The following is a 121,896-nucleotide window of genomic DNA, read 5'->3' as shown; positions in this document are numbered from 1 at the left end:
TGTACATTTTAAGCTGTCATATGTCATGTTACAATGTGCCCCTCACATGTTACAATGTACCCCACCTATGGGGCATGTTGTCACATTTCACTTCCATTCTTGCGGGGTATATCCAGAAAAAAAGTATATACTGTATTAATAAAACAAAACCACATAATTGTACTAGACATGTGGGAAATTAATGTGGGGAAAAAATAAATACTCTGAACCATAAGTAGATTTACACAAACTGAGAAAGTCAAAAAGTGTTACTTTGTGCCCCGCTCTGCCCTAGTCTTATTGTACTTCTATAGTATGTCCCAAATTACTATAGTATTCCTATAAGATTACTATAATATTTTGTCCCAAAATACTATAAGATTCCTATAGTACTTTTTCGTAAGGGTATGTCCCCCACCGAATCGGCTTCATTAGCCTACCACTTACGGTTTGCAAAGATACAATTATAAAATTACTGCAAACCTTTAATCTATCAATATTTATGTTCTATTATGCATTTTCCTTGTTATATGAATAACAGAAATTCATGAAATAATATATAGGCAGACACACAGTAATAAGATATTTATTCAAATGTTGATTTTGAAATGAGTGAACATCACCATATATATGATTTGGAAAAATAAATAAATAAATAAATAAAAAATAATTATAAATGAACATTTCTAAAGACAGTTAATCTTTTACATAGAATATCACAAAAATATTAACAACTTGTTTTTTCAACATCTTCAGTGAGAGTGCACACAGTGAACGTTTCAATGGCAAGAACAAAAACAATCTGTGAATGTCCTATTACAGGCGGAAAGGTACAAAAAAGATGTGCAATCTAGCAAGTGCACACATGAACTATAAACCATACTAAAATGTAAGTGGTGCCATAAGATCTCAGTAATTAATCAGACACCACCATCTATTGTGTGTGCATTTGTGTATGAGAAGTTTTTTTGTATTTTTTTCTTTTTGTGAAAGAAGAGGCATTGACATAGAATGGAAGCATTAGTCAAAAATTATTGCCGAACACTGCTTGCGTTTTGACCACTTGCTCATCTTCATAGTTTGGTTGTGTGGCGTGCAAACTGGCGCTAACGATTTCAGCAGCTTTCAGTCCATAATGGCGGACGCGCCTCCGCAGCGCCATCTACAGACTGTTACCCATAACACAACAGAGTTTCGCCTCTTGGGCTTCTATACTCTTTGGTTCAAGTAGGCGCGAAGACTGCAAGTGTGTGTAGAACGTTTGATTACCCTATGGGACAAGCAAAAATGCAAGTGTTTACAGAGCTTTATTTTGATTTTCAATACTTTGCATTTTAAAATAAACTTCTAACTGTCTGGCAGTAGTCCCATATAAAATTGTGGTGCTTCTAATTAGGTTATAAAAAGCAGTTGCAAATGTTGTACAAAATACACATAGCCGACTCATCTTTGCACCAATAAAATGACACTTTAACTATTTGTTTTACTACCAAATTACATGTAATATCTAATTAATTTAACTTACAGTGGAATGTTTTGCTCGCTTTCTCGCGATTTCGGCGCACACGATTTTCCCGAAACGAATGCATGATGGGATATGCTTAGCCTCGAATAAGCATGCGGTAGGCCTACCTCACTCCGATGGGGTATTTAAGATTTAGTGTGCATTCAGGGCACTGCGCTTTGCCTTTTTTTTTGGACAGTCTTGCGCAATTACTTCCTGTCGCGTGCACTCGCTCTCAAGTGGCCAAGAACGCAAGTGAGGAGATTGAATGGCCCATACTCTAAGGTGCTCTAAGCGATGACACGTGTTTTTTAGGTCAAACATTTTTTTGTCACATACAGCAAACATCTCCTCACTATCCGCTAGCTGCCTGTCCCCTGAACACACTGTAAAAAAACGCGGTCTCTGTAGACACCACAGGCTCCACAAACGGCAACAAAAACAAACTGGGCTCACCCGCACCACGAAACACAACAAACAGTGTTCCAGCCAATAACTGGCAAGAAGTATTTGAGGGTGGGGTTTGGGGGGTTAGTGCGCATACACATGAAGAGGAGAGAGAAGCATGAAGAGGGAAGTTTTAATTATGGCCGACACACGACCAAAGAAACGACATTCCGATGAACAAATTGCAGGGACAAGGATAAGGAACGCGTACATCGGAAAAACCTAGAACACCCTAGCAACCGCCTAGTAACCACCCAGAACACCCTAGCAACTCCCTAGCAATGTCCTAGCAACCACCTAGAATACCATAGCAACTGCCTAGCAACCGCCTAGCAACCACACAGAACACTTTGGCAACTGCCTAGCAACCGCCCAGAACAACATAGCAACCACCAAGCAACACCATTGAAAACAGCCAAAATACCTTAGCAACTGCCTAGCAACCGCCTAGCAACCACCCAGAACACCCTAGCAACTGCCTAGCAACGCCCTAGCAACCTGTCAAGGCGTCTTCATGTCAAGGTGTCCTATTTATTTCATTAGCTGCCTTGTTAGTGGTTGCTAGGCAGTTGCTAGGTGGTTGCTAGGCAGTTGTTATGGTGTTCTGTGTGGATACCCTAGCAACCGCCTAGCAACCACCCAGAATACCATAGCAGCTGCCTAGCAACCGCCTAGCAACCACCCAGAACACCTTGGCAACTGCCTAGCAACCACTAACAAGGCAGCTAATGAAATAAATAGGACACCTTGACATGAAGACGCCTTGACAGGTTGCTAGGGCGTTGCTAGGCAGTTGCTATGGTATTCTGGGTGGTTGCTAGGGCGTTGCTAGGCAGTTGCTATAGCAACTGCTTATGGTTAATAAACAGGTTGTTTAATTTATATATATATACACACACACACACATATTATATATACACACACATACACACATATAATTTTTTTTAAACTGCAATATTTTTTGTAGATTAATATGCTTTCTTTTCATATACATTTATACTTTAATTCTTAATACATATTTCCACAGGTTCCTTGCAACAGGGGATTCATACCACAGTATTGCCTTCAGCTACCAGGTTGGGCACAGCACTGTAGCTGGTATTGTGGCAGAAGTGGCAAATGCCATTTGGGACTCCCTGGTGGAGGACTACATGCCAGTTCCTACCACAGAAGATTGGCAGGACATTGCAGCAGAGTTCCACCATCGCTGGAAGCATGTAGTGATCCAAGCTCCCAACAACTCAGGATCACTATTCTACAACTACAAGGGGACATTCTCTATTGTCCTCTTGGCAGTTGTAGATGCCAAATACTGTTTCCGCATCATAGATGTTGGCAGTTATGGGAAGTCCAGTGATGGTGGGACTCTGGCTAATTGTCCCTTTGGAAACGCTCTTCGAAGTGGAACCCTTGGCCTACCGGAGGACACGCTGCTGCCAGGAGCAGAGCACCTGGGGCCCCAGCCTCACGTCTTTGTGGCAGATGAGGCCTTCCCTCTCCGCAGAAACTTAATGCGACCCTTCCCAGGTACCACCCTTCCCAGTAAACACAGGGTGTTCAACTACAGACTTTCACGGGCAAGGCTGACAGTTGAGAATGCGTTCGGTATACTCGCAGCACAGTGGCGAATGTATCGGCGTGTAATTGGTGTCAGCCCAGACCATGTAGAAGCCTGTGTGAAGGCAACCTGTGTTCTACACAACTTTCTGCGGAGGACAACAAGGACTGCGGAACCCACAAACCCTGGCTGTTGAAGGAGAAGCCTCTGCACTGCAGAACATCAGCAGAGCAGGGAGCAACAATGCTTCCCGCGAAGCCATGCGTGTGAGGGAGACCCTTGTTGAATACCTCTGTGCTGAGGGTGCAGTTCCCTGGCAGCCACAGGTGTGACAGGCATGAAAGGTTCTTTTCAGAACTAAAACAAAGGCTCTTTTAAGAGCCACCCACATTATAATAAAAGAGCAATGTTTCCATGTGTTTCCATCATCTCTTATTATTACTAAATTATATCCTGGCTATACTATAAGATATGCTCAATAAACACATCTCCCCAAATACATAACAGCATAACGTATGAATAATAAGTGACTGCACTATGGTAATCACACTATAAAAGGCTACAAACTTTAATATATATTTATATACTAAATAGTTTCATATATGAAATCAGAATTGGATCCAGCTGACTTTCACTGCATGGACAAAATTCTTCAAAATATTATTTGTGTTGTGCTGAAGAACTGTACCTTTAAAATTTTTTAAAAAAAGACACATTGAAAAATCTGGAACAAATGGTTTTTTTTTTTTTTTGTTTTTTTTTAAGAATTACCTTAAAGTCATTGTTATTTTTATTGTTTTCTTTTTAAACAACCCCTACATTGTGACCTATTTTGTATTTTTTATATTTTCCTGTGTGTATCAGTGCATTGCCAGTCACAAAAAGTTATATTTTGCCTGTGCTCTCTGCTGACGTTCATTTACTTATAAGCTGTTTTTGATTGTGGTATACAGCAAACATTTCTAGTCATAACTCTTTATTATTTAGTTGTGTATTACGGCTTTGTATGTTACTAATTAGTCAGAATATCCACAAGCATTATTTTTATATGAGAGCTGCTGCATAATTCTATATTTTTTAAAGCTACACTGTGTAACTTTTTAAGTTGATTCTTAGCAAAAAACACTTTGTTCTATCAAAAGTGTATGTGCTCATTCATGTGTAATTACTTCCACCAACTAATAAAGTATTCTCAGAGCGTAAAATCTGCCATTTATAATACATACGAGCGAGTCGCTCGAATGGCGGCAGCCATGTTGCGCCTCCATCTTGAAAATACATTCGCCAAAGAGGGACATACCTGGAAATTCAAGCTTCGCCTTTCGCGTTTTACACTCAGTGGCACCGTGACGAATGCGAGGGGGAGATTACTCGCGACTGCCGGCAGATTTGAAAGATTGCTGAAGATGGAGGATCACGCCTATTTTCGAGGACATGTAGCAGAATCGCCAAGGAAGCGAAAGAGAGAATTAAAACGTCAACGCGACAGGCAAATCAGCAAGACCAAAGTCAATATTGGAGTAACTTTTCCCAGATGGAAAGAGCTCATGAGGAGCAAAGATTTTAAAACGGACGCCGAAGTTGCCTGCTTTCTTCTCGACAGGTAATTCAGCCTATTTGTGTAAATTCTAAGTTTTATAGTTGCTTGTCTAACCATAGCATGGTTGTGCATAACGCCAGAACAATCTCTAGTATAACTTGCGTTACTTTTCGTCGCATCAATGGTGAAAAAGTATTGTTTACCTTGTAACATACACTCACCTAAAGGATTATTCGGAACACCATACTAATACTATGTTTGACCCCCTTTCGCCTTCAGAACTGCCTTAATTCTACGTGGCATTGATTCAACAAGGTGCTGAAAGCATTCTTTAGAAATGTTGGCCCATATTGATAGGATAGCATCTTGCAGTTGATGGAGATTTGTGGGATGCACATCCAGGGCACGAAGCTCCCGTTCCACCACATCCCAAAGATGCTCTATTGGGTTGAGATCTTGTGACTGTGGGGGCCATTTTAGTACAGTGAACTCATTGTCATGTTCAAGAAACCAATTTGAAATGATTCGAGCTTTGTGACATGGTGCATTATCCTGCTGGAAGTAGCCATCAGAGGATGGGTACATGGTGGTCATAAAGGGATGGACATGGTCAGAAACAATGCTCAGGTAGGCCGTGGCATTTAAACGATGCCCAATTGGCACTAAGGGGCCTAAAGTGTGCCAAGAAAACATCCCCCACACCATTACACCACCACCACCAGCCTGCACAGTGGTAACAAGGCATGATGGATCCATGTTCTCATTCTGTTTACGCCAAATTCTGACTCTACCATCTGAATGTCTCAACAGAAATCGAGACTCATCAGACCAGGCAACATTTTTCCACTCTTCAACTGTCCAATTTTGGTGAGCTTGTGCAAATTGTAGCCTCTTTTTCCTATTTGTAGTGGAGATGAGTGGTACCGGGTGGGGTCTTCTACAGCCCATCCGCCTCAAGGTTGTGCGTGTTGTGGCTTCACAAATGCTTTGCTGCATACCTCGGTTGTAACGAGTGGTTATTTCAGTCAAAGTTGCTCTTCTATCAGCTTGAATCAGTCGGCCCATTCTCCTCTGACCTCTAGCATCAACAAGGCATTTTCGCCCACAGGACTGCCGCATACTGGATGTTTTTCCCTTTTCACACCATTCTTTGTAAACCCTAGAAATGGTTGTGCGTGAAAATCCCAGTAACTGAGCAGATTGCGAAATACTCAGACCGGCCCGTCTGGCACCAACAACCATGCCACGCTCAAAATTGCTTAAATCACCTTTCTTTCCCATTCTGACATTCAGTTTGGAGTTCAGGAGATTGTCAAGTCAAGTATATTTGTATAGTGCTTTTCACAATACAGATTGTATCAAAGCAGCTTCACAGTATTAAATTAAAATAATACAACAGATTATTGTCTTGACCAGGACCACACCCCTAAATGCATTGAAGCAACTGCCATGTGATTGGATGATTAGATAATTGCATTAATGAGACTGATCACAGGTGATGAATAGTTTTAAAGGTGCGATTTTTTTTTAAGCTAAATAAAAAAAGTACACTGTAAATTTTAATAATAATAATAATAATAATACATTTTATTTGAAAGTGCTTTTCTGAGTACTCAGACACTTTACATAGAAAAATCACAAAAGCAGTAGGAACAACACCAAATAGAAATGAAATAAAATAAATGCACTAAAAAACACACTGTACTAAGCTAAACATTAAAAGCAATTTTAAAAAGGTGAGTTTTTGTCAGTGATTTGAATGTTGGAAGGTCAGTGCAGTCATGGATTTGTTTGGGGAGAGAGTTCCAGAGGGAGGGGGCAGCAACAGAGAAGGCTCTGTCACCCCAGGTTCGGTGCTTGGTCCTGGTAGGTAGAGTCAGGAGGTTGGCATCAGATGAGCGGAGGCTACGAGATGGGTTGTGGCGGTGGAGCAGGTCACTGAGGTAGGAAGGGGCCTGGTTATGGAGGGCTTTGTGTGTGAGAAGGATTTTTAATTGAATTCATTGTGGGACCGGGAGCCAGTGGAGGTTCCTGAGGACAGGGGTGATGTGGTCACGGGTGCAGGTGTGAGTGAGCAGACGAGCAGCAGAGTTCTGGATGTATTGGAGTTTATTTAAGGTTTTGGATGTTATGCCGTACAGGATGCTATTGCAGTAGTCAATTCTGGAGGTGATGAAGGCGTGGATGAGGGTTTCTGCAGCGGAGAAAGAGAGTGATGGACGGAGTCAGGCAATGTTTTTGAGGTGAAAGAAGGCAGTTCTGGTGATTTGTTTTATGTGGTGTTCAAAGGAGAGGTTATTGTCAAAGATGACTCCGAGGTTGTGACTGTGAAGGGATGGAGACAGGGTGAAGGTGTCGACAGTGAGGGAGAAACTGTGAATGGTTTTAGTGATGGATTTGGGACCGATGATGATCATGTCTGTTTTTTCGCAGTTGAGTTGAAGGAAATTGGTGTGCATCCAGGATTTAATGTCAGTGAGGCAGTTGGTGATAGTGGAGTGGGTGGCAGAGGTGATGGATTTAGTGGAGATGTAGAGCTGAACATCATCGGCATAGCAGTGAAAGTTGAGACCATGGTGGCGAATGATATTGCCAAGGGGAAGCAGGTATAGTATGTAGAGGAGAGGACCAAGCACCGAACCCTGGGGGACGCCTTGGGGCAGCGGAGCAGTGGAGGAGGTGCAGTTATTTATGTGGATGAATTGTTGTCTGTCAGTGAGATAAGATTGGAGCCAGGAGAGGGCAGTGCCGGTGATACTGAGGGAAGATTCAAGGCGGGAGAGAAGATCGGTGTGATTGATAGTGTCAAAAGCTGCAGTTAGATCAAGGAGGATGAGGATGGTGAGGTGACCAGCGTTTGCAGAGAGGAGGATGTCGTTGGTGACTTTGAGGAGGGATGTTTCAGTGCTATGTTGTGATCGGAAACCAGATTGAAATGGTTCAAAAAGGTCATCTGAGCAGAGGTGAGTTTTAAGTTGTTTGGCGACAGTGCGTTCCAGTATCTTAGACAGAAAGGGGAGAATGGAGATGGGCCGAAAGTTTGACATGATGTCAGGGTTGAGTCCGGGTTTTTTAAGGATGGGGGTGACAGCAGCCAGTTTGAGTGAAGGGGGGATTGAGCCAGAGCTGAGAGAGGAGTTAATGATTTCTGTGATGATTGTGGAGATGGCAGGTAGACAGTCCTTGATGAGGTTGGATGGAATGGGGTCCAGGACACATGCAGATGTTTTCATTCCTGTTACAAGTTTGGACAGTTCCCCTGCCGACACAGGGGAGAACTGAGACAGGGAATGAGAGGTGAAGGGGGGAGGAACAAATGATGGAGTGGGAGGGCAGATAGTGGTGACAGAAGAAGAGGACAGGTTGTTGTAAATGGTGTCAATTTTGGTCTGAAAGCATGAAAGAGTTGCATTTATCAGTTGTGAATGAGTTGGTGGTATTGTCACTGGGTTTGAGAAGTTTATTTACTGTGGAGAAGAGAGCCTTGGGGTTGGTGGAACCAGAGTGTATGAGGTGCGAGTAGTAAGTGGACCGGGTAGTGTTAAGAACTTCCTTATACTGCTGAAGGTGATCTGTGTAGGCTTGTAGATGAACAGTTAAACCAGTTTTCCTAAGGAGTCTTTCAAGCTGACGCTTACGGGATTTCATTTTGTGCAGATCAGGAGTGTACCAGGGAGCAGAGTGAGTGAATGAGACAGTTTTGGTTTTGGTGGGAGCCAGATGATCGAGACAGGAGGAGAGTGTTTCATTGTAGTAGTTAATGAGGTCGGAGGGGTTGTCAGTCAGCGGTGGGGGGGAAGAGGATAATTTGCTGACAAGACAGGATTTTAGATTTCTGAAAGAGATTGTGCGTTTGTTCTTGGTCGAAATAGGGAGATCAATGTTCATGGTGATGTTCATTTAGTTATTTTTAATTGCTTTTACTTAAGCCATGTTAATCTTGGAATAATACGGCCACCGTAGGAGTTAAAACGCCCTCGGAATTGAAAGGAACAGAAACTAATATTCACTGGGTAGTCATATACAATTTCACTGCTAGATGGAGGAACATATCACACAGTGCAGCTTTAATGAAAGCTAGCTGTTTGTGATTTTGCTACAGCAAAATGTGTATTTGTTTTGTTTTTTTTTGTCTGAAGGATTGTATTGCTCATTGCACATAACAGGAGGATGTTGGATAGAAGTCTAGCCTATTATTAAATGTTAGAGATTCAGGATATGCTGAAGTTTTTATTCATTTACTACAAGTATGCTGCTAGTACAGGCACACATTTATTTTCCTTTTGGTTCTTTGCAATGTTAGGACATATGCTGGCAAATGTAACCTTACAGTTGACTTGCCAAATCACTTCCATTTGTTTTATTTATAAAATTAATATAGGAAGTATTGTAAGTACATTCTTTATGGGTCATTATAAATACTTTGCTTTAAAAGTACCAAAAAAAAGATGCATTGATAATCGTTTTAGCATCGCAGCGCTCTGAATCGCAATCGAATCGAATCGTGTTGTGCTTCACAAAATAGAAAGTGGCTGTAAGAAAATAGCTAAAGCATTGAAAATTCTCATTTCCACCATCAGGGTAATAATTAAGAAGTTCCAATCAACTAAAGATGTTACAAGTCTGCCTGGAAGAGGACATGTGTCTATATTGTCTTAATGCATGGAGAAGAGGTTTGAGTGGCCAGAGACTCTCCAAGGATCACGGATGGAGAATTGCAGAGATTAGTTGAGTCTTGGGCTCAGAAAGCCTACAAAAAATATATTCAAACAACCCCTACATCACCACATGTTGTTTGGGAGTTATTCAAGAAAAATCCTCCTCGTTCATCCAAAAACAAACTCCAGCATATTCAGTTGTCAGACATGACTGAAACATCAATAGGGACCGGATTCTATGATCAGATGAAACTAAAAAAATATTTTTTTGGCAGCAAACCCACCTTGGTGTACACAGGGATAAAAAGTACCCCATGCCCAAGGTTAAATATACTGCTGGATCATTTTACTGTAATAAAAGCTTGTTTTATTTGAGCTTTTGTTGGGTGTTGTTTTTGCACTTTTTGCACTGTTCCTTCCCTCGATAAAGAACATTGTTAGTATTGAGTTCGGTGGGGTCGAACCCACCGAAAAGGGCCATTTTAAACTCTAGGGGGCGGTTTCCCGGACAGAGATTTAGCCTAGTCCTAGATTAAAATGGCCCTTTAAACCAGATGAACAGAAATCTGCTTTCTCTGTTATGGTTTTAAATATTCCTAGACTTAGACTAGTCCAGAATTTAATAAACTGATTTCGGAGGAAGACTAGAGGTAGCCTACTCCAGGACTAAATTGAGGCTTAAATTAAACCTACCAGGAGGCATGTTTAACGTCAGATTAACGTTGTGTTTCAAAGAAGACATGTATTACTTTTGTGTATATACATTTAAACTGGGTAATAGGGCCTTCTCCTACGGACATATGTGCTGTCATTAATAATAATAAGTTTTGTTTTGTAAGTTTAACATGCATTTATGCTAATTATTAAGAGCTCAATGGAACTGATGCCTGGCGCTCAAGGAACATAGCCAGAAAAGATAGCCAGAATTACATAGCCATAGCCAGAATTATTCATCCTTCCACAAAACATATTCTTGAATTGATTATATTTTTATTTCACCCCAACTTGATGGTTGCATTGTGTCCACACAGATATTGCCTATTTTTATATCTGACCATGGTGCGATACTCTATAAACTTCTTATAGGGGATAGAATGACTAGGTGTTGGATCTTTTGAAAAACAGTGACTACATCTCACAGCTTAATTCTAATCTTGCTGACTTTATTTTTCGTAACAAGGATTCTGCTTCAAATCCACAATCCCTGTGGGAAGTAATTAAATGTTTTCAAGGGGGGCACTGCTATTTTCTTTTCATCGCGTCGCCATTCATCTAGGAATAGGACTTTATCTGATTTACAAATTCGATCTTTCTCATAGAAAATAGTCTAGAGAGAAACAGCTGACAGTGCCTAAAAAATAAACTCAGCTATGCATCATATTGCTGAATTTATATTTCATAGAAGTCAACTATAATTATAACGAGAGGTCAAGCAGACTTCTGGCATTAAAAATGAAGGAAGGGGAGTCTTTTTCGTATATTAGTAGTATTCAAACACCTCAGAGGCTGATCACTCACAACCAGCAAGAAATAAATTATACAATTAAATAATTTTATTACACATTATACTCTTTATCTCCAAAGGAAGCTATGGCTCTAGGCGCTCCTATCACATTAGAGGAATTGACTAGAGCTGTCAAATCTATGAAACTGGGTGAGTCTCCTGGTTTAGATGTGCATCCTGAACTTTTTTTTAGGAGGTATGGGATCATTGATTCTGGTTCATCATGGGAGGTTTCAGAGAGACCAGAATACATATATTTAACCCTCTACAGCACAGCATTGCCCTTAGGCAACGGGATGTTTTCTTAAGCCCCATGTTCAGTACATGTTTCTTTAAATGATTGCAACCAATTAGAATGGTCAAAAAAGTACCAAAGTATAGTCCAATAAGGTGTGGGAGTCACTATCAAGCACCATTTAAAGGCGGGACTTCTTCTTCTGACACATGGTCACAGGAGCACATGGTGTGAGAAGAAGGTAAGATTATTTGCTTTACATTTGCATTTATTCATTTAGCAGACGCTTTTATCCAAAGCGACTTACAAATGAGAACAATAGAAGCAGTTAAACACAATAGGACAACAATATGCAAGTGCTATGACCCTTCCCAGTTTAATCTAATGCAGTGCGTGTACTTTTTATTTTTTTATAAAGATAATAGATATAGAATAGAAGATAAAGTGTTAGTATTAATGGATCAAGTGTTGCCGAAAAAGATGCGTCTTCAGCCGTTTCTTGAAAATGGTCACAGACTCAGCAGCTCTGGTTGAGTTGGGCAGATCAATCTACCAGCATGGAACAGACCAGAAAAAGGTCAGAGAAAGAGATTTTGTGCCTCTTTGAGATGGCACCACAAGACGGCGTTCACTTGCAGAGCGCAAGTTTCTGGATGGGTTTAGTAATCTTATTTAAAATGACATGTACTGTACATAAAATATTTGTGTGTGTATTAAGGTTTATAGAGGCCTTTGTTTTGTTTTTTATTTAGCATGTTCAGAAATTCAGTTTTTCTTTTCGTTGCCTAAGTGCGATAAGGGGTACTTTTCAAGGATGTCTTTGCTGACAATGTGTTAGGACGTTATCACATGTATTAATGCACAATATAAGCTCTAAAAATATAGTTTTATTTATTTATTTTTTATTTTAATTTAAATTTTTGTATTGCTCTCTGAGCATTGTCTTATGATATATGAATCAACAATTTTCTTTATGATTCAGTTCCATTGTTTCACAACGTTTTCCCTAAGGGTGGGTCAAAAAAAGTTATCAATAAAAGGTCCCCAAATGAACCAATAAATTATGTGGAATCATTTTTATCATGTACCATCAAAATGTTTGCAGTAGAACCTTAATTACTCTACTCTTAAAAAAGACAAGGCAAATCTTTGATATCCTCAGAATTAAAACTTTTTGCAAAAGTACTTGTAAATCAAATTGAACCATTGATGGGTAAACTGATAAATGAGGACCAGACAGGTTTTATTAAAGGCAGACAGGCCTCTGATAATGTCAGACGACTTTTTCGCATTCTTAATATCCTTGAAACATCTAATAATCCAGCAGCACTTTTCAGCTATAGATGCTGAAAAAGCCTTTGACAGGCTTAAATTGAGGTATTTATGAGCGCTTAATCTATTCGACTTTGATTGTAATTTTATACAGATGATAAAAACATTATAGGCCTACAGCTGCTCTCAGGCAGAAGTTCAGACAGGGCAGGTTATCTCCAATCCTTTTCCTCTTAATAGAGGGTCTCGTCAATGAAGTCCACTATCGCCAATCTTATTTGCTTTGTACGTAGAACCTTTAGCACAGGCCATAATACCACATGATTGCCCCAATAATTATTTAAGATACAAGTCATAAAATCTTACTATATGCTGATGACATAATCCTTTAGTTCCCTATCAGTTCGGTCACGTTCGACGTAGTGGAGTCCCCATTCCCATGCCCTGCTCCAGTGTTTCTTTTGGGCCAACTTCCCAGAAGGCGGCTGGAGTGCCATGTGAGTTGGGTGATCTGAGGATCACAGTGAGGAGTTCCCTGTCCGGCAAAGCCCCGTGGGTCCCTCACTCCTCCTTCGCACCACAGCCGGTGGAGCTCCACCAAATAACGCGCTGGTCCCTCTGTAGTGGACCGACCAGCCGTTTCGTTCGGGGCCCCTCCAGAGAACAGGATGTCCATCGCAGCATCAGAGGGTGAGCTGGGCTCTGGAGATGGCATCTCGGCTCCGCTGCCTCCCTTTGAGAGACCAGCATTGCCCGAGACAGATCCAGAGATGGAAGCTATGCTAAAAAAAGAGCCGCAGAAGCGGTAGGGCTCGTGTGGAATCCTCCACCATGTCCCGAACCGTCTCGGTTGGATGATTGGTTTCTCGGGGCGGGCCGGGCCAGTACCTTTCTTCCCTGAAGTGCATGAGGAGCATACTAGGGATACTTCTCAATATCGCTCTTCTGTCTTCCATCCTATGACCCGGAAATCGATCAAGCTCAGCCATCTTGAAGGACATCTCAATTCTCTAATTGCACCGCGAGGAGTCGAGGATCGAGGAGTGAGGAGGCTTTCTGAGGAGTCATGAGCGAGGATACACGGGTGTATCTTATGCGGAAGTGTTTTATCGACTAAACGTGACGCACGTATAAATTCTCCTCCCCCTTTACATCGGTCACAATAATTTTAATTTATACTTTACCTTTGCAGTTTATATAAACCACACATCTCACATATTTCAACAGGGTATCTTGCTTTAAAAATATTTATTATGAATTTCTTAAACTTAAACAACATAAGGGAAAATCTTTTGAGCGCTGCTGATGACGTGGTGAAGTGACGCTCGAGTGATCAAGTATTCCAATGTATAAAAAAAGCTTTCATTCGATTCCTCCGTCCTCCTTTTCTTTCCTTGCAGCCTTCCCTCGTATCCTACAGGGGGAGGAGCTGAGACGGTGGAGGGACGGGTGGAGTTCTTTGTTTGTGTGTGCATCTGTTCCACCGCTAGCTCCCAAAAAAGCGGAGCCAGCGGTACCTACATTTTCAAAGAGAAAATGTAAGAGAGCAGTTTCCTTTGTTCCTGGGTCCCAAGAGGGCCAGACTGGCAGTGTGCGACCTTGTTAAGCCTTGCACTCCTCAGCCCCCTCTTGTATCACCAGCCGGCAACTGGGTGTGGTTCGAGGACCCGGTCACGCCTTCTCACACATTCTCTGCCGTCATGTATAGACAGGTAGGTGTTGCACCGCACACTCAGACCCCGCTTCGGGCCGCCGTCGGGCCTTCCGAGCTGGGTCCCTGTCCTCTACCTCGCTGCCTCACCCCGGGTACGTCTGTGGTACCTTTGGTCCCCCTGGGCCAGTTCGTAGAAGCCTAGAAAGTGCTCCCAACCGATCCAGCTGGCTCCTCCGTACCAGCAGACTCGGCTATACGATTCAGTTCGGCCGGCATCTGCCAAAATTCAGTGCTATTCGTTAAACTTCGGTGTTGAGCGAATGTGCGCCTGTCATGCACGCAGTCATCGCAGTCCTACTGGCGAAGGATGCGATTGAGCCAGTCCCTCCAGCCGATATGCAGACCGGCTTCGATTTCCCATACTTCATTGTACCCAAGAAAGGTGGTGGGTTACGGCCAATCTTGGACCTGCATCTCTTGAGTCGGGCCCATTACAAGCTTCTGTTCAAGTTGCGAAAGCAGAAATGCATTTTTGAATGCTCTGTCCCCGAGATTGGTCTGCAGTGTTCGACCTGAAGTGTATACGTACTTCAGATCTCTATCCTTCCACAACGCAGGCCATGCCTGTGTCCGTGCTACACAGCCAGTTGGGTCTTCTGGTCAACTGGGAAAAGAGTAAACTAGTCCACGGGCTTAGGATCTCTTTTTCCACTGAAACTTTTCAGAGGCTCCTGGGGCATATGGCAGATGCAGCCGCAATAGAACGGCTTCTTCCATATGAAGACCGCTTCAGCACTGGCTTCATGGCCGAGTCCCGAGGTGGCCGTGGCAGAGCGGCACGCTCCGTGTGACAATCACCCTGGCCTGCCACCAAACCCTCAGCCCATGATCAGACCTTTTGTTTCTCCGGGCCAGCAACCTCTAGAACAAGTGTTCACCAACACCGGCTGAGGGGCCACGTACAACGGACATGCAGTAGCGGGGGTCGGGACGGGCCTCCAACTGCATTGGGCATCAATTGCCTCGAGTTGCTAGCAGTACACCTTGCTTTGAGACGCTGCAGCTCAGCAAGCCTGTACTGGTCTGTACAGACAACAGACCGTTGCGCTATGCTTTCCTTGCATGTTGCAACTCGTCCACCACCTCCTCGGAGTCAGAAGCTTCTGAGGTCACTTCATTCCACTTTTTTCCGGCCTGCTCAATCGTGCCGCCAACGAGGCCTCACGACAGCCTGTGGGACCAGGAAGAGTGAAACTCCATCCCCAAGCGGTCCAGCTGGTCGGGGACCACTTCGGGGCCACACAGTTACATCTGTTTGCCTCTCCGGACTTGTCCCTTTGCCAGTTGTTCTTCTCCCTGATTGAGCGGAAGACCCTCGGCACGGAGACACTGGCAAACAGCTGGCCCCGGGGCCTACGCAAAGATGCGTTTCCCCAGTGAGCCTTCTTGCACAGCACTGTGTTAAGTCAGGGAGGAGGAGCATGGCTGCGTTCCAGTCCAAAATTGTCATGCCCTTCACACGCTAACTTCCCTCCGTCTCGTTCACTCGGATGTACATCATTGCTTACGTTGCACGAGTGCCCACAACTGGCGGAAACTGCAATGGGCTGAATTAGAACGTCCTAAGCCCTGGATCATTTGCCTATGGAGGCAAGCTGTCCCAAGGCGTCCCAAGCCCTATGGAGTTCATTTATTATTTTAAAAAAAAATTCCCTTTAAGAATTTGTGTAATGCAGCATCCAAATGTATATAGGTGTGTTTGGGTTGTTTTAAATAAAAAAAAAATATATATATAATTGATATATCAGTTTGTTGTGGTGGTGATTAGATGAGATCTGTGGTGACGTCACAATCATACTGCATTGTGGGACATATAGGTGCCTGAAGTGTACATATGGTCAAAAGATCGAGGGTCTGTCTCTATAAACTTCCCTCGTCCACTTCACGAAGTGGAACGCACTTCAAAATGGCGGCAGGGATTCCCCCGAGGGGAAGTGTTTAGGGAAGTTCGCAAGTGCGTGTCTAAAAGTGGACTGGAATGCAGCCTAGGTCTTCCTAGTTGCTTTATGGCCCAACCGGACCTAGTTCCCATGAACTTATGCTCCTCTCGACAGCCCCTTCCTGACCCATTCCTCTGAGACATCTCAGGGACGGGGCACCGTTGGCACCTTCCAAATGGAAACTCCATGTCTGGTCCTGAAGCGGAGGTTCTAGGTGATCTACCACAAACATGTCGTAGACACCATCACTTCTGCAATACCCTTTACAAGAGTACCCTTTAAAGATGAGGCATGCTTACGCCCTGAACTGGAACCTGTTCGTTGAGTGGTGTTCTTCTCTCCGAGAAGACCCCCGAAGGTGTCCGATCACTTCTGTGCTTTCTTTCCTGCAAGATGGGTCGGAGCGAGGGCTGTCTCCCTCCGCCCTCAAAATGTATGTTGCCTTTATATTAACACACATCATGATGCAGTGGATCCAAATCTGTGGGGAAGCACAACTTGATTGTCAGGTTCCTGAGGGGAGCAAGGAGACTGAATCCGCCTTGCGCCCCCTCTATACCTTCTTGGGACTTATCTCTGGTGCTACTGCACTGCAAAGACCTCCCCTTGAGCCACTGCAGGCAGCTGAGTTAAAAATTCTGTTTTTAAAGAAACAGTTCTCCTGCTTGCTTTGCCTCTATCAAGAAGGTAGGGGACCTGCACGCATTTTCGGTCGACGAATCGTTCCTGGAATTCGGGCCGGCCAACTCTCATGTTATCCTGAGACCCCGGTCTGGATATGTGCCCAAGGTTCCTACCTCTCCTTTAAAACGGGACCAGGTGGTGAGCCTGCAAGCGCTGCCCCGGAGGAGGCAGACCCAGCCCTGGCTTTTCTCTGTCCCTTCCGCTCCTTGCTGTTATAACTGGACAAAATGCAAAGCCTCAAGACCTCAGACCAGCTCTTGTCTGTTACGGAGATCAGCAGAAGGGAAGGCTGTTTCCAAGCAGAGGTTGGCCCACTGGATAGTGTTTGCCATCATCTTGGTGTGCATTATCCAAGGTGCACCACACTCCCTGGGTGGTGAGCCTCTCCAAAGAGAGAGTGTAGCACCTTCCTGGGCATTGACACAGGGTGCCTCGCTGACAGATGTTTTTAGGGCTGCGGGCTGGGCGACACCAACACATTCGCTAGAAAAATAGCCTGTGTCGAGCCGGTTGCTTCTTGTGTGCTCCCTTCACATGAAGCCAGTTTCACTATAAGCCCGGTTCGAAGTGTCGGCTTGCTGCACCATTCCCCTCCAATGGACTGGATACGTGCGCCATTCTTGCTCCAGTAGAGTTCCTCTTTAGCCAAACCCTGTTGAGTTCCTCCACACCCTTCGGCAACGGACGTGGCGGAGCGTCCGATGCCAGGCCTAACACTCGTATGCACTGGTGGAACTTGTGCTAGGCTGGGTCCATATGTTGTGATCCCTACGGCAATCCCATGTGTGTATTCTTCCACAGTACGGCTCCCTGCGGTAAGCCCGTGTCTTCCCTTGGCAGAGCCTGCTCTGCTGTCACTGACCGGTTGAGTCTCCCCCCTGTTATAGGCTGGAGCCACCTCACTGACATTTCCATATGTTATACTGCCCGGTAAATCGCCCAGTCCATATGTGTAACCCCCGCGTTACCTCCCTACGGGCAGGATGTGGCTTCCGCAGCGTATTCCTTCAAACGAAAGGACAACGCTTTCCCAGTGGTCTTGTGGAACAGCAGTGAATTCCCTGGCCTATCTCCGCCTCAATAATGCAGGGGGATCAGAAGGCTTTTGTCTATGCACTGGAAGGTGGCAGCTTTAATAGAGGATCCCAATCAGTCGACACGTCGACTACGTCTCGGTTACGTATGTCCCATCGCCACTATTGCTGGACCACCACTGACTCCGGGCTCCGCTCGGCCCCTCAGCAAAAAACAACTGGTGTGTGCACCCACTTCCGTATTTATTCCCGCACTGCGGGGCGGAGTATGTGATGCAATTCTCGCACGCCAATGTGCATTGGCTCGTTTTAACAATTCTCGAAGATGACAGGCTCCCTAAGCGTGATCCCAATCAGTCGACATGTCAACTACGTCTCCGTTCCCTCCTTCAGGGAACGAGGGTTAAATATGTAACCGAGACATTTACAGACATTACTAATTCGCTTCCTCAGATCATGAACCTTTTTTCTAGATTTAGTTTTTTTTTTTTCAGGATATAAACAAATTGGGAGAAGTCTCCATTAGTTCCTTTAAATGATGTAGAGAAGACTCCCCTCCCTATAGCTTACCTCTTGAGTGGCACACCTCAAAATGTACTTACCTTGGTGTATGCATTCCTCCATCTCAGATTTGAGAATTATGTCTCACTTAAGAATAAAATAGTCAGATTTACAAAGATGGTCGTCTTTGAAATTGACGTTACAAGGGATGATTGCGTTAGTAAAGATGAATGTAGGCTACTTGGCCATTTAATTTTCTATTCTCCCCCTAAAGATTATTTCACAGACCTCACTTCAAATTGGATACCTTACACATCCTAAGTCTGTGGGTGGCCCATCACTGCTGGATTTGATGTTGTACTATTGGTCTTTTCATTTAGTCTTTAAACTCTTGGCTAGATGTACAACCTTCCCTTAATCCTGTTCTGCACACACACAGTAATTTATGGGAGTGACAACCACACTCTACAACAGAACACACATGGAATGATAATTTAGAGGACTTACTCCTGCATTTAAATGTGGTTGTTACTCCTGAAACTTCGGGATCTCCAGTCTTGTTATCTTCCGGGATTCTTATGGTTCTTGCATTTACAGTTGAGATCTTCACTTAAGGCTTATGGAGTTCCTTGGGACAGACCTTTGACATCTCACTCCATAACTCATTAGTTTGAATCGGGGAAAATAGCTAAGGTCTCTATTTATGGTAGTCTTGTCATGGAGAAATGTGGAACTCTTGGTATAACTCGAATTTGGGACAGAGAGATTGGAGCGCAGGATATTATACACCCTTGAATATTTTTAGGATTAAACTTATTTCCTATGTATGTGTATCCGTTTCTCTTTTGTATATCTGTTGTTATCAGTTATGTCCTCCACACTGGATTAAGTCAGTGAAAATGTATTAGTGGTAATGCTGGTAACTTTGTTCGTAAGAAAAGCACAATAAAGTATTTGTCAAAAAATGAAAAAATGAAGTAAAATAAAAAATAACAGCTCTAGTTATAGGATTTCAGTAAAACATTTTTTTTTATAAAACTTAACTTTGCCCTTAGCCAAATCGATTTTATATATATATATATATATAAAAATAAATATATACAGTGAGGAAAATAAGTATTTGAACACCCTGCTATTTTGCAAGTTCTCCCACTTGGAAATCATGGAGGGGTCTGAAATTGTCATCGTAGGTGCATGTCCACTGTGAGAGACAAAATGATTTTTTATCTATTTCTTTGTATGATACAGCTGCAAATAAGTATTTGAACACCTGTCTATCAGCTAGAATTCTGACCCTCAAAGACCTGTTAGTCTGCCTTTAAAATGTCCACCTCCACTCCATTTATTATCCTAAATTAGATGCACCTGTTTGAGGTCGTTAGCTGCATAAAGACACCTGTCCACCCCATTCAATCAGTAAGAATCCAACTACTAACATGGCCAAGACCAAAGAGCTGTCCAAAGACACTAGAGACAAAATTGTACACCTCCACAAGGCTGGAAAGGGCTACGGGGAAACTGCCAAGCAGCTTGGTGAAAAAAGGCCCACTGTTGGAGCAATCATTAGAAAATGGAAGAAGCTAAACATGACTGTCAATCTCCCTCGGACTGGGGCTCCATGCAAGATCTCACCTCGTGGGGTCTCAATGATCCTAAGAAAGGTGAGAAATCAGCCCAGAACTACACGGGAGGAGCTGGTCAATGACCTGAAAAGAGCTGGGACCACCGTTTCCAAGGTTACTGTTGGTAATACACTAAGACGTCATGGTTTGAAATCATGCATGGCACGGAAGGTTCCCCTGCTTAAACCAGCACATGTCAAGGCACGTCTTAAGTTTGCCAGTGACCATTTGGATGATCCAGAGGAGTCATGGGATAAAGTCATGTGGTCAGATGAGACCAAAATAGAACTTTTTAGTCATAATTCCACTAAACGTGTTTGGAGGAAGAAGAATGATGAGTACCATCCCAAGAACACCATCCCTACTGTGAAGCATGGGGGTGGTAGCATCATGCTTTGGGGGTGTTTTTCTGCACATGGGACAGGGCGACTGCACTGTATTAAGGAGAGGATGACCGGGGACATGTATTGCGAGATTTGGGGGAACAACCTCCTTCCCTCAGTTAGAGCATTGAAGATGGGTCGAGGCTGGGTCTTCCAACATGACAATGACCCGAAGCACACAGCCAGGATAACCAAGGAGTGGCTCTGTAAGAAGCATATCAAGGTTCTGGCGTGGCCTAGCCAGTCTCCAGACCTAAACCCAATAGAGAATCTTTGGAGGGAGCTCAAACTCCGTGTTTCTTAGCGACAGCCCAGAAACCTGACTGATCTAGAGAAGATCTGTGTGGAGGAGTGGGCCAAAATCCCTCCTGCAGTGTGTGCAAACCTGGTGAAAAACTACAGGAAACGTTTGACCTCTGTAATTGCAAACAAAGGCTACTGTACCAAATATTAACATTGATTTTCTCAGGTGTTCAAATACTTATTTGCAGCTGTATCATACAAATAAATAGTTAAAAAAATCATACATTGTGATTTCTGGATTTTTTTTTTTTTTTTTGATTATGTCTCTCACAGTGGACATGCACCTACGATGACAATTTCAGACCCCTCCATGATTTCCAAGTGGGAGAACTTGCAAAATAGCAGGGTGTTCAAATACTTATTTTCCTCACTGTATATATATATATTTTTTTTTTAAATACTTTTTTTAAAGCGGTTAATATTGAGTATATGAAACTTATCTTTTAAGACTGTCAGATTGTTATTTATTTGCCAACAAACATTTTAAAATGATGCAAAATCAATGTAAAAAAAAAAAAAATCATTGACATTTCCTGAATGAATCAGAATGAATTATTCAATGACCCTCTCAAAAATACTTGTCACCTACAGTAATAATATAACCAACAGAAAGAGTCACAGAAAAATACCCACCAATAATGGCTAATGTGGTGTAATTGTTTTCATAATAATGCTAATAATAATTTAATAGACGGGGGTACAAGTTGTGCACCATTACCCTTCAACTCAGAATTTCCAACTTCTATAGTGTAATGAGTTACACTATACCGGACATATTTTGGTTCCAAGTAATACAATTAAAAAGGGTTGCAACAATAGATTTTTTTTTCTTTTACTTTATTTTTCTTTTGTATTCAAAGTGAATCTTGACAATAAAACACCATGATTTTTTATTCACTCACCAAAAGTCACCTGGAAATTCAGTTTAATGTGACTAAGTAGAGAAGGCTTGGTCACATCTTTATTCACTGAGAACTAGAGAGGAAACATCAATTACACTCTGCAAAGACATTATATCCAAAGGGTTACATTTCCCCAGTCCTCATACTGTTAAATATTGCACAGTGCAAGTGCTACGTGACAAACTAGTGTAGCATCAAACCAGATAAGCAAATGAAACGAAACGCTAAAACAAAAGTATACAAATATCAAAACAGAGAATAACAATTTAATTTGATCAACTCTTAATTAACCAAGTAACTGAAACATGAAATACATAACTTGCAGTGTGAAGTAACTTCTTTGACAGATGATAAAAATATGATATAAACCTTGGATCTGCTTGTACACAGATTGAAAAGCAAAATACTAGGAAGTGAATTTCAGGTTGAATGGTAAATAATTTAGACAAAACAATTTTGTAAAAAGAAAAATGTAATTTTGCTAACATAATTTCCTAAATAAAAATGGTGGTGTTAATGTTTACTGAATACTGTTATTAGAAAAGTTCAGCAGAAATCATCCATATCCATTAATTTGTTTAAATGTGAACACACAATACATATTGAAAGTGTTGAGTACAGTTTTTTTCGATATTGACACGGGATGTATTCAGGCTAAATGCTGGTGAACGCCATTTCACAGGGATCGAAACATGCACAGGGTGCAACATATTAACATTCTTAATGAATCAAAATTAATATCAAGGCTTTTAATCTTTAAAATTAGCTGGCTAAGATTAACTAGAAATATATTAGTGATTGATAAGTCTAAAGTAATTAATAATATCTATAAAAAAAAATAATAAAAAATGTTTTTTATATATAACCATTTCGATCCCTGGAATGGTAATTTTACTGTTTGTTCTTTCTCGTATTTGGTCTGGTCAGTGGGTGAGCTGAATACTTGTTTTTGCAAAGTGAATGTGTCATTACCAATATCTCAATCAAGGCACACACTGTGTTGCTTACACTGATCAAGGAAACGAAAAGAAAAAAAAAGACATGACCAAACATGAATATAACATCAGCTGACATCAGTGATCATTTGTTTAAAAACATGTCCTCAATAATCAAATGACAAACATTAATAAAATCACAATTCAATTGGACAATTCATTTAATCACAACACTGTACTCTCATTGCAAAGCATGGCCATGTGGTTACTGCACACTAGCCTTTTAATAAGTGCTCAGTGGCATGAGGTTATGGGGCTGCTTATCTCATTAACCAAAAATTCATTGACAAAAATACTAATGTTTGTATTTCTGAAACACAGCAGAATAACTTTTAAATTGGATAAAGTTAAATCAGTCCTGCAAGCTATTACAAGTCAAAAACACAGATGAACAGGTAAACATACACAAATTAAGTTAAACAAATTAATCCAGTAATATGCAGTGATGAGCCAGAACGGTTATGAAGATACAATACTGATTTGAAGAAGAAGAAAAAAAACATCTACATGTCCATTATCAGCATTACAGTAGTTACGATGACACTCCAAACATTGAAGCAAAATTACTCAAAATCAAAATCCACTTCTAGTTTAGGCAATCAGAGAGACTCATACAAATAAACAAATGCAGTTATGAACTAGTCTAATCTAATTTCACAGCTATCTGAAGTGGCAATCAATATATAGCAGCTTGTCTATGATACATTCAAGATAGATGATACGACTTATTACTTGTTCAAAAAGCTAAACATAACCTCAGCCATTTATTTTTTTTTAAATACAATTTTTGAAATTTACCCCATGACTATAATTACTACAGTATACGTGAGGTCTATGCAGAGAATAGCTACCTTGCTCTGTTCCAAAACCTAGCGAGCTGCCTTGCGTTCTGCTGACTTCATACACAGCTAATAGTTCTACATAAGCAGTAACTTCTCGTGAAGAGGCTCAACCCACAATTGATTACAAAATAGTTTGATTTTAGCATGTTGCTAAGCTAACAGCTCTTTATCTTGTAAGCAGAAAAAAATGGCATGTTCGCCACAAAAAATGCATTTTGGATTGATTGATTTTTTTGAGTTCATAAATTACCGTAGAAATCACCGCCAATTTTATGATAGACATGATTCAGTTTATGGGACTTTTCGTGCTGTTTCCGCAAAAATGATTGACCGTCGTACAGAGTTGCCAGGTCTGCGTAACAAAACTAGCCCAATAGCCAATCAAAAATAGCCCAATTACCATACCCCAAACATCAAACTCCCTCCCAGGGGTCCTCCTTCACAACACTTAACATCTAGAACAGTTTTATCATTAATAGAATAAAATAAATTATGAATGCAATATAATGGTATAATATGATCAACCCACACCAACTTGGCAACCCTGCCGTCGCACAACTCTGACAGTGATTCAATGATGTCAAGGCTATAATATGATTGGTTTATGATGCACAGTTGACCGTTAGGATTTTTGCTATGGTAGAGCCACGGAGGATGATTCTTTGTTTAAGAGAATCTCTGACAGCCTTTGCATCAGGAGTTTAACTACGATGCCTTGAAATATCGCTAGGTTCTGGAACAGAGCCTTCAAATTACAGTCTTTGGTGGTGCACAAGCAAACTTCATTTGACAGGCAAAAACAAAAACCAAGCAGAACAAACTCAATACAAAAACGCTATATATATATATATATATATATATATATATATATATATATATATATATATATATATTCTCCCTGACGGAATGTATAAAATGCAGTTGACACCAACAAGCTTTCAACATATGATATAATGGTATAATTAAGAAAAAAAATCAATTCACACATGCATAAATGATAATTTCACACCTTAAACCGTGTCAAGCTTCAGCACTAAAAATACTAGCTGTGTGTGTGTGTGTGTGTGTGTGTGTGTGTGTGTGTGTGTGTGTGTGTGTGTCTATACATCAAATACTGCATGGTCTGCTCAGGCTAAGATGAATCCATGACCCTGAATCAAAGACCGATAGTTGCATTTGTGTCTTCATCTAGTCGAAGCCATGCCCACCACACAAAACACAAACACACACAAAACCGAAGAACTAAATACACAGACAAAAAGAAAATCAAACCTTTAACTATATAGATTGTATTGCAGTTTTACTAAACAGTACAAATACTGTTAGATTTGTAGATTTTTCTGAATAGAAATTCAAAGAATTCTCTACACAACTAATGAATTCAAGATAACAACAACAAAAATTTGATTAAAGCAACAAAATCAACAGCAAGCATTCGCAGCAGCAAAAGCTGGCCGTTCTCCTATGAAGTAACGAAAAGTAACTCACTACATCTCAAATATACATTGGATCCAAAAATAAGCACTGCAGTTTGTGCAATGCAGTACATTGATGCCTATCTACGCATGAAATAATACACCAGTGTGTATATACATTACACACAAACACACACACTCACACAAAAAGAATGCAAGGACTGATTTGAATTGCAAGTGCTGCAGTCCAGGACACGTACACATACAAACACAAACACATTGTATACACACAGAGAGAGTGTAGTAGAACAAACAACTGCCGATATATATAAGGCACTATGGCTGGGGACAACAATGCAGCGAGCCTCTCGACACATAAAGAGCCCCTATAGGCTTCTCTCTGATCAACATCATGCAACACATGCAGAATGTGATGAACGACTCTTTTAGGAGACTCCATTCCAAAAGACACCAAAGACACTGAGAAAAGTACAAATACTTGGAACGCAAGAAACACGGCAAGTGGACACATTTTATCAGTTGTGAACACCACACTGGGCTGTCTTTACAAACAAAGATGTGTTGTATACAAGGTAAAGGCAATGTATAAAAATAAGTTGACGATCACATGATTTTGGACACCATCCATTGTTGATATTCATTAGAGGAGCACTCAAATCTGAAGATCTGAAAATCCGATAAGGTGATCAAATGTGCAAAACAGTTTTTTTTCTTATTTATCCAATCTCTTGCTTCTCAACCGTGCACTTTCTTTATCTACATGCTAAAGACTTTCCAAACGTTTCCTTTTTAAAGCTAATTTTAATTGCACTCAAGTCTGTGTGATTTAGAGAAACTGCTTCCTTTCTTTTTTGTGCCATGGCTTCGGGTGATTTCTACAGAGAGCCTGGCATCACTCCTGCCATAGGGTTGCAGAGCGAGTCTCTAGATGTATGGGTATTGGTTTAGTTTGGTGGGACTGAGGGGGAAGCCTGCGTATGCGGGTGATGCGATGAAGGAGTGTGGTGGGAACAGGGGCTTGAATTGGCCTTGAGGGTGGAGGGTGGGTGAGGGCAAGAGGCGGTTAAGCCCCACAGTGACCTGGTGCACGAGGTGGCCTGCCGGATGGGAGAGGCCATATGCTGTTTGAAAGACGTGATTCCGTGTGGACCCAGGAGAAGCCAAGAGGTGGGCCATGGAGGCATTTGTCACCAGGGGGCCTGAAGGGGGGTAGGACAGTAAAGTTGGCTGGGTGTGAGGGTGGATGCCCAGGTGTGATTGAGGAGGGTGGGCTGTGTGGGTGGGACTAGCATGAGGCAGAGTGAAGGTGTGGCCATGTACGGTGGGCGGGATGAAGGCTTGAGGGCGGCGGTGACTGTAGTTGCCATTCCACTCCTGGTGGGATGAGCCATAATGCTGGACCTAAAGCATGCACCAATCAGTTTATTCCAAGAAAGAACAAATGGCAATCAAGTCATAACTAAGACTGGGTTGTTGTAAGTATGGACGCACCAATATGGAAGCCAATCAGCCAATAATTATTTTTGTTACAGCCGAGAACAGCCATATTTTGTTTTAAAGGGGTCATGACATGAGACATTAAATTGTCCTTAATCGTTTGAGAGGTCTGTGTACCATTAAAACATCCTGCAAGTGTCACAGCTTTAAAATGCCAGTACAAAAATCAGTGACGATGTCTACAGTGGATACCGTATACAGATGCCCATTCAATTTGTGGTTTACTCCACATGCTTGGGCTACTCCAGACAGCAGGACAAATAGAGGAGTAAAAGAAAATTTGCTTTGATACATCCGGTTTAAACAGCGTGTTAGTGTCTGTACAGCCGTCAAAAGAACACCAGCGTCAGGAACAAGTGGATGGTTTATTTTTAACTTTGTGTGCAAAAACCTATTATTATTATTATTAGGGGTTCAAACATGAAATGCTGAAACCCTATTGTAATTGTAAGGATTTGTAAAACGCATCGTGCAGGCCAAACCGTAAGATGGTAGGCCTCAATTTGGGGACAACCTATCAGAGTATGACCCCGATTGGCCCATAGGTGGCGCTACAGCAACCAAAAGTACAAAATCGCTCATAACTCTTAGACTGTTTGTCCTAGACATAGGGCGGTCGCGATAACCGCAATATTGCAGTACCGCGCTACTGACAAGCCAACCGCAGAGAAATTCAAGTTACCGCAGCAACCGCGATATTCGCGTGTTTTCTTTTTTCATAAGGCTATACCCTTCTTGTTTTGAACTTCATGCATGTGTATTGAATGTTAAATAAGTTAATAATGATAATAAGACGCGGCGATCATGGTTTTATCATGGTGATTTGTACAGAGGCTTCGTGGATTTGCACTGACAGTGAATGAGAGAGATCGACTGAGCGCGTGCGATTACCTGCGTCTGTCTTTGAGGTCAAGTCATATTCGTGAAAAGGTTGCCGTGTCCAAGGAAAGTTAAATATTTGTCCTGTCATCCTTTTAACGTTTAAAATAAAGGGTATTTACCATGAATGGCATCAGCGACAGCGCTAGTCAGCATCCACAGCGCGAGGAACTCGCGGTCGCGGGAAACAAAACTCAGTGAGTCACGCATTGAATCAATGCCATTTGTCTCTATTAAAGCGGGGCTCAGTAGTTTCGGGATTTCTTCGCTGTATTCTCACTTTTTGCTCGCAGGTTTCTCTCTAGAGCTCCCCCCACAGCTTCGGAATAGATATTTGACAACACTGTTGTAAAAACTCGTTGGCGATTCTCAGACACCAGAGGCTAGTAGATCAACGACATCAAAGCAGATGGGACATTCTTTAAAACGTCTTCTTCATTCAGGTTCGAACAGCGTGAGGGAGCGCAATAATGACAGCATTTTAGCAGATTTCTTTTGGCCGTAAAGCAATTGTTTACATCGCGAGACCTGATATCACGCGATACTTCCTGACGCGGCGGCCGGCAGCTCGCCGGCTCAAAGTTGCAAGTGCGGATTTTCCGCTCACGGGCACCAGGGGGGTGCGAAACGACCACCATTCAACCCGAAATAAGTAATATAACCATTCCAATGACTCCGAAGCTGTTCAGTTAAGGTAAAAAAGTTACTTAGTTCACCTTTAAGTGAAGCTTCAACGTTACCCATGCAACGCATTGCTGGTCAGCTGAGCCTTAAAAAGTGGAGCTCAAAGTTAAAAATAATTAACTTTGTTTCATTACTATCTTTTAATGAATCAATCAGCGTTTTTTAACGTGTTGTTGAATGAATGGTTTAATGACTCACTCAAAGACAGTCCAACTGCAACTGCACGCTGAGTGACAGGCTTTCAATGCGGAGAGACGCTGTTTAGTTTCGGTTTATTGGTTACTGAAAATGTACTCGTTTTTGTGCATGCTTATTTATATAGCAACAAATAAATATAAATAAATCAAAATAAATTTATAAATGCGGTAAAACCGCATATCGCGCTATTGAGCCACTCAAAATTACCGCAAGGGAAAATCCTTCACCGCGACAGCCCTACCTAGACACTTGTGATCCCTGGCTTGAGGTGGACAAAACGGTTATCTCCAAAAATTCTAGGTATCTCCAAAAATGTTCTGCTCTGTCGCATTTTTCCCTGTTTTTTTTTCGCCCAATCGGAACCAGACCAGTCTAGGACAATTCTCTGGACTCTCTAGATCAATAGTTATCGAAAAAAAGTAGAACTTTTGCATTTGGGTGGCTGTAACAGGGTCATTTAGAAAAGGGGCGTGACAAAATACACTCAAAAGCCTATAAATCCTAAAGGAAAACTCAGAACTTCAAAAAAATTGATGAGCATGTGTGTCATAACATGGTGAAGAAGGTAGGAGAAACAGTAATTAAATAACTGTTAAAAAGCTTTAAAACCATATATGTGACCAGTCACGGAAAGTAGGGACACAAGTCGGTTCTGGGGCATTTTGAGTTATTCACATATTCTGAAAGTGTAGTATTCAAGCTTTCCAACGATGTGTAACACATGGAAATCTGATAATATTTGGAGAAGTTGTGGCCATTTGAAGGTAGGCACTCAAAAAAACTGAAATGGTAGAAATCTGCTTCTAAAGATTGGCAAGTTCTCACTCTTCTGGGAATGACAATAGAGCTCATTTACATCTCATTTAGATAAGTCATACCCCCTGTAAAGCTCCCCCCCTCCCCCTTTTTTTATCAAGTGATCAAAGTGCTCGTTGCCGCGGCGCAGATACAGTGTTTACTCGTGTGGCTCGCGCACACACTGCATTGTCTTCACTCGACGCGCGCTTCAATCCGTTGCGTTGCGAATACTCTCTATTCGTTCTGTTGAAATAACAAAATAATTCAAACGTTTGCGTGTCCCTGCTTGATATACAACCACTGATGAACATAATCGTTTTGATGAGAGAAAAAAAACTATACGAGAAAAAAAAAAAAAAACCTATACAAGGACGGATTCGAACTCTCAACTTCTGACACGGCTGGCGAAAGCTCTACCACTGTACCATTCATATACACGTCAATTACATAGGCGGATCTATGTATTGGCACTGACAACATGTATTAGGCTACATCTCATTAAACGACAAATTAAACCCCATGTAACCTACTATTTAAATCGATTGCTGGACATCGTAATGTTATTGGCGTCCATCTTCATTGAATTTTGAAATCAGATAGAGCCGGCCAGAGCGCTGCATAATAAGTAGCCACGCCGGCTTATTCAGTATGGAAATACACACCGACAATGACACGCCCCTACTGCGTGCTAGAATCTCCGAAAAACAAGCCGATTTCAACATCAAAATGTACGCTTTTAAATATACCAATACTGCTATCTCAAACATGGAGAGGCTTCTTCGTGATCTCAACTAACAGATTCTGCAAAAAAACGAAAATCACCAATTTTGAAAAAAAAAAAACGCTTCTTTCTCATTTTGCTCGAAAGTTGTGCTGCCGACTTGTGTCCCTGGTTTCCGTGACGGGTCACATATTTCCTATGGTACATTGCCTGTATTGGCTGTAAATGGTATTTTCCATCTGTTATGTCAGTGGTTACATGCTTGCTAAATAAAACTTAATGGCTTTGATGCTTTTGTGCTTAAAGGCCTTAAAGGCCTTAACTGCTTGAACCCCGATAAATGCCGCTTGCAGCTTTAATTATCATTATTATTATTATTATTATTATTATTATAAGTGACCCTCAAGGAACATAATAAAATAATAATAATAAAATACATGTCATGACCCATTTAATAAATATTAAAATTCGAATTTTTCCAAATAAATGTAAAAATAAAAATAAAATAATTTATAAAATGAATTTACATACATACACATATACACATATATATATATATATAAAAACAATTCGATTCAGACATCTCAGCTTTTTATTTATTTATTTTTTATATATTATTGCGTTAGTACATAGTAGTGGCATCTAAATATAATATCTGACTTTACAACAACCAATAAAATAAGAAGTGCAACAGGTTTGAAAAACAGGTGAGGAGGAACTGACCTGTCCAAATGAGAGCTGCTGTTGAGAGTGCTGCAGGGGTGGGAAAGCCTGTGTGGTCTTCCGTTGGTGATTCACCAGTAATGTTGAGTAAGGCGGCTGTCTGTTGGAACCACTGCGGCCTTTAGGTGGGCATGATGGCTCTATAACTACAATGGAAGAAAGAGCAGGAAAAAGTAGCAATTAGTGTTGCACGGTGTACCGATACTTGAAAAGTATCGCGATACTCGGAAATTAAAAACATCACGATACCTAAATTTATCAGTATCAATACTTTAAAAAAAAAACAAAACAAAAAAACGCCTCCCTATGGACGTCTGTGTTTTTTTCCTGACGCACGCAGCAAAGAACCTGCCGCTGTCAGTGTCATGTGACAAAACACTACAGCGAGATGGCTGCATGTGCGAGCACAAGTGGTCCACGACTCGTAGAAAAAGATGACGCGAGGAGTGACATATGGAAGTACGTTGCCTACCTTGCTCTGTTGCACGGTGCACCGATACTTCAAAAGTAAATCGGAAATTAAAAACGTCACGATTCCTTAATTTATTAGTATCGATACTTCTAAGAATGACCGCGTTCCAGATTTGTAAGGCCGGCGACACACTGGCTGCGTGTCGTGTCCGTTTTTATTTCGGCTCCCATGTTAACTGCCTGCGTGACACACGCGTCTGGGCGCAGCTCGAGACGCGCGGAAAACGTGTGCATGCTAGAAATAGAACCGACGCCTATTTTTCACACGACACGCAAGCGTGTTGGAAGCGTTCCCAGGCAAAATAGAATAGGAAAAGATGTTTCTATGTCATTTTGACACGAATACATATTAATAAATGACATTTTGATGTTTGAAAGTTTTGACATAAATACAATATAAATGTAATTTAAAAAAATATTATCGGTTTTCAAATATTGCACCTCTCAATACAGAACGAATTATTCTGTAGCCTATTTTGCCGTCAACACTGCCGACGTTGTCTTTGCTGCTATATATTTATGTTTAACATGAAGTATAGGCCTTCCACAACTCTCTCCCCACATGTCAAATATATCACCAATGAGGCTTATCATATGTTACCAATATTAAACATTGTTTAATATAATCGCTGTTCATATTTTTATTCAAAAAAAAATTACCTTGAATGTCATTGCTCTAATTTATTTTTTATATTTTGATATTTCATATTTTGTTCAAATGTTTAATATATCTGCTGTTCATATGTTCATTTATTAGTGTGTTATATGATTAGAATGTTGTCCCGGTTTTAAAATAAAGCACAGCAATGATATTTGAGAGTGTTTCTCCCTTTTCAGGAAAAGTATCGAAAAAGTATCGAAATCGCCATACTTGACTTGGTATCGGTATCGAAACAATAATTTTGGTATCGTGACAACACTAGTAGCAATCACTTGAAAACCTCATAAAATAGTGCTAGATAGGTTTACACTTCTTGCAAAAGGGATTCAGAACAACAAATAGGGCTGGGCAAAAAAATCGATTTTTCGATTAATCGTTTTTTAAAATGTGGTCGATTCAAAATCGATTCTCAAACGCCAAGAATCGATTTTTTTCCATCTTTATTTAATATATTACCCAAGTAGGTTTCCTCCACTGTTCATAGGCTTGCAAACTCCATTTTATAGCTAATGCTGTGAGATTTTATGTTAGTTTTATCTAAATCATAAAATAACCTCAACTAGTGCTGAACGTTTAATCATATCGCAATCGCGATATCAAGCCTATAAGCAATTAGGCTATATGACGCAAAATGCTGCGATTTTATATGAAATAAACAAATTTGGGCTTTTAACACAATTAATGCAGCATCTGTTCATTTTTGGTCATCCTTTGGCTAGTGTTACATGTATTCATGTAACACTAGATCTTATTCATGCAAACGCTTTTCATGCGCGACAAGACAAAAAAGAGCTCGCTGCCTGTGAATGTCCTGACTGCGACACAGAACAACTTGCGATGATATCGTGCGTGCGCACAAGACAGCCCAGAATAGAGTTATCTTTCGCTCTTGAACGAACAATAACACACACAATTATGCCAAAATGTCTTTTTGTTGAGTATTTTCATAACATAAGAGCAGTCTTATGATGAACGTGAAGAGTTATGACTCTTGAGAGAACGAGGCGTGTGTGAGAGCCGCGTCTCTGAGAACAGCGGCTGGTCTTAAAGGGACAGTACACAGTAGCCACTAATTATCTCTGCCGTTAAAGTTAATCAAAGAACAAAGGGAACAGACAAAAACACTCACTGCTCTTGACTAAAGAACTTTTGTAACTTTGATTAGTCTATATATAATTTATAATTAATGCACCGCAGACTGTTATATAACTTTATTCAATTTCTGTATATGGCCTAGCTGTTAGACAGAAAGGGCACAGATAAAAATTATATGCAATGTTTTTATATGGGGATTGTTAACCTGTTTGATAAAGACATGTGACTGTTCTGACTTGTCCAATTTTCAGCATCAATTTTTCAAATCCTGTCTATTCATTGTATGCATTTGAAATATAGAGTTGGGTTCTGTTTTAACTGTACCCAATTGTACCTAAAATAAAAAGAGTTTAATATACAGGTTTGTAGCTCTTAATTTATTTTTATTAATTAAACACTTGAAAACTTATGTTCACTTTTCTTTTCTTTTTCTTTTTTTAATAAATATAGGATTTGTATTAAATATTCATTGAGTCGAATCGAAATCTAATTTACAATCGAAATCGAAAAATCGAATCGAGAATTGAAATCGAAAAATCGAATCGAGAATCGAAATCGAAAATCGAATCGAGAATCGAAATCGAATCGAATTGAGAGCTTGTGAATCGAAATCGAATCGAATTGTAACATCTGAATCGATACCCAGCCCTAACAACAAATGGCAAAAAAAGCTAACAATGAATTAAATCATAATGTACAATTAAAGTGAATACATAAATAAAAAAATCACTTGCTAAAAAAAGACTTTATTTGTTTAACTATATGTCATGTGACCATTAGCTGAGAGAATCGTGAACATGCAAATGTGTTGTTAAATTACTGAAATATTAACTTTTTATTTCAAGATTTGCAAGATTTGGCTGACCAAAATAGGAATCTCTAATATACATAATCATTAGCAGTTGGTAGGGTGGCCTCGTGGCTTCAGTGAGCCCCTCATCTCCAGTACACAAAAAACTGACAAGCATTGTGACCCAACAAATGTGCTCAGGTCCAAATGTTTTATTGCAAATGGAGACTGTTGTCCATGATGATTATCTGTGTATGATTATAACTTCTGTTGTGAGTATATTATTCAAACCAGGCTGCTGCTTCAAACTAGAGCTGCTTGTCTCTCTTAGGAGTTGAAGGTAATTTGAAATTCAGTCAAACATTTTTCACCTGTCTGTCTTATGCTTGACACTCACAAACAATTTTTTTTTTTTTTACAAAGTATATAATTTTTTTCATACAATATGAATTTGAACTGGGTTTGTCAGTGATTTACTTTGAAAGGTTTGGTGGGATTGGTTACCTTTGCGGCCCATCAGCTCATTATTCTGAACCCGCATGGGCGGCACCACCATGGTGCGGATGGGCAGCTTGGCAGACTCGGTCTCTGTAGTTCCATTGGCTTTGCAATTCTGGTTGTTGTCATTAATATAGGTGGCCTCCAGGAAGGGGCTGTCAGCTCGACTGGAGGACACCGACGCAGGCGAGCCATCCACCGTATCACATCCACTTTCGCGCTCATCATCTGACATACTGAACACAGACCAAATCAATCACTCTCAGACACAAAGAGCAAAGAACATACTCACTGATAAACAGTGCTCAGAATGGAACACTTTGCACTGATTAAACAACAACACCACAAGTATGTGGAACTATGCAGTACGCGACAAGCATTCTATAAAATTCGACATTGTCACATGGCCTCTTCACATGTTTAATTTAGTGAGTAACTAAATCTACTTATCACAAAAATAAGGATATCATGTCATGTAGTTCGCAATTAGTGATTTCGTATTTAAAAAATATTTAATCACTATTAATAAAAATAAAATAAAAAATAAGAATCAATCTGCTAGATAAAAAAAAAAAAAAAAATTATATATATATATATATATATATATATATATATATATATATATATATATATATATATGCATTTTTCCTCCTAATATTTTAAATATTTGAGGCAGTTTGGTCTCTTTCATTATCATTTTTGCCCAAGGCCTAGTTAATAAACGCACGTTCACGCAACATCTGCTCTCATGTCAACACAACACTCATGTATCGTTCTTAACCCTTTGATGCGTACACCAGTGTGATCAGTCTAGGCTGGTCCCTGAAGCGTACGATCACACAGGTGTGATTAGAGACAGACGCGCTCGACGCTAGTCATATCACTATTCAGTGTTATCAACCACATAATGTTTATTTTAGGTTTCAGACATTTAAATACACACAAGTACTAGCAAAACAATACATTCATAGGTTGTAAAATACACAATGTCTATGGAATTGGCTATAATTATCCTTTCTATTATAATTTGACGACGTGTTTTAAATTGTATAGGTAACAATAACGTTTACTCTATTCTTCTCCCAGTTCACCAGTCACTTTCTTTCATGTATTTTGGGAGAAGTTGGTGAATTTACGCGATGTAAATCTGACAGTCACAGATCCGATTCTCTGAATTGCGGTGCAAACTAAAATGGTGGCGCCCATCGCACGTTATAGATCAGCTAACATTATCATTATAAAGATTTTTAAATGAAAAAAACATTTGCTTACACGCATTTGAGAATCAAAATATCAGATAGTTCATGATATAGTTAGTTATAGTTTGTGAATATTTTGAATAAAAAGGGAAAAACTAAATAAAAGCAAAACATCTGTCATACAGCACTATTGTGGCTGCGGTGTGTCACGTGACAAGATTGAGGTGTGGCCATGGAAATAATAAGGTGATACTATCTAAAATAAATGTCGCCTTAAACTCACGCTGGGGGCTCAGCTAGAATATTTTAAACTTGCGTATGAGGGTTTACTTTGGGCTCAAATCCTCATTCTGACCGTAGTAAAGTGTGTGCATGAAATACGGACCTGTTGCGTCTCTTGCAGGGGGAGGAGCTGGACTGCTCTGAAGCTGATGAACTGGTACTAAGGGTTGAATCGGGACTGCTCAGGGAACACACCCGCTCCATATTGAGGGTGCTCTTACATGCCTCACACTCCGGACTACCTTTACACCTGAAACACAGAGGGTGCACACACTCTAACACTGCCTTTACAAGCCATTTATCACATATACAGCTCAGCTACATTGCAACCATCCCTCTAATGATTTGTACTGAAAATGTAAGCCTCAATTTCTCAAATTCAGCTGAGGTTTCCCAAATATAACATAGCTCCATATCTAAGCCATGCTGAAATGTTCTCTTTTTCACCCTATCACCCTGTCTCCTTCCTTCCATGGTACACTGAAAGAGAGATGATGCATGGCCAGAAGTATGTGGACAAGTTTCCAGTAATTCAGTGTGTAAAAAACTTACTTCCACCTTGTGCTCATACATATACATGTATTAGACGGGTAACTCACTTTAGTGAATGTTTCTGAGAGTCCGGTCCCTCCTCATCTGTACCACTGCTGATACTGATGACGCTGCCAGCAGGACTCGGAGAGTCAGCGATCACAATGGTCTGCCTCTGCTTCTGAGAGACAGTCGATTCCTCGTACTCTTGTTTTGCCTTACAGTATGCAGGCTCCTCCTCTGGCACCGGCTCTGACTCCGTCTCTACTACACATTCTGCTGCCTCTTCCTCTGTGTTTTTGGCACCTTCTACCATCTTTGGGGACTGGCATGATGAGTTTTGGGAATTGGTTCTGTGCATGAAGTTGTTACTTCTACGTGGGATGATAATGATGAATTAGATAGGTAGGCATGTCAAGAATGTAATAACCGATGTCAACTACTTTTGAGCTTGCTGATAACCACGTGCAGCAAACAAAACACAGTGGCAAATGTTTGATCAACCCAATCAAGACATGTATAAATATATATCCAACAGAATGGAATGCAAAGTGTGTCACTTCAATTTATTAAATTAATTTGAAAATAAAAAAGTAAACAAATAACTTACCAATAATCTGACTTTTGGGTCTGGAATCTTCACTAACATTTACCAAAAGTAAATTCTCTTTAAAAAGTTATTTTAAAAGTTGCATGTAAAATGATTATTTAAACAAATATTGATTTATTTCTTTATTTAAACTATTATTTATTGATGTATTTTTGTTTACTTTCTTTATATTTGAAAATAAACAAACATTTCACTGTATTAACTTGCTTTAAGAAATCGACCAATAAAAAAACATGTCTGAAAAATGCTGATTAATGAATACAAGTGTACTGTTCATCAAAATGGTGTCCAAAAAATTAAATGGTATTTATTTAACAATGCAATTATAATTTTTAAAACATTTAGAAAAATGTATCCATTTATTGGTCAATTTGTAGTGATTATTATTTTCAGATTTTTTAAATCAGTAAAATTCATGATTGTGTTTTGAACAACGTTTACTTTTGCAATTTAAAAGTTAAAAATTGTCAGTTAAAAGTTAGTTTTATCATAACACTTAACAACAATTTTATATAGAAGCATAACACTGTTCAGTTTGAAATGTAATATGTAAAATAGCAATATAATCCTGAACTTTAATATATTTCCAATACCATATTTGCAACATATATTGGGGCAAAATGAAAATTTAATAATGGATTTTTTTTTTTTACACTAGATTTAACATCAATTTCCATTTACAGACCATTTTGTTTTTATAGTATAATAAATTTGATAATCATTTATTTCTTTTTACTTGAAAAGGGAATAAATAATAATATATATATATTTTTTTACCAAACCATTTATTAATGTTGATGTTTTGTCATGGGCCTAAAAAAAACGAATACAATAATGATTGCATTATTTTTTATATTTAACTGCATATTTGCACATAAAAAATAAATTAAAAAAACAAATCAATTAACTGGATTTTTAAAACAATTTATGAATTGATTTATAATCGGTTCCTTTTTTGTTTTTAAGTGGCACTCCTAGCCCTCCATACACTGACAGCATGTCCAGATATGGTATGTGGATTAACCTGTTTGAAGATGGTTTATTTCTCTTGTTAGCAGCTGGCTGTGGCCACACCACATGAGCTATTCCTATGCTGATAGGCTGGTGAGCTGACATGGCCATTGGGTTTGTTAACAGTGGCTGGTGGGGCATCATGGAGCTGTAATGGTTGCCATGGGAATGAACTTTCCTGCAAAAGATGGGAGAGAAACAAAGCATTTCAGTGTGGAGGAAAGTATGCAAAGAAAGATGACTCACACAAGAGCTTGAAACGTGTTTTAATATTTGGAACAAATAAATAAAGCAGTGCAAGTACAATGACAGAGAGGCTTGTTTCACCCACCCCCATTCTGCTAGTCTCTGTGGACCTGCCACTGTGTCTGAGGCCAGTGTCGCTGCTGAAGGGGCCACCTGAGGCCAAGTGGGCACCAGGATCTGCTGAGGACGATTTGACCACGCCTGCTGAAAAAAAAAAAAAAAAAAAAAAAGCCATGCTAACTTCCTGACATGAATAAAATAACTCAAAATGTGTCCTTGTCTCCTCAAAGTAGCATTTACAAACTAAAGGGATGGTTCACCAAAAAATTTACATTCTGTCATTAATTACTCACCCTCATGGCGTTCCAAACCCGTACCACAAATTAATCTTCGGAACAAAAATTAAGAACTTTCTGTCCCTCCCTTGATGCAACTACCACTTTCAGGCCACAGAAAGATAGTAAATGCATCATTAAAGTAATCCATTTTACTCCAGTGGTTTAACCTCAATTTTATCAAGTGTCACGAGTGCTTTGTTTGCACAAAAAAAAACACAACTTACCACTTTATTTACAAAATATGAATCTGCAACGCTCATTCACGAGAGCACCACAACGCATGCGTGTTGTGTTGATGCGAGAGCAGACGTTGTTGCATTAAGGTGCGTCGGAGCTTAATATTTATATAATAAAGTAGTAAATTATGTTTTTTGCGTCACAAAAGTGATTAAAAAAATTACTTTAACCCTCTGGGGTCTGAGGTGTTTTCTGGGTCCTGGGTTTCTGGATCCAATGATCATTTCTACGAATATGCCACCAAAAATACGACCTAAGGAGCTTTATGACACTCTCTCCCAATACGGTTATATTTTCAATCCGAAAAACATAGGAAACTCTCGAAAAATCGGAGTTGCTTTATTTTATGACATATGCAGAGCTAAATATGGATATCATCCAGTATAAAGAGACGAGACAAGAGGTACTGACAGATCAAATAAAAACATGATTGTGATAGCCTTTATGATTTGTCTGATTTCTTCAAGCGGTCATATTTACCATGTTTACTCTTAGGGCTGGGTATTGACACAAATTTGATTCGATTTCGATTCACAAGCTTGCAATTCGATTCGATTCAATATTGATTATTTTGGCTATCAGGTACAATACATTGCAAATTTTCTCAAGGAAAACAAATATAACTATTATTGTAAACTATGGAAGTCAGTTGTAGCCTTTAGGCTTCATTAGCCTACTATAATATTTAAGGTAAAAATTTACTGATTTGTATACAAACACTTAAAATACACTTATTTATTTTTATAATAATAAAGTTATATGAAATTATATAAAAATTTAAATGGTGGCTGTCATAAACTTTCCAGATTTATTCAAACATGCATTAAATATTGAAGAACATTAAAAATTATAATGAATATCTAATATGGTGCATATATTTAACAAAATGCTCCTCTCTATAGTTAATTTTTCTAGCTGACTAACGAGTTTATGGTCACTGGATATGTTTTTTTCTGAGGTAAATCAATGTGATGTTACGACATTGTTTACTAACGTCTTTCCACGGTTGAAACAAGACAGTCGAAACACGGCTAATGGAGGGACAGAAAGCTCTCAGATTTCATAAAAAATATCTTCATTTGTGTTTTGAAGATGAACGAATGTCTTACAGGTTTGGAACTACAAGAGGATGAGTAATTAATGACAGAATTATTTTTTTTGTGTAAACTAACCCTTAAAAGGCAGGGTAGGTAGAAAAAAAAAACATTCCAAATTTGTTTAAACTGTCTTTATATACCAATACATAATCAAAATGTAAGTACTCTGAAAAAGAGAGTATAAAAATCGAGTGTCTGTAGACCTCTCACGACTGTTGTAAACACAGCTAATTATTTCCATTCACTCCACCCCCTCCCTTCTGAGCTCCTTCCAAAGCCACGCCCCCAAAACACATGAACGCGCGACGCCAAACGCTCAGGCTCAGCTGGAAGACGCATTTATTTACCTGAGACGAGTGGAGAGGAAGGAGCGCAGTGCATGCAGTGACATCATGTCAGAATCACATGTAATAAAATACCTAACTTTATCACTATGAATATAAACAAATAAGCTGGCTTTTAGTACTCACTATCAAGCTAGCTAGCATATCGATACTGGTAAAGTTTAAAATATATTTTGTTTGATTCGGTAACAAGCTATATTTATAGGTAACAAGCTATATTTATAAGGCAAAGCTAAAAACAGGTTGCATTGATACACGTTTTTCCATTACCATCAGTTACACTGTGATGAAGGTGAATTTCGTGTAAGATTCATACGGTGTTTTGCATGTAAGAGTTTCCATGATGAAAACATTGATGACTCTGATGATGACTACACTCCGGAGACAAGTACCGCATCGTCGGTTCGAGGACAGGTCCGGGGTCGAGGGCGAAGCAGAGGAGTGCGCGCATATGGGCAGATCTTGTAGCAACAGGGGTGGTAGCCATGGTTGCGAGAGAGAGTGACAGTCGCCCAAACCAATCAATTGTTTCGTCCCGGATGGAAATAATGAGCTGTGTTTATTGCAGATTAAAAGGTCTACAGTCACTCGATTTTTATACTCTCTTTTTCAGAGCACTTACATTTTAATTATGTATTGGTATATAAAGACAGTTTAAACAAATTTGTTGTTGTTTTTTTTAGAAAAATCCTACCTACCCTACCTTTAAATACACTGATAATACACTTTAATACACTTTTTGTGTGTCCAGTAACCATGTCAATAAAATGTATGCAAACAATAAATTAAATAATTTACTTTTCCTTTAAGCCCGATATTAAAGGTGCTCTAAGCGATGTCACGCGTTCTTTAGGCTGAAACATTGTTACATACAGCAAACATCTCCTCACTATCCGTTAGCAGCCTGTCCCCTGAACACACTGTAAAAAAAAAAAAAACGCAGCCTCTGTAGACAGCCCAGGCTCCACAAACAAAACAATCTGGGCCAACCTGCACCACTAAACATAACAAACAGTGTTCCAGACAATAATCGACAAGAATTATTTGGGGGTGGGGGTTGGGGGGGGTTAGTGCGCATGCACATGAAGGGGGGTGTGGGGAGTGGAGGAGAGAGAAACATGAAGAGGGAAGTTAGCTAGAGGAGAGATGTCCTAGACAATGACAACGACTAATGTTAGAATTATATTCTCTTGACTTTTGATATGGCCATCAAACGACCAAAGAGTCAACGTTCCGATGAACAAATAGCAAAGAAGAGGGAAAAAGGAGAAGGAACGCGCAAAGTCCCATAGGATGAGGAGGAGGGAGGGTCGAGCTAGCCTTTTGTTTGACAATACTTCGAACGTCAACAAGAAGTGACGTCACCCAACATCGCTTAGAGCACCTTTAAACAACTGATTAAGTGGAAGAGTGTAAATATTGATAAAAGTTTGTTTGTAACTATTTATCGATCAATCTGCATTTGTGTTTACCTGTGTAATGACCCCTGGTCTGATCTGTAGAGGCTGGATGGCAGAGGCTTGTGTCACCAGTGGTACTGTGCTCTCCATGCGCACAGAGAATCCCACTGGCTTATTTGGGTTAGGTGGGAGACCTGTGACATGAGGCAGGGTTATTATTGTTAACTAAAACAATAAAAAAAAAAGTTAATTATTTTCATTTAGTTTAAGCTGAAGTACTCAAATAAACTACAGACAACATATGTGACCCGTGCAGGCTAAATTAGTCGAAATGAGCAAAAAAAATAAAAAAATAAAAAAATACACAAGGGTGTTCTTGTTATTTTCATATTCTTGATGTATGATTTGTTTGAATCAGACAAAAAAAAAAGCTATTGAAGCTATTGAAGTCGATAGAGTCAGCAAAGTCAATTGAGAAAAATCTAGTTAAAGTTTTCTGAAGGTTCCAAAAAAAAAAAAATTGCACATTTGGCACACACCAAGTTAAAACCCATATCTATTGGGAAAATATATGTTAAACTTTATTGAAAATATTTATATAGAGAATATTTAACATTGTTACTAACTGATTTTTCTGCGTAGCAGTCAGTTTGAGAAGCGTACCACTGGTTAAGGGCTACCCATGTAGTAATATTTTACTACATAAGCATGCTTACAAGCATGCAACAAAATATCAATAGCAATAAGCGCTTTGAGGTCTCAGAAAAAGCGCTATATAAATGTAACGAATTAACAATAAATTGACCATGTTAACAAGTAAAAAAAAAAAAAAAACCTAAATTCTGTGAAAGAATTTATGATTTTTCTTGCATGGAAATGTGGCCAGATTAATAGTGATAAACACAGCTAGCAAAGTTCATCTTAATACACAGTCATGACAGTTTCATATTGTGTCCATTCTAGGGATGCTAACGATTAATCGACTAATCGAACGTCGATTAAGCAAGGTCATGTGCATGCGTGCTGCTCAACCGCGAAACACGTAAAGCAGACACAAGTAAAAAATTATGCGAGCGTGCCGGAGTTATGTTTGGGACCATTTTACGTTAACACTCTGGGGTCTAAGGTGTTTTTGGGGTCCTTGAGATGTTTTGACATGCCCTGACATTTGTGCTTTTTTCAGTTGCTTATAAACATGTTAATGGCAAAGGTGTAATTACACTATTTAGCACAAACAGGGCTACCACAATATGCGAGCAACATACATGTTTGTATTTTTGAGAGAATAATGTTGATGCATGGTTATTGAAAAAACTAAAAATGAAGTTTCTGAAATAAGGCCACAAAACACAATGAATATGTGTCCACAAGACTTTTGACTAATGGATGTTGTGGCCTAGAGTTTTTGCTTCAAAATGATCTGAAAATCATCCTGCCTAATCATTCACATAAAACAAAACAATACATTGATTTAAACTTTGTAAGACACGTTTTGTTTGGAAAGGCAATATGCGTGGGGACGTGAACGATCATGAATAATGCTGTGATTCACACCCGAGAAGACAATGACCCGTATAATGAGTTGCATAATGAGCCTTTCATTCAGGTGTGTCACTGAACCACAAGAAAGAATGTGAGGACTTATTTTGTATGCATGCAAATTGTATAATATCCATGGTAAACATTTCTAGAAACTATGCAGTTAATTCTCATACTGTATTTTCACAAAGTTTTAGAATATATCCTCTCCTCAAATGTGTCACTAATAAAAAATAATAATAATAAATTTAATGAGAAGGCTTATGTTGACCTATTAAGATGTTGCTTACATCTACTAGCTTGCAAATATATTTTTTGCTATTTTATTAAAAAGTTTTCACATGTAAATAAACAACAATTAAAATGAACAATATTTCAAGTGTCATCTTTGTAAAAAGTATACATTTTATCATACGTACTTCAAAGTTAAGGATTCATTAGTTTGAATATTGGAACAAACACTATAATAACATCTTAGTTGATAATTCAATATACCTACTTTATTTTTGATAAAACATCACATACTATATATTTAACATATGAGCAGAAATTGGCGAACAAAAGCTTATTTGATGTGACAGTAGTCTATTTTACAGTAAAAACTTTATAATCTATCCAAAACTAATCAACGAAATCTTGTCTAAACATTCATATTTCGTCTGTAACATATCGTTTTTATGATATATTAGCATATAAATGTTAATTTGCAGTTTAATACGTTGCTTATACACAGATGCAAGCTGTTCTGTAGTAAACAACAGCGCGCATCTGTGCAGTTCATTCATTCACACACAGACACGCGATTCATATTTTACAGACACAATTGCATATCGCGATTAGAACAAAGCACTTAAGAATTAAGAACTTACTATTCACAATCCTCGGCTGGATCCGTTGCTCCTTGAAGTAAAACTAGCCAGCACTTCTGAGGTAAATTTCCCAGGATTATTATTACGATAGTATTCCTCACAGCGTCGCAAGACGACCTAAAGTACACGAGTCTGATTAAACTTGATGTGTTTTATCTATCTGATGTGGGCATTGACTAGCCTAAAAATCTAGACGCACCCTAGCGGCAGCAAAATTTATTTTGCAGCCAGGGTAGTCTAGCAACTCTCCGTTGACTTTCGAGCTGGAAAAAACAAATTAGGTCAGGCCAATCACATCGTGTATAGAGTAGGCGGGGCCGGCTTAACATAATGACGACAGAGTTGCGACGGTTCCCTGCTACTTAAAACAAAGAATGGCTGCTGCTGCTGGCAAACAGTCTTTCGAATCGGCTTTGGCCGCGACTCTGGAGGACTTGGAGTTAAGTTTTTCTTTTTGAAAAGAGCAAAGAACGGCACTTAAGTCATTCTTAAAAAAGGAAGATGTGTTCGTAGTTTTGCCGGTCAGATTCAAAAGTTGAATCTATCAACTAACGTTAGCTCCGCTGTTGGGAAAACGCTCTGGTTGGTTGAAGTGCTGTCCTATTGCGTGCAGAGGGAATTTGAAAGACAGCTGTTTATCCCGCCCCTCGGATTGAGCCATGTCTATGGTGAGTTGCCAGACCTAACATCTTGATGTAGGTCTGGCTTGCCAGGCTAGGCATTGACACGTTTGCATGGATTGTCTCAGATCATTTGCGTTTGAATAGAGCAGATAATTAGCTGAAATGAGAACGACTGACATCTCTCTCTTTTCATACAGATTACATAAACTGAGAATATTAGTTTTTTATATAAATTACTTAATCTAAAAAAAGAGAATTCAAGCTTTTTGCCTGTGTGCCTGTATGCCTGTGTGACTGAGTATTCGCTGAGTTACAGTTCATTTTCAGACGCGTTTCAGAATGGACTTCACTGACAGAGAAGGCAAAACTCTCATGTTTATTTTTCTTTATTTGGCAAAAAGCACAACACTTTGTTTTTATTGTGAGTATACACACAAAAAATATTAGTATTAGTATTAGTAATAAAAGAGTATTTTGAGTTTCTTTTGCACTGATAAGAAAAAAAGCGAGCTGATCACGCCGGCGTGATCGCCGACCCCAGGGGGTTAAAAGGCTAAAGTTACACCTTCATGACTACATGTTTGCACGTGCATTTGCAGCCTTGTTGTTTTGTGCAAATGTAAGTTGGAATTTTGTGTTTATTTTGTGTAGGGCTATATCTTATTTATATCATGCAGGATGCATTTGGTTAAGAATTAACGCAGTAGTAAAACGCACTGGTGGTCAACTTCAGCGCATGCAGCTCAAACAGCAATGCACAACTAATAATAACTATGATTGGGACTGTCATATTATATAAAATTATAATGAAAACACTATTGTAATAAATCGTTGTGAATTCATTGGGTTTAGTTGCCGTGTTGTTCCAGGAAGAGCGCGTCCACAACAGAAGTTACACAGTGACACTTTGTATTAGTTGTTATATTTGATTATTAAACAAGTAATTTAATTTAATGATTAATCACACAGACTCATTTTACAATCCTACAAGCCCTTTATTTTAGACTAAAAACATAGGAACATAGCATTTTGAGCAGCATTTGCAGACCTTGTCATGCTGTTGGCTATATGCCACGAATATTGCAGTATTAAGGCTAACTAACGATTCATCTATTAATTGATAGTTCATTTATAAGACGATCGATCATGGGAATTTGTGTAAATTTACATCCCTAGTCCATGCCCAACAATTGTTCAAGTTTGCAACATTAATATCTACAATCATCTTGTTTAGGTGGTGGCACATTATCACTGAAGTTGTCATTTATAAATGAGCAAAATGTTCCATTTTAATTACTCCAACAAGATTCGCCGAACGCATTGCATTTAAGCATTAGCCACCGACTGAGCAGTCTCACTATCATCCATTTCCATTACAAAACAGGCATAGATCTACGAAATAGTTTACTTTTCGTGTTTTCAGAGGATAGACGCTTCCATGATACCACAATGCGCCACCACGCGGGGTGTTTTGATTAATCGCTGAAGGCGTTATTGTGGCTGGTTTTGTTTACATCAGCATGGGTTTAAAAATCACATTTCATTGGTTAAGAGAATTCGCTATGAATATAAGTTGGAATGCTGCACTTTTCCGACATGCTTGGATACCAAACTTGTGCTAAGGGGAAGCACCAGTCGTCGAGAAAAACAGCATTTTTTTTCATGGATTATTAAAATAAAGGAAAGATTTAGGAAGGTACACCTCTCAGAAAACATACACAAAGATCATTTTAGATGTTTAATTGCTATTTGGATCATTGGGATTGCTAGACGAGGGCTTAATAAATGTATTTTTCTGAAACCTTCAAATGCAACAAAAATTGACATTTTACTTGTTTTGCCGGTAACTCGTAATAAGCCTATGCGCCTTTCAACCCATTTTTCCAGCACGGGTTACAAAGACAAAAAAAAAAAAAGTACAAATATTAACAAAAACTAAATTAGTACATCAATGTTACTAAAATAATACTGACATGAAGACAAATGACAAAACAGAAACAAATAAATGGTAAATTATAGTATCATTATACTGTTAAACATTGTGGTTGATCTAACATTAGCTTGAATCTGATGACTGAAGGTAAAGTACCTTGAATGGTTGGGGGACAGAGAATAAGCGCCTGCTGGAAAGAGTCACCAAACTGAGCACTTCCTGTCTGGAGAGGGATTCCAGGATGCATCACTGATGGGGCAGATGAGGCTAAAGCCTACAGAAAGAGAAGAGAAAGAAAAAAAATACAACATACAGTCTGAATGACAAAGATTAAATGGGACATATGCAGTTGCACTTATCTTTAGAGTCCTCTTATGCATGTACATACTATGTAATCACTATGTAATCACTGGGTAAAAACTTATGTACTAATCCTAAACCTAACCTTAACCAATGAAGTGACTTTATATTACTCAGTACATTCTTGCGTACACTGAAAGTGCACATACTGTAAAATAAATTGCAACTTCATTCCATAGTTTTAATTTTTTTTCTCAAAGTTTCAGCAAATGTTTCTGTGGACACACATTAAAGTGAATTAATGTCCAGTAATGTCTAATAGAGGGCGACACGGTATTAATAGACAGAACATCAGGATTGCCCTGATGAAACTATTTGACATTACATAATTTTTGTATATACTACAACAAGACCTAAAAATATTTAAATATACAAAAAGCTTCCCGGTCAAAAGTTGACATGCTTGGTTCTTAATATTATCAGAGAATTATACAATTACAAATGGTTGCAAGCAGTCACTAATGTAAAAGGGAGAAACAACTTTTGAACAGGATAATTTGTTTAATGTTTGTTTAACTTTGTTTAATTTTTTAATGATGTCTTTATTTTGCTATATACAGTTGTGATCTAAATTATTCAAACCCCATTGCAAATTGTTTTCAGGTTTACTGGCTAAATGTACAGACTTTCAGCTGTTTGCAATGAACAAATCAAACAAAAGGAATTGAAATGGCTCAACATAATTAATGTTTTAAGTGGTTTACCCAAACTCAACTGAAAATGCAACTTTTAATGACTTAAGAAGTCTCAAAATGGTTCAACCCCCTAAATAGAATCCCTCACAGCAGCACAAATCGGCAAAACAGTTGATGTCTCATGCAACTAATCAAGGGCTTAATTAGCTGCACCAGGTTTGCTTGAGCTAGAACACCTGAAATATCTAAATTGGCTAGGTTTGTTGAGTGTCACGTTTGACTGCATGTTAGAAATATGGCTAAGTCAAAAGTATGGTCCAAAAAGTTAAGAGAAGATATCATCGCCCTTCACAAACAAGGAACAGGATACAAAAGGATAGCGAAGGCACTAAATGTTCCTAGAGACACCGTTGGAACCATAGTTCGCAAGTTCAAAGATAAAGGAACAGTGGCTACAATACCTAGATGGGGCAGAAAAAGAAAGCCATCAACAGCTGCAACCAGTTTTCTGAGAAGGCAGGTTCAGAAAAACCCTCGAGTGATGGCCTTCTGCAGAAGTGAAGACCTGCAGCAAAACTTGGTGGCAACAGGCACTGAGGTTTCAGCTTGCACAGTAAGGCGTGTACTAAACGCATGCGGTTTCCATGCCAGAACTCCAAGACGTACACCACCACTGACCCAAAAGCACAAGAAAAGTTGGCTCCAATTTGTTCAAAATCATAAATAAGCCACAGAAGATTTGAGATTCATTGTGGAGTGATGAAACAAAACTGGAACTTTTCAGCCCTATGGATCAACAGTATATCTGAAGGAAGAAGAATGAAGCATAATTATGCTGAAAAGAACACTCTATCTACAGTTAAGCATGGTGGCGCTTGGTGATGCTCTGGGGCTGCTTTGCATCATCTGGCACTGGAAACCTGCAGCGTGTGGAAGGCAAGATGGATTCATTGAAGTATCAAGAAATCCTAGGAGAAAACATCATGCGGTCAGTGAGGAAGCTGAAGCTTGGGCATCATTGGACCTTCATCATTGGAGTAATCTCTGGTGGGATTTGCAGAAGGCGGTTTCAGCACACAAACCCAAGGATATTACTGAACTGGAGGCCATTGCTCATGAGGAATGGACTAAGATTCCTCAGAAATGCTGTCGGAAGCTGGTGTCAAGATATCTCATTTGCAGCAGGTCATAACAGCAAAATAGATTACAACTGTACTTAAAGCATAACACTACAGGCAAAACCCCTGTTTTTTTCAAGCACTGGATAATTCTGAGATTTTGGTCTATTTTGCAGCCATAACTTGTCTTCATTCAGACCAGTGGAAAGAAAACATCTAAAATACACATTTAAGTGTTTATTTTATAATACATTATATATTTATCTATAGATTTCAATTACAATACAATGTTTTCTCTGCACCGAGTCAGAAATCTCCACTTTGGCACTTGCTTACACCAAACATTTCAGTTTTATTCCCATCAGGTTTTTTTTTTTTTTTTTTTACAAAAGGGGTTTGTTAATATATCATTTATCCCTAAAATTATGGTGATTTTTTTCCTAGTGGTTCATAGAATTTTAGTGATAAAAAAGAGATATCATAAATCCCCTGTTAAATCTAATATGTCAACAAAATGAAACAATAATTTTGAACCTGACTTTATCAATGTCCAGATTTCTGTTCTGGAATTGTATGCAAATTAGTACATTTTAATTAGATAATGCCTCCATTGCCTATTTAAACACCATATATTATATTATATTATATTATATTATATTATATTATATTATATTATATTATATTATATTATATTATATTATATTATATTATATTATATTACAAACCCATTCACAGGCCTTTGGATAAAAGTTCACACACTCCTGAGCAACATAGCCATAACTCCAGGGTACAGAATAACTAAAAAAGTGTGTTAGCAGTGTGAACGTGAGAGTGTGAACGTAACCAGGTCAACTCCTTTCAGTAGCAACACAATCAATGTTCTTCTTTTCCAGCTAACTGTGAACGGCTGACTGTATTTACATCTTTTAATTCAATTTACCAGTTTTCAAAACGGAAAGTTACAAAAGTCAAGCCACATTATGTCGTAAAAAACCCAACTACCATGCTTAAAAGGTCATCAAAAAGGCACTGCAATGATCAGTGTGTCTCATCTTAGGTCAGTTTGGTGTGGGTAGAAAGTTTTTCTGCCGTGTCTCTCCTTGGAAACCAAATGTCCTTTCCATGTTGCCATGATGTCAGCGATGTTGCCGTGACAACGGCAATAAGGGTTCAAATTTGTGAGATATAAGAAAGACCAGAATTCAGAACTGACAAGAGTCATTTATATGGACAGCATTACAGACTACAACAACACATACTACTTTACTGCTTGCACAAAATCTTGTTTCTGAAAGCCTGTTTTTAGGAGGAAAGCTTATATTGGCCATGTGCACACTGCAGCTAAATTCGGTTGTCAGTTCACCTTTTAGTACTTAATTCTGTTCCGAATTTACTCCCGGAAAATGCAGGTATCACAACAGCATTTACAAAAATTATATGTAGTGTGTACGGAACCGAACTGAACAACTAGTTGGTAATGACATACGACTAGAGATATGAAAGATGATGATGAAAGATACATCTCTGATGCATGTTAAAATATATGTATTATCGTCTATGTATTTATGATCTGTATGTGTGGTGAAAGAAATCACAGGGAAAGCGGTACGAGCCTGACTCATTCGTGCTGCCAGATCTTGCAAGCCTATCAGCGAACAAGAACAAGGCCATCAAAAACAAGCCGGGACAGTCACATATTTCAGCTCTATTTTTAGTGTCCAGACTTATGAAAAAAAAGTCCCATTTTTCTAAATTGTCTTTGCTAGGTGATCATAAAAGCGAGTAGTAGTCTTCTGACAAGCGAGAATAGCCTAATCAAAGGTAACCAATCTTGTCATATATTGGAGAACAAAATTACCATCCAATCACAATTCGTTATCGATTAACTTTCAGTTAGTGAAGGCGGGATATTAGAGAGTGTGGAGGATATCAGGTAAGACGCTAAGATGTCAAAGATACATGTGTGTACATTTAAGGAGGATCTTCAAAGAGTTCATCAAGTTATTATGCACAGTAAGTTGTAAAAAAAAAAAAAAAAAAAAAACTCGATGCATCGTTAAACAATCGGTTATGGCTTAAATGAAAGCAAACAGCTTGGTGAAAACTGGATATTAGAGATGCACCGACTGATCGGCTGGTGACCGGAATTGGCCGATTTTCACGTGATCGGCCATGACCGGCGACCGGCCGGTCAGTCTGACATATGCCAATTTTATGCCGGTCAAATGCACTTGGACGTTTTATTGGCCATGTGCACACTGCAGCTAAATGATTAACCTTGACCATGATTAACCTTTTGAGCGGTACGGTCTCATATATGGGATTTTTATTTCTGTGCCCCTGAGAGTACGGTGCCACATTTAGAATGTTCAGTGACGTCGCATAACTGCCAGATTCAAACTGTGCTTTCGCGCGTTGGCTGGCGCTGAGCCAGAGTCGGACGCGTTCAGCGCTGTCATAGATCACAACTAAGCAGTGTTTTCAACCTCATAATGTTTATTTTAGGTTTCAGATATTTAAATACACATAAGCACGAGTAAAACAATACATTTGGAGTTAGTAAAATACACACTGATGTCTGTGGAAGCAGCAATAACAATCTATTCAAATATAATTTGCCGACATGTTTTATTCATATCAGACAAACATAGTGGAAGTAACTATGAAGTTTACTCTATTCTTCTCAGTTCACCGGCCACTTTCTTGCATTTATTTCGGGAGAAACTGATGAATTCACGTGCTGTAAATCCGACTGACAGGACAACATTGTAGCGCCGATCTAAGGTTTTTAAACGACCAAACACTCTCACTTACACGTATTTGAGAATCGGAATATCAGATAGGCTAGTTGATGACATGGTAAGCAAGTTTGTGAATATTTTGAATAAAAAAGGAAAAGAGACATAAAAGCGACACATCTGTCATACAGTATTATTGTGGCTGCGGTGTATTGCGTGACGCGTCGCCATGGAAACATTAAAGGGAACGTTCGCCTTAAAAAAACTCACTCTGGAAGTGGGGGGTGGGGGTGTCAGTTAGAATATTTTAAACTTACGAGTGAAAGGGTTAAAGAAAAGATCGACAATAAATATTTGTGTGTGCTGTAAAGTGGTTAGAAAATAAATAAATCGGAATCGACTAAAATCGGTATCGGCAGGTCAAACTCAATGAAAAATCGGAAATCTGAATCGGCCTAGAAAATTGTTATCGGTGCATCTCTACTGGATATATGTGTCAGTATATTATATCCAAGCATTCGGTCTTGACAGGTATATTAGGCCGCTGTCACTTGATGTTAATAAAACAACAAAAGATGTTAAATAAATGTATACATGTTAAATAAACCTACTGTACCTGAAAAACTGTTTATTTGATTTGTATCTATCGTATTTGTCCTATTCTTTGTAATTTGCTTCTTTTTTTATAACTAATATAAAATAACCATATGATATATATCGTTATCATATCTTGAAATAAGTTTTTGGTCATATTGCCCACTCCTAGTGGATGCTGCTACACAATAATTTAATGAATTAATTTAATTAAAAAGTAATTTAGCATTAAACTTTAAGTTACTTGCGGCTAATTAATTAGAATGAAATAAAATCATGTGATCAAACGTAACGGTTATAAAACTATTTCATTACTTCATCCATGAACATAATTTGAGTCCTGTTGGATTGCTTTCCATCAGTAAATATGACAACTCCCATCATTCCATTCTCCTTCACACAGTCAAGCTATGCCTTTGTTACTTTTTTGAATATGCGACCTAACAGTGAAAATTACATACTGCGCCTTTAAGCATAAACAAAACACGATGCCTGCTTTAGTTAAAATTGCTGAACAAAATGAGTCTTTTGTCACTGTAATATTTCTTTGGTCAAAATAGTGGATACCAAATACGTGAGACACCAGAACGGTGTCAATCATCGCAGTTTTGGGAGCGAGTCGTGTTCTGTACACATATGGAACGATAATTTAGGGGACCCACTACTGCATTTAAATGCGGTTGTCACTCCTGAAATTTACAGTGTGTACGTGGCCATTGAGGCTTGCTATGACTGTAGTGAGGCAGCGTGTGCTGTGACAGTCCTGTTTTGACAGCCTGTCATCACCTGCGCTGAATGGAGCATGTCATCCGGAATGAGTCAACGTGACTCTCTACATGTTAAAAAAACATAAAAGGCAAGAAACAGAAGTCACAATGAAGGAACAAAGTGACAGGAGTGCAAGATAGAGCAAAAGGATGAAACTAAAGGATAGATGATGTAATATTGTATCTGTCGGGCAAATGATCAGGCACATGAAAATGAAACTGTGTGCAAACCATACTAGCAATCACAGATAAAAATAAAATTAAAATTAAAATAATCTCAGGGCATTTTTTTTTTTTTTTTAAGCAAGGTTTGCTCCTGTGAAACACTAGATTCACATACACGTATTACACATTAACTATATTTATTCTATATTTTATTAAATAAAAAAAACCATACTTTTGTGTTTGGACTATGAGATATACTGTCTTCGGTTGTTTTTTTCTGTGAGATCAAACATCTATTAGAAAAAGCCAACTAACTGTGAGAAAAAGTAACTAATGCATTACTTTCTATCAAATGTAGCAATAAGTTACTAAGGAAGAGTATAATTAGGCATTTAATAAGGTATACCATTTAAAATAAATAAATAAATAAATAAATATATATATATTGATATAATTTAAATACTACATATATGATAACTATCTGGTTGACACTCCTACATAAAAGGTGGTGGAATCGCACCTTAACTCTGGTTGCCGCATGGCATAAAATGAAAAAAAGACGACAACAGTAGCTACTTTTACGTTCACCTAAATAATGTATAATCGAATTGATGTATGTATGACTGCAAATTTAATAAATATTTGCAGGCAAGCATACTTTTTAGATATGTAATCAATGCAAAAGTCACGAAAAACGTGATGTTTAGAGCATCAAAATGTTTACTGATACAGCTTTCATATTAAATGGTTTTATGTTTAGCATTTTAGTGATAAAAGTGTACATCTTTAAAATGCATGCAAATTACAGTGGAGCGCAACAGTTATCATACGGTGCTCGGCAGTGGTCAAAAAGGATTTAAAATGTGAATTTTTGAATTGATTCCTCTTGTAAACTCAGATGTAGATTCGGACGGCAATTAAATTACCACATGAACTTGGTTTTCGTAAAAAAAAACAGCAGGTATTTTTATGGGGATTTTTACGCAGGTGGTAAGAGAAAAACACTGACATTCTGGATACAGACAGCAATAAAATCACAGACTAGCCCTGTAAATGTTGATAACACCTTATGTCCCCATGAGATAAGGTCAATTATCGTCCGAATATGGCTTGTCACCTTAAATAAAATAAAGTGTAACCAAAAAATGTTGTTTCAACTTAAAGTGTTCATGCTGCCATAACATTTTACTTAAAAAGTGAAGTTGTATTATGCGACAACTTGGATATTTCAATTATCTTAAGTTAAAGTTATTCTGACCCTATATTATATTATATTATATTATATTATATTATATTATATTATATTATATTATATTATATTATATTATATTATATTTATATATATATATATATATTTAGAGTGTATAAATTCGGAATAGGCAGTTGTGGCTCCCATTTTAAAAATGATATTACCAAGCATTCTTTTCGGTCTACAATCTAATATAAGTTTATCAGAAAAATAATACAACTGCACCCGTTTCTGAATATGATGATCAAGTATTGATCTAAATAGTTTTTATAACAAAGTACAATAACAAAAGAAACATGAAACTTGCTAATAAAAATAATTTTATATATACACAATTTAATAATTTATAACCTAATTAATTTTTGTTTTGAAAATGGACGAGGAAAATATAGCGCCTTGAAAATCTCTGCAGCTCGTCAAAAAAAATAAATAAATTGGGCATCTGTCAAATGAAGGAAGGCTGTTGGAGTTTCCAATGCTAACAAAAAGAAAGGTAAAATACACGTTACTTCTGTATCTGAATAAATGTCATAAAAAAAAAATTTAAAAAAAAATCACGATTTCATGGGCAGAAGCTGGCTACTTGACAAATGAAAATCACAAACATGTCACTTGTTAATAAAATTATTTTATAAATACAATGTATTAATGTGATATCATTTTATCTCAAACAAATTAGGAAAATAAAGTGGGTAGAGTCCAAAAAGCTCAAAACTAATTTTAGAATTATGACAGCAGCTATAGACCATTTGAAAAAGTTAAATATAGGCCTACACAAATAAAATGTTTAGGTTACAGCTGCATCTCTCTCTGAGAAAACAACAACAACAGCGATTTGATGGTTTTGATGTTACTAAACGTTACTGTTTTGATGTTTTTTTTTGGTTTGAATGATCTAGTACGTCTCTGCCACGTCAAGACACAACTGGCTTCTGGCGTGACTGCGTGTTCAAGATTGCATATGTTAAAGATTGTTGCTATTTAACTGAACATTTCACTGTACCAATCTTTTTTATGGATCCTAAAATTTGATGAGCTGCCCTGTGTCCAAACCCATGGGCTTCGTGCTTCGTAGCTGTCCCACTTCGCAGTGATCTTCTGATCTCCTAATATTTCCTAATTTAGTAATAGGCCTATTATTCATGAAAACAGTAAGCAGTAAACTGTTGAATTTCAATCGGCTCATTACTCTCTGCATTTTACAAATATTCGGGATGTGACAGATACAATATAATTTGCAATATACGCTAAATTATGTAGGGAAACTACTCGAGGGCAATTTTTTTAGCGATACAACAAAACTTATGCGACTGATTTTTTTTAGGGATGACGTCAGTATGCACGATTTTATTGGTAAAAGGCCAATTGGATGGAAACAGTCTGAATATAGCAAATGGCGCAGTTTTTTTTTTTTTTACACATTTACTTTGTCAATAACAAAGTGCAAAAAGTGGTGCTTTTATTGCGCTGACTTTCTCCAGTTCTGAACACGATTACTGCACATGCATTGAATGTTTTTTTGGGAATACATGCAATGCACATTTAAACTAAACCGTTTGGATTAATGCCGATAGTCAAAACCTTGTGTGTAGCTACTACTGACTCACAAAGTTATGTCAAAGATGATGGACGAAAGCAAGACACTACACGCTGCTGAAAAAAATTTGGGCTTTTAGACTGGGGTGTTAGTCGATCAACAGTATGTTCTTTTTATACGCTTTTGTACAGTTATGGTAACAAACTCTCTCTCTCTCTCTGCTCTGATTCATTGTCTATTTTGTGTTTTCTCTTTTTGGCCAAAAGTTTAAGATACATTTGACTGATATTTTTTGTTCTTTGTCTACAGCAATTTTTAGATATAGATATGATAATATCATTATCATGAATTCTTTTGGCCACAATAATCGTGTAGTGAAAACATGACATCATGATAGCTCTACACTAAAGATATTCAATTCAACAGTTCATGGACTCCATGCTCTACTGATTTAGCCAGAGGAATGCAAAACTTTGCGGCCTTCACATGGCCTTCAGCACATGCGTCATGCAAAGCTTTGACCTCCACATGAAAAGTGTTAAAGATAGCATCACAAAAAACTATTTTACAAGGTTGCTAGGGAACAAAGCGGGAATTGGACAAAGTAAACATTAAAAGCAAATGCCATGCAATTTTCAAAAGAGATTTCTGAACAGAAATATGAGCTGATATGAGCTCACATTCTTAGGGGTTCACAAACTTCCTAGCAGCATTGTAACGGCGATGCTTTCAGTACCTGAGTGTGAATGCCAGTCACCTTGCAGAAGGGCAGGGTAAGGTTGGGGGCTGCACCAGTGCTCGGGACAGTCCTGACAAACTGAGCCTTTGTCCGGCTGAGGGACTCATAACTGCCTGGTCGTGAGCAGCACACGTCCATGATGTGAAAACAGGATTTGACACTGTAAAGAGATAATTCGGAACACAAAACCTCAGTTGTGTCAAAGTGCTTTTTCTGAAAAAGTCAGAAGGAATGAATCACAAACAAGATTGAGAAATGAAAAGCCGCTCACTGGTTGCTGTGGGGGAAGTCTAGTATGTGCTGCATGGTAACAAAGGGATGGCTAAGGGCGTCACTCGGGGCAATTCTTTCCTCAGCATCTATCAACAACATCTTCTTCAGCAAACCCACAAACTCTGCACGATCAACCTTCTCTGCCAACAAATCACAGCCTTCCAGATTCATCACTAGATTCACCTGGAAAAAAACAAGTAATAAAAACTCAGTGAGTGTTTTAGCGCAATTTTCTCACGTCATGGGATCACAACACTAAGAGATAGTAAATGAAAGAGAAAATAAGTTGCTCGAGAATATAACTTTCTCTTGAAATTCAAATGAACTTTCTGAAATCAAATCAGCAATGGATAATAAAAAAGGCACAATCACTTGACTAGTTGAACATCATTTTTTTTATTAGCTCATTATTTTTTACATCTTGTGTTCACTCAATATCCTCGATTTTCTCTGTATCAGCTTCCTTTTCTGCTTTGTCCTCTTCAGATTCTTCCTTCTTTTCTGCTTGACTATTGGCTTGTGACTTTGTAAACTCTTCTTCTGCTTTCGAGATATTTGCCAAAACATCCTCTGAAAGCCACAACCTCTTGTCGTTTTCTCATATATTCTTGCTCCTTCTCCAAATCTTGATCGATACCTTCATTGATTTCTTGCCGTATTTCAGTGGAATTAATTGTGCTCATGACTCTTGTGAATACCTTCCTTACGTATTTCTGTGGAACAATAGTTTTATAGGTGAAAAGGCAATATTTTTCTTATTTCCCTTCATATAAAGTTTTAATTAATTTTTGAAGCATAAAGGAAAGATTTTTGATCAATTCTTTTTTCTAATATTATTGTAAATTTTAGAAGCTATCGATTGCAATTTGTTTCAACTCGATAGCTATTATGGTTGCCGAGAAATTTGCAAAAAACTGAATTTTTTCTGGAATTTCCAGGAAATCCTAAATCTTTTCCTGGATTTTTTTTGTGCGTTCCCGAGATTAGACCTTCCTTAACATAATGCCGAAAACCCGAAGTCTCTAGGTGGTCTGGTTGAGGAGTAGATAGAAGTGCAAGATTGGTGCGCACAGACAGAACAGAAATCATGAGTTAACAATCGCAATTTTGTCCGGTGGAAAATTGCGCTAAAAAATATACACAAAACAACAAAGAGTTACTCACTTAGGTTACTCATATTGAGGCCTGCATAATAGTGCACATTAAATTGAACACAAGTGTCAGTAAAGACATGTATGTTACAATAATTTCTACTGCAAAATAAATGCTGTTCTTTTGAACTTTCTATTCAAGAAATGTATCACATTTGATAATAATAAGAAATGTTTCTTGAGCACTAAATCAGCATTTTAGAATGATTTCTGAAGGATCATGTGACACTGGAGTAATGGCTGTTAAAATTCCAGCTTTGCTATCACAGGAATAAATTAAGTTTTTTTTTGTTTTTGTAATATTTCACAATATTACACAAATTCTTTCCTTGGTGAGCATAAGAGAAAAGAAAATCTTGTTGACCCCAAACAAATCTTGCCAACAGTGTTCCAGTGATCATCATAACTTAAATCAAATACTAGATATAATAGAGGATTGACACACATTTGCTGTCATTAGTGAATTGAAAGGTGCCTGCTGGGAAACAGGCGTGATTTGTTCATGTTACACTTTTAACTTGCGCAGCACAAAATGACATTTCTATTCACATTTGTAAAGTAACCGCAAGGGATTTTCCACTGGGAGAGAATAAATTGTGATTGATTCTGAAGACTGATGAGGTAAAAGCGGGATTTTCTGTGTTTTGATCCTGATCCAAAGATACGTACATGCGCTATATCATCCAAACAGCTGAAGATGTACTTCCTGGCTTCTTTTGATTTCAGCCCCGTCTCGGTCTCGTGCTCTTCTGTGGACTGAAACAAATGTATATTAAAGACGACACAAAATCAAATAGACCCTCTTTACTGTGACACATGTCCCTGGTCTTATAATGCATTATTCATTATTGTGCACACAAATATGTGTTAACACAGTCTTTCATTAAAATGCAATAATGGATATGAATAAATGAATAATTTCAAGAAGAAATGTCCAGCACATAACCCCACAATAAAATCAAAAGATTCATATTTAAAAAAAGAATACAATATATTTATATATATATATATATATATATATATACTATTGTTATGACTATTAAGATTTATTATTGCATGGTGATTTTTATGATCCTAACTTAAATTCAGTCCAAAAAAATACTTCCATGACATATACTTAAATTTGTAATATACAATTTAAATATATCATTATTTTTTCACATTACAGTAATGACATGAAAATAATTTTTAATATGCATAAAATCTTGTAAAAAATGGAATGCCAAAATTTTTAATCTCAAGTTTTATTATAGCTAGATACATTTAAGCCAAAATACTTTCTAGTCATTGTCTCTGGTCATTGTCTCTGAAACATGGGTGGGTAAAAATAATATTAACCATCAATGTAACAGACAAGTTTTCACAATCCAATAAAATCCTGATAGATAAAATAAATTCTAGCCCCACTGAATATTAAATCACATATTGGAAGTGTGAATTGCAATTAATGATATCTCTTCAACATGCTTACATCTTGAACATGATACAGGTGTTCGTGTGTGTGTGTGTGTGTGTGTGTGTGTGTGTGTGTGTGTGATTGTTCTTGGTCTCACTTTAAGTCTCCAGCCAGCATACGGTGAGTCCGACTCCCGGCAAAAGAAGCGAGACGTCTTCGTCCCCACATTTAACAGATGCTCTCCTGGCAGACCCTGCGTCTGAGAAATGTAGCGAATCTGAGGGGAGACAGATGGGAAAGAGTGAAACCGAGCTAGCTGAACTCATTCATTGTTTATGTTTTAACACTGTCCAATGTAAATGGATACGTCAACAAAAGACCGTACTGAACGTGTTATTGAGATCACATGCTGTTTCTAGGCATCTGAAGCAGCACGTGTTTTGAGAAACACACAGAAATGGGTGGATTTATGGAGTCATGCTTGTGTGAAACCTATAGGAGGGTGTGTGTTGCAGTTTTGTGTGTGTTCTTACGTCAACGGCACTGTGGTGCGAGAGAAAGGCCTATTAGATGCTCAGTGTCACATGGGGACTTTCAGAGCAGCAAGTGCTTCAGTGGTACATCTTAAAATCAGATTACATGACCTTTTAACCTCTCAACCCAGACTTGGCCAACATGTTTGTGATAATTTGGCAAAAAAAAATACAAATAAAAATTTCTAAACAGCCCATCATGCTGGAAAACTTCAGAGAAGGATGAACTGATCCAAAGTAATTCAACACAATAAAAGTTGAGAACATTTGCACCAAATCAGTTTTAAGGCAGTGACACACCAAGACGATGGTCAGCCGTCGGTCAATGTCGAGTGTCTGTCAGCTCAGTTTTTGTGGTGTGTTCTGTACCATTGGGACTTGTCAGACCACGGTGTAGGCTTTTTGTCCAATTGAACAGTTCAGCTAAGCAAACCAGTGGACAAGAAAAGGATTAAGTCAAAAGGGCACACACAGACAAACAAATTTAACATCTTCATATTACCTGAGCATTCCAATACGCGAATATTTTCGTCATGTATGGAATGAAGAAAGTGAAGTCCAACATGATTCACATTCAAAATGGTAAGCAAGCGCTGCTTTGTTAATTTGTATTTCCGTAGTCGTAGTTTTGGTTTTACTTTTTGGAGTGAAGAATATAAACTACTACTACCACTTTTCCCTCACACAGGCGCAGAATATACGTTGTTGTTGTGTTTATTCATGCGAAAAAAAATTTGGCCCAGACACAGGTGTCACAAGGTGACATCACTACTTTGAAGATGATTTGGTCATGCCCTTTAGACTGAAACTTCACACTTAAAAGTGTAGTTTAGCCAATAATGAAAATTTTGTAACTATTTACTAACTCCCTCTGACTAAATTCTGTAACTCCCCCCTCCCCCCTCATCATACACATCTAATTACACACCACATAGCATAGCAGTCATAATGATGAATAAAGAAATTCCTGTCGTGGTAATATCTTTCAGTGGTTTGGGTTATAAGTGGTTTCCAGCTTCAGCACAGCTGACTTCCAGTAATCCATCCATCCAGCCATTCTCCAGCCGCTTATCTGGGACCGGGTCGCTGTGGCAGCAGGCTAAGTAGATGTGCCCACATGTCCTTTTCCCCAACAACTTCCTCCAACTCCTCCTGGGGGTTCCCAAGGCATTCCCAGACCAGCTGGGAGATTAAGGTCCTTACAGTGTGTCCTGGGTCACTTCCCAATTAGACAGAACAACCGGAAGGAGCTTGAGCGGCACCCTGACCAGATGGTTGGGCTATTTCAACTGGCTCCTTTTTATGCTATTGTAGGGGTGGGTGATACAAGTAAAAATATATAGGGATGTAAAATTATATCTCTCCAAATGTTGGTGATACTTGATACATCAATATTTTTTGCATTTGCTCAAAACATTTTTTTTTAAATGTGATCTTTTTTTGTGCCCATGAACAAGGCACAATCTGGATAGAACGGCTATTGTTAGTTACTAAGTACATACAAATCGCTCACAGCAAAATCCGCATTAGTAAAAAAAATAATGATAATACTAATCAAGAAATAGTGACTACTTGACTGCTTTTTACTCAATGAACACACACACACACATCATTTAAAAATCATATGTGCTTAAAGGTTCCAAAATAAAATAAAAAAACAAAAATTATTTAAAAAAGTGCAATCTTCCTACAAAAGTTCTTTAAAAAACAGAAACAGGTGACACTTTTTACATGGCATATCTATTATAAATAACTATCAGAAATATATTATAATGTAAAATGAAAAAATAATAATTTAAGATTCAGCAGTATTTTTTAGGTCAGTCTGATTTGTGACATTGAACCTTGTTGACGAATGAACGTTGACAAAAGGTCAGATTTTGTTTCCATTGCCAAACCTTCCATTGAAGCACAGGGTGCTCTTTGGAACATTCTCAAATAAACAAATGCTGGATAGCATGATCATCAGGTTTTGTCAATGCTGTGTGTCTGTCTGTCTGTCTGTCTATGTGTGGCAAAACTCTAACACAGGAGTAAAAGCAATAAAAGCTGTAACCTTTGGCTTCCTGGCTACATTTCTAATGGTTACCTTTCAATTACGGTACAAGTTATTATAAGAAGAAATACCCAACCCTCGAGTTAGATTATTATTGTTATTCTTTCATTGGCATTTAAATCATGCATAACATTTTAATTCACTTTAAAAAAAGGATTTCATCAGCCAACTGGCTAGTAAGTCAGTTTTATTTTTACACACATTTGGCACTTGGTGAGTGCTACAGTAATTCCGCACCCTGTGTGTGTTCTGGGTGTTTCAGCCTCCAAGAGTAACAACTTTATTTTCAAACAGGGATGTATCACTTTAGTACTAGAAGAATATGCCTACATGTCCAAACCTGCACCCAGGGCCACAGTCTGCTAACCTGCATTTCTTCTACTTTCAAGAGGTCTGATAGCCACTTGTTATAACACAGTGGCAGCGTCAAACGAAAGGCTCCACATGCCTGCGAGATGAGGCCCTACGATTGGTGCCGTAAGTGGGCGTTCATTTATGCTATAAATATCATTTGCTGTGCGAGATTAAATTGAACACCCCAGTGAAGGAGGTGCGTGTATTAGGAGTGTGACCCCACAAGCCATTTTAGTCCCTAGACTGGAATCACACCTTAGGCAGTTAGGTGACACCCCAGACATATAATTGTTCAGAGGCGATGTAGCGACGTCCTGTTAAACATACTTAATGTGCTCTTGCATTGCTATCCTTTGGCAGTAACAAACCTCAGTACTCAAGGGGGTGATAGTGTCAGTGACAAATGTCAAGTATCTAGCTAACCTTTTTTTGTTGTTGTCTGATTTCATTCATTCAGTCCTGCATGCAGGCGGGTACACACCGGATAAACTGCTAATATTTGGTGGAATAATATATTTATATGTTGTCATTTGTGGTGCGGGAGAGGGTCAGGAATCAGTAGGTACGGGTGGACTGTGGGTAGAATAGCCAAGAGACTATTTCGACTCAATTGGGTACCCACTGATAGGCAGCTGCTTTCAAACTGTCCCTTGCTTATTTGTGTTCACGTTCTGTAGTCTGAAGACAGTCAAATGTTTCTAATTACAGCACAATTTGAAGAGTTGAGCACAGCAGCATCTGCACGTTGCAACTGAAGTGATTGGCAGGTTCAGTCATTAAAGATACTTTTTTTTAAACTTTTTTTTTTATTGCTGAAATTAAGGTTTTATGATTCCGGTGGGCTGTGGCTTTTTGTTTTTCAGTTAATTTTTCAATCAATATGTACCCCATTGTAAAGAGGCCGTGGGGTTAAGTTGGGTGGGTGGGTGGGGATGTGTATTGATGTGTTTTCATGTTCTCAATCTGGATTGATTATTGTTAAAAAAAGGAGCACTCTTTGTTTGCTTTCTGTATCTATTCTCAATTTGTATTTTTCATGCTGCTAAGAGGACCAACGTCCACGAGTTTCAGGAGAGACAACCGCATTTAAATACAGAGTGAATCCGCTAAAATAACCCTGCCCTGAGATAATATTATATGACAATATAGGCTCATTTGGCTATATGTTCTTTTAATTTATGGAGACCTCTAAGCATCAGTATATAGGCCTAGCCTATTTATGCACATTTGTTCAAAATAGCCTGTATGGGCAGAATGTTCACATATAAGCAAAAGTTCTGTAAATTATTTACTTTCTCGTCATAAAAATATGATCGGTTTATGTGATCGGCAAGCTGAGAGACCATGTATGGAATCAAAGGAAATAATTATCAACTGGTTCAGATCAGCGGCCGGTCATTTGGAGCATTCCTAGCATTCCTAGAAACTATAGGCCTACCTATAAAAAACTTTTTCATATCCATATTTTTCCTCAAAGTATATGGGTTGCCGACCCCAGGTTGGGAAGCACTGATCTAGTGGATGGATCCTGAAACTGTCGGCAAAACCTCAAACAGTAGCTTCACCCGTGTCCTTTTAGAATGAAGTACCGCACACATTTCTGAGATGGTCTCTGCTTCTTTGCAGTGCAAATGTAAATATAGAACTGGTTGTTTGAATACGTACAGTGCTTTCTTTGTTCAGAAAACACAATGTAAAGGCTAATGTTTTATGTATTTGAGGATCAGAGAAGAGAGTCTTAGGCCTCGTTTACACTGTCAGTGAAATGTGACCCAATTCAGATTTTTTGCTCATATGTGGCACAGATCGGATGTGTTCTATGACCGTGTAAACAGGGAAAAAACGCATGCATTCGTATATTTCGAGATTGGGTTCAGGCCATATGTGGAAATAAATCAGATATAAATCAGTTGTGTGTCAATGCAACTGTCATGTAAACAAGCAGATCGGATTTTCTGAGGCATTAGGCTACGTCTCCGCGGGACCTAAAGCAATGCAATAACACACATCAACCCGATCACTTGTCATCAATCTAAATGAATTCAGTCCGATTGAAACAAAAGGTGTGAATGTAATCCCGGACATTTTGGGGCGATCTAGAAATCTTTTTTTTGGTCCAAACAGAGGACATGTCCGGGAAAAAGAGGACGTATGGTAATCCTAGTTAAAGCCCGCCACGATCTCATGAAGGTGCGTATCTATCGCACAAATTTTATTTATCGTGCCATTTACGGCCAAAAAAGTTTTTGCGTACATATGATACGCACATTATGCCGTGTAATACACACGCACTCCACAACCCTAATCCTACTCAAGGGGTTTTGGCATATAGGCTACATGGCAAAATCTGTGCAAGAACCGCCTTTAGCATGCGCAATGTTTCAGATAGTATGTCAAGTGTAAACACGTGAATCGGATATGAGTCACAATTGAAAAAACGTGTAAACAGACGGCCAAAAAAAAAGAAGAAGCATTTTTATGAGAAAATGTTTGAATAAAATGTTGAAAGGTTTATGGCAGAAGTTAACAAAAAAAAAAAAAAAAACCTGATAGATTAATCGTAGAAATAAGTTAAATTAATCGATTCTTCCTAAATATTAAGAAATTATCAAAATAATTGTTAGTTGTGTACCCCTTAATTAAATTTCAGTCTGTTCCTCACACAAAGCTACTGTATTATATCAAAATACTGATGAATATAAAAATAGTTCAAGAATGGTGCTTTTATGGTGCTTTTGGAGCTTGACAGCTGGTCAGTATCTTGTTCCACAAAAAAAAAAAAAAAAAAAAAACCCTGATAAACAAGGGCACCATCCTACAGTTGGGAGATCAGGAAATTAAAATTAAGGGGAAATTAAAGGGGTGCATCCAAATGGTTCTAGAAACATTGAGCAGAGGAATCTGACATCAGTAGTGTGTACAATCTGATCTGCCATTTCTGGAAAAAAAATACTCCTCACATAGTTAAAGCTAGAGTGTTGTGATGATGGAGATGAATTATGCCCAGCAGACCAAAAAAAGACACCCAGGCATAATGCAGGGTTATATACGGGCAGTAAGGGGTATGTAGCTTTAAGACTGACTGGAGCTCATGGCACCGTTGGCATCTTGAGATCCATAACCCAGCTGCGGTAACAGCCCGGCCAAGAGAAGGAGGAAAACCCATCAAACCCCCAGCTACTGCTATAAACCGAATCAGGAGCTGCTGGGAGTCTCCTTTCCAAACCCTACCCAGAAACACTGTTCTAATCTAGGCTTACTTCAGTGTATCAATCACATATGCAGACACACAGAGACTTGGTAATGTCCCCTCCTCTCAGTTTCACCCCGGGGCATTCAGGGGCCCAGCAGCAGGAGGAGTGCGGCCCGAAAACTAGAAAACTCTCAGATCATAAACCATACACGCTCAGACAGAAGCAGCAGGAGTGCACACAAAAAAAAACACCCACATGCTGACACTTGTACGCCAACACAGACGCTGAGAAGCGGCCGTGAAAATTCTTCTGGAGATTGTTTGGGCCTGACAGCACATACCACGGCTCTGTGCTAAACAGATTACGTCAAGAGGAGAAATATGGAGAACTCCTGATCAAGAAGAGACATTCTGTGTGTGTGTGTGTGTGTGTGTGTGTGTGTGTGTGTGTGTGTGTGAGAGAGAGTGAGTGAGTGATTTGTTTAAACAGGAGAAGAAACATGCTGAAAGAAAGGTGGATGTAGGAAGAAAGAGGCATTTTAGAGAAATTACCTGGTCAAACTCAAGGGCTCCTGGGTAGAGGGGCCAACCCAAGAAGAGCTCAGCAATCACACATCCCAGCGACCACATGTCTATGGCTTCACAAAAAGGCAGGCCAAGAATGATCTCAGGAGCCCTGAAGATGACAAACACCAATATGAGCAACATAAAACACACACACAAAAGCAATTCTACCTTCATTTCACCCTCAGACTACAAATAGTGAGATCTAGGCCTCCGTATCAGTATGGAATTCCTGATTCAATTTAATTCCATTGCACAAACTCTCAATTGGATGAGTTTTGGAACATCTCAATTACAATGTCCATAAGCCCATCTTAATTATTACTTCAATTAATAAATTATTGCTTGATTGCAACAGTGCATTATGCAAGACAATCCAATTTCCAAATGTGAATATTTTGGCCAGAAAAAGGTGAAGAGACACTTTCAATCATAAATAAATAAATAAATAAATAGATAGTTGCAGTAATTTAGGGATATTATTTTGAAATGTGGGCACTGCACTAAACAAATGGAGGCAGTAATGGAGGGTTTAAAACGGTCATTAATTGAGAAATCAAAGTGTCCTTCTTTCCTTCTAAGAGGTCATTGTACTATAAAAAAATTCCTCTAAGTTTCAGAACTCAAAACTTCCTCGTTAGTCCAAAAACAGCTTTCATTGATCACTAGAGTAGACTAACATTACCTTCCAAAGGATCCCACTGCTAGGGAAGTGGTTCTTTATTTTCAACTATGTGAATGTCTCAGTTGAGCATTATTTGTTTGTTCGGTACATTTCACTGAGGATTCTTTGGTAGCCTAAATCAGTTGCTCAAATCAGGGTAGAAAATGGCCTTTTATTCCTAAATTATTACCATTCTTTATGTAAAAATCATAAGCGCACATCAGAAAACATAAAAAAAGTTCATGACCCCTTTAAAAAGTGATTGAACATTCAGTTATGACAATTTCATTAAAAACGATGATGTAAAAAAAATAAAAATAAAACACAATAAGATCTAACATGCATTTGCAAAGTATATTACATTTTATATTAACTGACTTGGTTAATTTTACAAACGTACTCTACAGCACTGGGCAGAGAAACAAAAAGTACACAGAACTGCCAGGAAAAGGTTACTCACATGGACAATTTAATTTTTAATTTTTAATGTGAGGGGCACACAATCATGAAATTTAGAACACTCTTTCCCATTTGTACAGCGCAAGACCATAAAACTGATGCGATGAGTGACAGAGGTTCATGAACCTATTCAGCACAGACTCTGACTTCAGCAGGACAGGAGCTCACACTACAAATAATAATATGTTAGCGGATATTAGCGCATTAACTGTAAAAAAGGCATAATTTACAAGATCAATCTTGGATAAATATAATTTTTACCCAGCCAAAAAAGGTGTGCACAGTATAAAGGAAAAATATGAGTAAACAAAACATACAACAAATAAGAAATTAGTTTTCAATTAATTAACCTTAAACCTACAACATTTCAGTCACCAGCACACCAAAGAGCCTGTTTAAAATGTTTTTATTTAAATTAAATTACAACACACAACTATATATCTAAAAACATTTTGCTTTTGTAAAGGCTAAGGCAATGTATGTTAGTATGTAAGGTAAGGTATGTTAGTTTAGGGTAGGATAGGTCTCACGTGGGGTTACCAGGTCAGACAATGTAGACATGGTGACACAGGAAGCCCAGACTCCTTAGCAACGGATCACCACGTGATCTCATTGAATGGCATTAAGGTCTCTCCATGTGAGATCGAGGCGCTGCTCCAGTCAGCACTCACCTCAGTAAGTCTGTCTGAAGATAACTGTTACTCAGAGCTTATATTTCAATAATAGAAGTGTTTGTCCTTATGTAGTCTGTCTAAAAACAGTGACCTGACAACATAGGTAACAATTTTAGGCATCAAATGTGCATGCATCTTTACAGGAAAACCAAGACATTAGCTTAGCAACATGCTAACACCAATAAAGCTTGTTTAAAGTTCTACCCAAGCCGTCAAACTGACATCATCAGAAACACCAGAAACTACAGGGGAAGTACATTTTCGAATTTTTATTAAAGATTACAAAAGACAGTTTTATTTAAAAAAAAATTGTGAATCAACTTGCACAGATGAATTGTTCACCACAAGACAGTTACGTTATGTGTATAGTTATGTGCACTAACAAAGTAAACGGGGTACATTTTGATTTCATGCCGACATTACGCCTGAAATATCAGTTTTGGCATGAATGCTAAGTTCATGCGTACACCTGAGGGCTATACATTTTTTCTACTGTCCAGCAATCATTTAATAAAAACATAGTTTCTTGTAGTTTAATAATCACATTAGGTTGCATTTCCCAGCCCTAAATTTAAAGGGATAGTGCACCCCAACATTTTTTGATCATTTACACACCCTCATGTTGTTCCAAACCTGTAGGCCTATGAGTTTATTGAGTTTATTTTGAAGAATGTCAGTAACCAGACAATTGACAGCACCCATTGTCTTCCATAGTATTTTTTCCTACTATGGAAGTCAATGGGTGCCGTTAACTGTCCGGTTACCAACATTCTTTAAAGTATCTTGAAAATGTTCATTTTTGGGTGAACTAAAAGGCTTAGTTCTCCCAAAATTGAAATTTATGCCATTCATTACTGACCCTCGTGTTGTTCCACATCCGTAAGATCTTCGGAACACAAATAAAGATAATTTTTAATGAAATCCGAGAGCTTTCTGTCCCTCCTTAGAGATCCAACACAACTTACACATTCAAGGCCCAGAATGATAGGAATGACATCATTTAAGTAATCCATGTGACTCCAGTGGTTTAACCTCAATTTTATGAAGCAACGCGAGTGCTTTGTTTGCAAAAAATAAATAAATTAAGACCTCTTAAAATGATCATTAGCCGTGTTTCCACTGTCAGGCCAGAGCAGGGCGTGCTAGTGTGTGCTAGGGCCAGTCTGGAGACGGCAGCGCCGGATGATTCTGAAAGCATTAAAGACTTTTAAAATAATTTACCTCAAAACTCACTTTCATGTTTGAATGCCTTCTGTTTGGGATCCGATGTGGATTCTGATCACCGTAAAAAGTAGAAATGTTTATACGCGATGCAAAAGACTATGCAAGCTAACCATTACCATAGTATACACAAAATCAGACAAATCATAAAGGCTATCACAATCCTGTTTTATTTTATCTGTCAGTAGCCTACGTCTCGTCTCTTTCTACTGGACTTTTTTTTTCCTTTTTCCACCTTAGAAACATTGCTAAGCTACGTAATATGCTATCAGTTTCTGATGCAGAAAAGTTAGTTCATGCATTCATGACCTCGAGACTAGATTACTGTAATGCTTTATTAGCTGGTTGTCCTGCATCCTCAATAAACAAGCTTCAGTTAGTCCAAAATGCAGCCGCTAGAGTTCTTACTAGATCAAGAAAATATGATCATATAACACCGATTTTATCATCACTGCATTGGTTACCTATAAAGTTCCGTATTAATTACAAGGTATTGCTACTGACTTATAAAGCCCTAAACGGCCTAGCTCCAGTCTATTTAACGGATCTTCTATCGCCCTATAATCCATCGCGCTCTTTAAGATCACTAAATTCGAGGCTTTTGGTCATACCTAGGATATCCAGATCCACCAAAGGAGGGAGAGCATTTTCACATTTAGCCCCAAAACTCTGGAATAGTCTTCCTGACACTGTTCGTTGCTCAGACTCACTCTCCCAGTTTAAAACTAGATTAAAGTCGCATCTCTTCAGCCAGGCATTCATATAATATTTATAATATCTTACAGTTCAAACTACAATCCGGCCTCTAGTTCATAAACGCCAGAGGAGAACTGGCCCCCGACTGAGCCTGGGTTCTCCCAAGGTTTTTTTTTCTCCATTAGGTCACCTGATGGAGTTTTAGGACACCATTAGGTCACTTGATGGAGTTTTTCGGTTCCTTGCCACTGTTGCCTTTGGCTTGCTCAGTTGGGGATATTTTGGGGATATTTAATTTGATTTTATCAATCAATAAGTTCCACTAGAAACAAACCTTGTTGTATTATTTTAATTTAATACTGTGAAGCTGCTTTGATACAATCTGTATTGTGAAAAGCGCTATACAAATATACTTGACTTGACTTGACTTGAACTATCATAAAATAAAGCAACTTTCTTTTCGGGAGCTTCCTCTGTTTCTCTGAATGAAAATATAGGCTAACTGTAGCCTACTGGGAGAGAATGCTAAAGCTCATCAGGTCATATTTTTGGTGGCATATTTGTAGAAATAATCATTCTTTCTAAATGTGATGTAAATATGTCCTGTAACTACCAAATAAACAGAAACAGCCTCGACTGAATAAGTAAGTGTGTCCTCTTTCTTTTGTGAAATAGACCTAACGGTAAAGCACTTTATTTCTGTGTGACTAATGTGCAATTTTGACACAAATGAATAAATTATGGTCAATGTATCACTTTTTATTGTAAATGTGGTAAAACATCGATTCTTGGGTTTTAAATATTCAAGCAAACAATGAAAATGCCAGCAAACAGTCACTTTTATCATGTTTGATTTGCGATCACGCTGTTTCCAGTGATTTCTTTCTGATTAGTTTTCTGATAAAACTTCCATTTGTTGGTGAAATGATGGGTTAGTGTTACGTTGTTCCAGAGAGGCGTGTTACATATACATACACACATATATATATATATATATATATATATATATATATATATATATATATATATAAAATAAACACATTGCATACCCTTGCGTAGTAAAAAAACAAACAAAAAAAAACACCCAAAAAAAAAACCCCGACTGAGAACAGTTTCAACACGGTCATACATGAGGTTCAGTTTCGGTTTGGATGCTGCCTAGGAATGTGGCGGCCTATGTAGCATGGCATCCAACTAAAGTTTGAATAAAAAAGGAAGAACCTATACTTTTACTGTATGTGGGGAACTAATGTGCATCAATGTTAGACATGCATAACACTCAGTAAAAAAAATAAAAAAAATAACCTGCATTAAGCCACCTACTACAAGATCCTTACATCAAACGAAGGAATTCAGAGAGCTTCCCGACGTCTCCATGCATAAAGCAGTTCAAACTGCACCAGCCGCAGGGTGATGATCCACTGCAGTTCTCATATATCGTCTCTCCCTCATAAACAGGTGAGAGCCAATCTATTAACGGCATCTCCATCCATATATCTGATCTGTCTCTGAGGGGCGGCACTAAATAATCACGGTAGTGAAAATATCTGCCCAGAGTGATTGCATACAGTAATGAAAACAGGTATTTTTGGAGGGCACAATAAGCTACATGGTTGTGGTTGATTTTTGTGATATATCTCGCAACCCTTTACTTAAAGATTTAATGAAAAGAATACGTTTTTGTGAGGAAAGAGTTCTGAAGATAGTCGAAGGAGAGCTGCACAATTAAGGCCCGGGTATACTTCATTTTCCGTGCACCGCTTCGTCTCGCGCACTGCACTCAACTCAAGTGCAAGCCTTTCAAACTAAACTCTTTTGGCGTCACACAGACAAGTGCACGGACCATGGTGGGACACGGACGGCCGAAGTAAACTTTGGGGTTTTTTTTGCAGACTGAAGAGCATCTATTGTATATGTTTATGTGTTGGGAGTCATTTAATAAAGTGAAGTGGTTTGAATTACACACCTTGTAACAGTTTTATTTTACTTTAGAAATGAAAGATATTTTGCATCCATTTTGTCGAGTGCCTTGGCTTGATACGTTTTTTAAGAGTCGCATTTTCGCTACATCCAAAGAGCACTGGGATACAGGTTTTTAACTCCCGTGCAGACACCCCCAGACCCCAGTTTGTGAACCACTGGTGTAAACAACAGTCTGATAAATATAAAAACAAGTCTTGAAAGTTTCAGGTTCAAATGAACAAGAACAGTAGTAAAGAATCCTAGGAAAAGCTAAACACAGGGTTCATACAGATTTTTAAGAGTGTAATTCAAGCACTTTCCCAGCACTTTCAAGCAGTGGCAGTCTGTTTTTCAAGGGTGAGGAAGTGGTTAAAAATGAAATATAGCCTAATAATTATAATTTACTTAAAGAAAATCATTATTCATTATTGGCCACACACTGCAGTTTAAATGAACATACACACTGTGTCCATATACAATGTCTAACTGCTGTCTCAACCAACCAATCAGACTCCAAAGTACCAGTAAATATAAAAAAAAAATAATCATAGAATGTTTTAAAATTTGAAAATGTGTTGAAAAAAATATTAAATTAACATAAGCAGAAAAGGGGGAAAAAAGTGCAATAATCCAAAAAATGTGCCATTTTTAACTATGATCAATATTTTGGCAACAGCTACATGTTTAAACCAGAAATAACATCGGATAAAATTAAGAACATTCATGTCATAAGAGAGGAAGCTCAAACTGAATGCTGATCTAAATTCAGCTCCATGCATAGTATGGCCTATATGATGCCATCAGTGCACAACTATTTTTGTATTGGCATTCAAAATATCCTCTTGCCTCACAGGCTTACTTTTCATTAACCCAGCAGTGGGACAGGCAAGGAAACGTGCTTCTGCCCTATCATACAGTGGCTATACAGCACCTGTGGGCCTGTTCCCAGAATATTTACTGAAGTCTGGTAATGAAAACCAAAGTCAAAGTAATAAATGAGTAATAAGACTCAAAGTCCATGGAGTCTATTTAGCAAAAATATGGAAACCAATAAATTACCGGTAGTGGATAAACTGCTTTTATTTTTTAAATGTAATTGCAATACATGTAATGCAATAAAATGTAAACAAAAACTGCTTTTAAATACACTATAGGCCTATATATTTAATATATTACTTTTATATATTACAAATTTTATAAATTTTCTTATTCTGATAAAACTCCACCATAAAGAGACTCAAAATTATTTTTAGATGGTGGCATGTTCCCTTTACTCCCCATACCCCTCCCTTTACCTCTCTACAGATAAAGCATTGTCGGGATAATTCCGGTTCGAGTGGCTCCGATAAAAATTCTGTATTCATTTTAAGGCCAGAAAAGTAGTATGTTGAGGGTTGATTTGTAGGGAAGGACTACACGCCTGCGCACATATATTCAAACGCACATACCTATAGACTGAACTCGTAATACACATGTGCACGCCATCGGCGTTCTCACTGGTTCGCGTTTTTGAAGTTTGCGCAGAAAGAACTTAAGAGTTTTCTGTTCAAACGGTGTCGTGTTAGCAGCCCCTAAGTTAATAACTAATGATCATTGCGACGGAAGTGAATCAATCAAACTAACTTTAGCTGGACAATAACTTTATTCTAGAGCTGCTATAAAGCCAAAACACTTTACTTTAATTTCCTATTATCAATGTAAAGCCGATTTGGAACAATCTACATTGTTAAAAGCACTATATAAATGAAGATGACTTGACGTGTGTTTACTAAACATCAACACTTGATGCTGGTGGTCTAATTGTGGAAAAAGTGGAATAGCCATAGATTCACTGAATTATTCTTTTTAGTTCCACAGAAGAAAATTATACATCTTTCAAACAACATGAGGGTTAAGAAATGATACAATCTGCATTTTTGTCTGAACTTACACTTCAAAAGTGAACAGTAAGATGAACCTTGACAACCTTTTCTTTACACAATCATTGGTCTCACTTGTTTCGGCCCTCTCGCATGAATGTGAAACCCAGTATTTTGAGGTCTTAACGTGCAATCTGTGAAACCAAACGCCCATGCGTTACTTCAACATGATCCCTGATAAGTAGCTAAGCGGCATGAACCTTGTGTGGGTGTATAAAGTAAGGAAATGTCCATGCTCATTCTAATGTTAAGTTTTCTCTTGGTAAAGAGCTTTTAGCTGAATGCAAACAAAAATAAATCTATCAATGTCACTAAGGCTGACAGTAACCAGCAACCACAGAAGCTCTTTAAAATGAAAACATCATAAGAGTAGACTACTTTTCCACAAAGCTCACACTTTTTAAAGCAATAAGCTTATGATAATATATTTAGAAGAAAAAGAAATGGCAAGCTAAAATCTCACATGGAGGTGTGGTACCTGAGAATAATAAAGAACTTTTGAAACCAAACACACTGATTGTCATGTTCAAAGCCCTATAAAGATCAACCTTATAACCATTATCGCAGTGAGACAGACATCACAAATTCTTAGGAGGCTGAAAATGTTTTGATATAATTACATAAAAAAAATGCAATATGAAACTTATTGGTTGATAATACAGTGAGTCTCACAGACAGGTTGGAACTAGATGGCAGCCCTGCCGGGAAAGTATTCCGCAGAGACCAAAGGAAATTCCCGGGTACTTTGTCATGAAAAAGTCTTTCAGTGGAAGTGTATAGGACACCAAACAAGACTCCCTCCAGATGAATTCGGTAAAGTTTCCAGAAAGCAGGTTGATCTATTTGAAGATTAAGAAAAAAAAAAAGAAAAAAAGAGAAAAAAACACCTGGAGCATATTCTTCAAACTCAAACCAAAGCCAGATCTACTGCATTTTGATAAGATCCAAGACAAACATACCCTTCATGTCTCCAGCATGGCTCAACATGGACACTATTTCATTAGAAAGAGGTCAAACGATTCATCGGTTTTGCCGATTTATCGGTACCAATAGTTGATTGGTGGAACTATCCTTATCGGCAAAAATCCATACCGATAGTTTTTCCGGGTTGCATCCGTTGCTGGAGCGGCTGAGAAGAGTGTGCTGTCATTACACAGAGCGAGAGCGTTAAGAAGAGTGCGCTGTCATTACAAAGAGCGAGAGCGGCCTCTAGAGGTGGAATAAAACTGTCACTGGCTGAGTTGTTTACATTAACACGCGAGGCAGCGCAGCACGGAGAGAACACACTTCACGGAGAGCGCTGACACTTCAGATGCGCATTTAAAACACTGACAGCGAAACGGTATGAATACAGAACACTAAAGTACCAGGGTTTTTCCTGCATAGAGAATTACGAGCCTCACTCAGTCAAATTTCGTGCCGCCTCCTACTCTTGACAAAACTCAGACAGACAGTCACATGCTCAGATACACTTTTTCCACCGTGACGGTTCTGTTGCGGGTTCTCGGCCTGTGTCCATTCTCAAACCGTATAGTTTGCTGATAGTGCTGCACGGATCATAATCTGCGGGTCGGGCGGGCCAAGTAATAAAAACATAACATTCCATTTAATCAAGGGTGGATGACAGATAAATAATTATAATGTGTTGAGTTTATTAAAGACCCTCATCACGGTAAAACGCAATGAACGTGCATCACTCTTTTACTTTAGTTTTCAACAACGTAATTCTCTTCAGGGAAAACCAATCGAGGAAAACATAACAGGGCTCGACATAAACGCTTGTCCGGGACACGTGTGTTTTTTGAAGGGGGGTCAATGACGTATAAGGATTTTCAACAGGCCAATTTAAAAAAAAAAAAAAAAAAAAACCTGTTGCAATTGTTAAAACATTAAGGATGTTGTGTACACCTAAATTCATTTTAAAAATTAAATTTAAGTGATTTTAGTGTTTTTTCATCTAGATGAATTGTCCGTAGCCTTAAAAAATGTCATGTGGTGCGACCATGATTTATCTTAAAATGTATTAATTTCCTTAACATGCTTAAACATTATTGTACAAGTTCTTGGTAATTAGCCTAAAGTGTTTAGAAACACTAAATAATGATCTCATTTTTTGTTCTATAATTTCCGAGTTGCCTTCTTAAATCTAGTTAACAGACTTATTTTTCCTGTAAATCACATAAAACTGATAGAAACGCCCCTCTGTTCTGTGCGTACACCGTAACACAATAACCATAACGCGTTGTTCATTATAAACGTGGGATTATGAATTATATTGAGAACGCCGTACATAGAAAACATGCCGTAATGTACCCTGAGTGTAAACAGCCGCATTCATCGTGAAGCGTGCAGCAAGCGATTTGCAAAGATTAATATAAATATTAATATAAAGGTTAATAAAACGTTACACTCACTTCTTCTTCTGGAGGTGCAGCAGGAACACGAATAGTTGGTACCGATCCTTTTTTCAGGAGAAGCTTCTTAGCAAAACCAGCTTTTTACTGACCCTCGAGCAGTCTGGTGTGTGAAATGATTCGCGCAAACATGAAAGCATTGACGTTGATCGTGGGGAATATTCCCTTCGAAAACAAACTCAGCCACTGTGTCTTCAGCGGTTCGGATTTAGGAACATCAAAATGACTGCTGTGTTCCTTATTACACCCAAGAACAGAACACCACAGTCGCTTAGACACCATTCTGCTCATAGACAGTGCTCCAGCATATCAACAATGACCGCGCCGGTCCGCGCGGACTATGATTGACAGCTCGCTCACGAGCGAGGGCGGGTCTGTGTTGAAACGCTGCTGTCAATCAACAATGGTGGGAGGGGCGTCGATTTTGTGACGTCACAAAATCGAATGGCTTGATTTGAGATGGGGGAAAACATAAGAAGATAAAAAAAAAAAAAAAAAAAAAAAAAAACCCTGGATGGATTTTTATCATTTTATGATGGTTGTGTACAGGCACTGCCAACACACATTTCAGTACAATCAACTTATAAAAGTGCATGTACCATTATATGACCCCTTTAAGAATTTGAAATTAAAGATGGAGCATACATTAAATAAAATTAGGGAAAAAATACCTTTATAAAGGTTAAAAAAAAAAAAAAAAATCTGATAAGAGTGTTTTCCAACAGTGTTGTAATGAAACATTTACAATTTAAATTTGAAGGGAGTAAAGCCTCTGTTTAGGCTATTAAGGAAATGTAATTTAAACCTTTGTTTTAAATAAATGTTAATTTTAAATCAGCCTACTTCAGTGTGATATGTTACCATATTCTCCTGCTTAACACTGAGAATTTGAATAATTGTAATGTGATGATCAGATGCAGATATCTAAATCAAAGAATATCATAGTTTGGGCAGTTGGCGGGTGGATTATTTTTAACAGCGGATTCAGGTGACTCAGTGCACCAGATTAATGAATTTATCTTTATAAATGTACAAAATTTTCTTCCGGGAGGCATGCCCCCGGACCCCCCTAGAGGTACCGAGCTACACCCACAAAAATACTGTGGGAAACACAGTAGGCTATATGATGGTCTACAGAAAATACAAATTTAATTATCTAATTATTAAAATACATTATCAGGATTTTACCACCTCTACCTCGTTTTGAGCCAGGAAAAACCCTGAGTGCATACTGCCATATCATTATAAAGTAATTAAATTGTTGACTAGATGCTGCATTAGCAGGGAAGGAACAGAAGCATGTTTGTTGTCAAGGTGGTGATGACTCTAACATTAGTACCTCGAGCGGTTAAAACAATGTGACAAAAATACACGCAAACCTGACTCAAATGTTTAATGTTGCAATTGTTACCATCTATTTGCATTAGTTTATATCCAGCTGGTCACTTGTATGCATTCATTAGTCGGCAAAGTTGCATATTTAAAGCTAGTGACGTGATTGCTTTCTCAACATTGATATGTTCATGCAGCAGACAGAAACAAACAAATCAGTAACGCATTCGATTCAATTATTTTTTATCACTGCAATACATAGTTATTTTGATTAGATAATCATCAAGTGTTCTAATATAGAATCAAATAAAGTGAGACTATACATTTATGCAATTTTAATTACATTTTTAGCAAGGTTAATAAATGTTGTAGAACATTTTGTCCATTGTTAAGTTTGTTAATGTCAAAATTTACTAATGCATTTTAAATTGAGTTATTTTTTTATTTTTTTATCTGTTAACCTTAGTTAATGTACTATGGACTAACATGAATGATCAAGGTACAATCGTCTTGCTCAAATATTTATAGCCTACATGCTGTAAAAAAGAAAAAAAAGGAAAATATAGGCCTATATATATAGCATGATGCATATAGTCCATGAAAGCTAGCTAATACATCCTTGTTAACAAATGGGACTTGCAAAGCGTTACCTATGAAATGTACCTATGTTTCTAGGTTATAGCAAAAAAAATAAAAAATAAAAAATAATAATAATTTTTATGTAACTATTAAACATTAAACTGTTTAATGTTTAAATTATTTTCTGTAGAATTCGTTCTGTAGATCTTCTCATTTTAATATATTCATATTTATGTATATATGAAGAGTTCAGATGCAAAAACCTCTAAGTGCCATCTGAAATTTTCTTCTAGAATGATCAAGCTCGTATATTTAAGTTCAGTAATTTCACTTAAATGGCAATGAAAATTACCTATTAATTGTAATTTAAGTGAAATTACTGAACTTACACAAGCTTGATAAAAAAAATGATCATTCTAGAAGAAAATATCAGATGGCCCTTAGAGGTTTTTGCATCTGAACTCTTCATATATTTATATTCATATTCATAAATATCATATTTATATTCATATTTATATATTTATTTCATTAACACATTTCAGTTCAGCACTGTTTTATCCAGTATCCATTTTAAAAATATCGGTCGATTAATCCGTTATCGGCACGTACGGTTAAACCTAAATATCGGTATAATCCACTATCGGTTGACCTCTACTATTAGCAAACAGAGGCAACCTGCCCAGATCAAGCAAACAGGCAGAATCCCCTTTCATCACAGGACTGTAATCTGAAGTGCATCATTAAGATTTAGCCTAGGCCTAACTAACATTTTGCAGTAATATTTTACTGTCACCAAAAACCCTCAAATTTAAAAAAAGGCCTGAAATTTTACAAAAACCTAAATTCATTAATTCACCCACTTTATTTCCTTATTCTAGCTTACAGCTACAATGATGGAGGAAGATAAGCGGAATTTTTCTGATTCACATACTAGTTCTCTTTTGAGATCACTTCTGGGAAGTGCAACTAAACAAAGACTAATACAGAATCTGATCCCAGAAGGAGGGGGTGAATTCTTAACTCTGTGACCTTGTGAGAGGGATTCCCATAAAATCCTAACATCTGTGGTTTACTTCCAGTATGCTGAATTAAAGGACACTCCAAGTTCTAAACAGTAAGTCTAACAACAACATGTTGCAAACTGTTCCCTGTTGAGTTGGTAGAGGTCAAACAAGATTAGCTGAGTGAAGAGACAAGTAGTCCTAGAAAGAAGAAAAATTATATGCTTCAAATATAAAACATTAAGACCATTCCAAGCTAAAATAAACATTGGGTTCTACCAGACTTATTGTCTCACTGACTGTTTACTTCAGTAAGCTTGAGAGTTTTTATTTTATTTTTTTACTTAGTATTAGTTTGTGATATTGAAACAACTGTATCAAATTACTATATCATTAAAACCTTATTTAAAAGCAAAAATAGCTGTATTGTGATATATTGTTATTGTGAAATAAAATCACTCATTGGATTATTTTGGTCATAGCATTTTCATTTAACAAATCTTATATTACTGAAGTGTTGAAAACAGCTCATAGTAACAGAACGCAATTGTACATAGGGGTTAAAGGGGTCACATGATGCGTTTTAATGTTTTCCTTTAGTGTGTAATGTAGGCTCTGTTTGTGCATGTATACGATATGTAGTTACAAAGCCCAGTCCCCCACAAAGCAATGTATTCTATCTAACAGAGAACACTGATCTAGATCTACCTAAAGAGCCTCGATCAAAGTCCAGAGATTATTTCCTCAAACGTCCACATCATAATGTGAAATATTAGCATAATGCCCGCCAAAAGGCATACACAAAGAAAGAAGGTAAGGTTTCAGTGAATTAAAGTGTTGTTGATATATAGCGGAGACGCTGTGTGTTTGGATGTGAAGGCAAAACCGCTTTTGCTTTCAGAGTTTAAGATTTATTTATAAAGCTGTTCTCAACCCCAAAAATTGCTTGTGCATTTTACAAACGACAGCTTCCTGAACCTGGAAAAGTACAACACAGACTATACAAAGATTACTTGCCACTCTGAAACGTTCTGCTCAAGTCGTGCTTGCAAAGTTAGCATTTTCAGAATTCGACTCGGCCTCAAACTAATTCGGTAAAACCGACAACATTATTATTACATTATTAACTTTGTGTTTACAAATGCTTTAGAAGCCTTGGGAAGCTGTAGCATGTGATTATGGGCCGTTCATTTCCAACACATTTGAGGTGGCCAATCACAACGCACTGGGTCAGCTGGCCAATCAGAGCACTCTGAGCTTTCCGGAAGGAGGGGCTTTGTATACATCAGTGCAGACTGGGAATAAAGGAGCAATGTACAGAATGTGAAAAATAATGTGTTTGTTTTTTACATTAAAGCATGTTAAGCTATTATATTACACCCAATAATCAAAATAATGAACATTTAAAATAGCATCATATGACCACTTTTAAAGTAACAACGCTACTTTTTCCTCCACTGTCCATCTCAAACAGGCCTTGACAACACTAAGAATCCTTGATATACTACAATGGGCTTGGTTGAAAAAAAAAAAAAATATATATATATATATATATATATATATATATATATATATATATATATTGAATTGTAAACTTTGACTTTGGTTACAGCACATAGATAGGATTGGTCGTACTTGAACAGTCATTCAGATGTTTATAAAAACCCAATAACTTAATAGTGCTACTTCACCTTAAAGCTCACAGAGGAGAGCAGATGATGTCAGAATATAGGGGATCCTCTAGATGAAATAGATTCTTTTTTTCCCCCACTATTATTACATTTATAAGACAATTTACTTTGTTCATCTTACGGGACACAATTTGATTGCCCTTGTTTGCCATGTTGCCAACGTTAGCAGATAAATGATTGATGAGGTAGGCTAAAGTTTCCAACTCAAACAGAACATGGTCAAAGAGATACCAAGTCAATGGTTATTCATGCCAAATTATCATGGAAAAAAACCCAACATGAGAAGAACCTGTCTCTCATAAACTGGCTCCAGAAGTTCATTTTCATCACTTAGGCTACTGCGACAGGATTGATGTCATATCCAAATTATAAGTCACATGGACTACATTTTTATGGCTTTTTGGAGCTTATTTACATAATTTCGACATTCAGCAAATATAAAAATTGCTGACAATTTAATTTAATTGTTTGCCATTTTCATAAAATTCTGATTGCATTTTTAATGAAAGGTTTGGGGCTAAATTTCTGAGATTGCTGGAACACACCCGCTTTTTAAATTCCTGTCTATCTATATTCCCGCTTCTAAAAGCAACAAAACAGCTGACGCTGGAAGACAGTGACCTTGACTGAGCGCAAAGGGGATCACTAGTATTTTGCTCTGCCTTATTTCACTTTGACTGCCAGCACACTTCACCATCTATAGAAGTCAAACTGAGTTGGCCATCCTCCCATCAGCTAATTTTAGGTAGTAGTTTCCAGAGTACAGCCCCCGCAGTGAGTTTGAGAGAACTCTCCCTAGAGCAGCCGAAACGGGGGTGAGATTGGATCACTTTCACGTGACATAGGTTTGGGTTTAGAGGGTGGAGAAAATGTATTGAACAAGTGTTTTGGCAATTCCATGTTTATATTATATTTATAATCATATCCAGAGAGTTCTCATTCTTAATGGTTTCAAGCATATGCAAAAAAAAAAAAAAAAATCCCCACCCACACTTGCACTGCGGTTCATCTTAAATCTGACGACATCTATACTATGGTTTGTTGAAAATAATGTGTAAAATAGACAGTTCGGCTAATGTATGTTTCGGTCAATGGATAGGCTACGCATTCTATAATAAATATATTTAGGATACTGTTTTTCATACAAATACCATAGAAACCATTTAGTTACATTTTACCATTGTAGTGAGGTCCTATATGCGTGGTTTTTACTGTGGTTGTCATGATCTAAATCATTGTATGCTATGGAAGACCAATGGTTTAATAAAACTCAAAGTCAGAATATTTAAATTTTACCATATAAAAATGAGGTTGTTACAATTTTTACAGATGTTACTGTTTAAATTTACATCTGCATCCTAACTCAAGCTACTACTACTGTCAACTCAAGCTACTGAAACACAAAACATATAATATTAATATTGCAGCCTGCTGCAAACTGTGCCAAAGATACGTGCCATCAAAGTTAGGCAACACAATCCTGTTTCATGACTTGAAACCACATCACCCGTTAGCAATTGCTAAAATTGATAACATTTAATTAATAAAAAAAATATATTTATTGTGTTAAGGAAAAATGACTGAAAAAGTGTAAAGAATTAAAACACGAAGTGTTTGTCATGTTTTGACAATAAAGAGTAGTTTAAACCCACAATTAACGGTCTGGTTTCAACAACTTTCACTTTGGAGCAAAAATCAGCCTTTAAACTTGAAATTTTTTATATATATATATATATATATATATATATATAATAATCACGATCCACAATCTTATGACGATTCTTTTTCATGTTGGTTTTAAAAGATTATTTTGCAAGTCACTGAGCAGTAGAGCCAAACTTCCCTAACAAGTTCCCTATGTTACATATTTTACCTTAAAGCTAACAAAAGAAAAAAGAATGACAGACCATTTAGGCCATTTAGGTATAAAATCGTATTTCACTTTATTTTATTTCATTATTTTATCTTTGTTATTAAAAATAAGAACAAAGATGCAAATTACAAATAATTATACAAATACAATAAGGCTACGTTCACACTGCAGGCTGAAACGACCCAATTCCGATTTTTTTGCCCCTATGCGACCTGTATCTGATCTTTTCATGACAGTCTGAACGACACAGATCCGATCTTTTCAAATGCGACCCAGGCCACTTGGGTATGTGGTCCCAAATCCGATACATATCCGATCTTTTGAAATGCGACTTCAGTCTGAACGGCCAGGTCGCATGTATCCGACCCGCACGTCATTGATACGCGAAAAACGGCATAATTCTGCATTGAAGTAGTCGTCGGTTTGAAAACGGACTGCATATTCGTCGAGCTGAGGTAAATCTGCCGAACGGGTCGACCTCGACGAGCCCGTTAATTAAAAAAAAAAAAAAAAAAAAAAAAGCCCACGGCCAATATACGTTATGTTAACTTTATTTGTGCTGAATCTGATATTAGATAGGTCAGCGGCTGCTGTCTGACTCTTGTGTAACGGTCGCTGCGTGCGCTTGTGTGTGTGTGTGTGTGAGAGTGAGAGAATCACAGTTAGGTTTAGCTACTTCCGCAAACAACAAGTGACGTCGTTGACCGTTGAGTACTCTTCTGCGCATGCGGGTCACTTCTGGGTCATTTCACGTTCACACAGGAGATCACAAAAGGTCGCATTTAATTGGAAATGTGAACGGCCTTGCAAAAAAATCGATTTTTTTCAAAAAATCGGAATTGAGCATTAAGCCCTGCAGTGTGAACGTAGCCTAAGATACAAATAAAATAAATAATGCTTTACTATTTTTACAGAAGGTGTATTTACTGTAACAGTATCATTCAAGTAAAAAACTGAATAAACAATGTAATAAAAAAACTATAGGCTATAGATTTTACTAAAGGAATTAAATATACATTGATTCTTAAAGCTACAGAAATGATTCAGTCAAGAGTAGGGATGCACGATGATATCGGCACAACATCGGTATCGGCCGATAAAAGCTTTAAATGACCATCATCGGCATCGGCCGATATGAATATTTCTGCCGATGAGCCTTGCCGATAGGGTGGCGTGTTTCCTATGTGCACGTGACGACCGTGAACATAGCATGAGTGCCAGCAACTTAAACTTCCAACATGTGGAGGCATTTCTAGCATGAGCATCAGTTTGGTTTGAGATGTGCTGGGGACAGAGACGCATTCGCAAGTGCATTTTCAGAAGTGCTGGGTAGAATGCCGCAGTATTTTTTTTTTTCTTTCGTGCAGGTCATGTTTCGAAAGACGATGTCCTGTAGCTTACTTATGTAAACTCTCCAAGCTACTATGCTCTCCACAGAGCATAAAATATTCATTTTATTTTATTTTTCGTGTTCGCATTTATGAGGAAAAACAGTGACAGTTCTCGGTTACAGACGTGAACGCTCTGAAAGCGGCACTGATAGAGACTGCTTTAAAACTTCCACAGAGACCTCAAACAGAAAGCACAAAGCCTTTCTAAGTGAATTTCGTTTTGTATTAATTGTATCTTAATTTTAAAAAATGTTTAATCAACCAATTGCCTGGATTTAGCCTAATAAATAATAAGTAAACCAGATAATAGATATCACGACACAGAGGCGCGCGCGTGAACTGGAGTTCGTCTCATAAATGAAACGAAACTCAGCATATAGCTTACTTGCCTCACAGACCTGATAAATATATCTATTATCTACAGAACGTTTGAAATCATATTTTTTAAACATAACAATTCAAAACGAAAGAAAACTATGTAATCCGAAATGTGCATTTCTCCCTGGCGCGTTCACTGTGTCGGCTGCAAAGATGAAGTTGACTGACTCGCGAGCCTACTCCGAAGATCGCGAGTCAGTCAACTTCATCTTTGCAGCCGACACAGAAAACACTTGTTTATTAATAAACAATTAAAATGTCTCCTTGCTATATTTGACATATTCATAATCATTACTTTTGCGCTTCTCTGTGACAACTTTTAGTTGCTTTATTGCAGTGTTGTGCCTGAACGCGTTCATTGAACGATAGTTCATGAACTCGTTCATATTTTGGGCGAACGTGAACTGAACGTACCGCATTACTGCCTGATGAACGTTACTGTGAACTCGTTCATTCTGGTGTCTGTGAACGCCACGCTCTCTCAGTTTAACTTCGTTCAGTAGGATGCCAGATTTCTATAAAGCCTTCCAGGCGAAAACCCACCTAAAACACACCGTAAACCGCCCTTAATATGTAGCGGAAAAAACACCCAATCTGGCAACACCAGCCACCCGTGTTCGACCTCTTGTTCGATCTCGTTCATCAAAATGAACAAATCTTTTTTCGAGTCATTTCGTTCATTTAAGGGGCTTTAAATGTTACTATTAACTGGCAAATTCCCCGAACACATCCACCTACGCAATCTTGATCATATTCTGAATTAAGAAATCATTATAATGCAGTCAAAAATCGTTTACAGGGAACATAAATAATTACTTCACCTCGAGTCTTTCATGAACGACTCATCACTTACGTTACAAATCAAAACAAAAAGCAGCAAGGAGGCGTCGTATGATCATTTAAACGAGTTTTATGATAAGGTCGGTGAAGATGGGAAAAAATCTGACGCATATCTTCAGTGTTAAAACTGATAAAATAATTGTCTGTGGGGGCTGTGGTAATCATTTTGAAAAATAATATCTCGCAACAACATGGAAAAAAAGAACTATGAACTAGTTCATTTTTGGAACTGTGAACTTAGTTCAAAATTTTGAGTAGGCCTATATGAACTATGAACTGAACTAGTTCATTTTAAAATTTGTGAACTGAACTTTGAACTAGTTCATGTAGAAAGTGAACTTTCCCAACACTGCTTTATTGGCAGCGCCACCCTTACATGTTACAGTACATGAACGGGTCACCACCGCATCAGCACCGAAAACAGGGGAGCATTTGGTAGACCTGTTCAAGTAGGAGAAGATGTAAAAAAATGTATTTGAATTTTTTTCTTCTATTTATTTTACTTCTAAGGACTGAAGTTTAATGTCTGAACTTAAAAATAAACTGTGGCAATGGCATAAATAATTTACCTATTTTTCAGGGGTGAATGTCTGTCTACATTTGTAAAATTATACATTTATGGTAGAATCAAATGTTGTTTTGTTTGTCTTGTAAATTGCCTTATCTACAACACATGAGTGTAATACAGTAAAGGTAGTACAGGAGAGAGACTTGGATTTCTCTTCAGTAAAATTAAAGTGTAAATATATCAGGGGGAAAATGTGTATATATCGGTATCGGTATCGGCATCGGACAAAATTAGTTTGAAAATATCGGCATATCGAATATCGGCCAAAATGCATTATCGTGCATCCCTAGTCAAGAGCAGTGAGTGATTTTCTCTATGTATTTTGTTGCTTGATCAACATTAATGACACAGACAGCAGCAGGAATTTTAGGCTGCTGTCACTTTAAGACCTAATGCACATACCGTATCTAATATACTACTGACACAAATCTGACGGTTTACATTCACTTAAGATATAAATGACTGTTTATGTAAACCATTTGTGTATTTTATAGTTTAAGTGCAATAAGACTTGCGCTGTGTGACAGGCTTTTTGTGTGTGAGAAAGTTTAACTGGCAAGGCTTTAAAACGCATGTGGATAATAACATTTCGTCATGGTGAAGAACTGAAATGTCACGTGAGCATAACCAATACCGCAGTGTTGCTAAACATGCTGTGAATGTACGTCGCGTTGTACAGTACGTTGGGATGGCAGCGCCAGAGCTGCAACTGATAGAATGTGCACTGTACAACGATACTATACAATCTCTCTTCAAAGGCAGATCGTGAAGACATTTTAATCGTTCAGAATCTAATATCATGATATCGCACACACTTACTTTCAGCATTATTGAACACATTTTACAATGTTTGAATTAATTTCACAGATTTCCCCCCACAAACCAAAAATCTCAGTCAATAAGTATAAACATTCTGTGTTAGCCTAGCTTTCAGTGGTTTAAGATTTAGGGTTCTCACACTTGAATCTCTGTGACATTTCCATGGAAAAGTTAGAACGTTAAGGAAATTTGGAGCAAAGAACTGCATGAAGAACAAACATACACATGAAATATCACACAGATGTGTGAGAGTTTAATCAAACATCTGAGATGGACATGATTTCCAGAAGCATGGGCATGTGTACTCTTACTTCGAGACATGGCTGAAAATAAGATTCCAAAGATGGCAACCTACACCAAGATAACAGAATGTGATGCAATCACAAGGTTTTGCTTTATACTAGCACCTGCAGATTAGCCTGGTAATACCAAACTCTTCTACTTCACTTTGCTTCGTAGACAGAGTCTGGAAGGGCGTAATTGAAAAATGTTTTCTTTCTCGCGGGGGGGGGCGCTTGTCTGAAGTTTAAAATAATTGGTTATCCGTAAGCCAATCACATAACGTTTGGTTATGGCTTGTGTTATGCGCATGCTCAGCCGCATCTGACTTCCACTGTAAACACATGTATGATGCGAAAACAAAACCATCGAGCGAAATACCGGAGTGAACATGGCTGTGAACGACTTTTGCAGATTATGTGAAGTAAATCTACGCATCCACGGTACAATCAGCGTCTACGTTACGGCTCTCAGCCCGCCCTCTGTTCGTTGATTGGCCCGGCTGTTTTGAGGCCGGAGGAAAACGGTCGCTATCTCAGACTGAGTACAGAAGCGAACTGAAATTGAGCGGAAGTACGAAGTCTGACGTAGTCAGGCTACCTGCAGATGCTATAGCAGTTTAAGTCAATTTCCATTAGGCATGCTACTATTAACTCAATGTTAACAGTTATAAGAGCATAAGTTACTAAAAAGGAGGCGGAAGTGTAAAATTCACAACTTGGTCATAGTCAGCTGTAAAAGTGGGGGTGAAGTAAACTGCCTAACAGATTGTGACTTAAGATGTAATCCGGCAGGCAACAGCAGAGGCTTGAGTGGATTAGTTACCCACACCTATGCGATTACACCAGTCATCAAGCAGGACACAGTCTGAACCGACAGCTAATCAAATGCGCATTTTCTCAAGCATTAAGGCTGATTTATACTTCTGCGTCGGACCTACGGCGTGAGTATAAATTGGGCTTTAGCTTCAATGTACTGATTAAAATGAGAATGGCTCTTCAGTCACATGAAAAGTTTTACCTGCCATAACAGTAGTGCTGAATGCTTTCACAAGAGTTACACAAAACTAAATTAAAACATCAAAACTATCAAGTTTAAATTTCGAGATGATAAATTCACACTACTTGCAGAATGTACTCCTAGTAGCAGCAATACTTTAAAACTCTATATGAACGTTCCAGAATTTGTTCTTTGTATAAAGCGCAGGATAGTCGAATAAATGAGGTGAAGAAACAAACAGATCTAATGGAGGACAAAAATCTAAATTGATGGAAGTTTGTGACAGGAGGTTAACCCATAATATTACAGCAGATTTGTTACCCACCACAAGTTTTACCACTGCACAAAAATAAATGTAAAAATATTTTTAGCTTTAGTTAGACGAAGTTAATTATTTGTCTGTTTTTAATTTTCCAGTACATCAATGTGACATTCAAGGCATTTCCTTTGATGCATTCAGGAAACAAGATGGAGCATGATGATCTTACAATAAAAATAAACAAATGTAGCCACCATTTCAACATTCAAACTAAGGTTGACAATATTTACAAAAGTTCCCTGCATTCAAAAGTTATTATTTGATTACATATGCAACAGGGCTCTAAGAAAAAAAAAGAAAAGAAAAAAAATCATCTATTACCAGTTGTTTTGACCCTATTCTACAAAGTACTTTCAAAACATCACTTCCTTTCCCATGGTGATGTGAGAAGAATGGTTTAGCCCCTGCCTGTTGCATTGTGGGGTCAAATAGTTCTACAAAGTCAGCGTAGCTTTAGAACACAAGGGAAATTGTTTTACATCAGTGGCGTTTCCTGACTGGTAATTCCACAAGGACTTTAGTTGTATAACATTCACAGACAGCTAGAGATTTTAGAATGTTTTCAATGATCTATTGGTGAGAAAGAAGGATGTGCTTCAGAATATTTTTTATAGAAAATACAGATCAATGCCCAAACAGAACAACTCTGCCAAACTCAAGAAATTTAACGTTCAATATAGTGACCAAAATATTAATGCAATAAGTGCAATTAATTGGCCATTGTGCGATAACCATCATACATTTCAGCTGATGACTATTTCAGTCTTTTGTTTGTACATACCTGTAGTACCGTGACTGGAGGTACGTTGAGCAGACTGCTTTGGAGACGTGACTGGCTGAGCCAAAGTCTATGACTTTAACTCGGTAGGGCTGCCGTACAGGGTCCACCAGCATTATGTTCTCAGGCTTTAGGTCCGCGTGAATCAGTCCCATGGCCTTCAATTTTTTGAGTGCCATGGCCACCTGCTGAAGAATGGGACGGATTACCTTCAGAGGTAGCGGGCTGAATTTGTTTTGCTTGAGGAAGTCGTACAGGTTCTGCTCCAGCATCTCAAACACAAGGCAGGTGTGGCTGCGGTGCTGGAAACACTCGAAAGCTCGCACAAGATTATGCTCGTCTGCATTCTCACTGCTGAGGCGGGCCAGGATGCCGACCTCAATCTGGCCCTGTCGTGCATATGATGGATGATTCTTCAGGATCTTCACTGCCACAATATCACTGGTGCCTCGTTTCCAGCATTTCACAACCTGGCCGAAAGTACCACGGCCGAGGAAGTCTAATACCTCATAGGTGTTCTTCAACGAGCAAAGCAACTCATGCTGCACCAACTGGTAGTCTCCATCCCCATTTCTGGAATTTCCACCTTGCTTTGAAGGCCCTCCACGGACCGCCGCTGGCACTGCAACCGGTGGGTTTCCCACGTTTGATTGCAACATTGCAGGTAACATTGACAGGTCTTCTACAATCTGCATGGCGCTCCCCAAGTTCTCAAGCTCCCCGCTCTTACGTTTCAGCCCGCATCTGTGGGAGCTGTCTTGCAAGTTCAAACCTCCACAGTCTTTCCGTTCACCTTTGTCCTCTCCTCCACCACCTTCACTGTTACCTCCACCCTGTCCTCCACCTCCTTCTTGACTGCCGCTTCCCTCTCCCCTACCCCTTCCAACTGCCCCTGTAGCTCCACTGCTGCAACCCCTTCCTTTGTCCTTGTGCTCTGGCCCCTTTTCCTGAGAGGAGATGCCCCCTTTTTGCTGCTGGGTCGCTGTGGTTGTATGCTGACGTCGCACGCCGTGTACAGTAGCCGTCTGCAATAGAAAATCCTGCCCGTGGTGTCTGCCAAACAAAGAATCTTGTGTCTTCAACGAAGCGGTGAGTTTAGTCGGGTAAGCAATGCCAAGGGTTCTACCATTCAAGTAAGTCTGTGGGTAGGCCCTCTCATGGTAAACACAGTTCCTGGGCTCGACTTTGAGTTTCTTCACACTACAAAAGGCACTTGTCTGAGTTTGAAAAACATGTGGTGGGTAGACCAAGACTTGTGAGGCCATACCTGCGAACACAAGAAAACCAGATACAGATCATGCAACAGTTCCGTAAAAAAAAACAAAAAAACAGTAATTGTAACATTTTCAAAGTAACATTTTCATTTTCATTTAAAAAAAAAACAAAAACATTTAGGACTGGGTTCACATAGTACATGAGCGCCGTGTTTTGAGAATGCCGTGTTGTGTGTAGGGATGTGTGTGACGGCTAATTTCATTAACGTTTAAACGGAAACTTTGCAGCCGACTAGTCTAAACCTCCCTCCTACATTATAATTAATAATGGTTATTAATAATAATAAATCCTATGGTGCTGAAGAATGAATGGAGGCTTATGTGCCTTGGCCGACTGAAGGTTGTCATGGAAATGCTTGATGTACTTTGTATGTTAAGGGGAGACACCCCAGGTGAATAGGAAAACAAAAATAATTAATAGATATCAGCATGAAACTTCCCCAGTTGATTACTGACATTAAGACAAATATCTTTTGTATTACAAGTTTTTCGAATATTTATGTTTAAATATGCAAATGAGGTATTATCTCATTAAATATGCACTCATTTGCATATGTTTCCAGAAGAGAAATCTGAACATTGGATAAAGCCAGATTCAAAATTCTTGTTTGATTTTGTTGACCTATTAGAGTCAAAGGTTTTTACAGAGGGGATTTCGGATATCTCTTTTTATCACTCCATTAATCAGAAAAAACTGTCAACAGCCATAAAAAATAAAAAAATTAAAAAATTCACCCTGTTTTTAGGTATAAAATGTCAGAAATCTGAATGATATATCAACAAACCCCTCTATAAAAAACCTTAAGAATATAGATAGGAATACAACTGGAAAGTTTGGTGAATGTAAGTGCTGCTGAAGTGGAGATTTCCAGCTCAGAGTATGAGAAAAAAAACATTTTGAGAAAACAGTCTTTTAATATTTGTATTGTAAAAATTTATTCTTTTTTTAGTGGAAACAACTATTTACAGAGACAATATCTTATCAAATCATTAGCAACAACAATACAAACCACCTAAAACACATCAAAACGTATAACACCGCATTTATGGCCTTCAACCCCAGTACAGAACCCCAGTAAAAAACTGTCAAAAACACACACAAACGGTCCCATGTCAGATGTCAGAGCACGTCAAGTGATGCATCTGAATGAATCATCTTTTGGTCTTTTCATCTTTTAAATCTTTTGGTTTGTGCAAAAGACTTGAGATGCGAGCAAAATGGTTAAATACGTCCGTCTAGCGTGTTTACATTGAAAAACTGAAAAAGTAGCACAGAAATGCATTCTGTGTGAACTGTCCCTAAGACTAATCAAATAATTAGTCTTTATCTTTCAAAATTATTCAATAATCACTATTCAATAATCATTAATAAAATGACTAATGTCTGTAGAGGCATTTTCCTCAATTTGTTGTGACACCACCATGAACTTAATGTAAACAACTTATGTAGGGTCATTGATCCTATTGAGTACAGTGGCTTGCATCATCAGGCTGACATCATACTTGACCTTTGCCCCTATGCTACAGCAGCAATCAGCAGGCTGCCTTGAGAAGCCAATGACAAGCCAATAAAATGTCATAGGCCTATTGCAGCAGAAGGTTGAGCTCCTGCCTCCAACACCCACCAAAGCTCTTTCCATTAACGCTGTAAAGGGAAACAACTAACTGTTCACAGGTTCAAATGACCGTTTCATATCGGTTTCCATGTATCGAGGTCTCGAGGCAACAGCTGTTTCTAAATAAGCATTACTTAGAGTGGGGGAAAAGAGAGACACCAGGATATGTCTTGGCTATTCTCAATAAATGTCAAATTTAGGAAGCACTGTCTATAAAGGCCTAAGCAGTAATAGGATGCTTTCCTTAGCAAACAAACACCAATAATCAGTTATCCACATTGACTTAATGTCAATGCAAAAATGCATTAAGCAAAGCTAACTGCTGTCTTTGAGTCAAAAGTTGTGGTACTACTCGAACTCTATTTAGACTGAATTCTGCTCTGGGGTCAAACCTACCTTTGATTTGTACAAAAAAAAAAAATGTTAAGGAAAGGGAACAAGATAAGAGTGTATTTTCAGCAGCAGACCACATGACCACAATTTTGAAAAGACATTGCCAATTTCACATTCATTTGGCTGACATCCAGAGCAAACTTTGTGGCTTGTCCAATTCCAGTGCTTCCCACAGGATTTTGTGAAACTGTGGTGGGTGGACCTTGGTCCCATTTTGTACTTTTAAAGTTAAATTAATCAATCTGGTGCACTTTGAGAGTTCAAAATTAAGAGCTCCAACCCATGTTCAGTGTCCAAATTGAACAAAGAAAAAGTCTGCGCTTTGACTTGTATCTGAACTAAAGGGGACTCAAACTTCTCGTCTCAGTCTACATTACAGTAATAGTCCAGTTAATGAATGGGAAGCACTGAAATCTATTTGTGGCAGTCATTGTTTATAATGTGGTGGGTCACCACAGATAATCAATGTATAGGAAACACTGGATTCAAGTTAAGGGCTGAAACACTCTTAAAAATCTCAAGAGCAACTTTTCTATGGAGTGCAAACAGCTAACAGAGGCGTAACAAAGTTAGAAAGGGTATAATGTGAGAAATCACAACATAAGAAAAAGTAGGCCATTCCTAGGGGAAAAAAAAGAAGAACAAATATTATCCAAAACGAATCTTGCGGTTAACACAAATCATATCACAGATGATCACTGAATGTTTTTAGTTTCAGTTGTCTAAATTACACTAATTCTACACTAATTTCTGGCTATTTGTTATTTGTTCATCATGTTGTTAACTTAGTTTCACACAAATTTATGCTGGCTATCTTTATGCAACTATCCTTTTAATTACAGAATTATGAACTGATTAGGATGCTGGTTTATATTTAACAAACAGACAAGGATATTTAAGGAAATGTTTAGTAAGAATGACGCATTGCATCTCTTTAAAAAGTACCATGGAAATACCATGTTTTCGATCATCTTTTAGTTTTTTGTACCATGTGAGGACAGGATTTTGGAGTTTTTACCATAAAAAGTACCAAAGAAACCCATTCCTTTAATGTACATTATTTTAAAATAATCAAACTGCCAGGTCTATGCAGTTGGACAGGATAAAATAAATATGTACTAAAGGTGATGATACACAGGGCAACTTTTTGAGCAATGTTGCTGGGCAATGTTACCATCAACGGGCAACCAGATGAGACACAGGCCCCACGACCGATAAAAATTATCCAGACAGAAATGTATTGCCCACTTTCAATGGGAAAGTGCCCAAGCAACATTCGCTCGGCAAGATTGCCCAGCAACATTGCTCAAAAAGTTGCCCTGTGTATCATCACCTTCAGGGCTCGACAATAAGGACTGCCCGATGGCCCGGGGCCAGCATAAACGACGTTCGGAATTAGAACAGTAGACGGAACTGTCACTTGCCCAATCTGGCCAGTGCTGCATTGTCACGAAAGTTTATAATTTTCATCCGTTTTTAAGCCTTGCCTATATAAATATTCAAGCATAAGACGACACAAAAGAGTAGTAAATTCGGTACTCGCTGTTTGAGAAGTTTTGTGTGCGCAACACACATCCGAACGAAGTGAATGAATGAGGCATTTATATAGTGCTTTCATATGTACTACTGTTCACCCAAAGCGCTTTACAATCATATCAGGGGATCTTTCCTCAACCACCACCAGTGTGCAGCATCCACTTGGATGATGCGACGGCAGCCAAAGTACAACGCACCACACGCCAGCTACAGGTGGATAGGAGAGAGAGTGATAGAGCCAATTCAGTGGATGGGGATTATTAAGAGGCCATGATTGGCAAGGGCCAATGGGTGGAATGTGGCCAGGGCACCGGGGTTACACCCCTACTCTTTTACGAGAAGTGCCATGGAATTTTTAATGACCACGGAGAGTCCGGACCTTGGTTTTACGTCTCATCCGAAGGACGAGTGCGTGCCCAGAAAGCCACGTCTCCGACAGCACACAAATACTGAATTAAGCTCTTTCACATGTTTTTAATGGACACATTCACACAAAATTGTCAAAATGCCCATATTGACGAGTATCCTCGTAAACATAGTCGGTAATGTCTTAAGTGAAACGTAAACAGTTCAGAAAAAAAAAAAAAAACACATGTGTTAGGGCCGGTTCACACAGAACGAGTTTATGCTGTTAAAAGCACGAGATGCAGGTCTGTGGAATAAAAACCCAAGGTTTTTGCGTTTTTTAAAAGTTGAACTTATTTTAACTTGAGCGCAACGTTTTTAGAATGCTGTGTCACGCACAAGACTGCAAAAGACGCGAGACGTGAGCGCAACAGTTAAAGACGTCTGTCTATAGCGTGTTTACTTTGCTAAACAATGGAAAAGTAGAGCAGTAGAATGGAAAAAACAGTATGGATCCGTGCATTAGGTCTTATAGTGACAACAGTCTAATAATCCTGCTGCTGCCTATGTTTTTAATGTTAATCAAACACAAAGAAAAAAAGTCGCTCACTGCTCTTGACTGAATAGCTTTGGTAACTTTAATAAGGATTGATCTATATTAAACTTCTAACCACCAACAGTCTCATGTTTCCAGATCTCAACAACTCAAAAATTTATGACCATTCATTTTTTCAATGCAAATGGCTGTCAGTGTTAAATTAAGTGCAAATCCTGCCCACAGTTGATTCTAAAGATTTCATTGGTCATGTCAATCTCAGGGCTCATTGCCTATAGACTTTATGCGCCAGAGAAACGAGGGCGCCGCCATCTTTAGAATATTGTCTTTGAACTTCAGTTTTTTTCGGTCGCTCTGTATATTTCTATGGCATTGCTGTCCCGGAGTAATTAGCTTTTGAAGTGGATTTACTTAATGTAAAGTTAACGAAAGTTATCATGAGGATTGTAATGTTTAAAGCAGATGTCTTAACAAATGTCAGCAGACTGGGAAGATTTTAAAACGAGCCGTTCATTCATAAATACGCAAGATCGCTGTGAAAATACAGACTGGAAGTCAAAAGACAACGAGCGCAGCGCTGAAAAAGGGGCGGGGCTATAGCCAACAACTTTTCTTGACTGGTGACTGCTTGATTTAAATCTGTTTGTGCTTAAATGTATTTGGGAATTAAAAAAATATATAACAATGATAATAAAGTAGACCTATGTGATCACCTGTAAAGGTTTGATTATGGTGGCGACAGCCGTGAAGTGCGTACTTAGTGCTTTAGTAAGGACATTAGTAAGGGGGGGTGAATTCCTACTTGAAAAGAAAAGAAAAAAAGCCACAGAAAAGGGAAGAGGAAGTTATATTGAAGTCCCCTGTTTTCAAGGAAATCCAAAAATGCAGGACAAAATTCCACAATCCAACTAAACAAATTATTTGGGAAAAATAAGTGAGGAGGCCATAGCAGGGCTGAGTGACAGCGCAAAAGAAAAAAAAAAGATTATTAGGATGAACAAAACAGTATCATGTATTTATGTATAGTTTTATACAAAGAGCAGAAGCGCCAGTACTTTTTGTATTCAAAAACATGAGAAGCTGTGGAATGGAAGAAAACCCAAAGTCTCGAGACATGTTTTTTAAAAGAAGAACTTCTATTCACTTCACTTCACTCTTTCTAAACATGCGGCTCTCTTGTGTGAGATGCGAGTGCAACGGTCAAAGATGATACACAAAGCAATAATCAGAACCTGAGATTATCAGTGACACTGGACACATGGTTTGTACGCTCTTGAATAGAAATCATTCTAAAAATAGAATCCCCAGTCGCACGTCACTTATCGCTGCCATGGTTGTTTAGGACAAAAACTCTGATTAGCGCGGAAATAACATCTTTCATCTTGTGTCACAGTGCGCCTGGTTAGGACACTGTGTAACCAATCACTAGTTTACAATTAACACCTGTACAGTACTTCAAGAGGCCCGTTCCAAACACTTGCTAAACAATAATCAACTAAATGTTTACAATTTAACTTTACACGTGATCAACTCTGTTAAAGAATATTGTATGAGAGTTCAGAGAATACGGAGGAACATCACGATTGTGGATGCCAGGCTTTAAACTGAATACTTATAGCCTATATGTTCATATATAAAAGAAATGTCCCAGACAGTGTTTATTGTCCTTTTCAGGTGAACTTCCTCTTAAAGGTTTTTCTTTCTTAAATTACCTTTTGCAGGTACTAGTTCATTTTTACTAGTATAATACTAGAAAAATTCCGTCATGTAAATAGCGAATCTGCGATGGCGTGAGCTCAACTGGCATTTAAAGGGAATGGGAGATGAGACTCCGATTGGTTTAACGCACTTAAATCCCAAAACACACCCAAGAATAGGGACAACCCTTTTAGACCATGCACCTGGCGTTAAACTAGCAAAAGTGGATTCGGACACTCATGTTTGTTACTTTATAGTGGGAGGAGCTGAATCTCGTACCAAGGCGTTCAGTGATCTGAACTGAACGCATAAGAATGCAAGGCAATAAAACAAGAGATAGGCTATATTAAAAACTAGTTTAGATTTGCATCTTTCCTCATACTTTCATTTCGAAAACAATACAGTGTTTTGGGGCTAGAGACAAACAAAACAACAAAGAAGGTGATTTCTGAAACATCCATTAAAATGTAAATTCCATGAAATCATAGCACGTACTGTAGTCAGGTCTATTTTGGTCGCAAGCTTCACCACAGTGAGTAACACAGGCCGGAGTGGGCCGTTGGTGTGGACATGTCTCTGCACTCAGCAGAACTCAAATGGCAGTCAGGCTATCGTGTGACTCCTCTATTGAACTTCCCCCGCCACTAAATGAGCTCATTCTTCAGAAGAAGCAAGGCCCTGCTGATGAAAACAGCCTTACCCACAATACAAGGAACACACAACACTTGCTCTTTCTCCTGGGGTTGTCTTAAAACAAAAACTAGCTGATTACAAAAACTCACAGACATAGTTCACCCCTAAAATGTCATTATTTATTCATAGTCATGTTGTTTTAAACTGATATTCCTTTCATTCTTCTGTGGAACACTTTGTGAAGATTATCCTGGGCAAGCACATGAGCACTGATGTTGTCAAGCACCATGTATTAAGTTAGTCACTGATAATTGGGCTGTTAAACAGATAGCCTAGTAGTTCACACAAAAATGAAAATTCTGTCATCATCATTTACTCACCCTCATTTCATTCCAAAACTGTAATACTCTGTCTTTCTTTTGTGCGACACAGAAGAAAGTATTGTGACGATGTGAGGATGAGTAAACGATGACATAATTTTTTATTTTTGGGTGAACTGTCTCTTCAACTTTTGTACCTGGATCAGAATTGCTGAGTCAGTTTGTTAAAGTCCTCATGAAATCAAAATTGACCCTATTTACTTTATTAGTGCAAATCACTAGTCTTGTGGTGAACAATTAATCCATGCAAGTTAATATGCAAAAAAAATAGTTTGTCATGGTAATCCAGTGTTTCCCATACATTGATTTATTTGTGGTGGCCCACCACATCAACATTTACCCCCACAAATAGATTTCAGTGCTTCCCATTCTTTAACTAGACTGTAGTGGCCCGAACATATATTTAAACCTCTCATGATAACATAAAAGCTCTTTAAATGTCATGATTTGCACCATTGCTGTCAAACAAACTAAAACCGAAAGGGCGATAGGGCTTTGTGTCCTTATCAAAAGACCGTCTGTTTGAGCTGCGCAAAGAGAAGTGCGCACTTCACTCACGTGATCAGCTTCACATCGAGTTTAGAGTGCATTTAGGAACGTAGGGGGCACCGGTTACGCATTATTTTCACATTGCATAGTTGTACCTGAACGTGCTCATTTGTCGCTTGAATTCTGCAATCTCTTGAGATGCAGAAATATAAGAGGCTGAAAATGAGCTGAACATATAGGCTACTAGTTTAACTAGTTACACTTAGCCTACATTTCAAAACCTTTATATGAATATGACAACTTTTTTTTTTTTAAACCTTTATTCAAATTCTACAATATTTCTATGATTAAATCACTGACAGAGACTCCTCCCCATCAGCCAATCGCTGTGGTCATGGTTAGTAAGCGTGTTGACATCATCCATAGCAACGAGGTCAACCCCGCTCTTTCTCTTAGCTTAAGACTTCTCTCTATTCCTTAGTAAAAGTTGGTCTCAGCAGCTTTGTGAACAGGTTTTAAGAGAAAACTCTTAACGAAGACCTTTGATTGCTATTTAGGAGAACTCTTAGTGGTAAGATAAAATGTTTTATGATACGGCCCCAGACTTATAAATCTGATGTTGTACTTTTCTGATGGCTTCCATAGTAGGGAAAAAAATAACAATGGAGGTCAATGGGGCCCCATCAACTGTTTGGTTATTAACATTCTTCAAAATACCTTCTTGTGTGCTCAGCAGAAGAAAGAAATGAATTTAATTTAACTTGAGGGTAGTGTTGCACGGTGTACCGATACTTCAAAAGTATCGCGATACTCGGAAATTAAAAACGTCACGATACCTAAATTTATCAGTATCGATACTTAAAAAAAAAAAAAAAACCTCCCTATGGACGTCTGTGTTTTTTTTTTTTTCCTGACGCACGCAGCTAAGAAGCTGCCGCTGTCAGTGTCATGTGACAAAACACTACAGAGAGATGATGGCTGCATGTGAGAGCACAAGTGGTCCACGACTCGTAGAAAAAGATGACGCGAGGAGTGACATATGGAAGTACGTTGCCTACCTTGCTCTGTTGCACGGTGCACCGATACTTCAAAAGTAAATCGGAAATGAAAAACATCACGATTCCTACATTTATTAGTATCGATACTTCTAAGAATGACCGCGTTCCAGATTTGTAAGGCCGGCGACACACTGGCTGCGTGGCGTGTCCGTTTTTATTTCGGCTCCCATGTTAACTGCCTGCGTGACACGCGAGTCTTTAGTCACAGCTCGAGACGCGCGCATGCTAGAAATAGAACCGACGCCTGTTTTTCACGCGACACGCAAGCGTGTTGGAAGCGTTCCCAGGCAAAACAGAATAGGGAAAGATGTTTCTATGTATTTCTACATAGAAAGTCTCTAGCTTTTGACATAAATACAATATAAATGTAATTTAAAAAAATATTATCGATTTTCAAATATTGCACCTCTCAATACAGAACGAAATATTCTGTAGCCTATTTTGCCATCAACACCGACGTTGTCTTTGCTGCTATATATTTATGTTTAACATGAAGTATAGGCCTTCCACAACTCTCTCCCCATATGTCAAATATATCACCAATGAGGCTTATCATATGTTACCAATATTAAACATTGTTTAATATAATCGCTGTTCATATTTTTATTCAAAGTTCAGAATCAAGATAAAGTTATTACTGGTAACTCTTATGTTTCTTATGATAAATGAGATAATGCTGCTAATTTTTATTTTATTTTTTTACCTTGAATGTCATTGCTCTAATTTATTTTTTATATTTTGATATTTCATATTTTGTTCAAATGTTTAATATATCTGCTGTTCATATGTTCATTTATTAGTGTGTTATATGATTAGAATGTTGTCCAGTTTTTAAAATAAAGCACAGCAATGATATTTGAGAGTGTTTCTCCCATTTCAGGAAAAGTATCGAAAAAGTATCGAAATCGCAATACTTGACTTGGTATCGGTATCGAAACAATAATTTTGGTATCGTGACAACACTACTTGAGGGTGAGTAAATTACTTCCATTTCAGGGGGTGATGTATCCCTTTAATGTCCCCAGTTCTTACTCGCTTTCATTACGAAAAATAAATAAATAAATAAAATAGGATATTCTTCAAATATTCAACGTTTGTGTTAGAGGAGTGTCATTTGGTTATGGTATGACATGAATTGCATAAGATTTTCCTTTTAGGGTGGTCTATTGTTTGATTTCTTCTGTCGAAATAATCATTATCATAGTTTCGTTTTATTTTGACAAGACAAACTTTAATCAGATCTTAAAAGTATCTGGCAAAGCACTATGGGTAATATTAGCAACAGCCTACATGAGTTTTTCTCATGCATAGTAAATTAGTCTATTTTTATTTAACACTTGACCTATTCCACTGCAGATGCACGCTGCCTCAAAACAACCTCAATTAGCACCTTTAAAAAGTATCATGCCATCTGTTGTAGGCTTTATCTCAGGAACTCTATTATCTTCTCTCCTTATTTTGTTTTATTTATTTATTTCCATTTTATGTACAATTTATATCTTAAGTAGCCTAAATCATGTTGTCAACACTTTGACTTTCTCTAAACTGGGTGCAGACTTGTTTGGATCTATTTGATCAACAACGTGTGTGTGTGTGTGTGTGTGTGTGTGTGTGTGTGTGTGTGTGTGTTGTTAAAGACTAAAGGTTAAACTGCTGGAACAGCTACTCTCTACTGAAACTTATTTACATATAGCAATGTGTACTTAAAGTTATAGCCTACTTGTTTAAAGTCTGTAAAATGCACAATTCAAACAGTTACAAAATCATTAGCAACTGATTCATATCCACATATCTATCGACCATCTATCTCTCTCTATCGCTCAAAATGTACACAAATCCATTTCTCTTCCTTGAAGTTTATCCAACTTACTTCATTGGAGGTTTTACTTATTCTATGACGTAGTGGACCAGATCATTCTATTTATCATCAATAATTAAAGCAAGAGATAAATGAGCTTAAATTCCTATTTTACTGGTTACAAGAGTTAGAACGAACCTCAGTTGACTAGGCTATGTGTCAAATCCTAGTGAGCTGTCTACCTAGACACACGAATGATAACGTTACCTATCATTCAAATCGAATTAAAAAACGTTCGTATTATCACAGGCACAATCGAGAATTCCCAAATCGCCTATGAAGCCAAAAATGCTGTCTATGTAAGCAACTCACTAGGATTTGACACACAACGATGCGACCATCCGTTTTTGTTTGATGATTGTGTTCCATAAACAACCCGAGTTAGTTTACGATCAACAGTAAGAAAAAAACCCACTCCGATAAAAAATAAAAAAAAACTCACCTTTCACACGAAGTAACAGTAGATATAATCCAGGTCTTCTCCGAGCATTTTACACACTTCAACTGAACTCACAGCATGTATATGTGTGTGTCTCATACTGCTGCCATCTTGTCCACAGCACCATCACCCACATTTTACACCTCAAAAATCTCAACAATACACGCTATCCACGACACAGAACCGAGTCCGTGGCATTTCGGTGATGCTCGAGCTCTGGTTTTGGTGGTATGGGCGGTGGAGCCCATGTTGTGTGCGGGGAAGAGCAGCACTGACAGTCGATATCATGTCCCTCCACACTCACTCACTCTCAGCTGCGCGAGGAATGTTTGCTGCTTATGTCACTGCGTCAGGCCAAACTAATCGAGCGAGGAAAGAAACAAAACACTCGATGTAGAAAAAAAATGAAAACACAATACATATTTTACAGGTTGTTGTTGCTAATGTCGAAATATAATACATAAGATCTCCTTAAAACAGCCTAATTATGATGCTTTTAGAGTCATTCTGATCTGATCTACACTTCTATAAAAGAAGGGTGCTTAAATATGGATGTGCACTTGAAGTGTAGCCTACTTCAATTCGTTTTTTTTCGTTTTTTTAAATGATAGGCCTACTTGCAGATAATATAATACAATAGAAGCTTAACCGAACTGCTTGACGCGCTATAACAAACCTCATTGGTTCTTGCGGAAGCTCAAACGTGCAGCGTAACACACAAGAATAAAATAAACCTCATTAGTTCTGGTAAAAAAAGTTAACATGCTTGAGCTTCCATTTACTACAACTGATGTGTGCGTTGATGAATGTTTATGTGAATAAAAACTTTTAAAACTGTTCATCGTATAAAGTGATTGAGTCTCTTCAGACTAAACCGCTCAATTCATATGGATTATTTTGTACAATCTCTTTATGAAATTTTTGAAGCGACAAAGTGGTAGTTGCGTAGCTGTCAACGAAGGGATAGAAAGCTCTCAGATTTCACCAAAAAGATCCTCATTTGTAACGTGTGGAACGACATGAGGGTTAATTAATGACAGAATTTATTAGGGAACTATCCCTTTAAATGCAATTAATGATAGTAGGCCAATCCTTTCATTCACAATTAAGTACACTTTTAAAAAGTGAAAGTCAAATTAAAAGTTTTACTATAAAGTACATTGTTTTAATAATCTTTTGTCATGCTTCAAAAACGTTCACTTATTTTGATGTGTTGGCTAACATATAAAGTATTTGATTAATTGTAACTATTATTTTATTTGACACATTTTAAAGTTAATATATTTTAAATGTATAAATTCAGACATTATCATCATTATAATTACACACACACACACACACACACACATATATATATATATATATATTAAATACATCACACAATGTTCAATAGAAATTACATTATATAGTATATTTTAACATGCTTGTCAGCATAGGCGCCGATTTATGTTTTCCTCCGTGGGTGCTCATGGGCGCACGCCCTTTAAAAAAAAAAAAAAAAAAAAAAAGTATCGGCCGACACGAACAAGCACACCTATTTACTTGATAATAAAGCCGTAAAGTAGGCTATCTTTCAACTCAGGACAGCGCCACTTCTCACAAATACAGACAGGATTGGAGATGAAAAGTTTAACTGACACGTAACCGCGATCAGCTTCGTGGGAAATTAAGAATCAATGTCACACAACAGAGTCCTGCACAGGTCCGATTTCGTAAACCCGCAGTTCTTAAAACTGCATCCGACCCGTTTACCGACAGCAGCACTAATTTAAATCAGCACCCGACCCGACCCGAAATAAAATCAGTACTATCACACTTACAAAAATGTTATTGTTTATTGCCAGATCATACAGAAGTTATATCACACAACCATTAACACAATGACAACTTCATCCGGTACATGAAGAACATGGCTAACATTAACACAAAACTGAGTAGCCTTATAACATTTTACCAGTCGAACAGACGCGGCTACAATACTATATCTGCCACGCAATTTCGTCTAGCCAACATCTGACAATGTTGGGTTCAATCACGCCCTGCACACCACACATACTGAACAGTGTTAAATTTGACAAATACTGTTCGATAGAACGGCTTGGTTTGTTACCACAGTAACAGTTATCTGCGTGCTTCCTCAGCGATGAAGTTCCACATTTGCGGCTATCCGAAAATGCATGCAGCAAGCCTTTCACAACATTGTTTTCTTCAGTTTTGTCGACAACTTTACCATCTCCACTAGCTATTATTTTCTTCACCTCCTCAGCATCCATCTCGACGACTGCAAGCAGATCGCGCGCGCGGTTATGATGACTTTTTAAAAGTGAAAGTAGGTATAGAGACTCCTGGGAGGGCGTGTCGCGTGGGCACAAATAAACTGATGTGGATTTTAAATTATTTTATTAACTTGAAATACAGGCATATTTTTGTAGATGTGTTGCTAAAAATGTGCATATGTTTTACGTTTGCACGTGATTGTTAATTTAAGCCCGTGTTTAGACCCGTGTTTCCCCCGTGTCCGACCCAACCTGCACCCGTTTGAGCAAAATTTGTGGGTCACCTGAACCCGTGCAGGACTCGGTCACACAAGTCCACACAGTAAAAAATATATTTGTTGACTCACCATTGCGGTTAATTCTTCGGGAGGAACGTACGTGTCTCTGCGTACGGAGCGGGGTCACTAAAGAGGCGTTTTCATCCGAGAAACGCTGTGATTGGTGGATAGGATATGGAGCAGGCGACTGACAGCGACATAACCAATCACAGTGTGACAGACGCTTCACATAGCACCAACTGCAATGTTTAATTTTAAATGAATGTAACTGGCAGTTTGGCACACGTGGGTGCTCGGTATTTTCCGTGGGTGCTCGGTATTTTCCGTGGGTGCTCGAGCCCCGGAGCACCCACGCTATCGGCGCCTATGCTTGTCAGTACATTCTGCAGTACACCGTATTTCAAAGAAATTATATTTCCATGAAGATTATAAAATTACAAATAAAGATGAACTTAATATTTAAGTGGATCAAAAAGCACTCAAGTTTGACTAATTGTATTTAATATAAATTTAAACTATAATAAATTTTTATTTAATTGTAAATAACATGCAGTTAAGTGTCTGAAAACATTACATTCAGTTCGCACTATATAGGCCTACACTATAAAGTAGGCCTATATTATTTCTGCAGTGATTAGCTACTTTCTTTTTTAAAGTATGCTAAAGTGTTATCCTTTTTCACAAGGGTATTTATGACAGCAATGGCTAATATCAAGTTTCCACAAAAAGTTTCTAATATTTATAAATGTGTATTTATTTATTTATTTTTTATTTGGTAATAAAATATGACTGCAGTTAAGTTCACATTTCAATAAAATGCTTTTTTGAAGCATGTTGAATACAGACAATAAATTATACTATCCTGAGCTGTGACATAAAAGGCAGCAGTCAATTCATTGTGCACAGTCTATTGTGCACAATGAATATTGTACAGTGTCTATTGTACAGTGAATTTTTCAGTCTATGGGAGATTTTAAAATTATAATCTTTAAAAAATAAAACACTGTAACCTACGTTAAGTGGTTCAAGCTGAATTAAGCTTATGCCTTGTCTGCCTGAATGCTTGTTTGTCGTCTCAAAATGACAGCCGCCCACTGCAGAGAAGCTGTTTGAATGATTGTTAATCACCTAAAATTATGAATCACACTGGATAGTGTTTTCATGCTTTCACCAAAGACACTAATTGGTTTAAACCTGTTGCTGACACAGTATTTGTATGTATAAAGCAGCTGAAAAGAAACAGAACAGCTGCAACTCTTGTATAAGGATACTTCAATTTGCTTTTAGTATCAGTGAGATGACATAAGCAGCTTCTTCAGTGTGTGTGTGTGTGTGTGTGTGTGTGTGTGTGTGTGTGTGTGTGTGTGTGTGTGTGTGTGTGTGTGTGTGTGTGTGTGTGAGAGAGAGAGAGAGAACAGTTTGGCCAGTCATGTTTGATCAGCTGGCTACGGGGTAATCTTTCCCTCCTATAGTGCTGGCTTGTCTCCGGTAACAGGATGTAACATGGGGAATGGAGGTAGTCTCTGAATCACTCGGTTGAAATTGTGCAATACTGCCATATGCATTGAATTAATTGTTCATATGAAATCATTATAATTAACCGTCATAATCCTGGTTTCACAGACAGGTCTTTAACCAGGATTAAGCATTAGTTAAATTAGGATATTTAAGTAGCTTTCATAAACGTAATATAGTCTACAACATATTTATATCTTCATTTTTATAATTAGAGTTAAAACAATATTACAATAATAATATCAATAGGCCCTATATAGTTTAAAATAAAACCAAATAAAATTAAACAATTTTACCAAAAAAAAAAAAAAAGATTCAATATTTTATCTGTTAGTTTACCTGCATGCCCTCTTCTGACCGTTCCCAACGTCAGAAAACCATGAACATGCGAATGTGTGGGGAATTATTGAAATATTAAGTCGAGCGTTCGGCTGACAAAAAACGTTTGGGAACCTCTGGTCTAATTGAAGCTGAGGAAAGGAGCGTGTTACAAAAGAACAAGCAAGCGCTCAGAGTTCTGTGTTGCTTGTTGACAGAGAAAATAGCCTGTCGATCGCCCCCTGGAGGAGAAAGAAAGAATGACGGGGCTGAGCTGTGCTTTGCACAGCAAGAGCAGACTGAAGCCAGAGAAAAAGCTAAATCCAAAAAAATAAACAATACAAATATCTATGAAGCAATTGAATTTAAAAGGAGCAAATTCCCCTCCAAGTACTTAAGCGATCGTCAGCCGTCCAATGGTTGAGCAATGCTGAGCAGCGATCAGCGCTCAACAGACCAATCATTGAGCGAAGATCGGAAAACGTCATCTAGCTTTGTGAGCGTGTGAGCTGTTTTATAAAAATACTGGCGGCCATATAATTTATTGTGGTCGGCGTTATTGATGACCGATTGGACTGTATTTTTACTCTCAGGTACGTTTGGTATAATTATGTGCTAAGTAATGAATGAAACTCGATATATTTTTGGATAATTTGCCTGATATTCAATGATAATATTTTTTATCATATATGATAATATCTCGTTAGCGCCGTACTGACACTAATTTTCTGCCACCAATTGGCTAGGCTAGCACTGCTTATTTACATTAAAATAGCTGAAATGCGTTTAAAATGCGACCAGACTATTGATTTTACATGTTGAGACCTTGAAGAATGTACTACTACTGTGTGGACTCGCCGGCGCGTTTTGCTGGATTTTCTTCACATAGTAGCACAATAAACTTAAATTACTCCCGTCATTTATGGTCACGCAAGAAAACAGAAATATGAAAAAAAGAATCTGTGATATGTCTACTTTTGTATGTGTCCACTTACAATCAAATCAAAATATTGTGCTTTTGTAAAATAAAGAAAATAAACAGGGTGTGCGTTCTGCCTCTCTGTCTCAGTGAACTTTTTTTTCTTGAGCACGTCTATAAACTGAAACGAATACTGAATGAATGAGCTACCAATCGCCGCTGTAATGACCTGACGATGCCTGGAAATACTTCAAAAACGTGATCAGACACTCTAGCTCACTTCTTAAGACCATAGAGATGGTGTTACAACAGTGTGGAGTTGAAATTCGATGTGTAAATATGCTTTAGAAGTGTAAACATGACAACCGCGATTTGCATTCTAAAAACAAAGTGATGAATGAATGGGCTGTTTTTGGTTACTACTTTTACGAGGGCTGCAGGGTCTCTAAAAAATTATTTAAGCCCTCATCTGCTTTTAGTTTTACTCATTTATTCATGTTTTACTGTACCAGATGAAACATGGAGAAGCCTAGACATCGATGCGACGTGTGCGACAAGACTTTCACTGAAAAGTCCAACCTGACGAGGCATCTGAAGATCCATGCCATCGCCAGGGAGACCTTTGACTGTGATGTCTGCAGGAAGAGCTTGACCACCAAATCATTGCTGGTCAGCCATCAACAGCAACACCAGTACCCCAACATCGTTTTGTACCGGCAAGGAGAGGCCAGGCTGCAGTGTACAGAGGCAGCAAAGTCTGTGGCAGAGGCCCCCAGCACCATTGTTGACCCTACATGGCTGGATCCCAAGACAGCAGAGGCGGCTGCCAAGAGGTCCGGGGGTGAGCTGTGGAAAGGTCAGCTGGTCATCGTGTTCGGGAAGTACACCGATCAGACCTTCAGGTGGCTTTTAGAAAACGATGTCGGCTGGCTGGTGTGGTTGCTGTTCCAGTACTGCCAGCAGGGAGAGCAGAACGAGCTGCTGAAGTGGCAGAAGGAGCGACTGCTCGAGTACGCCAGAGAGTTCCCTCCTGTCACATGGAACCTTGACAGGAGGTTGAAGGTAAGATAAACTCAGTTACCTTTTAGACCTGAGTAATTGATGTTAAGCAGTAACCAGTATTAGTAAAAGTATTATTTTATGAGATTATTCTATGGTTGTGTTTTATTTTCTGCAGAAAGCGCAATCGAAGAAAGACCGGGCTCCTCCGACTGTCCCCGACCTCTCTCAGTAGGACCTCAACTACACCAGCGATGCAGAGTTATTGGCTGCTGCAGGTATAGTAGTATTATGCTGAAATGAACATGAAATGGCTTTGTAGTATGCTGTGGAGCTGCTAGGACTTGTGTTTGTGCCACGTGAAATTCATCAGTATGTATCGAGCAGTGCAGCTGATACATTTTTGTGGTGTTCTCCTCTTCAGAGAGTGTCCTGGACAGGTCTGAGGCATCGGTCAGCACGCAGCTGACCACCTGGGGAGACCTCGCCAGCTCTGTGTGCCAGGACGACAGGCCCGGACCCTCGTCCCTCCGAGAGACCTCGGAACCCGGTGCGTCGTGCTGGAGGGCTGGCAGAAGTTCTGGGAGCAGCCGCCTGAATCCGCCCAAGCCCTTGGTATAGCCCCCGCGAACATCAAGTGGCTGAAGACCAACGAGACCTACGGGCTGTTCGAGAGGGCGTCCAAGTACAAGAATGTCAGGGGAGAGATGGCCGAGAGGAAGCTCTTTAAGGAGAAGATGGACTTCCACCCGCCCCCACCTCCTATGGCCGTCAAGGGAGCTGTGCCCAATATGCTCTCCTTCTTCACCTCCCCTGCCTTCTTCTGGCGCCCGGTCGGCGTGATGAAGGCATTGATCCGCTGCCCCAACACCAACTGCCCCGCACCACCAGAGTACTACCTGGAGAAGAGAGGGTACGGCAGCTACGCCAGGCAAGTGTGCGGCATGAACTTCCATTACACCCTGCTGACCGAGAGGTTGATGTGCAAACACTGTCTCAAGCTGAGGGAGGAGCCGAGCCAGGCACACGCGGACGACAGTGACGACTACGACGACGAGGAGGACGGCGCCCACCGTGCCCAGCAGCAGTACACCTGGCTGGCGTACAGTCCGAAAATTCTGATGAACCTCGCCCCGGCCGTCAGAAGCATGTTCCCTGCCATAATCTGCGGCAAGCGTGCTGTGGACAGGAGTGTGGTCACCCTGATGAGCGACCGACTCAACGCTGTCTCAATGAACAAGGTGCAGAGGCTGCTGCAGCAGGGCCATGACAAGTGGTACGTGGAGCGTCGGGACCTGTACCAGACTCTCCTGTACGATGCCCACATGTCGGCGGCTGGATCGTCTTCGTCTCAGCGAGGCATCCTGTCGTTTGCCAGAGCAGCCGGCACTTACACCCCTCCCATCGCCCCGTCTCCCCTTCCTTCTGCTCGGGTCCTGAGGCGTGCGCAACTGATCCTGGAGATGGAGAAGATGCCCGTGTACAGGGACCAAATCCTCAGTACGACTGGGGAAATCTTGTGTATCGACGGCACGAGGAAGGTATGTACAGCATAAAGTACTTGTGATCATATGGAACAGGCTGACTGTTGATAAACACCACACAATGAATGTTCTGCTTTGTTTTTATAGATTCTCAAGAAGATCTACGGCGACGGCCAGGGCACCATGCAGTACGTCACCAGCGTGCTGAATGAGTGGGGTCAGTTCTTGACCACAGTGGTGGTGGCGTCCGAGTCTGAGGGGTGCTACGCACGCATGGCCAGAGGTCTGGTCGCCCGCTTTCGCCGTGCCAACGCTCCTGCTCCAAAGGTGGTGTACGCGGACAACAACTGCTGTCGGTGAGTTCAATAGCAGTTGAAACCTATGATGAAATGGATAATCCAACATGTTAACACACCTACACAAAATGTCATGATATCATTTTCAGTGACAGCGGTTCGTCGTTCTTGGAGAATCTGTTTGGTGACTGGGTGAAGAGGGGTACCGTCATCAGGCTGGACATCCGCCACTGGCTGCACCGCTGGGACGCCGTCGTGATCAAGCAGAGCCACGCCAAGTACGGGGCTTTCATGAGTGCCATGGCGGGTGCCGTGCTCGCCTACAACAAGGCGGACATGATGCTCCTGGTCCAGGCGGTCAGGAACGGTAACCCAGAGCTCTACGGCAGGTACTCTGATGAGGAGATGATGGCCTTCCTCAAGCCTCATCAGATCAGGTCGTATGTGAGGCGTATTACCCGTGGGGTTGTGGTAAGTGTGGCTTTCATATTCACATATGGATTCAACTGATCCAGATCTATTAAACACTCGATGCTGAGAATATATCCTATGTGTTACAGGAGACTGCTTTGGTGATAGAGTCCATCCTTGCTGAGTTCCGGGGACCAGCCGGCCTTGACATCGATGGCATTCACCTGTTCAAGTTGCCAGAGGCAGTCGACGCTCACTGGGCAATTGCGAGCAAGCACCTCAATTGCATGCAGGTGGGTTAATGTCTTTGCGGTCATCGTGCGTCAAAACCATTCAAACTTGTATATGGCAACATTTCAAAAGGACACCAGAATAAATAAGGACCTTACAATATGTTGTGTGTTACAGGATCCCCCTGGCATACCGCTGTATGTGTCTGTGAAGGTGGTGGTGATGAACGGCGTCCGACTGAACAAGCACAAGTGCCGGCGAGGCAGCAACTCTCTGGAGGGGTTGCACGCCCACCTGTTCAACACCGTCCCTTCACAGCGATGTGGGATTATGCCATTCCAAGTGAGTGATTAAAACATAATATATATAAAGCTTTATTGCAGACACATGTTCATAGCAGTATAATTTAAAAAGAAATGTGTCAATGATAATTTCAATGATACATTTTATTTCACAGCTCCAGTCATCACTTGTAAACATTGTACACAATAACAGTCAAAATGGAAATGTGTTTCAGGTATACTTGGTGTCCTTTGCCGTGCAGTGGAACCACCGCATGGCATCGCTCCGTGTCGCTGGTGGTCATGGCCGGCAGACGTCGTGCTTGGACGTGCGGCAGATCCAGCGCGTCAACCAGCATGCCGAGGTTCTCTTCGGCAAGGAGCACGTCCTAGAGCCCAACTTTGCTGCACCGATGCCGGTCCCCGAAGCGTACGAGCACCCCGACGAGGAGGAGCTCCTTGGTGTCGAGTACGCCATGTGCCAGTCCACCAGCTTCACTGCCAGGGACTACTACGTGCAGAAAGGTACAGTACTTGAACACACACTTAAACAATGATGACAAACCTGGTAAAAAAAAAAAACTATTGTTGTGTAGATATGTTTGTGATTAGTACAATTACATATTTGCAGTTGAGGAAGAGCAGTCGCAGGAGGAGGAGGAGGAGTCGTCGGCTGAGCAGGGAGACGACGAGATGGCGGACGAGGGTCTCGGCATGTCTTCTGATACAGAGGAGGACCCGATAGACAGAGTCTGTGGGAAGCACGTCGTCCTCACCCAGGCAGAACAGGCGGAAGAGGAGGACAGTCCTGCCCTGCAAGACGTGCTGATGAGCCATCGACATCTGCATCTGCCAGGTATAGAGGAAGTGGAGGCACTGGCCTTGCTCCTCCTAGAACTGGCCCACAACAGCGACCACCACCTAGTGCCGGCTGACCTCAGGCAGAAGATCGCCGCCGCCGCCGCCAGCTCTCTCCACGACCACGACAAGACCACCGCCCGCTTCGTCAAGCGGTACGAGTCCAGGTGGGGCTACACCTTGTTCGGTCGGTGCCTTGGGGCGGACTCTCCCGAGACCAGAGCAGCCCAGAAGACCAAGTTTGGCTGCATGAGGTACGCTCAGGCGGCACAGGTGACCGAGGACAGTCGCCTGCTCTACCTCCTCCTCAAGATGCTGAAGAACCGAGCGCCGGCCAATCAGCTCACCTCCCCCAGCAAGGTCACGGCTTCTTTGAAGGGACAGTATAAGAGGATTGCAGACCGAGTCCGAGACGACCCCATCCTCGGCGGTCTCGCCATTCCACTGCCCAACTTGAACGCCAAGTCCATCTCGACCTTCGTTGCCAGGGAGGAGAAAAAGGCCAACTACGGGGCGACGGTACTGCCGAAGGTGACGCCTCACCTGAAAGTGCTGTCGGACGCACCGTTCCCGGAAGCTCCTGCGCTGCCAACATCCCTCCCACCGCCAGACCGGCCTCAGGTCCAGTACCAGCACGTTCATCACAAGGCTGGAAAAAGGCGTGGTGAGAAGCGGAGGTAAGTTGTCATAAGCACTTTGTTTCACCTGTTGGCTGTGGAAAGCAAATAGCACACACATCATATCAATACTCATTACATGTGTATTTTATATTTCCAGATTATTTGTTGACGAGCCAGAGCCTGTGCCTCCTGTGAACCAGCCTGTTCAGCCCATGGCGTCGTCCTCCTCCACTCGGCCAAAGCCTGCTGCGCCCACCCCCATTCTGCCAAGGCCTGCTGCATCCACCCACCTCCAGCCAAAGCCTGCTGCGCCCACCTATGGACCACCCCCTGTGTCGGCAGCACCCATACTGCTGGTTCTCCCCGCACAGCCACAGGCTCCCTCTGTCCTGTTTCGTGGGCCATCGTGCAGCCAGAGCTTTGTACCTCCTGCACCAACAGTCAAGGCATTCATGCCGAACAAGTCCTCGCGGCCATGTGGGGCTTGCCACGTGCCTAATTGTGGTGGACAGCGGAAGAGGTACACACCTTCCAAGGACAAAGTGGCTGGAAGCAACCAGAAGATATTTTCCTACTGTCCATCCACTAGGAAATCCACCACCTCTGGGTTTGATAATGTGGTGTACAGCAGCTTTGAACACTTTAAAAGTGTGGTGGATGCGGAGTTGGAAAAGAGGAGAACTGTGTAAATAACTGTGTAAATAACTTACCTGTGTGATGCCACTTCTCCTGTGCCATATGTAGGAGAGAGAAAGGGGCTTGTTTGTTTGTTTGTGTTTGTGTGTGTGTGTTTGTTTGTTTGTGTTTCAAAGTGCTTCAGCAAGTACAATCTATTTATATAGTTCAAAAAAATGCACTTTACAGTTTTACTTAAGAATGTTCTTGTCTTTGTTTTTTATTATTATTTATGTTGCTGTTAAAATGCACTTTGTAGTATATTTTATATAAACATGTTCTGGCCTATGTTCAATATCAAGGCCAATCTAAACTCAATCATTTTAACCTTAATCAGTTCTGATCTAACACAATCAGTTTGCATACCCTTTAGTGGTTGTTCATGTTCAGATAATCTGTGTTTTTGTCATGCGTGTTGTTTGTTTGTCTTTGTCAGCTTCATGTCTTTGTGATGTTTGTATGTCTTTGTCTGCTTCATGTTTAACAAAAGTTTGTCAAAGAAAACACAGACAAAAAATGTAACAGACAGGAATGGCTTGAGCCTTTATTTGTTGATTGGTGACCTGAGTCTTTGGATAATCCTGTTCTTTATTGGGCTTTGGCCTGTACAAACCAATTGTTAATTTTTATCTTAAGTACAAGTTTGTGTTTTTAATTGTTAAGTGTTTTTGATTATTATTAATGCTATTTATGTGTGTGTGTCCTTGTGATGTTTGTATGTCTGTCAGCTCCATGTTTAACTAAATGTTTGCAAATGGTAGTAAATGTTTGTCTCTCGTCTTGTCTCGTGTTCTCGCTCGTAGATCTGTACCTTGTCGTGGTGAGCGAGCTTTAAACCAAACAGATCTTGTTTACTTGTGTTTTCATGCATTGCCTTTTAAATGAAACAATCTGGGTGAAAAATAAAAGTTGTAAAAGTATTTCAAGTATTTTGGAGTCTCTGTATGCTTGGGTTTCAGAAGGGGTGGGATAGTGTAAAAAAAAAACACATCAAAGCAATAGTCCTTGTTTCTTCTCCGCCACTACCAGAGGTGTGAATACACTGTGCGCTGGCTGTACCCCCTGGGTGGTCACAACAATGAGTTCTGTGAACGGCTCTGATGTCTTCCAGACAAAGTGAGAGTGCACTGATACATTGCACCCTTTCTTAATTCAGCCCAAAAATGTAACAATTGCACACTTTTCCACTTGACTATATGAATCTCATCAGTTACATGAACTCAAACTATGAAAATAATAAACAAAACATTCAGCAGACTAGTGGATTTCAATAAACTAGGCATTGTACATGACAATTTCTGTAAATAACACTTCAGGACGTTGACCACCAGATTGCACCATCCGTTTTGATCATTTTCGATCGATCCCAGGGTTGAGGAATATGTACTTGGGGGGGTCATGAGCCATTCCCAGGCGGTCTCCCATCCAAGTACTAACCAGGCCCGACCCTGCTTAGCTTCCGAGATCGGACGAGATCGGGCGTGTTCAGGGTGGTATGGCCGTAAGCGAAAATCTTAGCCGATAGAGAGCTATTTAAAGAAGGAACGCCGGGGCTCTGCCCGCATTTATACATGTATTAGGAAAAAGACATTGAGTTATTTAATTAATATTATATTAGCCTCAAATACAGTTTTCTTTAAATATAGTCCATTCTTTTTAAGATTTGAAGTACACTACAACTACAAGGCCAAATTGTATACAGTTAAGCAAAACCATATTTCACAAGGGTTACAAAATAAGTGTTTTGTTTAGTTTCGCATAGATAGGCCTATTTATTTATTTATTGTGTTTTTTTTTTTATGTTTTATTCTGTAACAACATTGACATACTTTTTTTTTGTCACAGTGCTTGCAAGGCAGCACTGTAGCCTATTGTTATTCACACATTCTCTTTACGGGTTATTCTAACCCCCCAACTCTTGAGCTTCTGCAATTAGCTAAACTAATAGTCACAGGATTCTAGTTCACTATTTAGCCTCATGCTGTTAACCTAATAACGGGCATCTGTTTACCCTAAATGTGGTGAGGATCTGGTTATATCTGCTTTTGACAGGTGTGGCTGTAAACCTTCACCATATAAATGGTTTGTTAGTTGTTCTGGCAGCTTTGCAAATTGTAAAGACGTGTGAGAGTCATTTGCAATTGAAGAGGCACAATAACACGAGAGTGCTGTTCAATATCTATATATGGGTTCTGTTCTAGCCTGTCAGAAACGTGGAGAGCTGGTGATTAAACACGTTCTCCAATCAAATTAGAGGACATTTTTAAGAATTGGAAGAAAGTAATTTATTCAACGTAATTAAGAGCTCCACTTGCTTACAGTACCCTTGTTTTCATCCATTTAATTGGTGTGCAGTGTATTCAACCCAGCCACACGTGCTACTGCTCGTCTTCTGAGGGACTCTGGGTTCTTTTAGTAAAGCCTGACATGGGCGGCCCTTTTTGTGCGATCTGCTGCCCTCTGCTGTTTGAAAAAGCAACAGTCGTGAAAACCACTGTTCTGATATTTACGATAGACCTTATTCAGAGCAGCGCCATGACAGGTAATGTGAGGTACTGACTTACCGTGTTTTCAATGGCATCCTCAGTAAAAAAAAGTTGTTTAGAATGAAAATAAAAAAGAATAACAAATGGCGCTGCTGTGAAAAAGGTCCTTTACGGTCCCCTTTTTTGTTTTGGTTCTAAACGGAGAATGCAGAAATAATGGAAATGAGAATGAGAAAATTAAATAAATGCAAAATAAAATAAAGGAATGAAATAGGCCTACTAACAGTTTTAAAAGCTGTAAATTGTTCTTTATATGAAATCATACAATACAAAGAAGAACAGAAAAAAATAGATACATTAAAAAACATGAAGAAATAGCATTATATAAGAGTCGTAATAAGGCTACAAACAATTAACATAAGTTACATATAACACAATTTGAATAATGTCAAAAGTATTTTGTACAAATTACATAATGTACATTTTCATAAAAAGACTAATCGATGACGTCACTTTATGACGTTACCTGTGAGAGAAATATGCTTGTTATGTGAGTACAGTTTTTACGCTGCGAATATACAGGTAGGCTACCTTATATAGCATTACAAATGATGTGCATTAACGCTAAAAGGAATTAAATCTAGTGTATTTATAAATAAATAAAAATAGCCAGCAAAAGGAAAGGATCTGTGTACAAGACGTGCTGTCATGACAACGGATGCCCTTTGCTACGGCAGCACCTGTAAGAGTCTTTTCTTCATGGTCGAGTTGTCCAAAGTTACTTGTTATTGTCTCAATTTCCCCATATGTTTCGTCAGAATAAGCAGTATGATGTCTGTGGATGTGCTCGTAGCGTGTGCTGTGCTGCAGGATCATGCTGATCAGCTGTCAGTGTTAGAAAACATATGCCCGGGAGCGGAGACTGTGAGTAACGTTAACATCCTCACTAACGTTATAGGAATCTCAGAATTGTTTTCTGTTTTCAGAAACACAATTTGTTATGTTACTACTGCGTAATTTGTTTCGTCATCAGCTATTGTTAAATTGATTTGTTGTTATGTTTACCAGCGCAAATAGAAAGAAAGAAAGAAAGAAAGAAAGAAAGAAAGAAAGAAAGAAAGAAAGAAAGAAAGAAAGAAAGAAAGAAAAAATAATAACTGTTACCTTCCTCCTGAGACCCAGAATTTTTTCATGTCATCACATTGTTTAGAGCATAAGAAACAAATATTAAAAATCATCAAATATTCATATGTTATGCTATGTCCTCTGTAGTGGATACCAGGACTCAGTTGATTAAAAAATAAAATTACATGAAATTATATGTAACGTTAAAGGCAAAAAACAATGTGATTTTTTTAAACCAAAATGTGTATAAAGATGATTCTCAACTATGTTATGAAAGATATGAACAGAATGAATTGATACACCATTTTACTTTATGCAATATGTGGGTAAAATAGACATCAATTAATATTCCCATTCAATGCAATGTATACACTGTATCTAATTTGCACATTAATGTGTTCTTGGAGCAACATTTAATGAAAAAGAAATGTAATAATTGGAGTAATAATTACATTTTAATAATAATATCTAATATATCATAGGAATATTTAGCCTATGTATAATTTAATTCCATATTCACTTGTTGTGTCTCCCAAAATGCCTGATAAACATGATTTAGCCTAAGTCCTGATGTCCTCTACAGTCCACATGTATGAAATCAATGCCCTGTTCTGTAACAGAAAGTCATTTTTTTATTTGAAACCCCATAACGTTTTCCTGAGATGTTGGTTTATGAAATACAATTTGAAAAGCAGTCTGATTTAAATTATAATTACAATATAGGCCTATTATCATATTTCCATAAGAGTGCCACATTTGATCTCTAAATTAATGTCAGACATTTTTAAAGACCAAGGAGAAGTTGTTTTCATGGTGAAACCTCCGTTGAACATTTGGTGTCTCTGAAAATCCCTGAATGTGCTCTTTACAGGACACCCAGGTTGTGACATGTGACATGTATGGTGTCAGAGAAATTCACTAAAATATAATGCCCACTACAGTGGACAAAAGTCTATTCCTGGGTCCCAGGAGGTTAGGGATACAAACAGCTTGTCGCTGGGCAGTACCCTTAAAGGGGCATTTGTATCTTATTTACTCAAAAAAAGTCATAGTAGTAACTTAAAAGTACATATTACTACTCTAAGGTACTAAAACACACCTTTTAGGGGTTTAAGGAACAAAGTTGCTGCCCCAGTTGAAGCTGTTGTACCCCTACAGTTACTATTTTTGCACATTGTATTTAGTTTATTCAGTTTATTTACCTATATTTTGGATGGACTGCACCAATTAGGATTAAATTAAGCAGTTTAAGGCTAATCAAGGATTTATTGACCAAGGTGTTATTTTAATTTGTGTTGTGTTAAAACAGATTATTAACAAATCACAGGACTACAATTTTTCTTTGCTGAATGAATCAAAGTTGTGGGGTGTGTTCCACTTGACACACACCTGCAAACTTTCTTAAGCCCTTCCCCTCGGCAGAATCCCCGTCACCATTTTGAAGTGCGTTTATAAGTGGATTAGGGAAGTTCATGTGGACAGACCCTCGACCCCTCTTTTTTGACCAAGGGTTTGAGTCTACTCATGTACACTTCAGGCAGCTCAATATACCACAATGCAACACAATTGTGATGTCAAAGCAAATTGCACTTAATTTACCCTTGCCCTACACATGTTGTTGCTAGCCAACACGCACAAAGAAGATGACTCAGAGTAGAAAAAGTCTCTGGTTACCTAATGTAACCTCGGTTTCCTGAGAGGAGCGAACGAGACATTGTGTCAGTATAGCTGACGCTATGGGGAAACACCTTTTTTCAGAGAATACTGAAGACCTATGAAATCTCGCAGGCAAGAATTCGCCTATAAGGCCGCGCTGAACGTCATTCCCTCAGAATCTTTGGACTGAAGCAATGTGTAGCTGGCAAAGTCTCTGATCTTTGTAACACGCTATCTTACGCAATGTCTCGTTCCCTCCTCCCAGGGAACCGAGGTTGCGTTAGGTAACCAGAGATGTTCGCGTTTGAATTTAGTTCACTCGACATTGCATCAGTAGCTGACGCTATGGGGATCTTATAAAATCCCGCCGTGCTAATAGAGGGTCCAGCTCAGCTGCAAGCACTGACTTTTGTTAAAAAGTGCTTCATGCAACAAAATACTTAATTGCACAAGCATTAGACTGCTGCAAACACATTGCAGATTAATAAGAAGGCGCGCTCGCCGCCGTCCTTGATTTAAACATATACTCACAAATTCAGGCCCATTTGGGAATAAACTGTTGACTGCTGACTGTTATCCTGCAGGCCTTAGATGGCAATATAGGCTGCAACTTCCAAGGAAGATGGTGCAAGATAAGCAACAAGCAACTCTTGTCTAATTTAGAATGCATGTCTGACTGAACTGTCTCTGACCAGTGGAGAGAACATCATCAAGCGAGATCACATTGTGAGCTTTGGGGATTCCAATGCATGAGCTCTTTTGAGAGAGAAAGAGAAAAGAAAGGTAGAAATCCATCTGCTCACTCACCATAGCTTAAAGCTCCACATTGGATTTCCAAGACCCTAGCTCATGAAGCACCTCAGCAACCAGAATACTAGAGTGATGGAGGGTGGCTGATTATCCTCCTTTTCTTTAAAGGAATTCTTGAGCAAAGCACTTTAATTTTAAAATGGTTATTGTGGCCAATTTGATGAGCAGGTAATTCCCATGCACTTGATACACTTATCATGCATGTGCATGTCCTGTAATAAAACGAGGACACAGCAGCAAACACTTATGAAATGCCATCTTGTTTCAACATAAGAAAAAGGAGCTTACTCAACATGGGTTGCTGAAACTCAATATCCAATCATTTATTCAAATAAAAAAACACAAGCTATAGACCAATTTCGAACCGACGTCACAGTTACGTTTTTTGAATAAATCGTTTCACATTGAGTAGTTTCACTTGAACAGTTCTTATGAGTTTGCGTCAGATGTTTTGTAAATGTTGTTGAAATAATACTTTCAAAATTAGTTTCATATTTTGTACACAAAGCTCTTGAAAACATTTTAAATAATAAAAACAATTAAATTTCTAAAAGACAGGTCTGTAATCATCTATGAATTTCATGTCATTTTGAAATTTTGAAAACACTTCATGCTGTTCCATTGTCGCACAATGTTGCCATATGGCAACGCACCCAAAAGTACCCCCCGAAAAAAATAAAAAAATATGTTAATTTGAGTCTATTTTATACATAAAAAAAACACTGTAACATTTTTTTCCATGATTGCATAATAATGCGTGCAGTAGAGGGTTAAAAAATGAATATGCTGTATCTGGAATTTTTATTTCTAGAAAATATTCGCATCATTAAAATTGCACCGTAATGTCACTCTTTGCATTGTCGTCTTCTGTCTGGCCTTGGCGCTGGCTAGGCAGAACTGCGGATCGTAGGCTACAACATAAGTCTTGTGACCATTTAGTACAGTTATAGGCAGTGCCGTCGCAGGTGGGGTGCGAGGCCCTGTGCGAACTTGAAATGCGAGGCCCTGCTCTTTGATGTGGATGCTCAATTGCGCATGACACCCGGACGTAGCTGTTCTAGTTCTATTGCACGCATAACCTCGCTGCAATACGTTTTTATCAAGTAAAATAATACAGCATAATCATGCACATAGTCTCAGAGTCAGCTATGACTTTTTGCTATTTATTTCAGAGGGAATAAAATCAAATGTGCAACGAGCGGCTTTACATCAGTTGCTGAGTTTTACACAAAACGTGTATCTTAATGGTCCAGTGGAAGAACTTTCGCCTATCGTGTCAGAGGGTTTCGGTTCTAGTCCGCCCTCGGATAGTATTTTTTTTCGTATAGTTTTTTCCCTCATCAAAACCGATTATGTTCATCAGTGATTGTATATCAAGCAGGGACACATTTGTGTGCATTATGTTTGGTGATTTCACCAGAACGAAGACAGTATTCGCAACGGATTGAAGCGCGCGTCCGAGTTAAGTTAGTGCGGTGTGTGCGCGAGCCACACGAGAAAACACTGTATCCGCCCACTGATCGCAGCGGCAACGAGCACTTTGATCACTTGATTTAAAAAAACATTTCAGCGCTAGATCATCTCTTATTTAAAAAACGAACGAAATTAATGCTCTGCCAGTTAACTGGAGATGTTTTATTTGTAGAATTGTTATATTCGTGCCGCGAGATGTTTTAAAAAGTGGTGGGGACAACAACAAAAAAATATGTAAAAAAAAACAAAAAACAAAAAAACAGCAGGATTGCGAGGCCCCCTAGTGGCGCGAGGCCCTGTGCGGTTGCACAGTTCGCACAGTCTATGCGACGGCTCTGGTTATAGGCATCTAAATATGTATATGCCCTCAATTTCTCTTTACCCTCGGTTTCTCTATCGGGTAGGTGTAGAAGTCAGGCCACTCAACCGGAGGTAGCGTTGACGTTAATCCTGTCAGATTGTCCATCCATTGAATGAGCGTGTATGCCGGGTCAGCCAATCTGGGATGTCCGTTAAAATGAACTTTTGCAAATAACAATCGCGGTCCTGGACAGTGAGTGACCTTGCACATTAAGATAAAATCGGATTTTCTCCAGTCATTGTTAAAAAACAAGCTAACAAAACTTGCAAACTAACGTTAGTGAAGCGGCCAGAGGGATCGTTCTGCCACCACCTAAACGTCTGCCCACAGAAAAACGTTACCATGTTTACCAACTGAAAAGGGGTCTGTATAAATCTTAGGAGTGATGGTTCATTCTTTTGAGTCACTGCTGATGTGGTGCCTGGGATACCAGCACTTGCACCATCAGCCAATATGTTTCTATACAATCCTCAGACAATCATCTCCTGAGGGATGTTTCCATAGCGTCAGCTACTGATCCAGCAATTAGGCATTAAGATATTGTAAACTTTAACATCATGAATTTCTGTAAAGTTGCTTTGAAACAATATGTATTGTGAAAAGGGCTATGCAAATAAAAATGAACTTGACTTGAAATAAAAAAAAGAGTCTGAGCTTCAGTGAGTTGGTAAAGCATTCCAAAGCTTTGGAGCATGAAAACGGCCCTTCACCCTATTAGAATTGTGGCTGCTGAATTTGGCACATAGCCTACGTAAGGGATAGGCTAATCTACGGCTAGCTGTGCATGGAACGATTTTAATGGATGACGTGAAGTGTGTTAAAATAGTTTAATGCACAGCTAGCTGTGGATTATCCCACTTATACCATGGTCATTTGCCCGCATTAACAAATTGATGTTTGCTACGCAATATTTGACTGGGAGGGTAAAATTGATGGTTATTTTCGTCAGTCACGGCTTGTTAGATCTAGCATTCTGTCCGCTTTCAATCAGACACAGAGATAAAATAGTTCGTAAGATTACAGTAATTTTAATGAATTAATTATAGCATTTATTTGAATTAATTATCCAAAGAGAGAGAGAGAGAGAGAGATGAGAGATTCATACCTGTGTCTGTTGCGTCTCTCTCTCTATTAACATTGAAGCTGTGTACTTCAAAATAGCGATGTTACCCCCTCGTTGCTGAGAAATACAACGTAGGGATTCAGTAGCGAAGCTATTTTGTTGCTAAAAGTCACGTGGCAGCGCTGAAGTTTCTGTGCAGCGCGCAATGCACTGTGTTCAAGTGACGTGTATGTGCGCTTCAAAGAAAACAGCACATTAATATAGAACGGTGATAAAACTGACTCGGAACTAACTGTGCATTAAACGGTTTTATTGCACACCTTCCAGCCAATCCGAATCGAGTATTCAGACAGACCATGGTATAATTTAATTTACTGTGTCCCTACACTGGCTTGGCTCCTCTTCCTCCTTCCCTCCCTCCCACATTGCTTCTGTTGTAATGGCAACCTGACCCCCTGTTTGTCTTTCCTCTCTTATCAACTATTTCATCTGCTTTATCCTCACTTGTGGAAGCTCGTTCAGTCACAGATGTATTGTGGTCAGGGGTACTCATTTTGTAGCTAAAACTTGCCGAGTTGGAGCTTAGCCTACTACTGCTGAGCACTGGCTGCATGTCTGTGTTGTACGTCATCACGCAAGTAGCCAATTGTGTTCTGCTCTCTCTGCCGGCTGTGCCCTAAACGTCAGTCAGTGACAAATGGTGTATATTGAAATATCGGAAATGTGTTTAAAAATCATATCAACGTTATTGAAAAAAAAACAATCGCGATATATATTGTTGAATCAATGTCCAGCCTGTCACGTGTCAGTGTATGTTTGGACTTTCGGATTGTGTTTTGATTTGTTCCTGTTTTCCTTTGTTCTGTTTCCGAGCCTGAGTC

General features: G+C 38.9%; 2 protein-coding genes across 4 annotated transcripts in view; one reads left to right on the top strand and one right to left on the bottom strand.

The window, feature by feature from the left end:
• Nucleotides 1-24,885: 24,885 nt before the first annotated feature.
• hipk3b (homeodomain interacting protein kinase 3b) lies at nt 24,886-101,196 on the bottom strand. 2 transcript variants are annotated; one of them, XM_084409859.1, is made up of 16 exons: nt 100,884-101,196; nt 88,609-89,872; nt 65,738-65,861; nt 59,207-59,326; nt 58,323-58,409; nt 56,501-56,685; nt 56,227-56,389; nt 46,484-46,601; nt 41,436-41,557; nt 38,033-38,148; nt 37,715-37,879; nt 36,149-36,454; nt 35,653-35,799; nt 34,075-34,304; nt 30,554-30,699; nt 24,886-26,454 (listed from the first exon to the last, which is right to left on the bottom strand). In XM_084409859.1, the coding sequence occupies exons 2-16, from the start codon at nt 89,868-89,870 to the stop codon at nt 25,978-25,980; spliced, it is 3,768 nt and encodes a 1,255-aa protein (XP_084265985.1). In that variant the 5' UTR covers nt 89,871-89,872; nt 100,884-101,196; the 3' UTR covers nt 24,886-25,977. The 2 variants fall into 2 exon arrangements, with proteins under 2 accessions (XP_084265985.1, XP_084265984.1); XM_084409858.1 differs by having other exon boundaries at nt 24,887-26,454; nt 38,033-38,151.
• Nucleotides 101,197-115,209: 14,013 nt separating this feature from the next.
• drc9 (dynein regulatory complex subunit 9) overlaps nt 115,210-121,896 on the top strand; it is a 24,539-nt gene continuing 17,852 nt past the window's right edge. For both annotated transcript variants that reach the window (XM_084409058.1, XM_084409057.1), the window contains exons 1-2: nt 115,210-115,269; nt 115,346-115,451. In XM_084409058.1, coding sequence (XP_084265184.1) covers nt 115,356-115,451 — 96 coding nt within the window. In that variant the 5' untranslated portion in view covers nt 115,210-115,269; nt 115,346-115,355. The remainder of the gene's footprint in view (nt 115,270-115,345; nt 115,452-121,896) is intronic.

This window comes from Rutilus rutilus (assembly GCF_951802725.1).
Source record: "Rutilus rutilus genome assembly, chromosome: 5".
NCBI classification, from domain to species: Eukaryota; Metazoa; Chordata; class Actinopteri; order Cypriniformes; family Leuciscidae; genus Rutilus; species Rutilus rutilus.
Note: the sequence above shows the minus strand (reverse complement) of the source record. Positions and strands in the feature narration are given on the sequence as shown.

Bases quoted from the DNA above. Each gene is read 5' to 3' on its own strand.
- hipk3b (XM_084409858.1), bottom strand. From the start codon at position 89,870: ATGGCCTCACAAGTCTTGGTCTACCCACCACATGTTTTTCAAACTCAG. The intron at 37,880-38,032 runs GTGGGTGAAACA...CATCTTTTGCAG, and splicing joins CAGAGACTAGCAGAATGGGG to GAAAGTTCATTCCCATGGCA. The intron at 35,800-36,148 runs GTGAGTTACCCG...TCTGTGTTTCAG, and splicing joins TCTCAGAAACATTCACTAAA to GTGTAAAGGTAGTCCGGAGT.